This window comes from Cibotium barometz, chromosome 7 (assembly GCF_041138505.1).
Source record: "Cibotium barometz isolate CiBa-2024 chromosome 7, ASM4113850v1, whole genome shotgun sequence".
In the NCBI taxonomy this organism is placed as follows: domain Eukaryota; kingdom Viridiplantae; phylum Streptophyta; class Polypodiopsida; order Cyatheales; family Cibotiaceae; genus Cibotium; species Cibotium barometz.
The window spans coordinates 16,046,723-16,190,901 of NC_141052.1; the positions used below are offsets into that span (position 1 = coordinate 16,046,723).

General features: G+C 42.4%; 1 protein-coding gene across 6 annotated transcripts; it reads left to right on the forward strand.

Moving 5' to 3' along the window:
• Positions 1–8,591: 8,591 nt before the first annotated feature.
• Positions 8,592–84,845, forward strand: LOC147636742 (protein ESMERALDA 1-like). Of its 6 annotated transcripts, XR_015266199.1 has the most exons (11): positions 8,593–9,559; positions 43,115–43,190; positions 55,211–55,278; positions 55,373–55,461; positions 55,553–55,750; positions 75,440–75,647; positions 75,759–75,935; positions 76,037–76,204; positions 78,007–78,171; positions 78,262–78,356; positions 84,225–84,361. XR_015266199.1 is itself a non-coding variant. In XM_086800249.1 (10 exons), exons 1-10 carry the CDS (start codon positions 9,179–9,181, stop codon positions 84,653–84,655), a joined length of 1,689 nt encoding a protein of 562 aa, XP_086656375.1. In that variant the 5' UTR covers positions 8,592–9,178; the 3' UTR covers positions 84,656–84,845. The 6 variants fall into 6 exon arrangements, 4 of the variants coding, with proteins under 4 accessions (XP_086656375.1, XP_086656372.1, XP_086656376.1 ...); XM_086800249.1 differs by lacking the exons at positions 78,007–78,171; positions 78,262–78,356 and adding an exon at positions 84,514–84,845 and having other exon boundaries at positions 8,592–9,559; positions 75,759–75,926; positions 84,225–84,415; XR_015266200.1 differs by lacking the exon at positions 84,225–84,361 and adding an exon at positions 82,306–82,803 and having other exon boundaries at positions 78,007–78,356.
• The last annotated feature ends 59,334 nt before the right edge of the window (positions 84,846–144,179 follow it).

Consider the following 144,179-nt stretch of genomic DNA (forward strand, 5'->3'; position numbering starts at 1 on the left):
TGATGTTTACACCTTACTATAGAGAAGTGATTGTTCTTCTTATAGAAAGATGACTGTCTTATGTGGAATTGTTTGTTTTGATGGGTGACAAACATGGTCTTAAAGAATGAATGATGAACTAGGGGGCTTCCTTTAGGGCAACCATTCCGACGAGATAGGTTTGGGGTAACCATTTTGATGTGATCTCTTTAGTAATCAGTTTGGGGTAGCTAGGTAATCCCCATGCGAGGTAACTAACTCTAAAAATACTGATATGATCTATTTAGTGATCGGTTTGGGGCAACTAGGTAATCCCCACCCATGGAAACTAACTCTAGAAATACATAGAGATCAGGGCAACCGCCTTTGTTGGGTAACCCACCACGGGGCGGGGTGAGGGTTCTTTCTAGTAGTTATTACAAGCCTAAGCTAGAAAGGTCTTCCATAGCAAGAAGAGGGTGAAGGAAACACTTCTCATTCTACTATGAGTGACTACCTATAGGTTTGTTCTTGCAGTAGAAACAAGCTAGTGATACATATCCATTCATTGTTAATAAGCCTAGAGAGGGAAGTTTCTGTGTGAGCTTGCCTAATATGTGAAAAATTACAAAGTTCCAATAAATACTCTTATGAATCAAAGTTTAAGCCAAGACAATAAGCTTACCAATCCATGATGTTATATTCGGTGTGCCATTCATAGTTCTGTTTCCACACAAGGCATAAGTGCACTCAAATAAGCTACTTGGGAAGATGAATCTAAGTCGTATTGAGATTTTCCCTATCGATTGTCGAGATGAGGATATCCCGATTTCTTTAAGGGAGGAAGGATGAAAAAACCAAGATTTTCTCATACGTGAGAACCTTCCCTTACACACACACACACACACACACACACACACACACATACATACATATTTAAAAATAATAATACTAAAAAACAGAGGAGGCAGCCAGCACCACCCCCCATCTTCTTCATGCTGGCACTGGACCCCCTGACATCGACATTGGCTAGACCCTCCTCCCTTGCACAATGGTGTCGGCCACTAACTGCTCTCGTCAACTTCTCCTTCCCACTAGCCATCCCCATGATGTAACGTAGACCCTTGCCTCCTCGTTTTCTTCATGCTGGCACTGGACCCCCTAACATCGACATTGGCTAGACCCTCCTCCCTTGCACAATGGTGTCGGCCACTAACTGCTCGTCATCTTCTCCTTCCCACTAGCCATCCCCATGATGTAACGTAGACCCTTGCCTCCTCGTTTTCTTCCTCCTTGTGTAGAGTGATGACGGTGCTGACTACTTATCTTTTCTCTCACCCCCCCCTTTTGCTCCTATAAAACCACCTCCCTTGCCATCTTGATAGCAACACCCCCCTATGGGTTCCCTCACTCCCTCTCCATCGCTCCCTCATAATTCTTTGCTAGCTTGTCCTTATGCTTCCTACTCACCCTCCCTCACTCCCTTGCTACCTCACCATCTATAGACTACACTCATTCTCCCTTGCTACCTCACCATCTATAGACTACACTCATTTTCCCTTGCTATCTTCCCCTCTCTCGACTCACTCCCTCTTTCTCTCATCTCCTTGTAGCCACCCCTTAGCTCACCCCCTCTCTCTTCGGCCTCTTTCATCCCTTCTCCTAGTCACCCCCTCTCTCTTGCTCCCTAGTGATCTCACGAAGAGGACTCTAAACAAGTCCCTTGTCGATTCAAGAACTATAAAGTGAAAAACTATAGAAAGTTGTGTGTCCCACCACCAAAAAGAGAAAAACCAAGGAACCAAGAGTGTCCTGTGATGGACTAGAAGATGCAAAACAAGTGGATTCAGCACTGCCTCTAGGGAGGAACCTGAATTGGTTTGGATAGCCACCAATTCAACCCAAGAGGAGGAGATAGAACTTATAGTAGCTCTCAAGGAATACCAAGATGTGTTCACTTAGAGCTATGTAGATTTGAAAGGAATACCAAGATGTGTTCACTTAGAGCTATGTAGATTTGAAAGGAATTCCTCCAAAGGTTTTCCAGCACATAATTCCTTAAGTGGATGGCGCTAGGCCAATGAAACAAAGATCATACCCAAGCAAATGTAATCAAAGATGAAGTTGAGTGACTTATCAATGCTAGCTTCATTTATGAGATTGAGCACACAGATTGGGTGTTACCAGTTGTGATTATACCCAAGAAGAACAGTAAGATCCATGCATGTGTAAACTTGAAGAAAATGAATGCAACCACTATAAGAGATCACCCATTGTCAAAAATTGAACATGTGCTAGAAAGAGTGGCCAATAAAAGAAGCCTATAGCTTCTGAGATGGATTTTCTAGGTACAAGAAAGTACCCGTAGACCCAAAGGACAAGCATAAGATAACATTTGCTATAGAATAGGGAACATTTGCATATAAAGTAATGACGTGACACTAGTTATGTTTTAGAGACTTATGTACATAACATATAGGATTTCATACATAAGTTCTTAGAGATCTTCATGGACAATCTTTGTGTGTGTGTTGAGACGAGAGTACATACCCCATATTTGTGGCTAGTGTTGGAAAGATATTGATGTTACAAACTATGTCTAAACCCATAAAAATATAAATTCATGGTTTGACAAAGCGCTTGGGGCTTTCTAAGAAACTAAGGTAGTAGGATTGGAAGTATTGGTTATTGACCTTTGGACTCTCCTATGGTGCCTCCTTGGTTTTTGACAACACTTATCCTCATTTGGTTAGGCTTTTGGCTCCTTGGCTCTTGGTTTTAAGAGATTTGGTGAGGGTTGATTGGACAAGGCCTTGAGTTTACGAATGATTGCACTTCTGGATCTCGATAGATATCTGTCCCAGCTCTAATTCAGATAGAAGAATATTCATTGTCCATTGTGCTAGCTTCATTATGGACATCCCCTCATGGTCCAACCTATGCTATAGTCATGTTTGACAATCCATCCCCTTCAAAGGATGAACTCTTTCGACATCGTACGTGTAGTCCATAACATAAAAACTATCTTTCACACGGGGTAAGAATTGATGTGGAACTTAACCTTTAACATCCCTTTACATTCATTTGTAAAGGCCCGAGATTGTTTGTACCAAAGCTTTGGTCGTATATCAAGGGAGGCTTACCTAACGAGACCCAAGTCTCATATGACATTAAGTTTCTTCCCTCTCCTATATCTAATAAAGAAAGTTTGGCTATGGTTTATTTATTCATCACAAGGAAGTCTAGGCAAAATCTTGCGGGCTTGACCAATTCCTCCTCATGATTGTTATGCATTTCAGACATGTGGACATGTATAATACCTCTCCTTTGCTTTTCCTTACGCTTTAGCTTCCCCTTGGGCTTGTCTCTTCATCTTGGCCTCCTATTTTATCTTTTCTTCAACGTTATGAGGAATGGCTTGAAGTTGGTTATAGGACAATGGCCCATAACATTTTTAAGTTTGCTCCCATTGAGAAATCCTTCCATTTGGACTCCACCAAAGGTTTCTAGGCATGCTACCCGTCCAATCGTGAGTTCATAGATCTCTTGAAAGAACCCATCCCTCTCAACTTCACTTTCCTTTTATTTTTCTTGAGGTTATAAAGTAGGACTAGGTTCCCTTCCTTGAACCTATTGGTTTTAATATTAGCATTGAACCATCTTTTCCTTCTCATTTTCTCAGCATACAACTAAGTGTAGCCTTGTTTTGTCTAGTTTCTTGAGCTCTACGAGTCGTTCAACAACACATTTCTCGTTCATTCCATTTCTCAGCATAAATGCCTGCGACTAAGTGTAGCCTTGTTTTGTCTAGTTTCTTGAGCTCTACGAGTTGTTCAACAGCACATTTCTCATCCATTCCATTTGCTTTGCTACTCTTAAGGTTGGGATCATGAATTCAACTGGAAGTATATCAAGTTCGAAGACTAGGTTAGATGACGTAGTTCCCGTTGAGCTTTTGTAAGGCGGTTGTATAGGCCCATAAAGTGGATGAGAGCTTTTGCTCTTAGTTCGTCCTTGATGCTTTGATTGTCTTAGTAAGCACAATGTATAGACGAGGATGCACTACAATCAGTCCTTCTAAGAGAAACTCTAGCCGAGCTCCAAGAACCTTTGCCCGAGTGATGAGCTAGGCCATTAACTCACCCTTATGGGCACTTATGGACACAGGATGGTGTGAAAGCCTGCAAATATTAATAAGTGAGTGTTTAATCTTTTATTGGATCCCCATACTCTTTATACACGACTTAAAGCTCATAAATTACTTCCCTTGAAGGGGGTCACGAACCATGCGAGCCTTAGACCTTTGTTCTACCTCACAACTAGGAAAGGTGGGTTGCGGTGGTATGGGATGCCGTAGCTTTGGTATTGAACATGGTCTAGGTGTTGGCCTAGGCTCATGGCTGGCTCACGTCACTTAAGAAATTGGTCCCTTGGTCTCTTATTAGCTCTAGAGGACATCCAAATCTAGTGATGATGGACTCATAAATAATCTTGGTGGTCATTCCTACATTCGCTTTTATTGTGGCCTTAGCCTCATCCCACTTACATAATCATTTGCTATGATGATGTATCACACGTGCTTTTAGGCGTCTGGGCTAATGTATCCTACGAAGCCAATTTCCCATTTGGCAAAAGGTCTCATGGACATAATTGGTTATAATGGCATCCTGTCCTTTTGTTATGTATGGTGAAGTGTTGACACTTATAGCAATGTTTGTGACGTATTCCATTACATCATTGAAGAGTGTTGGTGGTATATAGGACCTTTTTTACTATGATGTCTCCTCTGAAGTGCCCTCCACGACTCTTGTATGAGCTTGTTCAAGAATATCAATGTACGTATCTTTGCATATGCAGTCTAAAGACATCTCTTTTCCTCTCTTGTAGAGTTGTCATGAAATGAGCTTGTATGGGGCTATTGCCTTCACCAAACTGGTAGTTTCTTCTTAGGGACATGATCAATGTCATAACTCCACCTCGGCACTAAGTTTATTTGAAGCAAGGACACATCCGGAAGAACATCCTAACCCCCATTGGCCCCTCTCAGTTATTAGAAATTCTTGATAAGTGATCAGCCTTAACATTATATTTTTTTTTGCAAACTATACCATGACATCAAATTCAAGAAGAAGTAATAATAACCACGTAATTTACCTCGCGGCATAATGTAAAGCAAACCGTGATAGTCTACAAAAAATATAAACTTATTCACCAAAAGATAACGAAGAAACTTGTTTATCACATGAACCATCACTAAAGACCTACATCTTTGTGGTTGTATGATTCATCTCTCGATTATTGAGCTGTCTGCTGGCGTAACTAATAGGAAAGTCCATGTTCTTTTCGCCAGGTTGAGCCGATATGCATCTTATAGTGTAACTTGATGGATCTATGTGTATGTGGAAGATGACATTCCACCTTGGCGCTTTGAGAATTAGAGCTGTACTGAGACCTCCTTAAGTTTATGGAATAACTCTTCACACTCCTCAATCCACATAAAACACACCAATAGGGCATGTAGCGATCTAGCAATTTTCACATACATGAATATGAAATGTTTATAGTATCCCTTGTGACCCATGAATCTTTGGGCTATTTTTAGTGTTTTGGGTCTTTTGAGTTCTATGATCACTCAAATCTTTCCTTCATCCATGCATGATTCTTTCTCTATGATTTTCTTACACTAATGTGTCTATAAGGTGTAGGATTTGAGCAAGTTGGTGTGTGTTTAGGCAAGACTTAAGCTTTATGTATGGCTATGAAGAACACCAAACTCAGACCAATTAAAAACATGCTAGCCACTACTGCGCCATGGTAATAAGTGGCCTTGTCTCAATGATTGTAAAGTAATTTGAACCTCTAGTGACACATGGAGAATGGGTATAACTTATAGGTTTACACCCAATTATACTTCTAAGAAATAAAAGCAACAAATATAATTAAATTTTTATCTTTTTTCCCCTTATTTATACCTGGATGCTTTTCCTTTACATCAATAAGTGAAGATCATGATATCATACTTTCCTTAGAAAGAGAGATAAGAAGAAAACTCACATCTCAATTTAAAAATTTGTCATCTTGTGGAGGGCATTTCCTTCATTGTATCTAGGATTTAGTAAAGTACACTCTTCAATCAAGTCCTTTTGAAGATATACATTACAAATTATGTATGGAAAATTCTATCTTCTTCTAACTTTTGTTTGTTGTGGCATAGCATGCCTTAAGCTTTGAATTCCCCGTTACACTTTGGCATTGCGTCTTCTGTTTACCAATTTCATGGCCAAAAATTGGCCATGGTCATGTTTACTCATTTGAAAAATTCACTTCATCTTGGGACAAATTAGGCTCAAATTATTGCATAAAGCTTTTAGTCTTTAGACACATGAATCCATATAAATTGATTAGATTAAACTTGTTTGAAAACTCTAACAAGATGCATGAGTGTGAACTCACTCATGGGTGTTGTGTGGTGGGAATACGAAAATAATATGTGGATATTATCTCCAGTTTGGGATATTAGTTTATTGGAAATTTTAAGCTTATTTGGTTATAAAAGGAAGTGCAAATGTATATCACGAAATGATATGATAGTCAATTCCATGCCATGGTAACAAGTGGCCTTCTTTTAATGATTGTAGAGTAGTTTGGGGAGAATCTAATGACATATAGAGAGTGGTTACAATGTCAAGGTTTGAACCCAAATATAATAAAAGCAACAAACATAAAAATAAAGCTTTGAACCCAATATAATAAACGCAACAAAAAGAAAAATAATGCATCTCTTCGTGCATGGTTTAATAAAGGTTCAAGTTAACCTCTCAAGCAAAAATATAGTTTCAATTTATTAAAAACATAAATTAATGGTGTATCCTTTTTCCACTTCATAAAACTAGAAATGGTAGGTAGGTATGTACACGTGGCTATTATATAGCACAAACTAGATAATGCCATAAAAATTAAGTAATTTGCAAAAGACCATGTCCTTACATTCTAAAAAAGACAGTAGATCTATATGATGTTGAACGTTCCTTTAGCATGCCTACAACTATGAAATCAACCAATTGGTCTCACAAGTTTAGGCCATGTTTGGTAAGGCATTTTTTCACCCTTATTATACGTAGATGCTTTTCCATTAGATTAATAACTTATGTAAGATCATAAAATCACACTTTTCTTAAAAAGAGAGATGAATGGACTAGTCACATATTCACAATGCATTTGTGGAGGGCACTTCCTTAGTTTTATCTATGATGTAGTAAAGAGAGATGAATGGAAAAATCATACTTTTCTCAAAAGGAGAGATGAACGGACAAAGTCACATATTCACAACGCGTTTGTGGAGGGCACTCCCATCATCAAGGCACTTCCTTAGTTTTGTCTACGATGTAGTAAAGTTTTTATATAAAGGTAGAGAGCGTCGCATCTAGCATAGATGTTGACTTAGAGGCATCTCAATCATAATCCTAGACATGGTTGGTATGTGCCACTAGCTTTTCAACAAAGTGCAATGACCAATTATGTATATTGGTTGTTTCTCGTGTGTACTAAGTTGAATTACTATTATAACCTTAGTGTAATGTATGTTTGTAATATGACTTACCAAGTTTCAATGAAGTCCTATTAAAAACATACGTTACATGAATTCTCCTTTTAGCTTTGTTTGTTGTGGCACGTGGCATAGCGTGCCTTAAGCTTTGAATGGTGACAAGCCTAGTGTGCAGTGGTGGCCCATGCAAGAAATCTTCCCATTCCCTCGTACGGTATTACCCTTTAACATTGAGGCTTCTACTTACCATGGCATGTCATATGTTTTGAAATCTTCCTTAATCATCCTTTGACATCGAGGCATCTAATTTCACGATAGTTTATTTTTTGGCTAATATCTAACCAAACTTAGACATGGTTTGGTATACAAATTCGAGGAATTCATGTTCTCTCGGGACAACTTGGCCTCAAACTATTGCTTGAAACTTTTAGTGTTTAGACACATGAATTTATCCTCTCATTAGATTGATAACAAAAAGATGGTGGGTTGTGAACTCACTTGTAGGTGAGAATAAGAAAGTAGCCATGGTCTTCACCTTGAGAGATTGGTGGTTTAAATTTATTTTAATTACTATAGAAAATTGTGAATGCACATCACAAAATGATGTTGTTGGCCACTTTTTAGTGCTTACCTGGCAACAAGTAGCCTTATGGGCGTTGTAGTGGGTTGCCGTGGGCACCCGGCCATCCAAGTGTGAAAGGTGCTCGATGGAGTGGCTCGGTCTGTCTCGCACCACACCCACAGGAGGTGCAAACCTAAAATGACATTTCTTTGAGTACCCTCTTGTGTGCAAATGCACCACTTGGTGGCTGTGATTAGAACCTAAAGGTTCACACCCAATTCAAAGCAACAAACACAATAATATGTTTCTCTCACATCAACCTCTCACTTCTTGGATAAAAAGCTATTTGTTATCACCTTCTTATTTTAATGTAAATTTCCGCTTTCACCAAAAAAACAAAATATAGATTTAATTAGTGAAAAAACATAAATTATTTCCACGGGACGAGACAATTATATTATATAGCGCAAATTAGATCACGCCGCAAAAAATTAAGTAATTTACTGGATAAAGGAAATCACCAAATAAACCCAATTGGAATGTTCTTTGACGTCCGGTCTCACTGCCATTTGCCAGAACCTCCTTCCGATCCTCAATAGCCAGAATCCTAACTGCTAGGGTTTTGCGTTCTGCTGTTCTGTCGGATCGCCATACCCAGACCTCTAAAGCTTTTCTCTGCTAGGTTTCTCCTGCAGCATGGCCTGCAGGCTGCTCTGTGGATCGTCATTGCCAGGCCTTGTAAGTTTCTGCACGAAAGCTCCAGCGTTTTTCTTCTCGCAGCACAAGTAGGTGGTTTCTGTATCTGCAGAGTGGAATCGCCCCTCGGAAGGCAGGTTTTGCTCTCTCTCTGCACAGGAAGGCGTTTCCCGTGTCTGCACAGTTGAATCGCAATAGCCAGACCTCGGAAGAGATATTTTTTCAGTTGCAGAAGAAAGCGTTTCTTGTCACTGCACTCTTAGTATCGATCTCGGAAGCTGGTTTTCTGTGAGCTTCTTGCCAAGTGCTTCTCTGGCGGTTTGCACCATCGATATTTTTCACCTGTCTGGGCATGCTCACCTTGCCCTAGTTTCCCCTGATGCTGCAGCACCTTCGCCTTCATCGGGGCGAGCCCTATGCATGCATACACACGGTTGCCATCGGGACAGCACAGCCTTCCATCTCCTTCTTCTCCCGCTTCCCCCGGTCTTTCTTCTCCCAGGCTACGCTATGGGCGGACAAAGAGCGGCCGCATGCAGAGTATTGTCCAGCCCCTCCCACCCCGGACCTTCCTGCAGCGCTTCGCATGCCTCCTTCTGTCCATACTGTTGAGGCGCCATGGATTCTTCCTTTTGGCCCCCCTCATTTACATCTCGGGCATGCTCGTGTACATGGGCACCATCTCGCCGGACACTCCCATAGTGGTGAATGCCACCCCGCCAGGATCAGTTTATCGCAGCCCGGAGGTTTACCAACGTCTGTGGCCGGCAATGCAGAAAGCCAACAGCACTTACGGGGTAAATGCTCTCTTCCCTCAAAGCATTTATGCGTGGCAATTAGTTCATGTGTTTGTGCTATAATAAATGAAGTTGCCTCATTTATATTCAGCTAATAATATCATCATGCCTTAGGCAATATATGCATCTACTGAGTTTCTGAAAGCTTTCGACAAATCTTACTCTCATTGATAAAACATTACTGAAGAGGTCTATCATGCATGATTGTGAAATTGAGTTTTTAAGTATTATTATCTCCATGGATGTCTCACAGGCTTATGTACCCAAGTCAGTGGAAAAGAGTTCCACCCTGTTTAGTGTATCTGATACTGAAGCCAGTATATACAACAATTTTATAGTTATAATCTGAACGCTAGAGTTTGATCTTTAAATGGGGACCCTAGCTTAGCATATAGTTTGGGATGTACACTTCACCAAAGTGAAGTGTAAGGTCCTCCATGACCAAGCTCTGGAACTTTTCGACATGGAACCACGTAGGAGAAAGGCTTAAGGATCACCTCCTAGTTATAGGTGCCGTCGCGCGGTGAAGCATCCTCGATGGGCCATGCTCAACGATGTTACACCAGACGATCGTAATAACTTATGAGCCTAGGTTTCACTTATATAGGCCACTGGGCTTTATAATCAGCCCCAGTGCTTTTATAAGCTTTTAACCATAGTTGTCATGGTACGAAAATACGATACCGTACGGGAATTTTTGGTACGATATGAAATTTTGGGATACTGTACGATAAAATAAGGTTTAAAAAATAAAATAAAATAAAGAACACCTACAAACATAGACATTTTCAATTTGGAAGGGTAGACTCTAGAGAAGTTGTTTCAAACCAAAATTTTATTAAAAAGAAGTTTGAAGTGACAAACAAAAGTACATAAGCATAGAAGTGCGATGCATGCTAGGCGCAAGTACAAAAAAAGTGAGTAAAAAAAGAGGGCCAAGGCCCAAGGAGAGACTAGACAAAGCCATCATTATCAGAGCTCTCGTTGAAACAATCCTCATGAAAAGAGGACACATCGATGGCCTTGTCGAAATCGCCATCGCTAAGGAGGTTGCCCTCATCATCGAACTCAGGCTCTCTAAGCTCATGTTGGAAGCCAAAGGGAGCATCCTCATCTGCAAGAGTGACTGCGGAGCTACCAGAACGACGCCACACATAGGTATGCACCAGTTGCTCCATATATCTCTCTCTCTTGCACTCATGGCTCAGCACACTCTAGTGCTTGTTTGCTTCCGCTCTGTGCACTCATTCATGGTATCATTGCTCCCGGTTCAGTGAAGATTGTGCATTCTTTTGAGATTGAGCCCAAGCTCTTGTGATGGCTGCCCCGACTACACTTCATATGTTCTCTGAGTTTGCAAAGTTGGATGGTTCCAACTACACTTTGTGGAAGGTGAAATCAGCCCTGCGTGGCGTGGATCTCTGGGATTGGCTTGTTACACTTGCCAATGCCACCCCTCCCACTCTTGCTTCCGGTGGTGTGACTCAGGCATAGATTGATATTTGGCAGGCAAATGATCGTTGTGTTTTCTCTTTTCTGATGTTAAATTGTCAGGATTCTGCTCTCTCTCATGTGCGTACCACAGACGCTGCACATGAAGTTTGGAAGGCATTTGCAGATCTTTATGAGATTAAGTCTCCGGGACGGATTTTGGCTTTGGAAAAGCAGCTTATGAACTTGTCAATTTCTGCCTTTCCATCTTTATTTGCTTTCATCTCTAAGATGAAAGATCTCTGGGACGAGCTTACTGTTTATGGCAAGGATATCTCTACAGAGGATATGGCTATTCGGCTTCTCTCCAAGCTTCTAGAGAGGTTTGATGCTTATTTTCAGTCTCTTGTTTCTTCTCCTCATTCTGTTCCACTTACTTGGGAGAAAGTTCTCCCCTCCATTATGCAGATTGAGTCTTGCTTTGAGGAGCGGACTGGCACCTCTGGTATTTCTGATGGAGCTTTGGGTGCACGAGATAAAGGGAAGAATCAACAAAAGAAAGGGAAAGGGGGTTCTGACAAGAACTCCAAGGATAACGACAAGGATAAAGACAGACAAAAGCAGATCTTCTAAAAACAAGGACATTGAGTGTCATTATTGTGGCAAGAAGGGTCATAAATCGTCCCAATGTCAAAAGTCCATGATCCTGGAAAGTGGTTCGAACCCAACTCGGAAGAGGCAGTGGAACCTCCTCCTTTGATTACAAAACTCTCCCAAGGCATCCATGTGCCGCTGTAACCCTTGTTGTGTATCCGAGACAAGTACTAGATTGTCTATGTAAAGCATCAAAGCTACATATAGATCTGCCAAAGATGAACCACTGTCCCTCCCTCCGTCCACAAAATCTGCTAGCTCATCAATGTATAATCCAAACAAGATCGGAGATAATGGACATCCTTGCTTAACACCAATAGTGCTAGCAAGCTCCTCTGATAATCCGCTTGGGCATGGCACACAACCCACAACTCTCTCATACAAAGCAATAATCCCCCATATCATCTTTGATGGTACCCCAAGTGTCTACAATCTTTGCATAAGTCTGTCGCGAGGCACAATATCAAATGCCTTGCAGAAATTCACAAAGCAACAATATAATCTACGTCTCTGTGCCTTCGCCTCCTCTATGAGGCTCTTGAGTGTGAAGATATGATCAAGAGTGGAGTGGTTTTGGTGGAAACTAGCGTGCTCGGTAGCTATGAATCCCGAGATCTCTGCCAATTTACTGAGCTCATGCCCAATGACCGACCCATAAAGTTTGGCCAATGTGTGGCCTACCATCACAGTCCTGTAGCTGCCAAGATCCATAGGGTCGCCAGCCTTGTGGATGGGGGCAATAGTGTGTGAAGTCCATGCGGGCGGGAACCCCTCTACGGTAGCCCTGTTAAAGAGAGATGCTATAAATGGCGCCACCGTCTCAGCTTCATATGAAAAATGCTCACCTCTAGGGCCTGTGTGGTCCTCTGCGCGTCTGTGCTGGAGTCGGCATATAGCACTCTCCACCATACCTGTTGTAAAGAAAGTAGAGTGGGTGGGCCGAGGCTCTGAAGGATAGGGTATAGGCAGCTGATCTGGCACATCATATAGTGACTGAGCATACGTATGCCAGATCTCGGGGTCAGAGATAGGGGTGCATGAGCGGTGTTCCCGTAGCCTCTGTGAAGCCTCAACTGAATCGTTGCTCAAAAATGAGACGAGAGAGAGAGAGAGAGAGAGAGAGAGAGAGAGAGAGAGAGAGAGAGAGAGAGAGAGAGAGAGACATGTGGAAGCTTTAGGGGAGATCGGTAACTTCAATGCTTAGAAATCAGTACGCTTGTCGCGACGAATTAACGCACAAAACTGAATGTAGATGTGCAGAAAAATAAAGAGAGAGAGAAGGAGAAGAGGACACAGTATTGGGTCCCGAATACCCTCTGTAGGGTCCCCACCACGAATGGTGTATTTGCTTTTATTAGAATGATGCAAAACTGAAAAAAAGACTGAACCTGAACCTTCTTGGCTGAGGAGAATCCTCTGCCCTTGACCTTCAATCCTTCACCCCTTTGCGTTAGTGTAACATGCGGAAGCTTCGGGGGAGATTGGTAACTTCAATGCTCAAAAATCAGCACACTTTTCGCGACAGAATTAATGCACAAAACTAAATGAAGATGTGCAAAAAATAGGGAGAGAGAGAGGGAGAAAGGGCCCCCACCACGGATGGTGTATTTGCTTTATTAGAATGATGTAAATCTGAAAAGAAAATACAGAAACTTGACCCTTCTTGGCTGAGAAATGTCACATGCACTCTGCACTCAGTGCATGGTGACAAGATGGCTCATCGTCAGAAGTGCAATAGTTGTACAGTTTTAGAACCCAATAGGATGATATTTGTCGTACGCCGTGACCCCATTGTACATCCTCAGTCAAGGATAAGTCAGGCATGAGCTACGTAGGTCATTCCTCAGCCTTAGCGAGTCAGTCAGTCAGTCAAGTCCCTTAACCCACTTGGAGAGAATCATTCATGCATGTAGAGTCAGTAGAAGCCTTAGGGTTTGCATCAGAAAGCACTCTGCATCCTGCATAATATGCATTCATATGCCTGTGCATCATTTAGAACATCCCCAAAGCCTTAGGGAATTTACTGGGATTTATCTGGTATTTTTCCCATATTTATTAGTATTTATTTGGCATTATTTGCATTATTGGGCATTTATAAATATAAACTTTATTAAATGACCAACCTCCAGTTAGTATAAATAGGCTTGCATAGAGCTTGTTTTCTCATTCAGTCTTCATTGTGCTAAGAGCTCTTCTCCTCAGCCCTAGGAGCACCCTTGCTTTCAGCCCTAGACTAATCCAGCCCTAGAGCCCATAAGCTTGCTTCTCCAGCCCCTTGAGAAACCATAGCTTCAGTTAGCCCTAGGCGCCTGCCTTCAGCATCCATTCAGCCCAGATTCAGCATCCAAATCAGCCCAGTTCAACACCAGCAAACAGTACAACTTCTCTGCGTTTTTGACCAGCCGTACAGCAGCTTCTCTGCGTTTTCTGTCCAGCCGTACAGCAGCAGTCTGCAGCCTCTGTTTCTCATCCGTTTCAGTCCAACAGCATCTCTACAGGATTGCGTTTCTGTCCACAGCAGTTTCCAGCCCTGAAGATTCAGTCTACAGCAGTTTCCAGCCCCGAATCTGCTGTTTGCATCAGTGTCCAGCCTTCTATGCATCATCCACACATGCAGCAGTCATCTGGTGAAGGTAACACAGCATTCATAAGTGTTTTCAGCATTCTAACATAGTGTAGAACAGTCCACCTTCTTCTTCTCTCAGCCTCAGGTGTGCAGCCCTTCCTCATGCCCTTGGGAAGAGTGCATAGGCTCGAGATCAAGTCATCGAGGTGTTTCTACAGTAGTGTACAGATCAGCCACTCTTCGATCCTCCGAGATCTTGCGTTTGGCTTATCTACAGTCCACAGTCATTCTCTCCAAAGAAATAAAGCAAATACTATCTCGTTATCGGGATAGGGGGCCCTTCAGTGGGTAATTCGGGACCCAATCTGGTGTACAGTTCTCATATCTCTCTCTCTCTACTCTTTAAAGTTTGAAGTATTGAAATGGATTGCTAAACTCACGAAACTCAGGATACAGAAGACGGTGTGAGCATTTGTGTGACAGGATCTTCCAATACAAAGACTTCCGCTGCATATCACAAGAAATCTTTGCCCTTGACCTGCAGTCCTTCACCCCTTTGCATTAGCAAGCCCTTGGCTGTCCTGGCCCTTTGGTTGCTTGAGCACTTGGTGAATTATGGGATAACTCAATGGATTATGCGCTCACCTATTTATACTATCTACTAACAGCAGGCGGCCAGCTTTAATCCAGGCGGCCACCAATAATCCTGTCCCACGATCGAATATTAGCATTAAATGCTAGAAAATTCAATAAAAGCTGCGCTTTTCTTCCCTTGTTGGCTGGGCTTTATGTGCATGATTCCTTAGGGGCTAGGCATAGTCTTTAGGCTGTTTGGGGACTGGGCAGCCTGTTGGGCTGCCCCTGCCCTTACAGCCATAACTAGGCTGTACAGCCTGTATGCTTCCCCTAGTCTGCCCCTAGGGCTGTCCCACAGCCCCTTCATGGCTGGTGGGTTCAACCAGGGCCTTCCTGGCCCTCATGGGGGTGGTTTTACACTATCCCCATGCCCACACAAAGACTCGGGGTAGTCCTATGGGCTGGCCCCTTTTCCTAAAAGCAAACCCTAACTACCTACACAATGATATGGCATCCAGTACCATACCAGATACACAGAATCACTGACATCATTCCAGAGGGAGACTCACAGCGCGGACTGGCACTGTTTCATGTGCAGGACAGTGCACACCTGACCTTGGACTCCTGTGCAGGACAATGCACACCTAACCTCGGACGACTGGGATGGATTCTTGGCTGACTCGTCCCGGACTGGGCTCACATGGGACTAGTTTACCATCCCAGGTCGCGCACCTTTTGTATAGATATGTCTACGTGGCATCCAAGTGCGGGATGCACGTGACAGTTAGCTTCTCCTTGGCTGTCTTGGTCCTTTGATTGGCTTCAGCACTTGGTGAAATATGAGATGATTGGACTGAATTATGCCTTGGGTATTTATACCCTCTACTGTATGCTGGTCGGGTATAAATCCAGGCGGCTGTTTTAAAAGCCTCACGATTGCATTAAATAATATTTAATGCTGAAACAACACTGCGCATCACACCTATGGCTCCTATGCGCATGGCCTCTGGCAGTGGTTCGGCATCCAGTGTTGTACTAGATACACAGAACCACTGACATTCCAGAGGGAGACTCACAGCGCGGATTGGCACTGTTTCATGTGGAGGACAATGCACACCTGACCTTGGACGCATGTGCAGGACAATGCACACCTGACCTGGGACGATTGGAGTGGAACCGTGGCTGACTCGTCCCGGACTGGGCTCACATGGGACCAATTTTCCACCCCAGGTCCTGCACCTTCTGCACAGATATGTCTACGTATTATCCAAGTGCGGGATGCACGTGACATCCCCTTGTGCTTAACTAGACGGAAGCTGCATAGCCTCCAAATAATCCGTCAATAACGCCGGATAGTCGTCGAAAAACTCTTTGTCAAGCCATACCGCTTCGTGGGTCCCTCGGTCCCGAAACTTTGTGAGGAATTGTCTTTGCCTTCGGCCTGAGCCGTGCTTGAAGCGGTGCAAAAGGATCTGTTCTGGAACCATAACTTCAGCTTCATCAATGATATCTGGTTGCGCCTCGTCTTTAACTTTTGAAGGGATCAGACTTGCATATGGTTTTAACCAACTGACGTGGAACACATCGTGCATAGTCCAACTTGGAGGTAGCTTCAACTTCATTGAAACCTCGTTAATCTTTCTCTGGATGTGAAAAGGTTCGAAGCTCCTGAATGACAACTTTGGGCATCGCTTACCCACTTGTTTCAACCTTTTCTTCATAATCCGAAGATACACCCAATCACCTTCCGAAAATTTCATATCCCTTCGGTCTTTATTGGCCTGTCGAGTGTAGGCCTCTTGCGCTTTAGCCAACCTGTCTTTTACTGACTCTAAAATCTCCTGGTAAGACTCCGTGAATCTGCTCGCTTCAGGTACTGAGGACGAGGTCCTGGTCAATAGCGACTAGAATGGTCTCCCTAACATTGCCTCATATGGAGTCCTGCCAATAGCTGAAGAAAAAGAATCATTCAAAACAGCTTGAACCAACGGCCAATAGCTGAAGAAAAAGAATCATTCAAAACAGCTTGAACTAACGGCAAATATGATTTCCACTTACCTTGCTGATCGTGGACGTAACACTTCAGCACATCAAAGGCTAACTAGTTGTAGATTTCTGTTTAGCCGTCCGTCTGTGGGTGAAATGCACTGGAAAAATTCAATTTAGTACCAAAGTTATTAAACAATGTTCTCCAAAAATGACTGGTAAACTTGGCATCTCGGTTTGACACTATGGTCCTAGGGATCCCGCCTATCAGGTACCAATGCCGAATGAACAAATGGGCAACATCTTCGGCGGTCACATTGGCCCTGCATGGAATAAGCATAACAAATTTGCTAAATCTATCAACTATAGTTAAGCACTGAGTATTATGCTTACCCGGATTGGGAGGCAGATTCGTGACAAAATCCATCGAAATATCTTGGAAAGGTCCCTCGGGAATTGGCAAGGGCTGTAACAACCCTATCTTCTTTCCATGAGGAGCTTTCACCTCTTGACAAATATCACAGTGTTAGTGTTATACATATGAAAACACATCTCGCCTCATTTTTGGCCAATAATATTGCCGTTCCAACTTCTCCAAAGTTGAATTCATGCCCCTGTGACCACCAGTAATGGCGTCATGGGGGTCATGGAGAAGAGCTGCCCTGAACGACTTCATGACACATAGTTGGCCTTTGTAGAAAAGCGAACCATCGCGTATCAAAAAGTGGCATGGTCCTGTGGCATCCAATGCCTGTTCCCATTGTGTACCGAATTCCTCGGAATCCGCGTACGTGTGCTTTATGTCGTCTAGTCCCGTATCAACAAGGTCGAGTCTAGTGGTCTGAATAAAAGTTACTTGTTCCATCCTGCTCAGAGCATTAGCCACTAGATTGGTCTTTCTTGGAAGGTACTCAATCATGTGCTGGAATATCTGGCTTCAGCGGTGCTGTCGGTCACTCCACTGTGCCCTTGGCATTGTCTGAATCCACCGTAATGCTTGATGGTCAGGGCGAACCTCAAAGTCACGGCCATAAAGAAAATGTTTCCAATGTTTCAAGGCCTGTATAACTACGAGGAGTTCACGATCGTAGATTGAGTAATTCTTTTCTGCGGGCAGTAACTTACAAGACATGTAAGCTATTGGATTACCATTTTGTTGTAATGCATCTCCAATGGCGATGTTACTCGCATCCGTGATCACCTGAAATGGCTCGTCCCATCATCCATGAGACAAGTGCTAAACAAGGCGCTTCTGATAAAGCCACCTTGAGGTTCTTGAATGCCTCCAACACTCGTGGAGTCATTCGAATCCATTGCCTTCTTGTCTTGACACCCTTTAGTAGATCGGTGCGATTCGTCAAGAGGTCAAAATGTGGGTGGAGTATGCCTGGCATATATCCACAAAGGATTTGATGTCATAAGCAGTTTGAGATACTTCCCAATTGACAATCTCGGCCACCTTAGCCGGATCAAGTCGAATGCCTTCTGCACTAATTATATATCCAAGGTAATGAACCTCGAACTAATAAAATTTCAACTTTTTCTCATTGATGTAGAGCTTGTTGCTTTCCAACAACTTCAGGACTTTCTCCACATCAATGTCATGCTGCTCAACCGTAGCTGAAAATACTAGTATGTCGTCCAGAAATATGAACACACACTTTCCAATTAATTCTCGGAACACACGCATCATCATGCGGTTGAATGTGGTTGGGGCGTTCGTCAAGCCAAAAGGCATGACCACAAACAAATTCATAGTGGGCCCGTTCCGTACGGAAGGCTGTCTTGGGGATGTCCCCCTCCACAATCCTCACCTGGTGGTACCCACTCTTTAAATCGAGTTTCGAGAACACCTTAGTCTCATTCAGTCTCTCAAGAATATAATCTATTTGAGGCATCGAGAATCTACTCTTGATAGTCAGCTTATTGCGTGCACGATAATCGACACACAAATGAGAAGACTCATCTTTCTTCTTGACAAACAGGATCGGTGCTGCAAATGGCGACACGTTGGGGCGGATGAAGCCAGATTGCAACAATTCTCGGAGTTGGCGGCCCAACTCCGATTCCATTGCCTTGGAAAGGCGATATGGAAACTTGCTCGGGGGCTCTGAGCTTGGGAGGAGATCGATATTGTGGTTCTCCGGTCTGGACGGGGGGAGCTGGGGAGGGAGATTGTTCCGAAGAAAAATCTTTTGGAACTTTTCATGGAGAGCCAAATACTTCTCGGAAGCACTGGCCACCGTCTGGGCAGTCTGGATGTATATCATCGCACACTGTGCGCCTTTCCTGATTGCTCGTTTAGCCTGCAAGTGTCTTATGAGCGGAAAGTTCGGAATTCTTGGCTCACACTTAATGGTCACTGGGGCGTTTGACACATTTCGACTAATCTGGAAAGTGTGCTTGTCCCACTTGACATCCGGAAGGAACTTGTGAAACCACTGAATGTCCAATATCATGTCTGCCCCTCCTACAAGAGGGGCAACCATAAAATCATGCACAAATTCTATGCCCTGAATAACTAATTTAGCACCTAGAGCTTCATACTTGATGCTCGTTGTCATGCCTGTGCTAAAACCCTCAACTTGCTTGTCCATCAAAGTCAGGATGAAACGGGCACGTCGAGCGGCCTGTTCCGTTGTAAACGCTCCCTACAAGAGGCCTACAAATCGGAAGACAAAATACACATTTTTAGATCACTTAACTAATACCAACAATGGACATTATTAGCAACATCAAAACTGAAAGAAAATGACCAAGAACACTTGACACCATTATTGGGGCCGGAAAGGGCCTTCCCCCTCTCAATATAGTTTGTATTTCTTGGAGTATTTATATGTACAAGTGTTCACGGGCCTCATGGCCAAATTCCTCCATAACATGGAGTGAGAACAACGGAAATACAATAAGATTTTGTTGATGAAGAATCAACTGTCGTAGTAGACCAAATCACAAGTAGTCTCCCACCTTCACTGGGTGAACACCTGCCCTCACTGGTCTTCCGGGACCGTGCACCAACAGGCACGCCCGTACTAACGCCTGGCAAGGTGAAGCACTGCGGAGGGAGAAATACTTGGTGCTCCTAGGTTAGCCTTGCTCCCTGTTTTTCCTCATACCCACATGACCTTCACTGGCTCCTCTAAAGGTGAGGACGCGGTCAGGGAAGTCGTGGGAAAAATCACTATCCCGGCGGCCTTCCATGGTGAAGGCAGCTGGGGGTGATGCTTGCCTACGCGAAGCTTGTAAAAACAACATTTAACTTTAATTTTTATCCGAATTTGAAATAAAATATAGAAACAAATACCTTGGCAAAGATTTTAATTCAAATCTCAGCAGAGAAGATCATTCCCTTTTTGTTGTACTCCTAGTAGGTGCAAACAGTAGGTACAAATAGGGCAGGTACAAACAACCGGTACAAAGGGGACAATCAATAGGTACAGTCGTGGTAATTGCATATTAGTAATAATCATGTGTTGTAGGGCTGTAAACAGGTAATCAGTAGGCGGGTACAGGTGTTGCAGCCAGATACAGTGTTGACAGGTGGGTACAACTGTTGCAGCCAGGTACAAGTGTTGGCAACCACGTACAGTGCTGGCAGGCGGGTACAATTGCTGCAGCCAGGTACATGTATTGATAGCCGGGTACAATTGTTGCAGCCAGGTAGAGGTGTTGGTAGCCAGGTATAGGTATTGAGAGTCAGGAACGGTTGCTACAAGCGGGTACTGATGCTATAGCAAGGTACAAAAATTGCAGGCGAGTAGGGGGACAGCTGGCAGGTGCAAAAACAACAGCCAAAAATCAACTCGTCAGCAGAAAGCACACCCACGGTACACTGGGGGCGTCCCCGTCTAGTGTACTGGCACGTCATAGCAAGCAAACACACGAAAACAAATCATGCGAAAACAGGTTTATGCATACAAACATAAATGCATGTGCACATGTAATGGACGAAATCTCCTTTTCATGAAACTTGTGCAAGGATTTCTTGTCGGGCACAAAATTGGCGCGATAGAAAGGTGAAGTCCTGTTTTTCCCATGGAGTGACAGTCCCATAGGCAAAACAAACATCCTGGCACGGCCCTTCGTATGGAGTGACAATCCCATAGACAAGGTTGGCACAAATATCAGTCCTCCAATGGAGTGACAATCCCATGGATAAGACGCAATCCTGGTCATACACGGGTGGCAGCAAACAGGCTCCCGTCCATATGGCACAATACTGGTCACACAAGGGTGACACAAAAGTGGTTCCTATCCATGTGACACAAGATCACTGACCCTTTCACATGGGGCACTAGTCTGGCCACATGTGAACATGGTACAAATCTGGCCGTTCTATGGAGTGACAATCCCATAGAAGTGGCTCCAGACGGAGATGGACCAAATGGTGACATCCCCCCCGGGCTTCTAAACAGTTGACCTCAATTGAAAAGCCTTAAGATATGCTTGCAAAAGCTGTGGGTAGTCAACGAAATAATCCTCATCTATGCACTTTGCATCAAGGGGTAAATAGTTTTTGTAATCCTTATCTATGCACTTTGCATCAAGGGGTAAATAGTTTTTGAATTTCACAAGGTATCTCCTGGAAAGCTTCCCATGTGGTCGCTTTCTCTCTTTGTGAAATACAATCTGCTTTGGCTGGAGGATCTCCTCAAGCTCATCAATCTCGGGCGGATCTTCTGTGACAGGCTCTTCTGGATTTGGCCCCACATACTTCTGCAAAAGACTCACGTGAAAAGCATTGTGAATCTTCCAATGACTAGGTAAAGCAAGCATGTAGGACACTTCATTGATCTTGTCAACCACTTTGAAGGGTGCATAATATCGAGTAGAAAGCTTTGGATATGTCTCTCTCATCCTGGCCTCTTCCGAAGCCTAGCTTTCTCAAATTTCAGCAATACCAATCACCTTCCTTGACTTGCATGTCCCTTCTATGCTTGTCGGCAGCCCTCTTATGCTTGTCTTGTGACCTTGCAATGGCTGTCCGCACCTGAGTAAAGGCTACATCCAAGTCACGCACATACTCATTGGCTACAAAAATCTCATCCTTTGTATGAAGGTGGGTGGCAAGACCACTATGCCATAAATAATCTCAAACGGGGCCTTTCCCGTGGAACAAAACTTTGCAAGCATGTGGGGGAGCCTCACCCCCACATGCTTGCAAAGTTTGGTGATTTTCAACAGACAATATGGTGATGGTGATTTTCAACAAACAATATGATAGCGAAAGTGTTAAAAAATCAAAAAACCATGAACATCAACTAAAATGCAATGATCCTGTGAGATCCCTCTGTCCCCTCCGCGCACCGGACTCCCGGTAGCTGTCAGCGGAAGCAGCCCCTCATGTGCAGGGCAGGGTTGCAAACTCTACAAGTGGAAGATACTTCTCCCAAGCACCTTTTTGATCTGCCACAACACTTCAACAAATCCAATACAGCAGAATTTGCAGCCTCACTTTGACCATCTGTTTGGGAGTGATAAGCAGATGAGAACTCAAGCTTAGTGCCCATGTTATCAAAGAAAGTCCTCCAAAAGAGGCTCGTAGTCCTGGGATCTCTATCCCCAATAATGGACTTAGGCATACCATGATGCTTGAAGATGTGAGCAAGGAAAAGCTTCACCATATGATCAACTTTAATGGTTTTCTTGATGGGCAAGAAGTGAGCTTGCTTGCTAAACCTGTCAACTATGGTCCAAATAGCATCATTCCCATACTGGGATCTAGGCAAATCCATAATGAAGTCCATAGTAATACTTTCCCATGGCTGCAAGGGAATAGGCAATGGCTGAAGCAAACCTGGAGGCTTTTGCCTATCAAATTTCACTTTTTGGCAAGTAATACATGCGCGTACATATGCCTCAATGTCTTTACGCATGCTTGGCCAAAAGAAATATCTTTCTATCATGCGTGTGGTAGGTAAAATACCTCTATGACCAACATAAGGTGGAGTATGACATTCCTCCATAACCTATGGACGCAAATCCTTCACCACACGTAAGCAGTTATCCTTCATAAGATAACCCTCTTTGATCACATAAGAGGCATGCGAGTGACCAGCCATCAAATCAGTCCATATATGGGAAAAATCAGCATCCAAATGATACAAATCATGCATGGAAGATAAGTCCCCATGAGAGGCCACTGAAAGTGCAGTTATATAAGGCTTCTTGGACAAAGCATTTGCCACTAAGTTCTTCTTTCCCGTAGTGTGCACAATCTGAAAATGAAACATGAAAAGAAAGTTTGCCATTCTCATTTGCTTCTCCGAAAGCTTTGTTTGAGATAGAAAATATCAAGCTTTGGTGATCTGTCTTGACTACAAATTCAGTCCCAAGAAGATAATGCTTCCATATTTTTAAGGCATGAATTACAACCGAGAGCTCTTTTTCATAAATGTCCATATGGATCTCGGCATCATGCAATCGACTGCTTTCATAAGCAAGTGCATGACCCACTTGATTTAGGACTGTCCCTATACAAATCCCACATGCATCACATTCCACCGTGAATGGCTTTTGCAAGTCGGGAACAATCAACACGGGCCCACAAATGATAGCATTTTTGAGTTGCAAGAAGGCATCTTTCTCATTCGAAGTCCATTTGAAGGTCGCTTTCTTCTTTGTAAGATCATGCAATGGCGAGGCAATCTTGGCAAAATGCTTGATGGATCGCCTATAGTATGAACATAACCCAAGAAAGCTACGCACTTGATGTACATTTTGCAACTCTTGCTAATTTCGAATGGTTTCAATTTTAGCATGATCCATTCTTACATCCTCTTTGGATACGATCTGCCCCAAATAGTGTATCTCTGAGAGATTTTCTTATCATTTATGAAGAGTTTATGCTTTCGCAACTCTTCAAAGACTGTAGCCAAATGAGTCTTACGCTCCTTCTCATTCTTGGAGAAAACCAAGATCTCATCAAAGAATACACCTGTGAACTTACGATGGGGTCGAAATATCCTGTCCATCATACGGTTGAATGTTGCTGGGGCATTGGTAAGGCCAAAAGGCATTACCAAGAATTCATACAATCCAAAAGCTGTCCTGAATGCGGTCTTATGGACATCCTGAGGTACCACATGAATCTGGTGGTAACCACTCTTCAAATCTATACGGTTGAAATAAGCCGAACCATCAAGCTTATCCAAGATGTCATCTATGCGTGGGATTGGAAACTTGTTCTTGATGGTGAGCTTGTTTAGAGCTCGATAATCCACGCACATGCGGAAAGATCCATCCTTCTTTTGCACAAGAAGTACGGGAGAACAAAAGGGCGAGGAGCTTGGTTGAACCTAATCCTTTTCTAAGAGGAGCTTGGTTGAACCTAATCCTTTTCTAAGAGGTCAGTAACCTGCTTCATAATCTCCTCTTGTTGTGTGGCACTCAAATGATATGCGGGTTTGTTACTACCTGGCACAAGATCTATGTGATGATCCTCGGGCCTCTCAGGTGGTAGTTCTCTTGGCAATGCATCGGCAAAACAATCTTTATATGCATTAAGAAAACTCAGTCTATCTTGAGTCAATACATCCACATTCACATTACTTTGTTCAATTTTGTCACGAACAAAAACCAAGTACACAGAAAGACTCTTTTTCATTGCCTTATTAATTTGGATGTAAGAAACAACTAGGATGGAATCCTCTTCCTTGTTAGCATCAATGACATGCATGTAGCCTCTATGCATAAAGGTGATCCTGTTGGTTTTATATTCTTTGCGGGGCTCAAGCCGATGATGCCAAGGCTTGCCAAGTTATACATCACATCCATTGAGTGGGGCAATCAAGAAATGCTCATGATCCAAACAACCCTATATATGAATGCGCAAATTTCCAATAAGAGGCGTGACCTGCACCTCTTTGCCAACAAAAGCTGCCTCTGCTTTAATTTGGGGTCCCATGTCCCCAATCTCTATGCCCAAGGCGGCTGCCATCTGTGTAGAGATAAAATTATATGTTGCATAATCATCAAACATGAATAAGGCGGGCTGATCCTTGATTTGTCCCCAAGCTTTGCATACCACTCTCTCTTTGCCATCATGGTCAGTGGTACCCTGCACATCGGGTATGGCATGCACATTTGCCTTTGGTGGCTTGTCTTCATGCTTTTGCTTGAGGGTGGGGCATTGCCTAAACATTTGCTCTTTACTACCACAAGAAAAGCATTTCCCCTCTTTGGCATATTGCTCCCTTTGCTCAGGGGTCAAGCCAAACTTGTTCTTCTTTGGTGCAATGTCTTTGGATGGGGTTCTTTCAGCGTTACCACCCCTTTGGGCTTCCCGAAAGCTCTTTTTAGGTGGCTGTCCACCTTTTTGCAGGTTTGGGATAGTTCTCTCTTTGCCCTTAGAACCTCCGCGATCCTGCTTAATTTTAAGCATCAATTGCTCCGTAGCAAGAGCAGATGCTATGAGTTGCTGAAGAGTGTGTTTCGGGTGCAATTCAATGCCCGAACGATAAAACTTCCTCTTCCTTTCATCTTCGGAGAGTTGCATAAAGGGAGTTACCTCAAGCAACACTTTCCAAAACTTATTTACGTACTGCCGCACACTTTCATTGTCGTTTTGCTCAAGTCTATCCCACTTTTGGGTGAGAGTTTGCTCCGCATTAGGAGGCAAAAATTTGGGCATAAAATCTGTCCTTGAACTCTTTTCAAGTGCAAATGGGATCTTTGGTGGTCTTTTCAGTTTTCCACCAATGGACAACTGTCCCCTTCAAGAACATGCTTGCATGACGAATTTTGGACTTCTGAGTGAAGTCCTCATCACTAAAAGCAATGTCAAACTGTGCCACAAAAGCTAGCACCTTAGAGGCATCATACTCTCCATGAAAGGCATCAAATTTCACGGACTTGTCCCCTGCCTTGAATTCCTTGAGCTTTTTTGAATGTGATACATGTTCTTCTCTCTTTCTTTTCCCCTTATTCAACGGGGCAGCCCGCTTTGCATGGGCTTCATGGGCAACCAAAGATGTTTCAAGAGTCACGGTGGCATGTGCATTATGAATATGTGGCCCAGATGCGTGTGACCTCCCCAAATGATGCAATGTCTCACCACGAGACACTCAATGGGCAAAGTCTTTTGGCTTGCATGCCGACCACTCTCTCCATGATATACATTCTTTGAATCCACAAGGCCATCATGTCGCCCACTAGCTCCAACATGCACATACTTGTTGCCTCCTGTCCCATGAGGAGAAGATGCATGGCGAGAAGTGACTGATACCTCTTCCTTGTGTATAAAAGACCTCAACCGTTGAGATGCTGGGTCTCCCTGCTTCAAACGAGGTGGATTCTTAAATACTAACTCTCCATCCTCTCCTTCCTTTAGATCACCCTTGCGGATGAGGTAGGAGAGTGCCAAATCGCTTGGCTTCTTGCCCACTTCACAAGCCATGGACTCGAAGGTCGTATCTACCATAGCATCAGCTTTCCTTGCTTCAATGACACTTTGTGCATGGGGATCTTCATGCAAAAATTTCAGTTCTTGCTCCTTTGCCTGCAAAAGCTTCTTCATGTGCTCCAATTTAGCCCTCAATGCATTGGGCTCATCCTCATGCATAGGCTCTTTTCCACGGGATGGTTGTCCCATGAATGCACTGTCATAACTTCTCTCAAGAGGCCTTGTGCCTTCCAAGCAATGCATCGGAATCGCGAGAAGCACCATCATTGGGGCCGGAAAGGGCCGGCCCCCCTCTCAATACAGTTTGTATTTCTTGGAGTATTTATATGTACAAGTGTTCACAGGCCTCATGGCCAGATTTCTCCATCACATGGAGTGAGAACAACTGAAATACAATAAGATTTTGTTGATGAAGAATCAACTGTCGTAGTAGACCAAATCACAGGCAGCCTCCCACCTTCACTGGGTGAACACCTGCCCTCACTGGTCTTCCGGGACCGTACACCAACAGGCACGCCCGTACTAACGCATGGCAAGGTGAAGCACCGCAGAGGGAGAAATACCCGGTGCTTCCAGGTTGTTTTTCCTCATATCCACATGACCTTCACTAGCTCCTCTAAAGGTGAGGGCGCGGTCAGGGAAATCATGGAAAAAATCACTATCCTAGTGGCCTTCCATGGTGAAGGCAACTGGGGGTGATGCACGCCTACACAAAGCTTGTAAAAGCAACATTTAACTTTAATTTTTATCTGAATTTGAAATAAAATATAGAAACAAATACCTGGCAAAGATTTTAATTCAAATCTCAGCAGAGAAGATTATTCCCTTTTTATTGTACTCCTAGTGGGTGCAAACAACAGGTACAAACAGAGCAGTCAACCGGTACAAAGGGGACAATCAACATGTACAGTCGTGGTAATTGCAAATTAGTAATAATCATGTGTTGTAGGGCTGTAAACAGGTAATCGGCAGGCGGGTAGAGGTGTTGCAGCTAGGTACAATTGTTGCAGCCGGGTACAGTGCTGGTAGGCGGGTACAACTGCTGCAGCTGGGTACAGTGCTGGCAGGCAGGTACAATTGCTGCAGGCAGGTACAGGTATTGATAGTCGGGACAGTTTTGCTGCAGCGAGGTACAGGTGCTGGTAGCCAGGTGCAGGTATTGATAGCCGGGTACAGTTGCTGCAGTCGGGTACTGATGCTGTAGCAAGGTACAAAAACTGCAGGCGAGTAGAAGGACAGTTGGCGGGTGCAAAAACAGTAGTCAAAAATCAACTACTTTCCCCTAATTTTGTAGTTGCCTCCCTTTCATCAACCACCCCCCTCAATACCTTCCATGTGTGGGGAAAGAAACGTTGCCCATGCAATAGATGTTTTAAATATTATTAAATCTTACTCAAAGGTTAGCTCATGGGCACCCACACTAGAAAGTGTCCGAACAATATTTTAAATGTGTGAACATCCAACCCTATAAACATTAAAGTTTACATTACTTCATGGATTTTACGTTTGAAAAGGCCAAAAGGGGCAATACTTATCAACTGTTCACACGCCACAACAACTTGTCAGCAGACAGCACACCCACGGTACATTGGGGGCGTCCTCGTCCAGTGTATTGGCACGTCATAGCAGGCAAACACACGAAAACAAATCATGCGAAAACAAGTTTATGCATACAAACATAAATGCATGTGCACATGTAATGGACGAAATCTCCCTTTCATGAAACTTGTGCAAGGATTTCTTGTCGGGCACAAAACTGGCGCAACAGAAATGTGAAGTCCTGGTTTTCCTATGGAGTGATAGTCCCATAGGCAAAAAACACATCCTGGCACGACCCTTCCTATGGAGTGACAATCCCATAGACAAGGTCGGCACAAATATCAGTTCTACCATGGAGTGACAATCCCATGGATAAGACGCAATCTTGGTGATACAAGGGTGGCAGCAAAGAGGCTCCTGTCCATATGGCACAATACTAGTCACACATGGGTGGCACAAAACTGGTTCACGTCCATGTGACACAAGATACTGACCCTTTCACATGGGGCACTGGTCTGGCCACATGCGAACATGGTACAAATCTGGCCGTTCTATGGAGTGACAATCCCATAGAAGTGGCTCCAGAAATGGAGATGGACCAAATGGTGACATCCGTGATGCCGCTGTCAAACAAGATAATGACTTTCTGGCCACCTATGTAGCCAAAGGTCTCGAGCAATTCGTTGCGCTTATACTCCTGGTCATGGGCGTCCTGCTTATCTTCGAGCTCCTGGCTAATGATTGCTCCAATTGCAACATTGGGATTTGAAGAACTAGGGAGAGCCACTGGGGTCTGTGTGGGAGGTGGGCTCACCACGAAAGCTGTGGAGGCTGAGGCAGCGGTCTTTGGAGCGTAGTCTTCTAGGACACTCCTGAGAAGTGTGTCCTTTTGTATGACAAAAGAAACACCTACCCTCCTTGTATTGAGCAATCTCCTCAGCACTCAATTTGCCACCAGTCTTACCTGCCTCCGCTTTCTGGTCTGGAGCAGTGTTGCCAGACGTTTCAGAAACGTTTCATAAAAGGTAAGAAACGGGTACAAAAAGGTTTCATACAAAATAGAAAAAACATGTATATTTTTAACTTGAAATATACAAAAGAAAAAAGTGTTGACATAACTTATAAGAGACCACATTGAATTCATTTCAATAAAAACAAAATACATGTAAGATATGATGATATCACAAATCACGTGGGTGATCACTGATGACTAAACAGAAATCAAAAGGATCACCACGTGGGTGATGAGTCATGACTCAAAATCCAAGATCAAAATAAATAACATGTCCAAAGTTTAAACTAAATAACATGTCCAAATAAAATGATACTGGCAGCTGCTAGCTACTATCTGCATCCTCATGCTCATCCTCATCTGCATCTTCTACCTATGCAGCCTCACTCTCAAGGTCACTGCCGGTAGCCGAGTCCTCAAATGCCTCATCCTCTAGAGGTGCAGGTGCACCACTAGTACTAGCCTCTCGAGAAGATCGTGTAGTGCGAGCCGGAGCTATGATCTCCTCATAGAGCATAGAATAGATGTCTCTCCCCTCTTGAGGAATGTCGGGAATCTCCTTGCACTTCATGATATCAATCTTATCTGGATTCACTTGGCGAGGCTCAATGGGATGACCCTTTTGTTCTAGCAATCGGAGATTGCAATGACAAAAGACAAGCCTCTCCAATTGTGTTGAGGAGAGTCTATTTCTCCAATTGTGCTGAGGAGAGTCTATTGTTGGCCCTGCAAGTGCGACACAGAACATAAACTAATCTCATTATATGATTCATGATTTTAACTGTCATCTTGGCCAACAATAGAGCAAGGGAAAGAGAAGGTAGATAGCCTTAGAAGTCAGGCCTCAATAGAGCAAGGGTGGACCGTGGAAGATATGCCATAAATATTGATGGAAGAGAAAAAAGTGTGCTGCTTTGTGAGTTGTGCAGAGAAAACCAACATAAAGCAAAACATGACATTACCCCTTTGGAAGACCTTTACAAGGCCCAAGGACACCAAGGAGCAGGCGGGCTGACACGAGCGATGGAAGGCTGGCACACAAATCGGCGAAGTCACAGGCGGCCGCCACTGGAAAACGTGAACGAAGTGCGCCGTACGCTTCACGAAACGATTCGTTTTTTAAGGTTTTTAAAATATGCATGATGAAAAAAACGCGTTTCGTACAGTACAAAACGTTTCGAAACGTTTCGTACGTTTCGAACCTGTACAAAACGCGTTTCTATGCAACTGTGGTCTGGAGTAAGCTTGGGCGCATTGGTTGAGTTTTTGGAGCGAGAGGCTCCCGTGCTCTGTCCTGGGGAAGACCCCGTTTGGTTTTGGCCTTTTCCCCCGAGGTGGTAACCTTGAGAGTAGCCGGCTGGGAAGTCTTGTGCTTGCCACCATTGTGCTTCATTTCAGCACTCTGCGTGTTAGATCTCCTTAGCACCGCTACGGGTGCTACTACAGGAGGGGACGGCCTCTGGCTCACCACCCAGCCGCAGAGGAAGGATGAGGATTGCCCCTCATTCCCCAGGCTATATAGTGTGTGGCCTGCCATCCACACTAGCGTGGCCGCCCATGACTCCGCATGGGCGTCCTCTCCCACTGAACCTCGGATGGCCACGTCCTCGGCCATCCGGTCTGTCGTCGGTCACAGGCGTTACAGCCTACGTGACATTACTCCCCCCTTAAGAAGAGTTTTCGTCCTCGAAAACAAACTGGGGAAACCTCTTGGAAATTGCACTACGGCGTTCCCAAGTAGCTGCCTCCTCATCCCTGTCTGTCCATTTAAGAAGTACCTCCTGGTACACTTTATGTCGGGTTTGTCTGTCACGATACCCTAGAATTTTTTCAGGTTCATGTGGTATCTTTGGTGGCTCTATCAAGTCCACCAAAATCTCTGGAGAAACTGTGTTCTCTAACCCGTGAACTGATTTCTTCAGTTTACTGACATGGAAGACAGGATGGACTTGAGAACTCTCCGGTAACTCAAGTTTATATGCTACGTCCCCAATCTTCTTAAAAGGATTTTAAAAGGACCACAATATCTCGGAGAAAGTTTATCACACTTTCCCGTTTTCATGGTTTCTGACTGTGCAGGAACCTTGAGGAATACAAAGTCACCTTCTGCAAAGGTCACCTTTCTATGTCCTTTACCCGCATAAGTTTTAGCGAGATCCTGAGTGCTACGAATGCTCTCACGTGCGGCTCTGAGCATATCATTCATATCTTCAAGGAAATCCTTGACAGATTGAATCTTCTTCTTTTCTAGGCCTTCAGCCATCGGAGATCTCGGCTGGAATCCATACATTAACATGAATGGTGTAAATCCAGTCGCTGAGTGTTTGGAGCTATTATAGGCAAACTCCAATAAGGGCAAGTACTCTTCCCAATTAGATTGCTTCTTACTAACATAAGAACTCAACGTATCCTCTAGAATTTGGTTAACTTTTAGTTTGACCATCAGACTCCGGATGATCTGTCGTACTCATACTCAGAGTAGTATCCAACTTTTTGAAGACTTCCCTCCAAAAATGACTGCTGAACTTTCTATCTCTATCTGACACTATATCTACGGGCAGGCCATATAGCTTGTAGAGATGTTCAATAAAGAGTTTTGCCAACTCTGGCGTTTTAACAGTTTTCTTCTTGGCGATAAACTTTGCCATTTTAGTTAACCTGTCCACTACCACCCACACCGAGTCATTCTCTCGACTCGTCTTGGGTAAACTGGTAATGAAATCCATGGAAATGCTTTTCCATTTTCCCTAAGGAATCTCCAGCGGATGGAGTAGTCCTCCAACCTTAAGACGTTCGTGTTTATTGACCTGGCACTTATTGCATTTCAGCACATAAGTCTGGACGTCCTTAAACAAACTAGGCTAATAAAACTGTCTTTTTACTAGTGCATAGGTCTTCTGAATCCCGGGATGACCCGCACTTGGACTATCATGACTTTCTTTAAGAATTTGGACCCGAAAGTCACCAATAGTTGGTACACATACTCTACCCTTGTAGAGTAAGTACCCGTCGTCAATGGAGTAATTAGCATATTTCGCCCCCCCCCCCGACGAAGTTTTTCACCCCCCTTTGAAGCCGTGGCAGTCAAAGGTGATGAAGGGCCTACGTCAGAGCTCTCCGGCTCCAAACTATACCCAGAAGACACGGCTAGTCTCTCCAGACTAACTCTCGCTTCCCTTCCCGTTGCACCTTCGACCAGTCTCTCCGGACTAGCAATCCGTGCCAACGAGGGAGGTGGTCGCGTCTGTGAAGAAGTGCGTACATGTACAGCGCGCCAGACCTCTGTAAAAGATGGATCGTGCTTACATAAACCACGTAGTGACTCCAAGAAATCATTCTTGAAGACTGTTAAACTAAGTTCATTAATCTGTGGCATGCGATTAAGTGCATCTGCCACCACGTTATACTTGCCTTTCTGGTAATGTATCTGAAGGTCAAACTCCTGTAGAATCTCGGCCCACCGAGCTTTTCTACCCTTCAGTTCACTTTGACTTGAAAGCCATTTCAGACTTTCATGGTCCGTCCGGACCTCAAAAGGAGCACCATATAAATAGTGTCTCCACTTTTTCAGTGCATGAACTATCGCTAGTAACTCTCGCTCGTAAGCCGAGTAGTTACGCTGCGCACGATCTAACTTTTTACTCTCAAATGCAATTGGGCGTCCCCTTTGCATAAGTACGGCCCCAATGGCCTCATCACTAGCGTCTGTCTCCAAGACATGGCTCATTTGGATCGACAATAGTCAAAACTGTTGGGGTCAAGGCATTATGCCCACCCTTATAGTGTGTACTAGCCCATAAGTTATAGTACATAGTACACTTAGAACTTTTAATGTACTAAGTGCACTATGTGTACTAGTGCAAATATACATGTGTGATAGGGGAGTCACACACTCACTTGGTGAGTTGACTTATCCCCACAACTCTCTCTCTCTCTTTCTTCTCTCTGTGTATGTTTCCCACATGAAACTCTAACCCTAATTAACTCTCCCATTCAACTGGTATCAGAGCCATGGTTGTGTCCGTGTGTGCGCGGGTGTGCGGAGTCATCTTCATCGCGAAGAAGAAGCTCGGCTATGGAGCCTTGAGCTTGGCACGAGCAGAGGAACTTTCTGGTGCTCAGCGAGGAGCACGTGCGCTGCAAGTTTCCTGTGCGAGTGAGCATTTGGAAATAGCGCTGGAATTTGGCCAGCGTGAGCAAGGCACAGGTGCTGCAAAGCGCTGCACAGCAAACATTGAGTCAGCGCACAGCAGGTAGCGAACCATCTACAGCATCGCAGCAGTCCTCGCAGGCAGGTGGGCGGAAAGAGAAGGTGGCAGCAACATTGAGTCGGCACTTTGTGTTCGTTTTTTTTCTCTTTGGAAGTAGGCGACAAGCGGTGCGAGCGAAGGAGGCTGTCCGTCAACACCTAGTCGACCTGCTGGTTATGGGCCGGTCGAAGGCGTGGTGGTGGTCCGCGTGAGTAGGCGAGGTGGAGCCCGTCGCACTATACTTTGCTGCGCAGCAGCTGGGCGTAGGCAGCCAGCAGACGTGGGCTGCTCAGCTGCTGCCCAGCAGCAGCCACGCTGCCCAACCAGGCAGCGCAGAGGGCTGCCCAGCCATCCGTACCTGCACAGCAGGCGCATCAGCATCAACACACGTGAAGCACCCTTTTCAGCAGACAGCAGCAGCATCCGATTCAGCAACATCAGCAAGAAGCGCCCCCCCCCCCCCCCCCCTTTCTGCAACAGCATCAACACAAAGAAATTCAGCCTGCAAATTGTAGAAATTCAAAAATTAAGAGGTATTTGCCTTTAATTTTGGGATTTTCCTTGTCAATTATCATCAATTGAGCAGGTACAGGTGCCAAATTGCTCAAATTTTGAGCAAAATTGGCAAAATTGGGTGACATTGGTCACAATCAGGATCAATTTGCAGGAAATTGGATGTCAAAATTTGGGGCTTTTGATGTAATTGTGCAATTAAGCATTCATACATGCTGTATGATGTGAGAAATCGCACATTCGGGCAAAAATGCAGCAAATTGCAGTGCAGATCAAAGGGCTTTTGTGCCGATTGGATTGATTTGCATGCAAGCAATCGTATTTGATGCTTTGGGCAATGTGTTGATGCCTGACAAGCACTTAATGTGCCTGTAAATCAAGGGGCTTTTATGTATTGGATGTATATGTGGCCAGGGGGAAGCATTGTGAAGACTCTGGATGCCTTCATGTGCGTCAATGTACCATGTATGATCAGAAATTGATCTTAAATCAAGGGGCTTTTCAAGATTTTATGCTTGTTGAGCTTGGCAAAGCAGCAGGCAAGACTTTTATGCCTTGAATCCTCAGAAATCAGCTTGCAGTCAAGGGGCTTTTGCCCAATTTCCGTTCGGGACTGTTGTATGCAGTGGTCGGGACTATAAAAGTCTGATTTTCACTCATTTGGACAGCCAAGAGAGCATTTATTGCTGCTGTACTTGCTGGTACAGATTTGGTACAACTTTGTGCAAGTTTTGGCATGGCTGTACACTGATTTGAGTGAGGAAAAGGTTCATTTTCAGCTGCCATACTTGCCGGTACAGGTTTGGTACATCATTGGTGAGCACTTAGTACTGTTGTACAGTACTTTGGAAGGGGAACAGAGCACATTTAAGGTGCTGTCCTAAATCTGCAGCAACCAGATTTTGGTGATTTCATCACATTCAGTGGGAGTAGAGTTGCATTTGTGCTTCCGCAGTGGGAGATAATCTTTGGGAGAACAACTGTGAGCACTTTGTGTGCTTTTGGTGCAGTGTTTGCACACTTGCAGGGAGTCAGGCATTGACAGGTTGCATATTGCTATGGCAACCACAGGTGAGAGCTCTTCATTGCTTCACATCAAGAAGCTTGAAGGCTCACATAACTATGATATTTGGCAAACCCAGTGCTATAATGTGTTGCTCCAAAAGAAGCAGCACAAGCCTATCAAAGAAAGGGGTGTAATGCCCGCTTCTCTTACTGCTGAAGAGTGGGAAGATATGGATGAGCTGGCAAGATCTACTATCATGTTGTGTGTGTCAGACTCTTTACATTTCAGCATTTGTGAAGAGAAGACAGCTTGGGGAATGTGGCAAAGATTGCAGGACTTGTATGCCCAGCAAAGTGCCTCAAGCAAAGTGTATTGGTTGAAGAAACTCATAGGTCTTCAAATGAAGGAAGGGGCGTCTATGGCAGCCCATCTAAATGAGTTTAATGGTATTGTCAGCCAAGTTATAAATCAAAAGTTGGCAATGGACGATGAGTTCAAAGCCGCTTTTCTCTTATGCACTTTGCCAGAGAGTTAGAGTTGGGACACATTCAGGACAGCCACTAGCAATTCGAATGCTATGCTGTCATATGGAGATGTTGAGGGTGCTCTTCTTCAAGAGGAGATGAACAGGAAGAACAACTCTGTTGGAAAGTCCAATGCAATGAATGCACGTGGGAGATCCCAGCAAAGGGGTAAAAGCCAAGAACGGGGAAGGAGCAAGTCCCGCTCCAAAAAGGACTTGGAATGCCATTATTGTGGCAAGGGACACATCAAAAAGCAATGCTACAAATGGAAGAATGATCAAAAGGAAAAGGGCAAAGGAAAAGACAAAGACAAAGATGAAGCCAAAGATGCAAAGCCAAAGGGCAAAAGTGGAGTCAAGATTGAAGAAGTCAATGTGTCACATGGATGTGACAGTGAGGATGAGGTCCTATTCACGTCTTCACTTGATGCCCATTCACTACTTGCAGGAGATGGTCATGGTATGTACTCATGGATCATTGATTCAGGTGCCTCCTTTCATGTCACAGGTTGCAGAGACTTGTTTGTCAGGTATACTGCTGGCAATGAAGGAGTAGTTTATTTGGGTGATAACCATGCATGCAAGATTCTTGGCAGAGGTGATGTGAGGCTTGTGTTTTCAGATGGCTCACAGCTTATGCTCCATGATGTCAGGCATGTGCCTGAGATCAAGAAGAACCTGCTTTCTACTGGACAGCTTGATGATGCTGATTATGTTACCACATTTGGTCGTGGAAAGTGGAAGATTAGTAAGGGCTCACTGGTTGTTGCCAGAGGCTCTAAGGTGGACACTCTTTACTTCATGCATGCATGTGTTTGTCACCATGCTAATGTAAATGCAACCGAGCTGTCGGAAATCTCTATGTGGCATAGCCGGTTGGGACACATGAGTGTCAAAGGAATGGAGCAATTGTCTCGTTTTGGTTACTTGCCTTCTCTAAAGTTTTCAAGTTTTCAGTTTTGTGAGCATTGTTTATATGGCAGGCAACTCCAGTGTCCCCACAAGAAGGCTCTTGGACAGAAAGATGCTCAGTTAGAGCTTGTGCATACAGATGTATGTGAGATGCCTCAGCTTTCTTTGGGAGGGGCAAAATATTTTGTGTCTTTTATTGATGATGCCACACGCAAGGTGTGGGTTTATCCTCTTCGTTTGAAGAATGATAACATTCTCAGTGTTTGAGAAGTTTGTTGCTCTTGTTGAGAATCAAACTGGCAAAACACTGAAGGCTTTGCGTTCCGACAATGGTGGAGAGTATATATCCAAACAGTTTCAGGACTTTTGTGATGCTAAATGCATCAAGAGGGAGCTCTCTACTCCTTATGATCCTCCACAAAACGGGACAGCAGAGAGGATGAACAGGACCATTCAGGAGAAGGTTCGTTCTATGTTGTCACATGCTGCGTTACCTCATGGTTTTTGGGCTGAAGCTGTTATGACAGCCGTTCATCTTATAAACAGGTCACCTAACACGAGGCTTGGTGGGAAAGTGCCAGAAGAAGTATGGACAGGGAAGCCTCCGTCATACAAGCACTTGAGAGTGTTTGGTTGCGTTGCGTACGTGCACATACGCAGGGAAATGCGCACCAAACTTGATCCTAAGTCTCACAAATGCATATTCCTAGGATATGGTGACAGAGGTGAAATGGGGTATAGACTTTGGGATCCAGTGAATAGAAAGATTATACGCAGCAATGATGTCATTTTTGATGAAACATGCATGTATAAGGAGCCTGCAACGCAACAGGAGCCTCGCAGAGTCATCTTTGATGATGATGGACATCATGGACAACAACCAAGGGCTGTAAATCAGCCATTACAGTAGCAAAACCAGCCCGTAAATGGTGCTGAAAATGGTCCAAATGGACAGCCAGAGATGGCAGAAGATATCCCTTTGGATATACCACAATTAGAGGAAATACCGGGCATGATTTTTCAACCTTATGGCATGGAACAGGAGCCACCAATAGGTGATATGCAGGCTGGACAGCAACGTGCAAATGATGGTCATTGGGTACGGAGGTCCACTAGACCCTCCAGAGCCCCTGACAGGTTTGTTCCAGGGGTTGACTACGTGATGCTCACTGATTGTGGGGAGCCCTCATGTTATAAGGAGGCTTTACAGAGGGCAGACAAGGCTCTTTGGGAGCGTGCTATGAAGTCAGAGATGGATTCTCTGCATAAAAATGGAACATGGAAGTTGGTGCATTTGCCTACAGGCAAGAAGGTTTTGCCATGCAAGTGGGTTTACAGGCTCAAAGTTGCACCAGATGCAAAGCCAAGATGCAAAGCCAAGATACAAAGCCAGGTTAGTGGCTAAGGGCTTCAAGCAGGAATATGGTGTGGACTTTGATGAGATCTTCTCTCCAGTGGTCAAAATGACCACACTTAGAGCTGTATTAGCTTTGGTTGCTCATGATGATCTGGATTTGATTTAGATGGATGTGAAGACTGCTTTTCTTCACGGTGATTTCCATGAGGAGATATATATGCAACAGCCAGAGGGTTATGCAGTGAATGGGAAGGAGAAGCTTGTATGCAAGCTGAAAAAGAGTCTTTATGGGCTCAAACAGGCACCAAGGGAATGGTATCATAAATTTGATACATTCATGAAATCCCAGGATTTCAGGAGAAGTGACATAGATCACTGCTTATACACCAAGAAAGCTTTGGATGGCAGTCTATTGATACTCATCTTGTATGTTGATGATATGTTGATTGCCGGGAAATCTCGTAAAGAGATGGATGCCTTGAAGAAGAGGCTGCATCAGACCTTTGATATGAAAGATTTGGGTGATGCAAATCACATTTTGGGTATGCGGATACTTCGGGACAGAAATCAGCATGTGTTGTATTTGTCTCAGAAGGAATACATTGGCAAAGTTTTGCAGAGGTTCAATATGGACGGGGGGAAGAAGACTAGTACTCCTTTGCCTCCATATGTGAAACTCAGTGCTATGGACAGCCCACAGTCAGATAGTGACAGGGCTGATATGGCCAAGATTCCGTATGCTTCAGCTTGTGGCAGTCTCATGTATGCCATGGTTGCTACTAGGCTGGACATTGCATTTGCAGTGGGAGTGGTTAGTAGATACATGGCCAACCCTGGCAAGAAGCATTGGGAAGTAGTGAAAGGTGTCATGAGATACCTGAAGGGCACACAGGATATGTGCATTTGTTTTGGCAAACAGGATGCATTAGTGCATGGTTACACGGATTCGGATTATGCCGGTCATCCAGATAACCGGAAGTCTACTACCGGTTATGTGTTCACATTCACAGGAGGTGCTGTGTCATGGATATCCAGGATGCAGAAGTGCACTGCCTTATCTACTACAGAGGCCGAGTATATTGCAGCCACAGAGGCTTGCAAGGAGGCATTATGGCTATCTCGGTTAGTGGTTGATTTGGGTTATACAGGGGATATTCCATTGTTGCATTGTGACAGTCAGAGTGCCATCCAGTTGGCAAAGAACCCTGTCTTTCATGCAAAGACGAAGCATGTGGATGTGAAGTATCACTTCATCAGAGAGGTGATAGAGAACAAGCAAATTCAACTTGTTAAGATTCATACGGATGACAACCCGGCTGATCTGTTGACAAAGAGTTTGCCTCCAAAGCGGTTTGCTCATTGCAGACACTTGATGGGCATTGGATGAGGCCAGTTTCAGCCTTGATATGGCCTTGTATATTATCATGTACATGCTGATTTTTTTTTCCTTTACTTAAGGGCACTTTGCCTTTAAGTGGGAGGTTGTTGGGGTAAAGGCATTATGCCCACCCTTATAGTGTGTACTAGCCCATAAGTTATAGTACATAGTACACTTAGTACTTTTAATGTACTAAGTGCACTATGTGTACTAGTGCAAATATACATGTGTGATAGGGGAGTCACACACTCACTTGGTGAGTTGACTTATCCCCACAACTCTCTCTCTTTCTCTTTCTTCTCTCTGTGTATGTCTCCCACATGAAACTCTAACCCTAATTAACTCTCCCATTCAAAAACAGGTGCAGCTGCTACGGTCACCTTGAGCTTATCAAAGCTCTTCTGTTGGGCTTTCCCCCAACTAATGTTTTTAGTTTTTGACCGTAACTGGTCAGACAACGGGACTGCGATCTTCGCGTAGTCCTTCACATACTGTCGGTAGAATCCCGACATGCCAAGAAAAATTTGCAGTTCCTCGAGATTCTTCGGCGCTGGCCATTTAAGAATAGCCTCTACTTTTTCTGGCTCCATCCGCGTACCATCGGCGGATATAATATGGCCAAGGTAGTGAATTTCTGTTTCAAAAAATTCACATTTGCTCTTCTTTGCAAATAGTTTGTGCTCTCGCAACAACTCGAACACTAGATGCAAATGCTCTATGTGTTCTTTCTGTGTCTTACTGTACACAAGAATATCATATAGGAAAACTACTATGAATTTTCCCAGATATGGACGTAAAATGCTATCCATCAGCGTCATAAACGTCGCTGGAGCATTGGTTAGCCCAAATGGCATAACCAAAAACTCAAAATGCCCGAAACGGGTCCTAAATGCTATCTTCGCAACATCTTCTACTTTAATTCTAACCTGATAATACCCTGATCTCAGGTCTACTTTTGTAAAGTATCTCGATCCATAGAGTTGATCAAACAACTCATCCATGCGTGGCATCGGATACTTGTTCTTAATCGTTATCTGATTAAGAGCCCTATAGTCTATGCACATCTGCATAGATCCGTCTTTCTTCTTTACCAGAAGAATAGGCGATGCCCACGGACTTGAACTAGGCCGAATAAAGCCTTTGTTCAAATATTCCGTCAATTGTTTTTCCACCTCCTGTGCCTCGGAGTGGCTTAATCTATAAGCAGGTTTGCTTATAGGTTTTGAACCTGGCATAACTTCGATGCCATGGCTACTTCTCTAACTGGTGGTAAGCCATCTGGCAAATCATCAGGAAAAACATCTTGAAATTCCTCTAATAAATTTATTAAAGTATCTATGTACTTTTTCTTTAATGTCTCTTTCACCTTGGATTTTTTCTTGTTTGAATCGCATGCATGCCAAACAGGGTTTTCAAACAGTGGGTCTCGTCCAAGGCTATTTTGTTTTCCTTGTTTGTCTACGCAAACATCATCTACAGTTTCATCTACGGAAACAGAATTTAAAAGAGGGTAACAAGCATATATCTTTGCTATCTGGCCTCTACGGACCGTTGTGCATCTCTTAACACTCATGCCTGATGTCCTAGCTAGGCTGCCTGGTGCACTTTGGTCCCAAGGTTCTTGGTCTCTCTCTCGTCGTCGAAGCTCGCCATAGCAGGAAAATGCACCTCCTTTCCAGAGCGCAATCTGACCATCCACTGTGTGCGGGAGACTTTTGGAGGCTTCTGGAGGCTGAAAACCAACTGTCCTTCGAGGGACAGGAGTCACTTTGAAAGAGGTGGTCCATCGGAGTTTGAAAACCAACCACACGAGCGAGAATTTTTCTGGTTTCGTGCTGAATCTTTACACTTGAAGTAGGCATTGATACCACTGTAACATGCAGAAGCTTCAGGGGAGATCGGTAACTTCAATGCTCAGAAATCAGCACACTTGTCGCGAACGAAATTAACGCACAAAACTGAATGTAGATGTGCAAAAAAATAGAGAGAGAGAGAGAGGGGGAGAAGAGGACACGGTATTGGGTCCCGAATACCCTTTGTAGGGCCCCCACCATGAATGGTGTATTTGCTTTTATTTTAGAATGATGCAAAACTGAAATAAAAGGCTGAACTTGAAACTTCTTGGCTAAGGAGAATCGTGTGCCCTTGACCTTCAATCCTTCACCCCTTTGCGTTAGCTTCTCCTTGGCTGTCGTGGCCCTTTGATTGGCTTCAGCACTTGGTGAAATATGAGATGATTGGACTGAATTATGCCTAGGGTATTTATACCCTTTATTGTATGCTGGTTGGCTGGTATAAAACCAGGCGGCTGTTTTAAAAGCCTCACGACTGCATTAAATAATATTTAATGCTGAAAAAACCCTGCGCATCACACCTATGGAGGGCTGGCCCCTATGCGCATGGCCTTTGGTTGCATGGCAGCCTGTGTGGGCTGCCCCACACCTGGCCGACAGCCTCTAAGGGCTGGATGCCCTTTCGGCTGCCTGTCCAGAGGCCCTAGGGCTGGCCTACAGCCCTTACAGCCCATCCCATGGCTGGTGGGCACAGCCAAGGCCCTCCTGGCCCATTTGGGGGTGGTTCTAAACCTCCCCCATGCCCACATATGTGTTCTTAGGGAAGCCCTATGGGCATTGGGCTGGCCCCATTCCTATATGCAAACCCTACATGTCTACATAGTGGTTTGGCATCCGGTGTCATACCAGATACACAGAACCACTGACATCATTTCAGAGGGAGACGCACAGCGCGGACTGGCACTGTTTCATGTGGAGGACAATGCACACCTAACCTTGGATGCATGTGCAGGACAATGCACAGGTGACCTCGGACGACTGGAGTGGAACCTTGGCTGACTCGTCCCGGACTGGGTTCACATGGGACCGGTTTTCCACCCTAGGTCTTGCACCTTCTATACAGAGATGTCTACGTGGCATCCAAGTGCGGGATGCACGTGCGAGAGAGAGAGAGAGAGAGAGAGAGAGAGAGAGAGAGAGAGGCTATAGCTTCAAGAATCAAAGCTCAAGGCTCAAGCTATGTAGCATGGAGAGTCAACGTTGAATGTATTATGTCAGGGAAGCTTGGGAGGTGGGCATTTTATAGGAGGCGCCCTTTGTGTGAATATATGCTCTTATGTGTGTGTGTGTCTCTCTGTGGAGTGCGTGTGTGAGAGCATATCTTGATACAGGAGTTCTACACCCATTATTGGGCACTGATGACGTTAGTGGGGATGTCGTAGTATCTAGTCCATACTATGCATAATGGAGTTGATAGTTATATAGTCTTCTTGGTTGACTACCATGAGTATATAACATGCACGTTCCTAAAAGGTGATTTTGGGCATGTTCCTGGATTCATCTAGGTATATATATTTATATATAGCCAAAGACTTGACCCTAGACAAGGCCAAGAAAATGGTCATAGAACGGTAACAAAATGGGCAGCAAAACGGTGCAAGAAACGGACAGAAAACGGCGAAAAAATGGTAACTGCACAGGCGGCTAACGGTATTATCACACCGTACGATATCGTATGGTGCCATATTGTATGAACCGGTACAAGAAACAACTATGCTTTTAACCATATAATTATTTATAACTATGCCTCCACTTATAAGCCTCTTTCCACATGGCCCCAAGTCCAGCCTCCAGCCTGACCCTGCGCTAGTGTGCACCTGTCCTAGGCGTAACATGATGGTACTACAAATCCACAGTATATAGAGGCAGAACAATGCAAGTTGAAGCAATGGCATAAGGTTCATTTAAGTGAAGAGAGTGGGAAATTGGCAAGAGAATAACCAGCAGCAGCTAATGTGATGGAAAATGTTGAAACTGGCTGAAAGGTGCCAGAATTTAGCCTCGTTCATTGTTGGGTGAGGGTTTTGAAGATTTCCCACCTAATGTTTATAATAGCTTTGGAATTCTTCCTCGCTTACGTAGCTGGAAACTTCATTGTATGGCATTTGGGTGACTTCCACTAGTTCTCCGGCTCATGCATAAATTGGGTATGGCGTGGCGGGTGGCTCCATTTGCAGATTGGTTACTAGGCTGTAGGATCCCACAACAAAGTACCCTTCAGACTTGTAGAAGATGTATGGAATTGTAGAGAGGGGTCATTCAGACTTACTTTAGTTGGGTAGGCAGCCTTTTGATGCTTGTTCTAGGGGCTATGTCTCACAGTTATAGCCTTTGTTTCCCTTTCTAAATTAGTGCTCAAATATGGGCTAATTTGTCTGCTAAGCCCTAACCCTAACTAGTACTTTAGCATTAGTTGTAGCCCATGCATGTGACATCCCCTCCTAAAGACTGGGGAGGGCAATCACCTTGTAAGCCTAGCGGGGCGTGTAGTGTGATAGACTCAACCACATATCACAATAAGGTATTTTGCCTGGGTGTAATAGATTTCACTTTTGTGCTTATGCATGGAATTGTATCTAAAGAGGTTGTTTTGCAGGTTATGGCAGCATGGCAGCATCAAAAGGAAGGAGAATTGTGGAAACCTTGTATTGGCCACTGGAGGTCTTTAAGAGGTATCAGATCAGCTTGGTAAAGCAGTGCATTTGTGTTCACGTAAGCATGCATATAAACAATTGGGTTTTTGGATCATACAAATCCTGAAACATAGCATGAGAGCTTGTAAGAGCTTGAATCATTCTATTCCTAGATATTCTACATCTTCTATAAGAGATCTTTGATCATTACAAATTTATCCTACACAAAGGCAACATCTCTTGGACATGATAAAGCGATGTCATGATAAAGTGATGCTGTGATGCCATGATGTTCATAACTTGTGCTCCAACCATCGAGTAAACTGACTCTTACTTTTTGAATAACCCAATGATAAGCAATATAGTTTATCCAATAAAAATATTCTATCAAAATTGGGCATCAGATGCATGTGCCATATGACTATTCAGGCACCGCACATGGTAGATTAGGTGAGTTACAGGCCGTTGTGAGCCCTAATTGTAGAAAGGGACAGGGTAATTGAGTCTACAGTTTGGCAACGATGCACTAGGGTTGCACTTGTGATGTGAGACTTTAGATAATGACAGCTTGGGTACAGCAGGATCAGCAGAAGACTGATGGAGCTGGTTTGGTCACTAGTTTGCGGTAAATTTTGGCATGGATAGCCATGTGGAGGTTTGTGTCGGTTAAGGCCCTGCCGGGGGCTGGGCATGGCCCAAACAAGGGCCCACAGCCCCCTTATTGGAGTCCCCTAGTAGGTGGACATGCCAACCAGCTGTAAGGGGGTGGGGGTCCCTGTAAAAAGCATCCCCTACCGATCTTATTTGTCATTCATTTCCACTCCAGCCTCAGCCTATGTGAAGAGCAGAATCAACAGCTACAAGGTGCTTAGAACCACTACCGATCTTATTTGTCATTCATTTCCACTCCAGCCTCAGCCTATGTGAAGGATCCCCTACCGATCTTATTTGTCATTCATTTCCACTCCAGCCTCAGCCTATGTAAAGAGCAGAATCAACAGCTACGAGGTGCTTAGAACCACTACTAGTCCAAATCAGCAGCAGAAGTGTTAAGATTTTCAGGGCCTGCAATTCAGCAAGAATGCATGCAGAGTTGGAGGAGAAGATAGTTTGCGTCCCCATTCTTCAACGAACAGGGTGAGGTATGTGTTCCAGTTATTGGCCAAGCTTTGTACTTCATTTTCATATGAAGCAAATACTTTGTACAGGGTTGGAAGGGGGTAGAGCATGAAATAATCACTGAAGGATAATTACTTTTGTGGAGAGTATTCGAGGTTTGGTTTCAGAGCAGATCTTAGACAATAGTGTTTGTCTTTTTTTTTTCCATGAAGGAAGAAATTTCGGGTGTTGTGTGTTGCACTCTGTTTTGCACTACTGTGTGACCAAGCAATGGCAATGACCAACAGACTCCTCGCATTGCGAAGGAGCATACTCTGGTTCCTGGATGCAGTTGGAAGACCCTGTGGGGATGGGCCTCAAATAAGAGCGGAAGCTTGGATAGGTCCCAAGATGGTGGAGCATAAAAGCAATGAATAACAAGAAATGCAAGAGAATGTAATTATGTTTCAATAAGAAATAAATGCATAAGAGTCTCTGTCACAATTGTTGCAACCTGCAACCCACCGTCACTCTCCCTTCTCTTTCACCTTGCGTGGGACTACATGCCTTTTAGTGAGTGTTAGAAGAGGGAGTGAGGTGCTTTTGTGATGTAGATGTGTATATATTAGTACTGAGATAAGCAGTGATGCAAGTGCGCATGCGTACATCAGCGTTTGTGACACACCTGCGTATCATCAAAAGTAAGGCGCCAGCTTGTGGGTTGTGTACATGCAATTGGCTAGGCATCTTGGCAAGACGGGCAGCAACCTGAGGTTGGGCAGGCCTTAGTGCAGTTGGGTGTGAATCGTGCAGTGTTTTCATGTGCGAACACATCTTTATCAAGTGGCGAGCAGTCTGACAGCACTTCAGCAGGCCGACTAGCTCTTCCCTTCCAAATCCCCCTATATGCGCATGTGGGATATTCAGCAAAGCATCTCAATTTCTGGAACTGTAGAGTATTGGGCTGAGGGTGAGTTGCTTTTGTTCATGTCCCAGATAAAAAATGGACTACACTTGCTCCTAAGTCCAAGAGGATGATTTTCATAGGCTATAGCTCGAGATCCAAAGGATACCGGTATTTGGTGGAGAATATTATCATATCTTGAGATGCTCGGTTCGATGAGACATTATTTGGACGTCATTCTTCTTCCATGTCTTCTTCTGAGTAGACTTTGGACCCATTTCCAACCGATATTGGGGAGTTTTCTCATCTACCACAGTGAGCTTCTTTCCCACAGTGATTCCGGTGTCTTTAGCACCAATTCAGCCCGCTGTACTCTCTGTTTCAACCCCTGTATCTTTTATATCCAGCTCCTTACAAAGAGCTGGATTGCGTGCTGCATCTTCTCTATCAGTATCTGCAGCCTCTCCATTAGCTTCTCCACATTTGGCTGCTGCTTCTTCATCTACTGCTGTCCTGAATGCCTCCATTTCAGCAGCAGTACCTTCTTCTTTCAGATTTGAGAGGAGGTCTGATCCACCCTCGTGGGTCTAGAAATAATTACTAGACTCTGGCCTTCCTGATTGCCAGTTGGATGCTCAGGCATTTGCTTCGTCTTCTAGACCTCGGAGATCTTCTCAGCTTGCTTCTTCCGGTCATACCATGAATTATGCTCTTATGAGTACCTTATAGGATATTGATGAGCCTGAGACTCCCGAGGAGGCCCTTGCTTTGCCGTAGTGGCGATAGGCTATGGAAGTAGAGATGTCATCTATTGAGCGGAACAAAACTTGGGAGTTAGTTCCACGTCCATGTCATCGGTGTCAAATGGATTTTCAAATTCAAGTTTCATTCTAATGATACTTTGGATAAGTACAAAGCTTGCCTAATTGCTCGTGGTTATGCTCAGAAAGTTGGTGAGGACTTTGATGAGACGTTTGCACCTATAGCCATGTATACTACCATTTGGATTGTTTTAGCCTTGGTCGCTCGTTTTGGATGGCCTTTCTTTTAGATGGATGTTAAATCTGCCTTTTTGAACAGAGATTTAGAGGAGGAGGTATAAGTTGAGCAACCTTCAAGATTTGAGATTCAAGACACAGATCATGTTTATTTGTTGTGGAAGGCTATATATGGTCTCAAATAGGCACCCCGTGCTTGGTATTAGAAGATTGGTGCCTTCTTGTTTTCTCTTGGCTTTGAGAGTGCTTATCCAGATTCAAACCTTTATGTCTTTCTCTGTGATGGTGATATTTGTATCATTGTGCTATATGTGGATGATCTCATCCTTACAGGATCTGCTTCGTAGTTGGTCACTCATGTTCAGTCTCAACTTTCACAGCGGTTTGAGATGACCGATCTTGGATTACTTCATTACGGATTACTTCATTACTTTCTTGGTCTGCAGTTTGAGATGATTGATCTTGGACTACTTCATTACTTTCTTGGTCTTGAAGTATGGCAACGTGATGATTGCATTTTTTATTTCTCAGGAGAAGTATGTGTGTAAATTGCTTTCTCTTTATGGTTTGACAGATTGTACTCTGCTCTCTTGTCCCATGGATCCTAGTTCCAAGCTTTCAAAGGAAGATGATTCTCCTTTGGGTGATTCTATTGACTACCGGTAGTTGGTTGGTTCATTGCTTCTCTACCTTAACAACACTCGTCCGGATATCTCTTATGCCTTGAGTATTCTTAGTTAGTTCTCCTTTGCAGCTCGACGTTCTCATTGGCAAGCTGCTTTGCGGGTTCTTCGGTATCTTCGTAGCACATGAAGTTATGGTATCACTCATTCCAATGGTTCTGATTTGGTGGGATTCACGGATGTTGATTGGGCTGGTTGTGTTGATACTCGGCGACCTACTTCTGGATATTGTTCTCTGCTTGGATTTGGAATGGTTTCTTGGAAGTCTCAGAAACAGAGGACTGTTGTTACATCATCTATTGAGGCTAAGTATAAGTTCTACCTTCTCTGCGTGATTGACGCTCTGTGGATTCATCAGATTTTGGAACATTTATAAGGACAACCTTGTAGACCTCTTCACGAAACCGCTCCCTCGAGCTTCGTTGGAGGTCTTACTGAAGCGTGACGGTGATGGTCCGCCCATCTGGCACTAAAGAGGTGTTGGAAATATTGTTCATTCCCAGATGGACTCGTTGCATGCTTGTATCTGGCCCATTTATAAGGCCTTGCATTGCTTATTTTCTGCTATTTTTTGCACCATTTTTGGGAGCTTTTTTAGTATTTTTATGGACTTATGGACTTGACCGACCAGCTCTAGAGGCTCTATATATTAGGTGCCTCAATCCTCTTCATCATTGCTTCTCTTTTCAGCCCTGATTTGTACATACCAGCACTCACAGGCCTCCATCGTGTTGTATCTTCAATCTAATTGAGGTTCTTGATCATTTGCAGTCTATTGTCTTCACATATTTGCTGTTTTATTCTTTGTTTTGAGATTTACAGCAATATTTGATTGAATGTGCTTTCGGCAAGTAATGTGTACAAATTGTTGCTTCCTTCACCTTGGATTTAGCCTCATGTTGATGCTTTATGGGGCTTACATAAGAATACTAAATGGTGGAAACAAAGACTTCGAATAATTTGGGGTTGTAAGCTGCCTCTCGAATGACGTCTATTCTTCTCCGGGAAAAAGATTAGTTAATATAAAAGATAGCCATGAAGGGTTAAATACAACCACGAAGGGCTAGATACAAACTCGCCTCCATGTGCGGGATGGGGATCAAATAATCAGGAGATGGAGAGAGATGCACTTCTCCTCCGGTTGGCCATTCTATGAGGAGAAGGCTATCTCATTGGGGGGGGGGGGGGGGGGGGGGGGGGGGGGAATAACCACAAAGGTGGTCTGCAATGCCAAGTGGAATCACCACCTCTATCGGTGAGAAAAGGGCCAGGCCGCTATAGCCTCAAGAAAGCTTCCCACCGCTTCCGCATGCGGTCACAGCCACCTCGTAACTTCCCCCAGTGATTGTGGAGGGTATGGATGATGTTGAGCCAAATGCTATTGATGGACTCCACAGGCGGAGTATGGGTATCCTCGATGGCTTCATTGCATCTAGCTCTCCATATGTGCGAGGCTGCAATGCTATTGCAAATCTCCCATCGTTGACATGAGCCGGGTCTCCAGTGGTCAATAGATGAGGTTGGGATTGGAACTGCCAAAATGTGCATATGGAAGTAATTAGTTCTAGTAATGTAATACCACATTGTTTCTCCCTCCTCTTGCTTGAAGTTATAGATATATGCAATGGGCTTCCATTTGGAGTCGTCATTGAATGATCACTCTCGAGGCCACCTTGGCCCGGGTAGGCCTCCCATCACTGCCGGCCCACAAGAAGTTCTGATCAACTGCTATTCTTGACAAATACATGCTCGGAAGAAGGCCCAACAAGAAGTAATGCACCACATGGTGGCAAGGACCTGGTTCGCCACCACCACTTGACTAGCTAAGGAGAGCCTCACAGAGCTCCAACACAAAAGCTTTTTTCGAATGCTCAGAAGAAGAGGGGCGAGCTGTTGCTTCAGAGAGATATCAATGCCCAGCTGGCATCCTAGATAGCGAATTGGAGTGCCCCTCGGCATCCAAATGAAGGCCTCAACTGGCCGCCAAGTCGGGGCGGGTGTAGAGCCTACCCAGAAACCTGTTAGCAGTCATCTCCTGTCTGTACATTACACACTAGGGCCTCTGTTGTGGGTGTGCCTTCCCAGTTACGTGTGCCTCCATTTTTCCCCACTTTCCATGGTGTTTTCCCAGTTTTACTGGATGTGGGAGGGCTTTTTGTTGTTGTCGGCTGTTGTCTTCTGTTGGCCAACTGGACGTGTTGCTACCCGACTTTTTTCAATGCTGGCCGATTGTGTTTTTTTTTGGCCGACTGCTGTTTTTTCTGGTTGTGAGCAGTTGGGGCTGCTGTCGGCTTGTTTGGGGCTGGCCGACCAGCAGCCTAGGGCCATATATATTGGCCCTGCCCCCCCCACACTCAGTTGTATCATTGTATCGGATCTACTGTATATAGCAGAGTTTATACAACTTCTCTCTCCCTCTCTCAGCTGCGTTTTGCTCTCTACAGCAGTTGTCTCTCATTTCCGTTGTGCATTCTGACATGGTATCAGAGCCCAAGGTGGCGTGAAGCTTGGAGATAGTGGGAGCTTGAGGGTTTACTGATTTGTGGTGCTGATTGGAGATTGCTTGGGCTGTTTGGGACTTGGAGATTGGGTAGAAGGCGGCCATCACTATTGGACAGCCACCTTGCATACTATTTGCAGCCTCTTCTTCATTTTTTTCCCACCCATCCTCCCTTCACAAGACCTTGTGAACCCTCGAGATGGCAGACTTGCTTGAGATGGTTGAGAAGCACGTGAAGATCCCTACTCTCTCCCCATTCCCGGTGAACCGACAGTTGGACGAGAACAACTACGACATATGGAAGGTAATGATAGAGTCTGCCTTGGAGTCTTGTCTTGGCTGATTTCATTTTGGTTGGTGTTCCACGACCGGAGTTGGAGGACGGGGAGCTTTTACCCTCTGCTAGGAAAGAATGGGAGGCTCAGGCATAGTTGTGGGATTGTGTCAATGCCCGTGTGTGTTCTTTCATCTTCCTTAATTGCACACGACAGGTGATTAATCATACAAAACATATTACGCTGCCCAGAGGGATTTGGCAGCATTTGGCTTTTCTGTATAACAGGATATCACCCATGAAGTGGGTCTCCTTGGAAGTGCAGATGCAGGTGATGAATCCTGCAAAGTCTTCGATGGTGCGGGAGCACATCAACAAGTTGCAGGCTCTTCAACAGGAGGTTCTTCAGGTTGGGAAGGAGATATCTTTAGAGGACATGGCCATCACTTTGTTGTCTCATTTGCTCTCTCAGTACACTCAGCATTCTACTCCTCTTTGATCACCAGAGGCAGGCTCAGCACCATCACATGGGAGGAGCTTGTGCCTATGGTCTTTGAGGAGCTTGTGCCTATAGTCTTTGACTAGGAAGAGCGTTTTACGAACCCTCCATAGGGCGAAGGTTCTGAGGCCTTGACTGGCCAGTGGTCGAAAGGCCGTAACAACAACAACAATAAAAGGGCAAAGAGAAGTCTTCATCAGAGAAGTCTTCTGAGAAGAAGCCCGACTTAGACCGTGATAAATTGAAGGCCGAGCGGACCTGTAACGATTGTGGCGAGAAAGGCCACTATTGGAGAAAATGTCCTAGGCGGAGTACTGCGAAGACTGCTGATTCTTCAGCTTCAGCTGCAAAGACTCCAGCCTTTGTGCACTTGGAGATTTTGGACATAGATGCTTCATCTTCTTTGAGCAGGGAGACAGTTGGTTTCACTGCCAGGGATACTCGGGAGTGGATTCTCGATAGTGGTGCTTCCAGGCACATGACTCCTTCCAGAGAGTTTTTACAGGATCTTAAATGACGGACAGGTCACATTTTCATTGGCGACAATTCCACTATACCGATTCACAGTGAGGGCAAGATAGAGATCATTCCCGATGGCAAAGGGGAGAAGCATTCCTCTTGTGTTCTTTACGTCTCCTTACTTGGTTTTCATCTATTGTTAGTGCATGAGGTTTGCAAGAGTGGTTTCTGGGTGGAGTTTGAGGAGCATTCTGTTGCTCTACGGGACAAAGAAACTGGCCAAGTTGTATGGGAAGACGGAGTGGAGAACGGTATCTATAAACTCTCAGCACTCTCTTCTCTGACAAGCACTCAAATCGGTGACTTGCGGTTTTTTCGTTTTGGCCACTTGAATGTGGATGCGTTGCGGTGGGCTTTTTGGGACCAGTTGGTGGTTGGCTTGCCAGATGTTGGCAGCAGGCAGGGACGTTGTAGTTCTTGCATCCGTGGTAAGCAGCATAGGGAATCTTTTTCGAAGCAGGCTACTAGGCGGGATTCGAAACCTTTGGAGTTGGTACACATTGACTTGTGTGGACCTATGTAGACTCCATCCTTGGGAGGTTCTTTGTACTTCATGCTGCTGCCTGATGATTGTAGTAGATTTACGTGGGTTTATTTTCTTTCCTAGAAGGACCAAGCTTTTGCTCAGTTCAAGGAGTGGCATGTTATGGTGGAGAAGGAGTCTGGATTGTAGATAAAGACTCTTCAGGTTGACAAAAAAGGAGAGTTCTCTTCTAATGCATTTGTGCGGTTTTGTGCGAAACATGGCATCAAGCGGGAGTTGGCTAATACAGGTTCACCTTCGAAGAATGGAGTGGTTGAGCGAAAGAACCGGACTGTGGTGGAGATGGCGAGGATGATGCTGGAGCATCGTGATCTTCCTCGTCCACGTTGGGGAGAGGCTATGGCTACGACGGTCCATATCCTCAACCGATCTCCGATGATTTTAGTACCAAAGATGACTCCATTTGAGGCTTATTTTGGCAGGAAACCAAATGTCTCCCACTTACGCGTGTTTGGGAGTAATGCCTATGTTCACATTCCAAAGAAGCAGAGGGGGAAGCTTGACTCGATGTCCCAGAAGCTTGTATTTGTGGGATATAATTCTCTTTCCAAAGGCTACAGGTTGTATGACCCGGAGCGGAATGAGGTTGTTGTCAGCAAAGATGTTATTTTTGATGAGCATGTTCCAGCTTCAACTGTTGATGAGCCACCACTTCTTGGAGACCCATATGAGTCTGAGGATGATTTTCAGTCTATTGTTCGAGTTAGACAGCCTTAGTTGTAGAGATTGAGCCCGCGGCTGGAGATGTGCCCCTGTAGCAGCAGGACGCTCCGTGTTCTGTTCAAGTACCAAGGTGGTTGTTAGACACCCAACCGGAGTCAAGTGTTATGGAGCTTCCCTTTGAGTGGACCACAGAGGATGGACCTCGAAGATCGCACCAAGTTTGTGAACAAAGTCATTCAGTAGAGCTATTACAGGTAAACTATGCTTTGATGTCTCGTATCATTGGGGACAAAGAGCCCACTTCCGTGAAGAAAGCTCTTTTTTAGGAGACTTGGAGGAGAGCCATGCAAGTGGAACTAGATGCCATAGAGAAGAATAAAACTTGGGAGTTGGTTTAGAGGCCATCAAAACGGTCAGTCATTGGTGTCAAGTGGGTCTTTAAGACCAAGTATACATCTGATGGGTCGGTGGACAAGCACAAAGCCAGACTTGTGGCTAAGTTTTATAACTTATGCTCAGCGGCCTGGCATCGACTATGAGGATACCTTTGCACCAATAGCGAGGATGACCACGATTCCAACCATTCTTGTCCTTGCCTCTTGCATGTATATTAGATGGATGTAAAATCCGTGTTCCTTAATGGTGACTTGCAGGAGGAGGTGTATGTTGAGCAGCCAGGCTTTGAGATTCCGAGATCAAAGGGGATGGTTTACAGGTTGCGGAAGGCCTTGTATGGTCCTAAGCAGGCTTCCAGGGCTTGGAATCAGAAGATTGATTCCTTCTTTCTACGGATAGGGTTTCAGAGATCAGTTGCAGATCCTAACTTGTATCTCTTTCGGGAACGCGGTTTGGCCACATTGATTATCCTTTATGTGGATGATCGCATTCTCACTGGCGGTCATGTGGAACACATAGCAGTGACGAAGGTTGCCTTTGCGGCGGACCTCTTCACGAAGTCTTTACTTGAGGCTATGCTTTGGCAGCACTCCAGCTTACTGGGGCTGGTTCCACATCCAGGAGCTGAGAGGGGGTGTTAGCAGTCATCTCCTGTCTGTACATTACACACTAGGGCCTCTGTTGTGGGTGTGCTCGCCCAGTTAGGTGTGTCTCCATTTTTCCCCACTTTCCATGGTGTTTTCCCAGTTTCGCTGGATGTGGAAGGGCTGTTTTTTGCTGTCGGCTGTTGTCTTCTGCTGGCGGACTGGACGTGTTGCTACCCTACTTTTTTCAGTGCTGGCCGACTATGTTTTTTCTGGTCGTGAGCAATTGGGGCTGCTTTCGGCCTGTTTTGTGCTCGCCGACCAGCAGCCTAGGGCCATATATATTGGCCCTGCCCCCCCCCCCCCCACACTCAGTTGTATCATTGTATCGGATCTACTGTATATAGCAGAGTTTATACAGCTTCTCTCTCCTTCTCTCATCTGCGTTTTGCTCTCTACAGCAGTTCTCTCTCATTTCCGCTGTGCATTCTGACAAAACCTTATGACTTGTGCATTTTGATTTGTGCTCCTGATGCGCGACAAAAGATCTCAATCGCCTTAGCGAATCTCTGGAGATTCCCCACATCTCCGGCTAGGTATGCTGCTGTGTCATCTGCAAACTTTGAGTCCAACAGCTCCTCCTGAGTACGGAGAGGGAGACAATCCCTAGAGTCCTGTCTCCTGAGCGGAGAGGAAACTGCTCATGGCCTTGGCAACGAATAAGAAAAGGTAAGGTGCCAATGGACAGCCCTGCTCGGACCGAGTGAGGAAGGGGGAATTTGTCGCCTCGAGCTCCCTGAATGAGAACCTGACTGTGAGAGGCTGGGTAAAGGCTTGAAACACCACGGATCCGGAATCCCATCTGATGCAGCTTTCTCAAAGTCAAGGAGGAGTACTATGAGGTTCTGCTAATAGTTTGAAGTCTTTTTCTACTTTTTTGAGCTTCTTTCCTTGGATGATTTCTCTTTGAAGTACATCCTTCCTGTATATTGTTTCTTGGTAATAGAAAATTGGTTTTTACAAAAAAAAAAGTGTGTATGCATCTCTCTCTCTTTCTCACATACACACACGTGCCCCCTGGCACCATGTACTTCGAATACGTTGGTCTGTGCCAAGGTTGCATCCGTATGTGCATACCTTATGATAAGGTACGTTTTAGTGTACGGTATGGTATTGTACTATACGGTGCGGATTTGTATCTGGCAGTCCCCCCCCCCCCCCCAAAAAAAAAAAGGCCTTTGGCCCAAGATCTTCCCATAGTTACCAATTTTTCTCCGCACGTAGGCGCTTATTTATCCACCTGTAAGCGATGCCACCGAGGAAGCACCAAGGGGGATTTTGAACCCAAGACCTCTTGGTCCTAGGCAAACACCTTCACCACTTGAGCTATCACCTCATTGGCCATACGTGGCAGTTTTTAAAAACATTTTGGGACAAAAAAACCCTAGGCCGGCCGCCTTGGTCTGTGCTTGGACCAAAAGTAGTCATACTCCTATCATGGACATGGGGGATCACAGAGAGTCTTGCCTCTCCTTCTCACACACACACATGTGCTCCTTGGCACCATGTACTTCTAATAGGTTGGTTTGTGCTTGGACCAAAAGTAGTCATACCCCTGTCATGGACATGGCGGATCACAGATAGTCTTGCCGAAGGCATGTATGGATCCGCTCTTTGGTGGTTTGGGACACGAGGGCTGATTTGGTATGGATGAGCCTTAGCCCCTAGCGTAGGGGTAGGGGAGGTTAGCAGATGCAGGCCGTGGTCGGGTGGCGAGCTTGCCCACACCCTTCTATTTGCTTTGTACTAACCTTAACACCCAAGGCTAGGTAAAGGTTCATGCATGAAGATATGCCCACTGTAGTGGTCAATTGTAATAGTCCTCCCTAAGGATTACCTAAAACACAAGCTAAACACAAGGCAAGACACCTTGGACTCCTAGCCATCACACGAGGTATATGCTATATTCTCTACCCATACTTGTAAAAAGGCATTTGGCACATGAACTATTAAGTGCCATATATTTGTACATTATCATCATCTAACGTGGACCTGTCTTTTTGCATGATGTTTGACCACTAAGGTGGGCATATCTATTTGCATGACCCTCACCTACTTTTGGGTGCTGATGATGCGAGGAGGGATCCATAGCATATAGTCTATGCTACGGATGCTGGAAATGATGATTACTGCAGTTTGGTTTTGGTTAAGTGCGGGGTATAACCTGAACTTTCCATTGGTATTCTTTGACTATGAAGTGTACAAATTTAGCTATAGAATCATTCTTACATGGGAATCAATATAAATGATTTTAAGACTTGTGTTAACGTAGAAGTGTAGATTGGTATTTCAGTGAAAGTAATTCTAGCTTGATTGGAAGCATGCCTTGCTTTTTAGGTTTACAGGAATCAAATGGATTCATTGTTGTTGAAGCAAATGGTGGATTGAACCAGCAAAGATCGTCAGTATGTCTCTTGTCTTGTCCAAGTTTGTTATCTTACACTAGGTGCATTGGATTTTTAAAAGAATCTATTGCTTTATTTATGGTTTATCTTGCAGATTTGCAATGCTGTTGCTGTTGCTGGGCTTCTTAATGCAACTCTTGTCATTCCAAGATTTCACTTGAACAGTGTTTGGCAAGATCCTAGGTGAGACCTTGTTTTCTCATTGCAATATGCACGAACAATTGCCCTATCTATAAAGCTTACACTTAAGTTTTGATGCTGCTTGGTATTTCAGCTTGTTTGGAGATATCTATGATGAGGAGCACTTTATCAGCTCCCTTGCAGAGCATGTGCGAGTAGTGAGGCAGCTACCAAACTACATAATGGAGGATGTTGGGAACAATTATAGTCTCATTTTTAATTTCAGGGTCAAGGCTTGGGCACCTGCAAGCTATTATCTTTCAACTGTGCTTCCCAAGCTACTTGAAATTGGGTAATATTTTTCTCGCTCCCTTGTTTATACCATAAACTTATTATTAGAATATCATGTTTCTTTACTGCCTCGACTTGAACCCGATAAGGAACTTTCCTTCTGCAGTAATGTGCAACTTTTTCTCAAATTGGCCTCCCCTTTTATTTTTGAGAAACAGCTCCATTGTGCAGGATTTTTTTTGAATTTTGAGCTAAATACACCACTAAAATTCACTAAATTAATAAGGCAAATGCTGCCTTAGCTTTTTGCATGCTTTGCATAACTAGTTGAGGCTCAAGAGAGTAAAGTACAAAGAAAGAAAGAAAGTTAGAGAGAAAATGAAATGAAATGATATATTAACGTCTCTAAGAGGCCATAATGGCCTATGAGACCAAAACTGAGAGTACATTTGAAGTTGGTGTCTCATCAAAGAGAACAACTAAATGAGACTAAAAAGTACAATAAACTGATTGTCTTACAGTTATAAGAACATAATTGTAAGACTCCGAGATGATACTGAGTAGAAAATACTGGAAAATATTGGAAAATGTATATCAGGTAGATCCATGTATGCTGATCAATTGAAGTGTTGCCCTCTCCTTAGATCAAATATCTCTGCCATGGGGCTATCTAGAATGGAGAGGTCGTAGAAGCGAGGTAGGCGCCTCCAATGCCGAGCAATAATGGCTCTGATTTGGCGATGGTGAGGATGCCGTGGTCGGGATCCTGGTGGGCGTGGCCGACGAGCACGGCATAAGATGACTGCTCTATCAGTGGCGACTCCCTGGGAGCGTGGTCGGTGCCCTAATGGCCCAATGGAGAGAGAGAGAGAAAGAAAGAAAGAAAGATATATTAACGTCTACGAGAGGCCAAAGTCGGCCTATGAGACAAAAAATAATACAACTGTGTTCTTCCGGTCATCGGAAGAAAAGAAACAAAAGAAAAAGTGTGCATGTGTCTGGATACAACTGTGAATCATCATGGATCGGTGGAGCCCAATAGAGAGAGAGAGAGAGAGAGAGAGAGAGAGAGAGATCCCTCTAGGATTCAACCTAACACACAGGCACAAACAAGTTTGGAGAAACCAAATAAAAAGGGTGCGGGAAAGTTCACCACCCAATGGTAGGTTCACGTCCGCAAACCTCCCTCGAGCTAGGGTCTAAGGTTCCACTCCCACGAGTCCATGCTAGTAAGCCCTGGTATCTCATATCACCAGTGCTTGTCCATAGGGGCACTTGGCAAGACTACCCATGATCTGCCATGTCCATGGCAGGAGTAAGCCTCTTGGTCCAAGTCCATACCACCATTTAAATTCAAGACCACATATATAGTGCATATTGTTGCTATAGCAGACCAAGTTGAGTCCACGATTAATCTAGACCACGGTTAATCAATAATAACCCAAGGCTCACTTATGTGGTGCTTATTGCTGCTATAAATAACAATCCAATCATAAATAGCCAATATCCTTGGATTTATTAATATTGAACCTTAAGCCACGCATCCAAGCTTGCCTTCCCTAATCCTAGGGCTCCCCTAAGGCTGTTGGATTAGTCCCTACTCTCTAGGATTAGTGCTAGGTACATAATGGAGAGAGAGAGAAAGAAAGAAAGAAAGAAAGAAAGTTGTATTAACGTCTACAAAAGGCCAAAATGATCTATGAGACCAAAAGGTTACATCATGCCCATGAAATACATCACCATGGGTACTAAAAATAAAAATCAGAGAAAGTAATAAGAGTTGGAATGTTAGATCTGATCCCAAAACAAAAAGTGTCCAGCTCTCATATCATCCTAAAATATCCCGCATAGAACGATGCAACATGGCACCCAATGTAGTAAAGTTGGGCCGATGGGAGAAAGTCCTGTGGTGGTGGGAGATGATGGCTCTGATCATTCTGTAGTGACGCGGGCGTGGACGGGGACCACGAGGTTGAGGGCGCCGGGCTTTGCATAGCTCAATGGCTTTGTCTTGTGTCACTCCTCTCGGCTGAACTCCTGCATCAGCCTGAAGGTTGGGTGTAGTGGGTGAATCTGCCCTCGTCATTCTAGTCTGGAAGAAGGTGGTGAGAGCTCTCTGTATTGGTCCTCTGATGGGTACCGTTGGTCTAGGCCGCAAAAGGGACTCCCTGTGTCTGTGAAGCTCGAGGAGGAAAAGTCCCACGCATCTCTGGTTTGGGAAATCCATGATCTTGGAAAGTGGTCCAAATCCATCTCGGAAGAGGTAGTGGAACCTCCCCTTAATCTCATAGTATACTGGGCATCTGCATACATAGTGGGCCTTAGTCTCAGCCTGTGTGTGACAAAGCTAACATATCCTATCCTCTGGTGCAGATGCCCTCACGTTGTCTCCACTCTCAACTAATGGGATGAGGTGCGGATTTGTCCAATCGCACATCGCACCCCAAATGACAAATGTGTGTCCATGTAGTGTGGGCGTGTGATGAAGCCGTCCTTTGTCAGGTGAAGAAAACGGTCCTTGTAAAAAAGGCCATCTTCGTCCCAAGGGGCTGGACAGGTGGGTGCCTGATGTCCTTCCTGATGACCCTATTCAACTCTTGGCGGCTGAGAGAAAAGGAGGGCGCCTCTTTCTCTCTATGCTATAGAGAGAAAGAAAGAAAGTTATTAAACGTCTTTAAAAGACCCAATGGGTCCATGAGACCAAAAGTGATACAATAGTGTCCATGTAATCTCATCATGGTACAAAAGAAAACAAAGACTAGAGCTATGAGTTGGGAATGTCAAATTCGAGCCATATGATACGAAGTGGGACCATCAGCATCATACAACCTATGGAGCTGAATCCCTGGTAGGGGGAGGAGCCATCGAAGATATCGAGCATGGGGTTGGCCTAAAGAAGGCTCTGCAAATCCGTCGGGGTGGGAAGGTGGCTTTGTGCCTCTCCAAGATCTCCTCAAGCTGGGGTTGATGTCTGTGTTGATGGCGATGTCTAGGGAGTCTAGGATGTTGGGCTTGTGGCCCGGTCTAGAGTCACACTAGAGTGGGGTTTGGCACTCCAGAATGTGTGGCTCGATGAGGTTGTGGGAATGTCATCCATGGCTGGTGGGGTGTCCTCTTGTGGTAGGAAGAACTGAGTGATGGTTGCGGATGTCTCCCTTGGGGTCTTGACTCCCTAATCAATGAGTCTCCATGGCGATGAAGCTCTAGTAGAAAGAGGCCCCAGCATTGTTGATCTGGACAATACAAGATCTTGGATAAGGGTCCAAACCCCTCTTTGAAGAGAGAGAGAGAGAGAGAGAAAGAAAGAAAGAAGAAAGATATATTAATGTCTACGAGAGGCCAAAGTCGGCCTATGAGACAAAAAATAATACAACTGTGTTCTTCCGGTCATCGGAAGAAAAGAAAGAAAAGAAAAAGTGTGCATGTGTCTGGATACAACCATGAATCATCATGGATCGGTGGAGCCCATATACAAACAATATAAAGGGGGGTGGGGATGTGGATGGAGTGCTAAGGCAAGATGCATCTCTATATGCTGAAGGGGTAGTACAAGCATGCTATGCAGATCTATGTCTAACTCCATCCAGTGCCATAAGAGGGATATAAGATATCATACATCGTCGATGCTGAGGCTGTGAATGGCGTGAACATGTACCCTGAGTCTGAATGAAAGCGAGCTAGCCTCTCCTGTGTCTCCATTTGGTGTCTCATTCGGATAGCTGATATCTCTCGGTGACAAAGTCGGGGTGCTCTATGTCCAGTCTGTCTAGGTCTCCTCCTGGCTCTCAATTCCTCTACTCTCTGTGCGGTCACCCCACGTGGTACATCAGCTGGCACTGGCATAGCTCTCTGGAAGAAATCTGTGAGCTGGGACCGTCTCCCACCCCTAGTGGGAGCGGGTGTCTGGGGAGAGAGAGAGAGAGAGAAGAGAGAGAGAGAGAGAGAGAGAGAGAGAGAGAGAGAGAGAGAGAGAGAGAGAGAGAGAGAGAGGGAGGGAGGGAGAGGGAGAGGGGGAGGGGGAGGGGGAGGGGGAGGGGGAGGGAGGGAGGGAGGGAGGGAGGGAGGGAGCACTGTTGATCTGGATAATCCATGATCTTGGATAAGGGTCCAAACCCCTCTTTGAAGAGAGAGAGAGAGAGAGAGAGAGAGAGAGAGAGATATTAACGTCTACGAGAGGCCAAAGTCGGCCTATGAGACAAAAAATAATACAACTGTGTTCTTCCGGTCATCGGAAGAAAAGAAACAAAAGAAAAAGTGTGCATGTGTCTGGATACAACTGTGAATCATCATGGATCGGTGGAGCCCATATACAAACAATATAAGGGGGGTGGGGATGTGGATGGAGTGCTAAGGCAAGATGCATCTCTATATGCTGAAGGGGTAGTACAAGCATGCTATGCAGATCTATGTCTAACTCCATCCAGTGCCATAAGAGGGATATAAGATATCATACATCGCTGATGCTGGGGCTGTGAATGGCATGAACATGTACCCTAAGTGTGAATGAAAGCGAGCTAGCCTCTCCTGTGTCTCCATCTGGTGTCTCATTCGGATAGCTGCTATCTCTCGGTGACGGAGTCGGGGTGATCTATGTCCAGTCTGTCTAGGTCTCCTCCTGGCTCTCAATTCTTCTGCTCTCTGTGCGGTCACCCCACGTGGTATGGCACTGGCATAGCTCTCTGGAAGAAATCTGTGAGCTGGGACTGTCTCCCACCCCTAGTGGGAGCGGGTGTCTGGAGGAGTCTCTCTCGAGAACTATGAAGCTCTAGTAGTAGTCTGCCAAGCTGTCGCTGGTCCGAGGCCTCCATCAACTGATGTAGTGAAGAGTGCTCCTCAAACAATCCTGCATATCTATCTCTGACCCCTTGGTGGGCTCTACATCTACATACAAAGTGATCCTCAGTCTCCACCTCCTCGCGGCACAATCTGCATATCCGCTCAGCTCTAGGAACCCGTGCCGCTCTCCCAGCCTCTATCTCTAGCTGATGTGATGAGACTCGTAGCTGTCCAATAGCAACACGAGAGCTGTGTGGCATGTATACATCCATGTACCGCGGTCGATGTATAAACCCATCCCCTGAGATGCTCATAAAGTGGTCTCTGTAATAGAGAGAGAGAGAGAGAGAGAGAGAGAGAGAGAGAGAGATTTTATGAACATCTAAAGACCCGAAGCGTCTATGCGATTGAAAAAGATGTTACATATGATACATGTGTAGACTGGATGTCAAGTCACAAATAAGAAAAAAGACGGGGCCTGCATACTATGTAGATGCCTGTGGGATGAACTTTGAAGGCTAGCATGCAGTATACCTTTGATTCTATTAACGAGCATCTTTGTCATAAGCTTGCACACCACAGGCATTAGAGAGATGGCAATCCGCTAAACCTTCGCAAAGCTGTTTTTTGGGCAGGAATTAAAGTAAGCCTTCTTTCCACACATGGCAATTGTCCAATAGACCAACAATAATTGACCATCAGGAGGATGGGCTGTTTTAGAACATCCCAAATTCCCATCCCATTCTGGGGACTTTCATTTACCTAGATTTTTGAGAGCATCATCCAATTCTTCCTCAGTAAAAGATGCATCCAAACTAGTAGAGCCTCATGCGGTGTGACTATAGGTTGAACATAGTGCAAGAGTTCATGGTGTGCATGGAATACTTCCTCAAAATGGGGCTGAGGGGCAGCAAACATGTTTGCAAAATAGTAATGACAAACATTAGCAAGTTGTGCTATGTTACATGTCCAAGTTACCTTAGAAAGTTTCTTTCTTGCAATAGAGTGCTTTTGTCTGGATGTGTGCAAATTTTTAAAAAAGGATTTGGAAGAACAACCTTTGTCAAGAAGTGGCTTTTGTCGAGCTCGAGTTTGCCACTTGTTCAACCTTGCGAGCATCATTTTGGTCAAGACAATGTTTGGTCTGTGCCAAACATTGTCTACTCCTCATTAAACTGTCAAAGGTCACAATTGGCTAATTTCAGTGTATTCTTGCAGGCGTGATTTTGCACAATCCACTTGCATCCTAGTTTTCCCCATATACCATCTACCATAATCCTGAATGACAGCCTGCATGATCATCACAAAACCAAACCAAGCAACATCCAAATCCTCTTTCATGTGAAGCATAAGAGGATCGGGAGCGGCATGTACCATCTGTATAAAGTGAGCATGCGATAGATAACAATTATTTACCTTTAGCAACCTTCTATCATGCAAAGCACGATCATGAATCAACATACCAAAATATAACCCAAGCCATACTAAGGCTAGCTGGTGAGGCATGAGATGTGTCCACGAATTGCATGCATCCAAAAGAGTCAGGGTTTGATTCCACACTTGTTTGTCAATGTGCATCATACGAGAACGATGAGATGAATTGGCAGCATAAGCAGGTGAATTGTTAAAATCCCCTGCAATAAAAGCATGTGATAGCCATAGATATGTTTGAAAAGATTGCCACATTGCAACCTTGCTCGCTAAAGTTTGTGAGGCATAGACACTTGCAAATTCATATAGTGAACTAGCAATCATACATTGCACAACAATCCATTTGCCATTGGGATCATTGTATGCCAATTGAGGTTGAAGTTCATGTCTAACCATGATAAGAGTACCAGAAAAAGCTTGCTTTCCCGCATAGAAGATGTGATAACCAGAGAAAACCCTATGTTTACCAGCAAAAGCATGTTGGTTAAACCCTTGCAAACAAACTATATGTGGCTGCATGGTATTTACTTAAGACCAAAGGAGCCTCAATTTATTTGCATCATAGAGGCCTTGCACATTATATGTAAAGCATTTGATTGGTATACACATATTTACAACATGTGTAAGCAAAACAGGCTACCCGTCAACTTATATGGTTACGTGGCTCCCCCTGTATCACAATGAAATGTATATCATCATGAACATTATTTGCACGTAAAAGAGCGTGCCAACAGCAAATACATCAAGACTAGTCGCAGTGTGTGCAAACAAGGGGTCACCCCTCACAATTGCAACCCACATTTTACCCACACCTGTAACATTATTGGGGATATTAGGCACCCAAGAAGTTTGCCCCGTTGTAGAGGTTCCTTCTCTCCAATTACGACACGTCAAGTCTCTATCTAAGAGGGACAGTTTTCTAAGCATGAAATTCACACAACTGTACCTGATTTTATCTGATGAGAGCATTACCATAGTCTGCAAGAGAAAGAGAGAGAGAGAGAGGCTGTGGGGAGCAAGCTCAACCCTCAATACATGAGTTGCAGGGCAAGGGAGTGCACCGCAATAGCTCTTAACCTGCAACAATCCACCATAATGGCTGCAAATGAGCCTCATTCAGCCCAAAATCCCACGCTTCCCCCTTCCCAGTGTGGAAAATGCACATAAATTTGACACTTGGCACATTTTTAAGCCTTTTCCACATGCAATCTTCCAAGCTAAAAATCTCCTGACTGGTTCACACTCTCACAACAGTACTTTGCCAGCTTTTGGTCCCCTTGACATTCTGCACAAACTGACGCGAAGACTTTTCAATTCCGACACTGCCAAAAATAGCAGTTCCCTAGATTTTAGGGATGATGTCATCTGCATTCCTTCTGGTGTCCTGACCATCTTTGACCACTATGGTCACTTCAGAATTTGCTTAGAATTCAAGATACATTCACATTTCGGTGGCGGCCACTTACTAGTGTAAACCGGCCTATGCCCTCATTCAGTGGCCATGTCCTGGACACTGTCATTCATCTTTCAGTGCAGTTCTCAGGCTTAGCCAACCACTGGTCCAAAGTCCCACTGGCTGACCCATTCTGACATTGCAATGGCCCAAGCCCTTCCAAGAGATCCTGGGGGAAAATAACAGCAACTAAAGAGAAAGAAAAGAAAAATATATATATTTATAAAGAAATGTAAATAAAGAAAACAACTGCAAAAAGTTTCACCTCCTGGTGACATACCCCCCTCTTGAAAGAAGCAAGCGACCTCGATTGCAAGTCCACATGCAAACGGATGACACAGGACGATCACAAGATTCCCCAGGTGATTAGTGTCATCGCATGTATCTCCTGCGAACAGATGACACGGGGCGATGATAGGAATTCTCCACTACCATTTGTGTCATCGCAGGTTCAAGCCTTTCAAATACATGTTTCCGGATGCAACACAGGGCGATAGCACGTGTCCCCGCACTATTAGTGTCACAACACGTATAATCATTCATTGAAGTGTAACAAATACAACTTCAAAGCACTGAAAGTTCATTCATTGATTGAGTCATTGACAACAAATGTCAAAACTGTACATTGCCAAACATATAATACAAATGAACAGGTCATTCAAAATTCAGAAATAACTGGGATAGACTCTCCTTTCAGCTTCACATCCAGAACATGAGTCTTGTCCCTATGTACAATTGTGATTTTCCTGTTGAAAGCATCCAACACTGCATGTTTCCTATGACACCATGGAATTCCCAATAGGACATCACATCCTTCCAAAGGCATGATAAGAAACTCCTTTGTGTCGACATAACTCTGTATATGCATGTGAAGTTTGTCGAGTATAGGAGTGACAGGAATTGAATGCCCAGGGTGTCACGACCCTGTGTTTTTCTCTGGACAAGATGCAGATGTGCACGGGGACATGGTGGACAGTGTGAATGGCATCAGGTTGGAGTCAAAAAGGGAGCCCATGTGTGGATAACCCCATGTGTGAAAGGGGACAAAGAGATTTTAACTTAAAAGGTTTTAAAAACCTTTAAAGTCATTATAAAGCCCTTCATTAAAGAAAACGTGGCCCATAAGCTATTTTGGGGCCACGTGTGAGCTTTTTGGTAAAAAAGAGGGGCTGTTGGGCAGAAAAAGGAGGAGGCGCCTAACTCTTGTGGAGGGCTGTGCTTTTTCGCTGAGAAGGGCTGGTCGCCTGTAGACCCATGGGCTGGCTTTTTCATTGGAAAGCGGGCTGCTTGGCTGGGCGCACAGTTTTCAGGGCACCTTTTGATAGGAGAAAAAGCGCATGGCTGCAGGTGCTTTTCTATCTTTTTCTTGGTGCAAAAGCGGAGGGCTGGACTGCAGGTACTGGTCGGCTGCGTGGAGGAGAAGACAGTCGGGCAGGGGCTGAACAGAGCGTAGATCTCTTCCCCTTCCTGGTGAAAAGCTGGCGCAAAGAGACTGTCTGCATAGACTCCACATGGATGGACTGCAGAGGTGCTGGGCTGTACAGGGCATGAGAGTTTCTCTTGGAAAGAGGGGGATTGCAGGAGAAACAGGGGCGTACATGTGGGGACAGCCAATATTGTTTTCTCTCTCTTTCTCTCTCTCTCTCTCCCTCTGCTGAAGAGTAGACAAGGGTTGGTTTCTCTTGACACAAAGGTGGACAGAGGTTGGTTTTCCATGAACATAGACATCATGTCGATGGCGTTCAACTGATGGAACTTTCAGCTTCTCTTTGCTTTGGATTCAGGACTGTTTTGGGACAGTTTATGGGCTGTTTTTGTTTGGTTGCAAATTCAGCTATGTGCTTGGGTCTTTGGCTGCAAGTACAAGGTCATTTGGTTATGTTTCTTGGCATGGGAGTGATGCAAGCTCGCATGGCTGCGTGCTCATAGAGCAGATTGTTTTCTTCCTGCTAGAAAGGAACAATGGGACCTACAGTTATGGGCATCTCTATGTTGCCAGATGTTTCATGTGGGAATAGGTAACTAGATGTATGGGAAACAGGACATAAGTTTCAAACGGAAACAGGCCTAAGGGTTTCATGTGGAAACAGGTCGTAGGTTTCTCGACGAGGAAACATGTTTTTGGGTTTCTCCAGGAGATACGTCACATGCAGGCAGAAGGTACAGGAATGGACACATGTATGGTACAGCCTTGCTACTGATTGGACAGGGGACAGGGAATCCATGACAGAGATGGATAGTACCCTTGGAAGGTAGAGAGGGTTTGTACAGGTGTGTCGACTGTATGGTATGCTGTGCTGTGATACGAGTTCTCTCTTGAGAGACAGTTTGGGAGTCTGTGTTGTGATGCAGGAGCACTGGATGTGTCAGGGTGTGATGCTGTTCATAGTGTGAGAGGCTATGGATGGTTGTGGCAGCCTTGATCATGGGAGAAAGCTTCTGTATGCAGACTCAATGTGAGAGAGCCTTTTGATATGAACAATGGTTGGACTTGTTTGGGGATACCGTGTGGACAAGAAGCCAGATGCAGGTTCTTTGCAGGCTTCAGGGGTTCCATTTTTACGGCTGAGTTCCCAGCCTTATATTGTAATCAAAGCTCTTATTTTCAATTAAAGAAATACCGCAAGGGGGGCCACTGCGATTTGGGGCCAATCGGTGTCCGTGTACTATTTGCAGGAGCACTCTAGCTCCCCCTGTTTGTTTTCCTTTTCTAGGTCCTCAATGGCGTTGAAGTGTTTTATGTGCGAGTGTTTGTTTCACCGCCCGTCAGGCCGGTTTCACAGGGCATGTCAAATCAGCCTGTCCAACTGGTCCCATCTCTTCAGCACGAATTCCCAACTTGGCTGCCAATGCCGGTGAAACAAAGTAGGCTCGAGCACGAGGGTCAAAGAAAATCAGCACTGTAGCATCTGTGATTTTACCCCATGCTCTGCACAATTCTGTCGCATCATCACATGGCTGGTCACCAACCATGTCAGGTATCAATCCTACACTCGGCATTGTCTTCTTCTTGGGTGGCCCTTGTTTATCCTCCGCATCTTTTGCTGGCTGTTGTGGACATTTTGCAGCCATATGCCCTTTCTGTTCACAGATGAAACATTTCCCAGCTTGCATCAATGCCTTTCTCTCTTCAAATGACTTGCCATACAGTGGCCTCTTCTGTCCTTTGCCTTGAGGTTCCTTCTTCATTGTGCTCTTGAAACCACGTGAACCTCCCTGAAGCAGTGCATTAGCCATGTTTGCATTCTCAATTAGTTGAGTCATGTTGGAAACATTGGTCTTAATACGGTAATCCCTGATCTCTTTGGGCAAACCACAGCAGTACTTCTCTATTTGCTCTGACAATGGCATTGTCATGTAAGAAGTTGCTGGCAAGAGTGCATCCCAAAACTTCTTATTGTACTCTTCCAGATTTGCACAATTAGATGCATCCAGTTTGTGCCATGCTATCATCACATCCACTTCAAAAGTGTTTGTCAGCCATGCAAAAGAGAACTGCTGCTTGAATTGGACCCATGTAGCAGGTGCTTGTCCTTGCATCAACAGTGAGGTCCACCACTGCAATGCGTTAGCTTTCAAGAAAGTAGCAGCCTTCCGCACCTTAGAAGACTCTGTGAAGTTGCCTCCAATGAATGCTGCATCAAACTGCTGAATGAAAGTCAGCGCTTTCAATTTGTCCTGCATCCCACTGAAAGTCTCAAACTTGACTGCTTGACCACCTTCTTTGTAATCCTTTTGCTTACTGCTCTTGGGGGTCAAGTAATCATAGACTGGCGGCTGTAAGAATGGTAAATCCTTCTGCACTTTCTCTGCACCAGTCCTTGCTGCCCTTTGTCCACTAGGCTGAGAAAATTCAGCCACATTAACAGGTGCTGCTGCAGGCATCAAAACTGGACTGAAATGTGTCTGAAGTCCAGGCTGCACACCTACGTTGGCATAAAGAGGATTCACAAATTCTATAGGCATCAGTCCTGGTGACCCTCTTGGCATCAAACCTGGCAAAGCTGTGGGCGGTCTAGCCATGGCCTGGAAAATAGACCCACCACCATAATAACCAGGTTGGGCAGCAACCAAAGGAGGAATGGTCGGCAGAACCATTTGTGCATTACTGCCCTGACCATTAACTGCCTGATCCTGTGCCTGTGTAACATGCTGCACTGGATCAGCTGCCACCACTGCTGGTGTCTGCTCTACATGCTGTGGCATCCTTGGCACTTGTTCCTGTGCCCTCTCAATTGCATGCTGAGATGATTCAGTCTGGGAATCCCCTGTCCTTGACTGCAAATATCTCTTCATCCTGGGATTCTTCACCAGCTGTTCAAAGGTACCAACCATGCTCAGGAGCTGTGTATGAAATAAATCCTCTTGTTCCTGTTCTTCTATTGACATGGCTGGCTGTGACAATTGCTGTGTCCGCTCAGATGCTGACACTCTGGCACCTGTCATCTCTCTACGGTGTCGGCGGGTAGAAGAGGAACTCTCTTCTGCCGGGAGGTTTCCTTTTCCCTTATCTGCCATGGTGTCTACTGAGCCCTCAAAGGAATCCTGTATCCAAAGAAAGATCTCGTAATCTTTCTCACCTGTAATCAGCTGTACCTCTCTGTGTGTCTCTTGTTCACCCAATGCAATCCGTGTCCGGGCTCTTTTGCAGAAAAGAGGACCCTGTCCCGGCAACGGAACCATAAAACCGGTCTATGGACACATAAAGCGGTAATTCATTCACAAATAACCTGGACTTACTCAGACACACAATCACAGAATCCTCGCTCCCTCGCTCAACAACACATTGGCCCCGAAGTCCGGCGCCCCTTGCGGTATTTCTTTATTGTTGAAAAGTTGGAAAATACAAAGCACGAGTGCAACAAAGCACTCTACTTGCACCAGCTGAGTTTTACAAATTCTGGGAGAAATTTGCCAGCATAACTGCACTAAAACTGTTCCATAACATCTCAAAATGAGTCCCAACGACAGGCTCACTTCCATAGGCATCAGACTACCCAATGGAGTCCAAAACATCACAATTGAGCTTGCTGTAATTTTCTGCACAGACCTGTTTTCAGCTCTGTTTTCAGCCCAAATTAACCCTTGTACTGTCCTGGAAGACTTTAGCAAAGTCCTACTACATTCTGGCATCAACCGGGCAACATAACAGCCCAAAAATAGCACCTAAACAGTGCTGAAACAGCGTTGTATTGAAGAGGTTATTACCCTCTTCCGTCCCTGCTTTGGTGTAGGAACTAACTACACCGGTTCCTGTTCAAGGAGGCAACTAGCCTTTGCATATAAGCATGAAATTCACACAACTGTACCTGATTTTATCTGATGAGAGCATTACCATAGTCTGCAAGAGAAAGAGAGAGAGAGAGAGAGGCTGTGGGGAGCAAGCTCAACCCTCAATACATGAGTTGCAAGGCAAGGGAGTGCACCACAATAGCTCTGAACCTGCAACAATCCACCATAATGGCTGCAAATGAGCCTCATTCAGCCCAAAATCCCATGCTTCCCCCTTCCCAGTGTGGAAAATGCACATAAATTTGACACTTGGCACATTTTTAAGCCTTTTCCACATGCAATCTTCCAAGCTAAAAATCTCCTGACTGGTTCACACTCTCACAACAGTCCTTTGCCAGCTTTTGGTCCCCTTGACATTCTGCACAAACTGACGCGAAGACTTTTCAATTCCGACACTGCCAAAAATAGCAGTTCCCTAGATTTTAGGGATGATGTCATCTGCATTCCTTCTGGTGTCCTGACCATCTTTGACCACTATGGTCACTTCAAAATTTGCTTAGAATTCAAGATACATTCACATTTCGATGGCGGCCACTTACTAGTGTAAACCGGCCTATGCCCTCATTCAGTGGCCATGTCCTGGACACTGTCATTCATCTTTCAGTGCAGTTCTCAGGCTTAGCCAACCACACTGGTCCAAAGTCCCACTGGCTGATCCATTCTGACATTGCAATGGCCCAAGCCCTTCCAAGAGATCCCGGGGGAAAACAACAGCAACCAAAGAGAAAGAAAAGAAAAATATATATATTTATAAAGAAATGTAAATAAAGAAAACAACTGCAAAAAGTTTCACCTCCTGGTGACACTCACCATCAGATCCATGATATCAAAAGCATGGGCTCCTAAATCTCTCAGTAATCAGAGTACCCCATCACTATCTTCACCCCCCACGTAAGTCATGGATTGCTTCACATCACCATAACCCCTTTTAGTTACTAAAGGTCTTTTAAAGAGACGCGTGCTGCACATCAGCCATTAATCCCAAGGCACGATGAAAGATCAAATCTCATCACTTCTCTGAAAACATCACTCACATACATGATGAACATAGCTCATCAACATAAGAAAGCATCATTCACGTGTATGTCGGACATCATCCATGAACCAAGTAAAACAGCATTGAAAGATCCTCTACATCATATAGCTCACCCTAAGTGAAACATCATTGAAAAATCCTCTACCTCATACAGCTCACAGCACTTAAAAATCACTGAAACGTTATTGAGAGCTCTTCCTTGTTGTTTTCACCAAAGAGTATCATATGGTTTACCTCGAAGACGAGAAGCGACACTGCCATAAATGTACATTCATAGCTGTTCCAGAGTGGGGCAGCTGCTACTGAGTTTAGAAAGAGTGGGAAAACACCTCTAGTTAGTGGAAGGAAAGGTCTCTGGTTTCATGAGAATCTCCGAGGGATTGTATAAGGGCTCTCCGGAAGCAAGCAAAGAGTTGAATAGGATCTTGACAGAAGAGCAACTGATTCGGAGCATGGTAGATGGTCCACAATGCCCAGAATCTAGTCTAGTCAAGGAAGTTTGTATAATCTGGTAGCGGAGGAGAAAGGCAACCAAAAAGCCAAAACATTTGCCCAAAATGCTTCCCAAGAAAATGAGTTCGGAGGTGTCCGCACAACTCATCAAGAAAATTTCAAGAGTGAAAGCAATACCAAAGAAGGTGAGGCACTAGATCTCTAGGTTGGGAGCACTGCCTACAAGATGCAGTGGCAACATGCCTCCATTGCAAAAGATATCTGAGTGGGAATACCCCAACCAGACATCTCTATAGAAACAGTTGTTGCTTGAGAGGAAATCCGCACTTCCAAATTCTTTTCAATGCAGTAAGCCTTGGCCGCAGACATGCCGCAGACAATTGGCACAGGAGTATATCCTGGAAGTTGCCTATCAAAATGCCAATCTCGAAGTCTCTTTGCCTTCTCAAGCATTGGGACTCGCTAAAATGGCTGTATCATTTTTGAAATGACCCTCTAGATTGGCTTGTGATGCATCCCCAAATCACATTGCGTGATGGCACATGGAAAGGTGAAAACATAACCATTCTCATCCACGATGTCACATACGTGATGAATCCCCAATGTAGATAGATTGTAGGCCTTTCTTGGATGAGACAAAGCAAGTGGTCGATCAAGTACCCTGCACCAATGAATACTTTGTAGTGACATTGAGTTACCCCTAGGAGTAAGTTTGGAAGAAAAGAATGAAGTAGCTATTTATGGGAGCATAGCCACATATGGCTTAAAGGGGAAAAGTAGTGCAAAAATAGCTGGCCAAAACTCAAAAAAAGGGCTGCTTCTCTCTCTCTCTCTCTCTCTCTCTCTCTCTCTCTCTCTCTGGGCATGCGCTTACACCTTCAGCAAGCGACACACTCTCTCTCATAGTTGTTGTTTTAGCTTCAGTTAGTTGTTTAGTTGTTTTAGCTTTTCTTACACAGACAGTGTATCAGATCCACCAATTGTTGTAACCTTTTCGGTCTCATAGGTCATTTTGGCCTTTTGAAGATGTTAATATATCATTTCATTTCATTTCATTTTCATTTCTCTCTCCCGTGCGCTGAGCTGTCTGTACACAGCAGTACCGTACAACAGTAGGAGGTGGCTATTCGTTCTCTCTCCTCTTTCAGTGCAGGCCATACAGAACTGGGCAGGCCTGCAGCTTCTTCTTCTCTCTCTCTTTCATGCCCTTGTGCTGGCCATACAGGGTACAGAAACTGGGCCATTCGTTTGTCCCCTTGTATAGGCAGTACAGAGGTGCTGCAAAATATCCTCTCTCTTCTACAGGCCGAGCAGAGATACAGCCGTGTTGCAGCTGGCGTCAGAATTTGCCTGTACAGTCGTGCAAAGATTGTACCGTCTCACATGTGTGAAGCCCAATCCGGCCAGTTTTGAGGGCAGCTTTGAGGGCTGTTTTTGGACTGCCTTTGGACAGTTTTTGGGAGATCTTTGCGGATTGTGGACTTGAGTTGCATTTCCCAAGGATTGTGGGAAAGATCCGGTGTTTTTTCACCCGCACCTTGGTGTTCTTTGTAATAGAAGAAAGCTTCTATCTTAATAAAGAAGTTCCTACAGAGGGCTGGCCGTTCCGGCTCAATGCGGTGTTATTTTATTGTACATGGGTTTTCTTCTGTGTCTTTATGCTCTGTGTTTGGTATCTGAAGTGTTGGTCTATTATTATCGTTCGGGGTTGGCCCACCTGCCTGTGACATCACGTGGTGCCAGTGAGCCCAAATCACCATAAGTATGAAGGCTGTTCCTCATAACTCCGCCCTCGCTCCGAAGGGGGGTTTCTTGGGTATTTTAGAGTCTCTTGTGTCTTGTATGTCCACTGCGTGTACTTGTTAGTATGTGTGTAACCATCTATATGTGTTTGTATAGGTGTGAACACCTGTTTAGGTGTGAAACACCTCATATAAGTGTAAGTGTGCCTATATGTGTGTGAACACCCTCTTATTTGGATAAGATAAGTGTGTGCCATGTGTCACGTCCCCATATTTGTGTGTGATTTGTGTGAGTCAAAAGATAAGATTTGCAAGCTATAAAAGCATGTACTTGATGTACTTCATATTACACCTAATCAATTCACATTGAGTCGTTGAATCCTCTCTCTCTAGAGCATTAATACCTTCTCTCTCTATAGGTCGCTTCTCTCTCTCTCTCTCTCTCTCTCTCTCTCTCTCTCTCTGTCTCTCTTCGTAAAGGTAAGAACGTAATACTATGCAAAGATAATATACACAGGCCTCATGGCCAACAGCTGGGCTAGAACACAAACAAACTCAGAAAAAGAGGGGAGGGGGGACATAAATAGTAGATGGTAGATAGTCCAGACAACTGATACATTTTCTTGAGCAGTGACGATACCGTTGGGAAAGAACCCTCTATCAACTATGCACGCAATGGAATTGTGTTGACGATCCGAATCCAAGAAGTAGCCAACTCTCGGCCTATCACATGCGTGGAAGCCATGACCGAAAGCTGCCACAACAACAAGCCCTGAATTCGTCCAATATGGCCTTGTATACACGATTGGCCATCGAAGATGAATGCATTTTGGGTGAGCCATATGTGCCACAAGTCAATCCACCTAAAGAAGTGAAACAAATCCACAAGAGCAGCCTCCACTATTGCACCCGGAAGATTGCCGAACACCCAATCCTGGACCGAAACATGTGTGTGTGCAATGGACCACCAAGCTTGGGAAACAAAATCCCAAACACATTTAGCAACCAGGCAATGCATGAATAAATGGCGACTATTCTTTGGGCAAGTGGTGCAGAAAACACAAAGTCTTGTTGCAAGCTTCCTCCTGCACAATTGATCCCCTATAGGCAAACCTCCCACCAACACCCGCCAAACAAAGACTTTCCCTTGAAAAGGGATCTTGGAACGCCAAACACCCATCAATGTATGCTTCCACCATGAGCATCTTCGAGCTACCCACCAGACTTTGTTGGCTTTTTCAGTAACCCACCTCTTATCCTCAACCATAAAATGGTAGACTTGGTTAGCAAACACTAGCATAAGATCCCTAGGTTTTTTAAGCATCCAATCAGCCCATGGTGTAGCAGCCTTGAGGGCTGGAATATTCCCAAACGAATCTAATTTCTCCTTAATCACACTCCACAGTGAACTATAAGACTTGAGAACCTTGAAATGCTGACGAATCCGATGGAAAGAGAAAACCCGGCCCTGCCTCGGTATCAATGCATCAGCCACCCACACCAAGCACAACCTAGCCATACGGTTCAGCTGCTTGCGTGAATCATCCCTCCCTGGCCAAGTCACAACTTGTGTGGTAACAAAAGGCTCTGTCTGCAAGGAGTTTGCATGGAGCCTATTCTGTGGTGGATTCCAATGAGTATGTGATAAGACTTCTTGCCAAGAGATCAACAAATGTGAAAATAACTCAGAAGTAGGCACCCTGACCGTATGTGCCCCATTCAAAATCTCCCACCATGATGCATCAATTTTTGTCTTACCCTGATGAATGAATACCCACTTCTGCAATTAGTTTGCGGGCCATATATACCCAAGGCTGCGTCTGAAGACACAAGTCTTGAAACAAGGACCAACGGCGAGCTAGAAGATGAATGTGCACATCTAACAGAGATCTTCCCCTAATCTCTTAGGTGCGGTAATATGCATCCAAGAGACCCAAGTTTGTCCAGCCCTATCACCCTGCTTTTTCCACAACATAAATCGCACAGGCTGCTTTAACTCACCCAACGACTTCTTACTCCATGGTATCAAAGGAGGAAAAAAGAGACCATTGGTATCATAAAAGACTGGGCCACTTTAAGGCCAACATGTAGAGGCCACCCTTGGGACTTCCAGTACAAAAACTTGTCATGAATACGGGTGACCATCCAATTCAGCAATTCCTTGATCAATACATCAAAACCCACAGGGTAGCCCAAATGCCGCGTAATACAACCTCTAGGGACCAGTCTTCCTTGCCATCCCAAGGCAGCCAAATCCGATTTTGTGCAACTAAGCAAGGCGGACTTCTCAATGTTAATGCACAAACCCAAAGTGTGAGCAAACAAATCCCAAGTCTCGATAGCGCAAGCAACATTCCTTTTGTCAGCCCTCAAGAACATGAAAGAGTCATCCGCAAGGGCCTGACCCACCAACTGTTGACCACTCGGCAAATGCAGACCCACAATTTGACCATCTCTAGCCATCTTATCTAGCAAGGAAAGTATGGGGTGTGTGACAATAGCAAAAAACAGTGGACTAAGAGGGCATCCTTGCCGCAAAGACCGAGTCAAGCCAACACACACACTCTCTCTCTCTCTCTCTCTCTCTCTCTCCATTCAAGATGGAGCTTTTCCACCTGCCATAGCTGGCTGCCTGTGCAAAACCCTAACTGCCCGAACCAGCATGTAGGCCTGTGTATTGAAAACATCCCTATAATGGCATTCCATCTCCACTTTTGGTCTTTGCATGGAAAGGTTTGGGGTGGGGTGGGGGGGGTGGGGCTTGTCCTCCCTCTTACGGGTATTGGACTTTTATCTTGCTGCTGAAGGTCTGGACACTGGCTAACTCTATGTAGCATTCTTCACCAGCCACTGGCTCAAGTGACAGTGAAAGGGCCAATGCTTCTCTGCTTCAAACCTTCCACATAATGCTGGATGTCACGCACAAGCCCAATAATAAATGTGTCCAACTGATTCTTGTCTGAGTCTTTGACTCTTGTAATTTTACATTGACTTGTTGAACTTTTTGGGAAAACATCTCTAGGTACAACAAGGAGGAGAAAACAGAGAGCTGATGGGATGAATTTCAATTGTGTCCAATGAATTAGCCAGTTGGCTGCAAATTTTATTCCACACTAAACTTAAAAGCATTCTGGGCACTAAGAAAGTGGAGTGCATAGAGATGTTTATATACCTAGATGAGTCCAGGAACATGCCCCAATTCACCTTTTAGGAACGTGCATGTTATATACTCATGGTAGTCAACCCACAAGACTATATAACTATCAACTCCATTATGCATAGTATGGACTAGATGCTACGACATCCCCACTAACGTCATCAGTGCATTCCTCACTAATGTGGTGTTTCTTGTTTCTGCCATCTCAAAATGATTGTTTTTGCTTCCCCACTTCCAATAGTAGTCAGCCTGTTCGTAGAGTTAAAAGTTTGATCTAACAGCTAGTCAGCTTTGATTTTAATTAGACAAGTGACTGCTATGGTTAATACAGTCGTACAATGAGTCAGTCCTTAGTTTCAATCAACAGCAAAAGTCTGATTCAATAAGCTGTTTTTTCTTTCTGTGGTCAGGGTCATCCGCATTTCACCCTTTGCAAATCGGCTATCTTTTGACAAGATTCCTTCTAGGATCCAGCAACTCAGATGTTTGGCAAATTTTCAGGCCCTAAGATTTGCACAACCAATTGGAGTTGTTGGTCAGAAGCTAGTTGATCTCATGGTACATCGTAGTGGCAGTACTGGTGGGAAGTACATTGCTGTACATCTACGATTTGAAGAGGTCTCTACATCTGTGTTCACTTTACAAAACTGGTTGTCTTATGGCTGGGCTTTTGCAATGCTTTTTTGGCTCTAATAGACAGTTATTGTTATTGTTAACTTGTGGCAACAGGATATGGTAGCATTTTCATGCTGTACTTACGATGGAGGGGAAGATGAAAAGCGAGAACTCGATGCTGCGAGGGAGAGAGGATGGAGGGGAAAATTCAATAAGACTGGTCGTGTCATTAGGCCGGATGCTATCAGGATGGATGGCAAATGTCCTTTGACACCTTTAGAAGTCAGTGGCGTAGGTTTTTTTCTTTCTTTCTTTTTGCAACAGTGTGATAGCATCATGCCTAAGAAGGCTTCATTGGAATTGTGATGATGCTTTATCCTCAACCTGAACAGGTGGGGATGATGTTGAGAGGAATGGGGTTTCAAAACAACACTCCCATCTTTTTGGCGGCAGGAAAGATCTATAAAGCAGAAAAGAACATGATTCCTCTTCTCCAAATGTTCCCATTTCTTCAGACGAAAGAGATGTTGTTGTCACCAGAACAACTTGAACCCTTTAAGGTTGGCTTCTTTGCTGCAAGCATTCTGATTAGATTCAGTGACCGGTGGCGTGCAATGTAGTTTCATCTAACTCATGCTTGATTTGAAAATTTATAGTAGAGGGGCATGGTAGGATATAGATGAGGGAGTATGAGGTGCTTCACGCGCACGCAGATATATACAGCAGATTCACTCATATTTGTGTATGTGTATGTATGTATGTATGCATAAATATGTGTATATATATACATACACATACCCGTGTGTATGTGTGTGCGCGCGCGTGTGGTGTGTGTGTGAGAGAAAATGTATGATTCAAGGAGAACTCCATGAATTTGCCAGTGTTTATGCTTCGTAAACTTCAGCATATAGAGCTGAGATGTGGCGCTTCTTACGTGCATACCCATGGATTTTGAATGCTTTCATCACAAGGGATTTTAATAATTCCCGTGATTTCGATGATAACACCTCTCACCACTGTCATATGATGTCCTCTGAAAGGCAGGATTGGATGCAGACAATGACTTCTTTGGATGCATGTGATTTGTGGACATAGCTCATGCCGTAGTCAAAGGGTTATACTTTTCATCATAATGCTGTTTTGCATTACTAGCACGTTTGGATAGATGGTACCTTCTTAATGCCGCATGATGCACACACATGTAAGATGTGGATTGATCATACATTGCGCCTTTCTGATCATTCGTTGGTGTGGCTTGCTCTGTACTTTGGCATGGCTGACAATGATTGTCCTTTACCTCATAAGAGATTACTCACGATTAATAACAATTATTTGTCGCATGTTCTTTTTGCTGATTTGGTACACACAGTTGTGCATCCTCTTGTCATGCACATGCAAGAAGACAGAGATTTTGCTTGGTTCATCTTTGTGTGGTGAATGCAAGTTGTGATACAAGATTATGGAAGTTGCTATATGGGAGAGAACAAAAGACAAGTTGAACAGGCAAAATTGGCAATACAAAAGTACATTGAAATCAGTCATTCTAGAAAGCTGAATAATGATGAGCAGCAGCTATTAACACAAGCTTAAATTCGTCTTCGTCATGATGATGAACATAAGCTTAATAAATGGCAAACTAGGGCGAGATAGAAGGCATTGCTTGATAAAGGCTGCTCGTCAATTTTTTTTTTTCAAAGGTCTTCATGCTTCTAGGCAAAAACAATGGATTACAAGAGTTAAAAGAACAGATGATACCTGGACATGCATAAAAACACAACTTGCTGAGGCTTGCCGTGATTACTTTTCTCGCATTTTCGCCGTCCCTCTTGTGCTTTCAAGAGAAGCTCTTGATGCACAAGAGCTTTTCTTACATCAAGTTATGCCTATCATTACACGCCAAGAGGTTGACATCATGGATGAGCCCTTCATGGATGTAGAATTGGATGATCTTTGAAAGGTCTAGGTAAATGGAAGTCTCCACGTTGGGATGGTTTGACAATGGAGTTCTTCCAGATGTTCTGGGATATTTTGAGATCGCCAATTTTGCTTATGGTGAATCACTCTTGGAATGTTGGATGCTTGCCATCTTCATGGAAAGAAGGTTTGCTGAAATTACTGCCCAAAAAACAGCTTTGTGAACATTGAAGTCATATCAGATTTGTTTCCTATCTCTTTAATGCCAGTCATATATAAATTGGTTACTAAGATGCTTGTTAATAGAATAAAAGGTGTCTTACATGCAGGTTTGCATTCTGTGCGGTATGGATTTGTTTCTCGAAGACAAATCACTGACAATATAGCAAATGTGTATATTGGCATTGAATATGCCAAGTAAACGGATTAGGATGTTCTTATCATGCAGGTGCCAAGTGGACATAGCGAAGGCTTTTGATAGAGTACAATGGGAGTTCAGAGCTCAAGTAATGGACAGAATGGAATTTGGGCCTAAAATGAAAAATGTCATCTTTTGGCTTTATCAAGAGGGATCAACTAAATGCAATTTGGACAGAGAACTTTCGGCCTTATGGTATCTTGGGAAATCTGTTCGCTAGGATTGTCCGCTTAGTGCACTTTTGTATGCCATTGCGACTCACCCAATACTCCTTTACATGGACAGATTGACAAGAGATGGACAACTCATGGCCGATAGTACACAATTTGTGGCACAGCCATACGCTGATGACTCTTTTCTTTTTTCCCAAGATTACAGAGGTTGGTGTAAGAACTCTTATGAAAGCATTGTCCCTATTTGGTTTGGCTGTAGGATTACATGTAAATTTTCCAAAATCAATGTTTCTCCCTTTTGAAAGATTATGATTGGCATCAGCTTTTGTGGTCGGGTTAGATCATCCCACCTAAAGAGATAGTTAGACATCTTGGTTGTCTCATTGGTTGGGAATTGTCTTTGAAAGATGAAACTCAGTGGGTGATGACAAAATTGCACTCTAAAATAGAATACTGGAAATTATTTACATGGCCTCTACATGTGTGGTTGCATATAGTATACTCAATAATCATGGCATATGTTCAGTTCTATCTTCCGTTCTTATCTTGGTCAAGCAAACAGATTAATAATTTCAAGTTTAAAGCAATGGAATGCTTGTGGAAAAGCAAGGCAGATAGAAAAGGGTTACGTTTGTTAAGGCATGACCTTATCTGTTCGCTCAAAATGGATGGTGGGCTCAATGTCCTGAACATTCATTATCATATATTGGCAAGGAAAGCTACTCTTCTACCTGCATTTATAGAGCAAGTCAAGCCATGGGCATGCATGCTGGGAGCTCTGTGCTCTAACGTGCAAACAGATGCATATGGTCATTGGATTATCAATTATAATGATATAATCTTTGGGCATTTTCATGGTCGTATTCTAGGCTCTCCATATTTGACTGCTCTCATTGAAGATTGGCAAGCTATATTGTGTCACTTGCAATGGTCAGGTATGCCTCCAAATCAAGGAAACTCACTTCTTTTACAGAGTATTCATTGGAGCAGGGTGTTTGATCCACTGCTTGCTTTGTCTCAACTAAGAAAGGCCTACAATCTTTCTACATTGGGAATTCATCGTGTATGCGATGTTGTGTATGAAAATTGGTTATGTTCTTACCTTCCCATGTGCAATCAGGCAATGCAATTTAGGGATGCACCACAGGCCAATCTGGAGACTCATTTCGGAAATAATGCAGCCCTTTCAGCCAGTACCAATGCTTGAGGAATGACTCAGAATCCAAGATTTGTGTTCTGATAGGCTACTTCCAGCATAAACTCCTGTATCATTTGCCAATTTATTTGCAGCTAAGGCTTATAAGTTGCTCTTACCACCTCCATGGATTAAGGATCATGCAAATTGCGTCTGGCATATGTCAAATCTCTTGCTTGGTGGAAAGTTGCATTGAAAAGAATTTGGAAGATTCGATTGTCCCTCAACCAACGATTGTTTCAGTGGAGATGTTTGGTTGGAGTATTTCTAGTTGGATCCCTTTTGGTACGAAGGTGCATTGCCACTACTTCTTGTAGGCGGTGCTCTCATTATCAAAGACAATGCCTCACCTTTTGTGGTATTGTTTGCAGTCTTGCAAATTTTTTGATGATTTGTCTGCACATCTTTGGGCTCGTATTTTGGGGAGGCGTTTCGGTCGAATTTTCAGGCTTTTTGATTGTCTTTCTCCTACCCTATCAAGACTGTAGAGACTTCCTTGACTCTACTAGATTCTAGGCTTTGTGGACTATCTATCATGCTCGGAATCAGTTGCTCTTCTCTGGAGATTCTATCTGCTTGTTTGTTTATTTTCGGAGAGCCCTTTTCCAGTCCCTCCGAGATTCTCATCAAATCGGGGACGAACCTTCCAAGAATTAGAAGTGTTTTCCCACTGTTTCTGATCTGAGTAGTAGCTGTCCTCATCTGGGACAGCTATGAATGTATATCCTCTTCTTTCTTAATGAGATATTGGTTTCACTAAAAAAAATGTGTATCAGAACGAATTGTTGCAGAACTGTGTATTAGGGTTCATGACCTTCTGTAGAACCCCTTTTTAGGGTTCACGTTTTGCTGCAAAGCTTGTTCTAACTTCTAGGGTTCACAACGTACTGAGAAGAACCCTACTCGTCGCTTGTTGCTCGTCCTCTCAGACTTCTCTGCTCGTTACTTGTCCTCAGCAGGGAGGACTATGTATATTCAGTTGTCTCCCACAGTAGTCGATTGCCTTCAACAGGTCGAACGACAGTGATACGACAGGATCTCTGGTTCTCATTTGCAAAGCCCTGTTCGTCAGGCACGTTCAGTTTTACTTGTGCAAAAGAGTAGAACACCTTATCAGGTGGTTGTGTGCCCTGCTCGGCATTTCTTTTGCTCGTTATCTACTGAAGTATTCGTGAGCTTGCCCTTTGGTATATAGTGTGTGTGTGAGCATTTGTGTTGCTGCTGCTTCTGTCCTCTATTCGAGATGGCCTCCAAACTTTTGTGTTCTTAAGTTGCTTCTATAGAACCCATTGCATATCACAGAAGAGCAGACTATATCTCCAAACGCCCCAAGTTCTCAGCTCATCAAGCAAATCCTTCTATATGTGAAAATCCAATGCTTCAAACTTTCATAGATATTGTGCATGAAGGATTTTCAGCTATTAAAAATGCTTGGGGAGATCATTGCACCACCTTTGGAATTCCATGTGGCAGTTCCAGACTCCAACACAGGCTTTGTATGCACTTGTGATGGACCTTGCGCATAAAGCACTAATTCTTTTTTCCTTGGTCGCATGCCTGCTGCGCCGGATGTTGGACAATGGCTGAAAGCATTGTTGGGAGGCTGTTTTGTGCATGGCTGTTACATGGTTTTTATGAAGTCATTTTCAGAGATCCCAAATACAAGCAGATGTTGCTGGAAAAATCTCCGTTGTTTTATGGTCAATAACTTGTTCATGTTTATACATGGTCACCAACTAATGACTACCAAAGCCTCATAAGACATAAATGCCGTGTATGGGTTGAAGTCAAAGATCTTCCTCTATATTGTCAATCAGCATTACCTTGGCTCAGTCACTTGGTAAAGTGGTATGTCCAACCTACTCATATGGCAATGTCCATAAACTCTGAATTTTATGGGACATAGACAGACTTATTCCAGAATGTGTGGCTTTGCATATTCATGTGGAAGAGATGCCAACCCAAGAGGGGTATTTCATCTTAAATGGGGCAAGTTTGCTGGTTCATGCTTTGCATGTGGTAAATTTGGACGTATGCACCAAATCCCTAAGGTAGCTATGCCTTCGCAATCGCCTCAACCAGCTTTGAATGCACAACAGAACAAGGGAAATCTACACTGCAGCAACATAATGCTATAGTTGATAAGGGAATAGCTAAAGTAACAGTTGCTCCCTTGCCTCAAAAGACAAAGAAAAGCAAGATTTGAAATCTTGTTAAACACTTAAAAAAACGGTTAAACCAAGAACTTTGGTGGTTCGAAATTGGACAAAGGGGTCTAATGTTGCTGGTTCATCTTCATCTTGTCCTCGTTTCATGCATGATGTCTCGAGAGTGGGTAAAATGTGGAATGTGGTTATGAATGGTCACTCTCTTCAAGAGGAGACAGATGCAATATTTGAGCCTGTCGTGGCAAATATAGATGATCATTTTGACAATGATATTTCTTAGTTTTCAGACAGTGGAGGGCTGTGTAGGAAATCGGGCACAATCTTTGACATCCAGATGGACACTTGATGCCATTGCATCACAACCCTCTTATTGTAAATATGTACATACCTCTGAAATGCTTTACCTATAATATCCAAGGCCTCTGTAGGTTAGACAAATGGAGGCTTCTATGGGATTACATGAATTAAAATCAGCCTCATATAGTTTGTTTACAAGAACACAACTAGCATGCTTTTGCTGGCAGGGAAGGCTCTTTTGGAGGGTATCACATCTTTTATGCTGTCTCTCGTTATTTTTTAGGAGTGGTCATGTTGTTTCGCCATGAATTTCATCCATGTGTCACATACACTCGTCATAAATTTGTGGACATTTCGCTTCTTATTGTCCTACTCTTAAGTTGAGGCTTCCAACTGATTCTATTTCTTTGACTTTAATTGTGGAAACATCAATAGAGCAATGAAAGCCTACTTACTCTAGCTAATACAGTGAATACAATGCATGTTGCTGACACAGGGGTGCAAATAAGAACAAGAGCAAGGCAGCCAACTCATATACCGGCTAGTATTGAATAGATTGTGAAAAATGGTGCAAACAAGGATAAGAATGTGATAGATTCGGAGGGTTGGCTGACCCCAAATGCCAGAAAGGTTATTTCTATGATCTATCATACCCCCACCGTTACAGTCCAGAATGTGGACTGAATCATCTACCTCTTAGAGTAAAGCTTGCTTGTTGGGAGAAGTTGATACAAGAAGCTTTGGGCTGCAGTAGTTCAAGGGAATGCAAACTTTACAGAATATGCAGCAAAATATACAAGTAGATGTTGATATGGCTTGCACCTCTCAATAAAATGATCATGAAGACACCTCTTAAATACAGGTCATATATTGCACAAGTTTTAAGCAACTTGAATAAATGGAGTTTAGTTTGGGACTATGTACATAGAATGAAGCCACAGACATAGTATATTGTATGTCTTTAGGAACAAAATCAACATTCTTTAGCTGTCCAGACTGGTTTCTTTGATGGATACTGTATATATTATACTGGTTGTTCTACTTTCTGTGGTGTGTTTTCTTGTTTGACAAGATTTGCCTCCGATAGTTTCTTACAATGATATGGAAGGCAGGTTACTCATCGTATAGTGTATGCTTAATGGTAAGAGTTATGAGTTTGCATCTATTTATGCTTCCACAGTTTCTGCTCAAAGAGTATGCTTAATGGTAAGAGTTATGAGTTTGCATCTATTTATGCTTCCACAGTTTCTGCTCAAAGAGCTAGAATGTGGTTGCAATTGCAACATTACCCTTGGTTAACGAATGCTTGCATATGTGGGGATTACAATACTTGTGGCAAGAGATTACAATACTTCACACATGATTGCAGCTGAAAGAGTTGTTTGGCACAATGCAATAAATCACATGGATGCACTTAATAGTTGGCTTGCCACCTTGCCCTGATAAGAAGGGGTATACCTTTCATCAATCATAATGCATATACAACTTACAAGGCAAGGCTTGATAGATGGTACAGGGAGCACCAAATCACGGGAAGAATTGATGATGCTCCTTGGGAGACTGGGGAAGCAGGGAAGCTCGATACACCAGCAAAAGGGTCCAAGTTCAAAGAGAAGCTGTCTCCACTAGGTGATGTATACCTGGGAGCCATGCATTGCTAGTTGGCCAGCGCCAGGGCCTTTATGGTGAAGGAGGGAATCGCCGCAGAATGCACCCTTGGTTGCCAACAAGGGGGGCTTGGAAGAGGTCTCAAATCTGTCCTTGGGCTGGTATGTTGCCAATGAACTTTCATATCAAGGCGGCAGCCTAGAGATAGGCCATTGAAGATGCAGGAGCTGGAGATCCGCGTTGGATAGGTGACCTTAGGATGGGATAGACGGACCATGCAGTCCTCTTGAAATGAAGAACTGCCTGCTGCTGAATGAGCAGTAATGAAGGTGAAATAGCATGAGGGTGAGGATGAAGAGACTAGATCAGGCCTGAGAGACGGGCAGACAGAAGAAAAAAGGGGGGGGGGGTGTGCAGCAGGTGGGAAGGGCTGCAGGCGGGTGGAATCAAAGGAAGGGGGCAAAAGAGGGGGGTGATGGTGGGCGGGAGAAGAGGGGCGGCTGGAAGCTGGGGGGGCTAGCTCACTGAAGGAGGTGGTGGGGGCAGCCTGGGCAGCGGGCAAGGCAGGTGGGCAGGAGAGCTCAGACAGAAGAGAGGAGACAGGAATGAGAAGGTGGCGGTTAGCAGGGCGGTTTGGGTTTGGGTTTGGGTTTGAGAGAGTTTTTGTGGTACTCTACATCTTCAAACCTTGTTTTGGAGAGTGATTTTTAAAGTGGACATCCACATGAGCACCATGTTTTTAACCACATACAGATCTTGCTAGCAATTGTCTCTATTTCTGATAATCTGACATCTCTTTGAATGCAGAATTTTTCCTCACGGCTGGCAGCACTAGATTATACTGTGTGCCTCCACAGTGAAGTTTTTGTCACTACCCAAGGCGGTAATTTTCCTCAGTTTCTGATTGGCCATAGACGGTACCTCAACAAGGGCCACTCAAAAACCATCAAACCTGACAAGCGGAAATTGGCTGTATTATTGGACACCCCTAACATAAGGTGGGAAGCAAGCACCTGTGAATGATTTGACCTTCAAAATATTTCATCTGGTTTCACCCAAAAGGCAGCTTACGAACCTGTTTTGAGTCTTCCTGCAGGTGGGAAACCTTCACAAAGCAAATGCAGGCCATGCGGCGTCATAGTGATTTCAAAGGACACGAGCTCCGAAAAGCCAGTGGTTCAATCTACACATATCCTGCACCAGACTGTATGTGTCCCAATAGACGTGAAGAAACTTGAGATCTCCAGGTCTCTATCACCAACAGCACTAGTGAAATTTTGCCAGTAGTGTAGCTTTTTGTGGTTGGAAATGGTAGCTAAAGAAGGTGGCGTTTGCAGCATCCTGTCTGTAATCTATCTCTTCATTGAATTAAAGCAATTTTTCTATTTTTATACAATTTTAATCAATTGGTTGTGCTTCATTCTTTAACTGGGAAGGCTGCATTTGATTTTAGCCCTCTTTTTAAGCCTAATCTCACCATTAAGATTTCATGTTGGCTCGGGAAATGGTTAGTATGGTTTACTTAAAAGTTTGAAAATGTGTACTTACAGTTACAAAGATTGCTCATAGTGAATAGTCCCATCTCTGGTTTTAGCCCTATGTTTGAGGTAATGCTAGGGAATGTGCGTGTGCGTAGACACATATGCACATCCCCCTACCAGGCCTTCAACCATGCAGGCATGCACACACAGGAACACCCCCCTTCCCATCCTCTCTTCTTTCTGCATGCCCCCATATCTCCTTCTTGGGCATAGCCCAAAACCCAGATATTGGGGGGAGAGGGTGGGGGGTGGTTTAAGATACTTCCTTCTTAGTGCATTCACGTGCCAGACCGGTAGCACAAGCCAATCTCTTTGCAGCTCATGCTTTGTCGTCAAGTAGATTTACCAAGAACCAACAGATTTTCATGCAGGTTTTGACTAGCCTCGCTAAGGGCTTGTTTTCACACTGCATGGTTAATGTATTTAATGTAATCTCTCTCTCTCTCTCTCTCTCTCTCTCTCTCTCTCGTGTTTAGGATTTCAGGCTGTGTATTAGGGCTTTTGTTGCATTTTAGGATTTCAACATCATGGCTCCGTAGTGTTTTAGGGTTTCTCCTGGCGATTTAGGGTTCTGTCTGCACTTTAGGGTTTTGCTCTGCACTTAAGGGTTCCTAAACCAACAATATGTAATGTCACTATAAAGTGGCCTGTATGCGGGAGAGTCATACGAGGAAAATCTCCATGTATTTGGCGGAAAGTAGCATACAACAACAATGTATAAAGCATGGAGATTCTCCTCCTATGACTCTTCTGTGTACACGCCACTTTATCGTGGCACTACATTTTTTTCCGCACACGGAGATATCCTATTGGTGGGATACTTCAATGAACAGGCACAATGAACAGGCACAGAGCTTCCAATCTCAGCTATTTGATTTTGATCAGGACCGAACCATTATGTATGAGCTTGATCCCACTGAAATGGGCACCAATAGAAAGGACATGGGAGTCAGTAGTGGGTAGAGCCTCACTAGACATGGGTTCCGCACATAACTTGATCATTTAAAATGACATATGTCTAGATGGCCCGATTCTAGGGGATTCACATGTTTCTTGCACGAAGGATGGAGTAGTACAGTGGACTACTTGATTGGATCCCCCGTCCTTCACATCCCACATTAAGGACTTTATTATACCCCCTCCCCATTGGGGTGTTCCACGCATACCTTCTTGGTTGCACAATTTCAGGATTACCCTATTCAGTATCCTGCCCCACTACAACCTTTCCCTACAAAAGGTCCACTTTCACCATGACTTAGATTGTATAAGTGGTGATCACATATGGTGCCATCTCTCAAGTATTAACCTACTCTCTATCCCTGTACCTGCTATCATCACTCAACTTATCAATTTCATGAGATGGCCCAAGCGATAACCACCAACAAAATCGAGCCGAGATTGGATCCATACCTCAAAAGAGTTGGTATGACGAGAATGTAAAGCCTACTCTCGCAACTTCACGAAGATCTAGCAAGGGGAATCATCATGGCACCAATAGAATCTCAAAGACATGGGAGTCACAGTAGTGGGTAGAGCCTCACTAGACATGGGTACCACACATAACTTGATCATTTAAAATGACATATGTCTAGATGGCCGGATTCTAGGGGATTCACATGTTTCTTGCACGAAGGATGGAGTAGTACAGTGGACTACTTGATTGGATCCTCGTCCTTCACATCCCACAATAAGGACTTTATTATACCCCCTCTCCCCATTGGGGTGTTCCATTGCCACATGTCAAGGTCTTACCTCATCTTGGACCACCAACACTTTACTTCCATCCACAAAGCTGTGATGCCTTCAACACCAATAAATATCATGATTGAGCATAACGTAGCCAAAGTCTGGTTCCAGAAATCAACAACCATGTAGAGAGACATGAGCAATGAGCCAAGGGGCAGACAAGATTCAGGAGATCTTTCTTGACATTAGACCACACCTTTACTCTCAGAGCTATCATTGAGAAGGCTAAGCATAGGTGCAAGCGTGTGTATTGTTGTTTTGTGGAGTTTCACAAAGCGTTTGATGGTGTCCCATGGGTTGGTCTATTCAAACGACTCTACAAGCTTGTTGTCCCAACATATATGATATTTGGGGCGGGGGGGGGGGGGTCCTCACATTATATGGGTTTGTGATAAGGAGAGTATGACAAGCAGATTAGGAGCACAATTGGGGTGAAGCAAGCTTTCCCGCCACTATCACCCACCCTCTTTGGTCTTTACATTGATGAGATTAAGAGCTTCATTGAATAGGTGGGGTTGGATCTGCACTTCTTGATACAATAATACCTATCCTCCCTTATGTCGATAAATTTGTCCTAATTTCAATTCAATAGAAAGGGTTACAAAGGCATTTGGATGCTTTGCAAGCCTTTTTGTGATGAGTGAGACCTCATGGTAAACCTAGGGGAAACCAAAGTCATTATATTTAACACCTCCAGGGCAATAGTAGAAAGACATACATTTACATATGATGGAGGGGAGGAGGAGATAGTCTCATCATACTTATACTTAGGTATTATCTTTTCGGGACCGATCTTTACCATAGGGCTAGTAGCACAGACACGTATGACATGAGGGCATGCAGCCTTGGCTAGCTTGGAGAGAGAATGTTTCCAGGCACATTTCTAAGAACCTAGCACAAAACTATGGCTTTTGGATACTTTTATCACTCTTGCAATGTCTTATGGGATAGCCTTTTGGGGACCAAACTTAGGGCATAAAGATTGGAAAATCTTGGAGAGGATTTGGATTTTGATGCTCTCCGAGTTGAATCCGAAGCAAGGCATCCATACCACATGAGATGGTTAAGGCAAAGTTTGGGGTTGCTCCTTTGGTAGTAGATGCTCTCTTCGAAATAGTGAAATACCTTCATTAGATATATACACCAAGCAGTAATTACCTTCTAGATTAGCCTTGGAGTCATTGCAAAGGTTTGAAGTAGACGATGCAACATGGTCATGGTATCCCTGGGGGCTAGGAGCTGGTTTTTCTCATTCCTTCAACATTGATGATTCTCCTACCCCTCTCTCTCTCTCTCTCTCTCTCTCTCTCTCTCTCTCTCGCTCTCTCTCCCACAAATTGATCAATCACCTCATGTGCACATACTTGATTACATTAGACACCACCACTGCATGGTTGAATCCACAAGAGCTACCCCCAAAATCTTGCTTCTACAAAGAGAGCTTTCTTAAGCTCACACCAGATGGATTCATATAGGAGCCAAGCTATCTATAGAGACACACGTCACATGCTTTAGGATAGGCATTGGTCAAATTCGGTTATCATCCCATAGCTTGAGGATAGAGACATGAAGAGATACGAGGGCACAGAGGAGGACCAAATGATTTGCAAAAGATGTATCATGGGGGAGGTAGAGATAGAGGAGAATTACATTTGCAGATGCCAAGTGCACTATGAGATACAAGGAAGATACCACTACCTATTCAAAGGGGTTTTTCGCGCCCACTCTCCAAGATCATGGACTATGAGGACCATCAATGTCTAGGCCTATTTCTTTTGGAGATGCATTGCCATCACAAGAGGCTATAGCACAAAGACCAAGAGGAGACACATCATAGAGAAAATGAAGAAAACACAACAATCTTGAGGAAGCCTCTGCTCCCGAAAGAAAACGCAGCACCTTCTACGTTGAAATCTGTAAAAAACGCACCAAACTGTCGAAGCCTACTCCAAAACAGAAAATGCAGCTCTCTTCAGCTCACGGGTCAGTGTTTTGCTCTAATACCATGAAAGAAAGTGAAGCAAATAGAAAACACAGATGTAGGCTTAGTACAAGACCTGTAAATGCTGAAAACTGATGTTTATTGCATAAAATTGAGCACGAGGGAAGCCCGTAGGTGCTGTACAATGGTAAGAAGCAAAAGCAGCTACTAATGACCTCAACAAGATGCAAAAGAATGAGATGAAATGGAGGAAAGGGGAGTTAGCCCTTATATACTCCCAACCCTGACCACATAGGAGAGGCCCTTCTATGCAATAGCTCTAGATCCGAAATCTACTTCAACAACATCGTCTCGCCCAGAGCAATGGATGTATTCTACCTTATGGATGTGGATGTGGATGTGGATGTGGATGTGGATAGCAATGACACATAAACGTCGACATAAACCCAAGGCCCTTGGGCCTTGGACTTGAAGTAGACAAGTTTTCTTTTATCCATTTCCTTTCATCTGTTTTTACTAGACTTTGTAACACAACTTTGTAACTTTTCACATCATAGACCTTAATGGTCTTTTGAAGTCGTTTAGTACAACTTTATCTCTTTCTTTCTTTCTTTGAAGAAAATCATTATTTGACATGGGCAATGTATTTTCCCTCAATAACATTCCTTGATTCCCATAGGCCTAAACAATACCTCCATTTTTATAAAATAAAAAAAGACATTAAGTGTGCTACTAGTATTATGCTAGTAACCATGGTATTATCTCGTCTCATAGTGAACTTATATTTTTTTGTTTAAACTCCATCTCCAAAATTTTCTTGAGAGAGGGGACTTATTAGCTACTCAAAGCATTTCCTCAAGCCCAAAGATGAAGACATAAGAATTCAGATTTAATGCACATTTAAATTATAATGCTTTAATTTTTTCTCCCACCATGTAGTTGAGTGGTTAGAGGGTGGAAGTCTATGTGGAGGTCGTGGGTTGGTGGACCCCCACTCATTGTAGCTTTGTTGTGACATGATGAATAATAAAGGGCTAATATCCCTCCCTAGGGCTAACATTTTCTCTAGAAAAAGAGTATGTTGTTTTTATAGTCAGATGTGTAGGACCAATGTTTTAGCCCAAGTCTATATTCATTGTTGATTAATCAGGGTGTGCACACATGCTATAGTGGGTGGTAGACAACCATGGCATAGAGAGAGAGAGAGAGAGAGAGAGAGAGAGAGAGAGAGAGAGAGAGAGAGAGAGAGAGAGAGAGAGAGAGATGTGACAAGGTATTGCACGACTCAATGAATGATTTGATTAGTTGATTTGATACTTCACTGAATACAATGCCTTTTTGTAGACTTAGAGTCTTGTCTTTGACTAAGTCACACACGCAAGGGGAAATGTCACATGGCATGGGGTATGACATCATTTCTTACATCATACACAGAATCTAGCCTTAAGAGGTTGTTCACACACATAGGCACACTTACACACATTAGAGGTGGTTCACACACATACACATATAAAGGATTGTTTTACACACATAGGCACACTTACACATATTAGAGGTGGTTCACACACATGAAGCTATGAGTCCCATCTTCTATGACATTCTTGTTTACAATCAAGGGATCCACACCTACATGTGTTGTAGTGATTTTATATGGTTATTTTAACTCTATAACTAATTTTATCAGCACTATAGTTTATTGTCTTCCTTTTTTAACACTCTTTTTAATGGTGAATAAAAAGAAGATAATGAGATAATGCAAGTATATTCATGATAGCTAAAAGAAAATGTGTACATGTGCATTTCAACCTCCTTGTTGGTGTAACACAAAGAAGATAATGAGCTAATGCACAAGTGATTACATGATAGCTAAAAGAAAATGTGTACATGTGCATTTTAGCCTCCCTTATAACTCATCCTAGGTAGCACAAAGTCATCTAATTGTGCAATTTCAAATTTCTTCCCATCAGCAACAAGTACCATTTTTACTGAATAAGCAATCCTAAAATGCGTGCTTATACATTCACAATACGTATAAGTCAAATTAACATGCAAAATTTACACTTTTTCTTTCTTAACTTGGTTCTCCTTTTCTCCTTAGCATGTAATTGATGATGTAAACACACAGTAGGAAAATATATGGCCACTCAAGGAGGGGAATTGGATAGCTCACCACTTAGCCATTGCTTCACATAGGAGCACCCCTTGCCAAACCAATACATGACTAACAATGATCACCCATTGCTTCAAATAGGAGCACCCTTTTCCAAACTAATACATGACTAGGAATGATCATGAGTTTCCAATGGTTTCCTTGGTAGTTGGAAGTACCAGTATGATCTCTTTATCCACTTATAAAATTTAATAAATGATATTCCCTTCACCTCTTACATAGGATCATTTACTTGGAGCCTCAACTTATAATTAGTTAATAATCACAAAGGTACAAGATTAAGATAATGGATTACAAGACAATTGATTTGTTTTAGTTTTAAAATATGAATTAGTTCTCCTTATCACCCACAAAGGTACAAGGTTCCACTTTTCACAATGGATAAGGGAAAGAAACACGCTTTTAGTAGTTGTGGTCTCTTTACCAAGGAAACTTTAGCCTTATACCTTTACCATGAAGTAGTCAAACAATAATAAGAGAACTAAGAATCCAAGGAAAAGCTTCACATGGACTTGAAGCTCATCTTGTTGTAGTGGAAGCGTGCAAAAAGGAGGTGGATGTGGATAGAGAGCACAAACATGGCGGCAAAGGAAACTCTAAATGAGGCAAAAGAGGTGGATGGAAGTCTCCAAGAAAATGTGGAAACCTTAAAAAGAAGGCAATTGCAACCCAAGTAAGTTTTATTTCAAATGCAACTACCATTAGCATGGTTAGATTATTTTACGAGGACACACAACTACCATTAGCATGGTTAGATTATTTTATGAGGACACACAATTACCAATTTCGACACTAGAGATAAAAGATTTGTAATCCTCAAATAATCAAAAAATTGGAAGAGTAATACCCTTTAGATTTTAGAGGAGCTCACACCCTACATTTTTGACACAGCCTAAATATAAAGGAGGAGAATTGAAAAATTTTAGGGTAGCACAAAAGGCAAGGAAATATGAAGTACTTCTAGAAGAACATGCCCTTATTTACGAATCCCATCCTAAGGTGGCATGTATTTAAATTCCTTGAGCTTGTAGACTCTTAGGACTTTGTTTTCATTTTCATCCTTATGCATTTGTGGTTGGTCCCATACGTCATGATTTTCCTTTGCAATTATTAAGCTTCTCTCTCTCTCTCTCTCTCTCTCTCACACACACACACACACACACACACACACACACACACACACACACACACAGTCTAAATATAAAGGAGGAGAATTGAAAAATTTTAGGGTAGCACAAAAGGCAAGGAAATATGAAGTACTTCTAGAAGAACATGCCCTTATTTACGAATCCCATCCTAAGGTGGCATGTATTTAAATTCCTTGAGCTTGTAGACTCTTAGGACTTTGTTTTCATTTTCATCCTTATGCATTTGTGGTTGGTCCCATACGTCATGATTTTCCTTTGCAATTATTAAGCTTCTCTCTCTCTCTCTCTCTCTCTCTCTCTCTCTCTCTCTCTCTCTCTCTCTCTCTCTCTCTCTCTCTCTCTCACACACACACACACACACACACACACACATACATTTTTGGTTTTTTTATAGACTTCTTTTGATTGTGATGCTAGTGAATTATTTCAAGACAAGTTAGCAAAGGCAGTCAAATTAATAAAGAATGCATTAAAGTTTTAAAAATAACACATAAGAATATAGCCCTATATTTATATCCTAAATAAAGTGATGAGACTTTTAGACTATCTTTTGTGGTGCAAAGATTTTAGCTGCTATAACGAAGGTTAAATGCTAGAAAGAGGAAGTGATGCAAAGATTTTAGCTGCTATAACGAAGGTTAAATGCTAGAAAGAGGAAGTGATGCAAATGTGTAAGAAGAAGTGGGCCAAAATAAACGAGATAAGGAACTTCATTGATTATAACGAAGGTTAAATGCTATAACGAAGGTTAAATGCTAGAAAGAGGAAGTGATGCAAATGTGTAAGAAGAAGTGGGCCAAAATAAACGAGATAAGGAACTTCATTGATTATAAGATTTCATATCAATGAAACATTTTAGAAATCAATGCTCCACTCCCTGGTCATCTTGCTTTATGTGGGTATTGGCTAGCTCTACATTGTAAGCATTCTTCATGAGAAGAAGCCATTTTGTGTGTGTGTAGATGACTCTGCCCCGTGGTCACCATTTGATCTCAACTCACCTATAGATATATACATGGATAAAGAAGAAGAAGTTGATGGAGGAGGGAGGAGGGAGTTGGGGGTTCTCTTTGGGAAGTATACTTACCAAAGCAAGGACTTGTCCCTCACTACCTAGACCTGCAAGCCCTCTGTTTTGCTCAACTACCTTCTTCCTCCGTAGAGGAGGAATAAGGAGATGGAGGAGGAAGTTGGGAGTTCTCTATGGAAAGTGTATAAGGATTAGTCGCTCACACTACCTAGACCTCCAAGCAACCCTTTGCTTGTCCACCTTGCCCGACTACCTAGATGAGGGACAGTGGTGATGGTGGAGAGGAGGGGACAATGGTGACGGTGGAGATGAGAGATAGTGGTGATAATAGAGAACGAGGGATAGAGTGTCGAGGACCCGACTAGCCGTCTATAGGTCACCCACTACATTTGCATTCACCATCTCGAGGAATGCTCCATACAAGACTGAAAGTATACTCTTGTGGGGGGCAAGCTTATCCCTTGAACAAAGCTTCCAACAAGATAACTCCTAGGTACACAGGTGGATGGTGGTGTGACAGGCTAGCTCGTTGAAGGTGAGCATGCCCAGCTGGCTATTGCTCTGCGGCTAATAATTCTCTCTCTCTCTCTCTCTCTCTCTCTCTCTCTCTCTCTCTCTCTCTCTCTCACACACACACACACACACACACACACACACACACATTTTTGGTTTTTTTATAGACTTCTTGTGATTGTGATGCTAGTGAATTATTTCAAGACAAGTTAGCAAAGGCAGTCAAAGTAGTGAAAAAGAAGGCAAAACTGATATTCCTATTCTAAGAATATAAGAATGCATTAAATTTTTAAAAATAACACGTAAGAATATAGCCCTATATCTATATTCGAAATAAAGCGATGAGATTTTTAGATTATCTTTTGTGGTGCAAAGATTTTAGTTGCTATAAACGAAGGTTAAACGCTAGAAAGAGGAAGTGATGCAAATGCGTAAAAAGAAGTGAACCAAAATAAATGAGATAAGGAACTTCATTGATTATAAGATTTCATATCAATGTAAACATTTTAGAAATCAATGCTCCACTCCTTGGTCATCTTGCTTTATGTGCCGGTATTGGCTAACTCTACATTGTAAGCATTATTCTTTATGAGAAAAAGCCATTTTGTGTGTGTGGATGACTCTACTGTGGTCACCATTTGATCTCAACTCACCTATAGATATATGCATGTAGAAAGAAGAAGATGTTGATGGAGGGGTTCTCTTTGGGAAGTATACTTTTACCAAGGACTTATCCCTCACTATCTAGACCTGCAAGCCCTCTGTTTGACACCATCTACTATTGCTCAACTACCTTCTTCCTCCACAGAGAAGCAAGAAGGAGACGGAGGAGGAAGTTTGGAGTTCTCTATGGAAAGTGTATAAGGACTAGTTGGTCACTACCTAGACCTACAAGCAACCCTTTGCTTGTCCACCTTGCCCAACTACCTAGACAAGGGACAGTGGTGATGGTGGAGACGAGGGGACGATGGTGATGGTGGAGATGAGATATAGTGGTGATAATAGAGAACAAGGGATAGAGTGCCAAGGACCTGACTAGCCGTTTATAGGTCACCCACTACATTTGCATTCACCATCTCGAGGAATGCTCCATACAAGAATGAAAGTAAACTCTTGTGGTGGCAAGCTTATCCCCTGAGCAAAGCTTCCGACAAGACAACTCCCATGTACATAGGTGGATGTGGTGGTGACATGTGGGAGGGTGGGGGGTTTGGTTGGTGGAGGTGGGTTTTTGGTTCAGCTTTGGTGTGGGGGGATGGGATGGGGGGGCTCAACACTATATGGCACGAGGTCTTTAAGACCCCTGTTAAATGGGATCAATGGCTGGCCAAATTTCCTACGGACGATCGTCGTAATTTTTTGTGTCGGATCGGAAAAAATTAAACTAGGAAAAAAAAAGTAAACTAGGGACGATTGCCGGCTGTCTCTAGTTTACTTCTTTTCCCTAGTTTACCTAGAAATTAGGCCCAAAAATTTCGTAAGTCCAAAGTCTCAAAAACCAAAAAGGTGTACTTTTAGTAGACAAAGCTAAGGAAAGACCTCTACCTTCAAGAGCTAAGCTCAAATCAATACACTATTATCACCACATTGTTAGCTCACTTTTTTTGTTTTAACACATCCCATGTCCATGTACATAGTATACTTTCCTAGTTTACTCTCTCCTCCCTAGTTTACTTCCCATAGTTTTTCTTCTTCTCCCTAGTTTCCTTCCTAGGTTTATTTTCTCCCTATTTTGCTTTCCTTAGTTTACTTGCACGTAGGGCCTAGTTTACTCGAGAAATTTTAGTTTGCGAGATACAATCTTAGTTTATTAAAAACCTTGTGTGATTTAGTTTATTAAGTGGGTTGGGTGCACCAAGGTGACAAAATTGGGTGGCACAAGGTGAGCAAATAGCGAACCCAGGCGGTGGGACAACAAGGCGGCATGAGCGGCATGGTTAGGAGGCGGTGGCGATGGAGGGAGGCAGCATCGATGGCAAGGCACTGATGGTGAGTCACGAAGGCAAGGTGAGAGAGATGGAGGGCTTGGCACGATGGTGGGTGGGGAAGAGGGAGAGAGAGAGAGAGAGAGACATAGTTGCATGGGTGGGGAGAGAGAGAGAGAGAGAGAGGGGGGGGAGGGAGAGTGTTTTTTTTAACACAATAAAGGAGTTTATATATATATATATACACACACACACACACACACAAAGAAGGAAAGTAATAAGGGGGAGATAGTTTTTTCTTTTCAAATAAATAAAAAGAGTATAAAATAGAAAAAAGGAGTGTTCTTGTAATAATAATAATAAATACATAAAGTAAAGTAGGGGAAGAGGTATGTTATTTTTTAGAATAAAAAAAGTAAAAAAGAAGGGAATTTTTTGGAGTTTTTTTGGTTTGGCCAAAAAAATCCCCAAGGGGGGATTTTTTTGGAAAAAATAAATAAAGAAAAAAAGGGGGCAAGGGGAGGTGGGGGAAGAAAAGAGAGGAAAAAGGGGGATGGCAAAATAAAGTGGGAGGGAGGGGAACACGAGAAAAGGGGAAATGAGGGAGAGAGATGGCCCTAAGTACGAGCTATTCCACAACATGAGTTATTTCGCCTCTTGATGGAACAATGATGCATACAAGACTAAACATTGCTCCCCCCCCCCCCCCCCCTTTTCCCCGTCTCTTAAGCATTTGTAATGTCCTCACTATGAAACATTTGTAATGCCCTCCCTAATTTTTGATGGAACACACTAAGAAAAAAAGGGGTGATGGGGGGTTGAATATGGGGCTTTTTTTGGGAAAATAAATAAAGTAAAAAAAGGGGGTGGTTGTGGGTGGGGAAGAAAAGAGGGAAAAAATGGGGATGGGAACACGATAAAAGGGAAAACGAGGGAGAGAAATAAGGGGCGAGAAAGAGGGGGAAATGCAACGAAGGTAAGGGGGTGAGGGACATTTTTTAGATTGAAGGGCCTAGCTTGTAGGAAAAAGCAGCACATGAAGCACTAAAACCCTACAACTTTTGCACACAATAAAACTACGATAACAATCAAAGATACAAAAAGAAGTTGGAGAGGGAAATTTGGGAAAAAGAAAAAGCAAAGTAACACAGGAAAAGATAGTAGAAAACCCCATGAGGGAAACTGGAAAGGTAAGCGAGGAAGTAAAATAGATAGATTGGAAGGAGAAGTTAAAAAATAGAAAGCTAGGCCGAGAATTCCAAGGGATGTTTGAGGACAAGGGATGGCTCTAAGTATGAGCTATTCTACAACATGAGTTACTCTGCCTCTTGAGGGAATAGTGCCACATACACAAGACTAAACTTTGCAAACCCTACCCACTCCCCACCCCCTTAAGCATTTGTAATGTCCTAACTCTGAAACATCTGTAATGTCCTCACTATGATATATTGCCAACAACTACACCGCCCCAACCCCCTAAGCATTTGTAATTTCCTCACTATGAAACATTTGTAAAAAAGAGGAAAAGGAGCAAGAGATCATTGAACTCAGGGCATAGCACACGGACAAGAAAAAGAAACACAAAGAAAATTAAAAGAAGATAAGAATGTCAGTAAAAGAGCTCAAAAGCAATGAAAGAATAGATGGATATTAATGGTAAGCAAAGGAAAAAGCACAAACATATCTAAAGGAGTTTTGCTAACCTCTACCCCAACTACATATTTAGAAGTATTGCCAAAGAGTCCAGAGGCATTCACATTCGAGAAGATGTGTTGGAAGAAATGGTCAAGAGGATGCAATAAATGGTCAAGAGCATGCAAGAAGACCACATTGACTGAGGCCTAGCAAAACCCTAATCAAAATTGTGCTCAAAGGTTTGGAGCCAAAAATTCCTTGTAACACCTAAACTTAGCACAATTGAACAAGAAGATAGAGAGATTATTTTGCTCAAAGAAGAACACGAGAATGCCAAGGGTGAGGATGAGGACGAAGAAGATGAAAGTGGAAGAGCACTCTGCATATGAAACGGCTGCTTGTGGAGGACACAATGAACTTCATTTTGAGCTTTGATTTTAATTAAGGTTTAAACTTATAAACCTTATCGTTATATGTGTGGCAAGCCTTGTATGGTGGTTGTGGTAGGGGCTGTTTTTTTAAAAAAAAAATAATTCGGTTTGATCCATGGTAAGCTCTGTAAAAATTTTGATTTTGGCCAAAATAAAAAATAAAAAAATAAAAAATCAAGGTCTCTTGCTAACTAAGCTTAACAACGACGTGCAAGCCAGCCTAATCCTTGAAACCCTCCCGATTAGATTATAAGCTCACTACCGATGCTTATTAACACCTATCTCGATGCTTATTAGCACTGATCCTCGCACACGCAAGCGAAGCAAGCTTATTAGTAGGCGAGACAGAAGGATGTAAACCTAAAAGCCAAAGCTAACAAGCTACATAACTAGTTGGCGCAGAGGCCACACAAGAAGAGATCCATCGTTCTCAGAAGGACATGGATCCTCAACCTGCTGAGGACATCCAACTAGATGAGTCAAAAGAGAAGTGGCCAAGAAAGCCCAAACGAGGGGCTCGACCTGAAGCGAATGCCTCTGAGACAAAGCTAGGAAAAAAAAGACAAAAACTTAGAGCTAAAGGCTAGAAAGCAATGGATACTCACCATAACGTGCACACACAAGAGGAGAGAGAGAGAGAGAGAGAGAGAGAGAGAGAGAGTTCAAAAGCTTGCTCCCCAGTATGGGATTCATAATGCATCATATTGTAGGGAGAAGTTACGGAACCTAGAATTGTTATTGGTTGATTTGAACCAGGTGGTTCAAGAGGACGGTTCTTGCCCTGACATTGGGTTAGTTGTCCCATCAGGTTGCGGCATTGCATGAGAATCAATATGTGAGATATAAGCTTATGGCTTGAATGGATGCCCTAATGGATTCTAATTGTCCAATCACATACGTTCTTTGCTCATTTGCAGCAGCAAACGCATGCACGTGAGAATATTGTCAGGACGCAAGAAGATAGGCAATGAGTATTGATTACTGATCCTACTTGTGTTCTAGATGTGTGTATGGACTTTTATATCGCCATTTGTTGGGTCCACATGAGGTCATATCTCCTAATGACATTGCAACTAGAGAGTCTTTATTTTACTTGGTTTGTCACACATAGTATCACAAGGTTCTACAAATGAACTGGAAAGAGATATTTCTGAGGATGAGGTGGAAGTTGTGTTGAAGCATTTGCCTAAAGGAAAAAGTCAAGGATGGGATGGGCTCCCCAATGAGCTTTTCATGAAGTATGTTGATGAGTTGAAGACTCCTCTCGCTTCTATTTTTCTAGAGGTGTGGAATACAGGTATCATGCCTGCGAGTTAGAAGATTGGGCTTGTATGTTTACTGCCTAAAACTCCATCTCCAATTAATCTATGTCAATGGAGACCAAGCACATTGATAGGGGCCACGTATAAGATATTTGCAAAAGGTCTTTGCCAACATGTTATAGTGTTTTCTTCTTACTTTGATTCATCCAAGGCAATATGGATTTATTAAAGATCAGAATATTTTGCATAATATATATTGAATGTACAAATTGGAATTGATTATGCAAGGGCTTCGAGGAGGCAAGAGTTGGTTATGATTCAACTGGATATTGAAAAGGCTTATGATCATGTTAGTTGGTCTTTTCTTTCACAGCTTATGTAGGCTATGAGATGTGGCCCTCACATGTCTTCTTTGATTTATAATATTAGCCAACAGGCAGCAGTGTGTAGCTAGGCTTATGATTAATGGTGGGGTGACTAAGCCCATTCATTTGACGAGATCAGTCAGACAGGGATGCCCACTTAGCCCTCTCTTGTTTGCAATTGTTACACATCCAATCTTATCTTATCTCGACTAGATAAGTTAGTGGAGGATGGTGAAGTTGTAGGGCTTACACTTCCAAGCGGAGAGCAGATGGTCGGCTAGGCATTGGCATATGATTCTTTCATGTTCCTTAAGCCTCAAAGAGATAATATTCAGAAGGCTATGGCAGTTTGGGATACTTTTGGTCTTGCTTCAAAGTTATGCATTAATATACAGAAATCTACTCTAATAAGTTGTACCAAGAGCAATTTGCTTGTTGGGATGGAATGGGCAGGTCATACAGAGGGGATGCATCACACACCACTTGGGTTATCCGAGTGGAAAGTTGATGTTGATTCATAGGCTTTGTTGGCATGGATTTCTACACAGATAAATGATAAGTTTGTGTATTGGAAATCTTAGGGTTGGCCTATGTATGTTCGGCTCAAAGTGGCACAACCCAATATGATTAGCATGATATCTTTTTTCTTGCCTTTATTGCCATGGAGGACGAGAAAAGCTTTGCATCAGATACAACAGCCAATTCGATTTATACTATGGAAAAGAGCAAGAAATAAGCTAGGGCAGATGTAGATTTCTTGGGAACATGTTACTACTCTGAAGAGGAGTGGAGAGGCAGCCCTATTAGATGCCGGATTACATATGGTCGCTAGGAGATGGACTTTATTGCAAGATATGTGTGTATATCAAGAGCCATGGGTGGTAATGGCTAAGGCCCTCATAGAGGAGGTCGCACTTGTGCATGATAATACTAGGATTGATGGGACATGGTGGGATGTAGTGAATGGTTCCCAACAAGTTTTTGAGTGGTGGCTTCACCTCTCCTTTATCATTTGATGATCTCATAGAAGGAAGTGTTGTTACACACTAAATGGAAGCCTTCAGATCAGCAGTTGCAATTAAATTCTATGGCAGGTGAGGTGTTGGCTACTTCATGATTTCTGGAGTGGCCTGACAAACTTGTTGAGCGGCCAAAATTCAATAGAATGTCTTGATTGGGACTAGTGAGAATTCTGGATGCTTTGCTGCTATCTAGAGGCCGCTTATTATCTTTTGAAAAAATCCATCAATATTTTTGGGTTCCATGTGGATATGTACAGTTATGGGAGAAGGTGAGGGAAGCACTTACACTGTTTGGTGATATTCCTCAGTTGGAGGATCAACAACCTTGGTTAGATTGGGCATTTAGAAAGCCTTGGGACATTGTCCAATGTACAACAAATCAATTGTACCATATGATGGTAGAAGATAAGCGCTGGATCACTGAGAAGGCTAATAGGGTATGGAACATCATGAAGAGTAGGACCAAGTGGAAGGAAGTAATCTTACATTGCTTGTGGTCTAAGATTCCATATCAAGGGAAGGTTTTCCTATGGCGCATGCTAGTTGGAGGCCTACCATTGGGACCAGTTGTTGCAAAAGCGGTGGATTGCTTCAAGTAATTGTGTGTTTTGTACTACATGCTTGGAAACATGCCCACATCTTTTCATTTCATGTCCAGTGGCAAAGAAGCTGTGGGATTTCTTTTCTCACGTATGGACTCCGTTGACAGATAGGCCCGTAAAGGTTAAAGACTGAATTTTTGATAAGATTTCGAATGGGCCAGATAACCGAAAGCATTCAGTTTTCTTTCATTTTTTCATGTGGATAGATTTGTGGCATATCTGGTTAACTAGGAATGCCTTTGTATTTGATACAAAAGTTGGTATTACAGCTCACATAGGTTGTATAAAAGGACTACTATTGTGGCAAGTCTCTTCCTTGCAACAGTCAGCTCATTTGGTAGAGAATGACACGGCTATATACTGGATGAGGGTACTCCGAGCTACACTTGTGGTTTGGAGTAATTAGTGAGTGAAAGCTAGTACATCACATGGTGGTCATGTGACCATTTTTAAAGTAATTTTGGTAATATATCTTCTATTATGAAAAATAGGAGAGAGAGAGAGAGAGAGAGAGAGAGAGAGAGAGAGAGAGAGAGAGAGAGAGAGAGAGAGAGAGAGAGAGAGAGAGAGAGAGAGAGACGCCTTCTTGCAATGTTGGACAAAGCAAAAATGACATGCCCCGCATGTGGCAACGTCTTCCTCAAGCCAAATGGGCAGCCTACACTAGTGACATAACAAAAACCACCCAAAATACTAGGGATGACGAGACAACCCTCGGTTTTGAAGGGCAAACCCGAGCACATTTGAACCCTTTGAAGTTAGTAACTTTTTTAAATTGAAGCCTCCTTCTTTTGAAGGATAGAATTTTTGGATGCCCTTATCTAAAGGGTAAAAAAGGCATAATAAGCAGTGTCTTCAAACTAACTAGAGAAATGCTCAAATCCACCCCCCAAAAAAAGGAAAAAAAGCAAATCTACATATCATGTGACACCTCTCCCCCCTCTCTCCAGCTACTAAGGTAGAGACTCTTCTCTCTCTACAAAATAAGAATGAAGCATACATCTCTCTCTACTAAACAACCAAACACTACACAGTAGAAACAGATCATGTGACACCTCTCTCTCTCTCTCTCTCTCTCCAGGCTCCTCCTCCTCTCTCTTTGATTAAGATCTTAACTGGAGAAATGCTAATCAAGCATGATGATATTCTCTCTCTGTCTCTCTGTCTCTCTCCCTTCCTCCAGGCTCCTCTTCTCGCTTTGATTAAGAGCTAAATTGGAGAAATGCTCATCAGGCATACACATCTCTCTTCTAAACAACCATTATCCTTCCCCTTTAGTCCCATATTTCCCTTCCACGCATTCTTGCTTTTAATATGGGGGTTGTGCACATCTATGTTTTTGTTTTGTAGTTGGCTTCAGAGAGAAGTGATTTTGGAAAAAATATTGCAGAGAGCTCAAGATTTGCTAAGAGATTTTTAAGATGTTCGTGGTGGTGTTGTGGTCCCCAAATATTGTTTAATGTACAACTACTATCAAGAGGTGAAAGTTGAGAAGAGAAAACACTTATTTCCTTTAGAGACTCATGGAGACTCATGGCCCAGAGATTAGTCTACAGGTATCAATTGATGCGATTTGTGTGCATGTAAATACATACATATACATTGTTTACTGGAAAGAAAAGAGTCATTTGCGCACAAATACGAGTAAGAGCAAAGTAGTGGTTATTGATTGCAAATGAGGCCATTAGTATGTATCCTCCACCCATGCATGGATGCTTGAAGTGGGAGATAAACAATTGTCCATGGTGGATAGACCTAGAGAAGGATCACTCTTTGAGGCTCTACATATGCGGCCTTTGCATTCAGTAGCTTACAACCATTTGTCAGAGGTATCATGGAGTAGAGAACTTAGCGAGGAGGAGATTCAGAGAGGAGGTTTACATCTATAGCTAGCTCTCTTGAGTTATTTTAATGTCGTGATGGTATTTGCTTCGAGTTAGGATGTGGTACAGCCCCTATTCTCAAGGCACGTTTGAAGACAACCCGTGTGTGTGCCTCGTTGGACAAGGATGAGAGACTTGTTTCATCATACGTGCAACCCTTGCTTCTTGCTAAGAAGCGGGGAAGATATGGGGAGGCTAGGAGCTCATGGGTTGCTATGATGAGATTGATGCACGTGCGGGAGATAATTCGTATGACTAGTGAAGCATCTGCACATTCTGCATAGTTTCAGTGGGCTGATTATTTGTTTCTTGTCTTCTATGGATTTCTATTGGTGTGGATTTCACGATGATTTGCATTATGGATTCTTATGATTTTGGTTATGGATTCTAATGATTATTGACTCACTAAATGGTTAACATAGTTGCGTTGCTATAGCCTTATTAATGATGCCAGGTTGCTAGGCAATTTTGTGCATGTCGTGATAGTGTATTGGCCGTATCTCTAATGAGGTGTTGGTTGATACAACTTGATGGCATGACTTGATGGCATGGTTGTTGTGAGATGGGGGTTGGCATGTGCAAACTAGTTTGTGATGCCTGAAACTTGTTTTTATTTTGATTTCAATGCGAAGTCGGCTGCCCCAATATGCAATGGCAATGGCAAGAACCATGGCTAAAGACCCAAGATTTGAGATGGAGCAGAAGGAGTGATGCCACATCTGCCATTTGTTTATTGATTATGAGTGTGGCTCTATGTGACTATCTATGGTTGAGCTTCTAGGCATTGTCTTTCTCATAGTTTTTTTTGGCTACTTTAGAGGTTTTATGTGTTTGTTCATGGGCTTCCAAGGCCATTTTTTATGTACCTCAATATTATTGCAAACTCACTTAGAATTGCACTCTGTTTGTTCATACCCTCTTCATATAGTATGTGGCTTTAAATGGGTGATTACATTGAAATTGATTTTGAATGTAAACAATTAAATTGAAATTGAAATTAAATGAAGCTTCAAGGGGACAACAAAGACCCATTTCTAAATTGGTTTTCTTTTTGGGATCCCGTTTACCGTGCCCCGGTCGTTTTTTCAGTTCACTCGAAATACGGTAGAACCCCCAAAGAAAGGAACAAATTAAATTTTGCATTGGCGTTATAAATTTATGGACTCACTATTAAAGCCAATCACTTACAAAGTGCTCATAAAATATTGCAATGGAATTTTACAAAGGCATAAATGCCATCAAAAGGTTGATAAAATAATTAATTTTACCAATTTAGAACACTTTTTTGATACTTTTTTTTGGTACCAAAAATACGAGTTATCATTGCATGACCATCTCTATAGGTTTAGGCACTATATCATTGATGAGTGCTGCCACCAACAAGTAGTGGACCTGGTAGACAATCTATAAGATAAGGATGTAGAAGTCATCCACCCAAACCAAGAGATAGGGAAACATCATCCAAAGCCTCATTGTCAAGCCAAGGGTGCCCAGCCCTAGCACCAGGTAGAGTCTTAGTTAAGGACATGAGCATGGATGAGCTGGAAGAGAATATACTAAACTGGTTAGGCCAGCAGTGTTGGTAGACAATCTATAAGATAAGGATGTAGAAGTCATCCACCCAAACCAAGAGATAGGGAAACATCATCCAAAGCCTCATTGTCAAGCCAAGGGTGCCCAGCCCTAGCACCAGGTAGAGTCTTAGTTAAGGACATGAGCATGGATGAGAGCTGGAAGAGAATCTACTAAACTGGTTAGGCCAGCAGTGTTGGGTAGGGCCCCAGCTCTAAGGGCAACCCCAACACCTTAAGTAGGAAACCCACATCTGTTCCTAAACGGGGAGATATGGTTTGATGTGAAATCTATCACCAAAATAATATAAGCACGACTGATGCTCAGGCCTAGAAACAACAGTATTGTGCTCATTCCTAGCACCATGTGAACCATGATACAAGACATTATTGGTACTAGGGAAACCTAGCACCATAACCTATGCTCTTGGACCAAAGAAACTAATAACCCTATTGTCCATACCACAAATACTTCTCAACTGGTGCATAATCTAGCATTCATTCATCAAAACCCTATATGGAGAGGGATGTATAGACCATCGCTAATGCTATACCCACCTCCGATGTTACCACCCCAACTAGTTTCTCCTGGAACTGCACTAGTATAACATCACTTGGTGACATTTTTAGCAAACTTTGAGAGTCCAGAACAGGAGAGCTATGACTCTTATGAGCAACATGACTCATATGGATATCCAGAGCAACCTCCATCCATAGACTATACCTCTCTGTTCAAGGCCATGGTGCAAAAAGAGCTAGGGACATCAACAATATTGTATGTAGGCCACCTCTTTAGTGTTTCCATTACAAGGGTCCACAACATGTTATTGAGTGTCCTCATAGAACCATCGCACCTAGTTCCCTAACTCCATCTACACGAATCTAGTACCAAACCCCAATAATGCCATTCCATACAAGGGCACATGTTACAAGTGTGGATTCATACATGCCTTCAAGGATTATGCCAATAGAGTGGCTAGGGTATCAGCCACACTTTGACACACAGCTTCACTTGTTAAGTGAATAAGGAGGGCATATTCATACAGTCCCCCTTAATGCCATCACACGAGGCTCGAAACTAAGTTGAGGGTAGTTGCTAGGAAACATCCAAGGAAATAAAGAAGCTCAAAATTCAACCTCAAGGCTAGCAACCCTAGAGTCAAAGAGGTGCAAGCCTTAAAAAGGTAGCATATCATCCCTTAAAAAGGCTAATAAACTAGAACCACATATCCAAAAGAAGAAGACCTCCAAGAGCATGCAAAACTGCAACACACGATCAGTTATCAAGGGCCACAACGTCATAATCATTAAAAGTGGTTAGGATAGCTCTGAAGCAATGACAATGAGCGATATCCCATTCAAACCAACTCTTCCCAAATATAAGAAACCCATTGACTACAAAAACCATCCAAAGAAACTCAAGGATTACCCCAACCCCATGTTGGAGAGAGATTGCAAACAAGATGTTGCATGGTGAAGTTAAGGACCAAGAATATGAGTCCCTCCTAAATCCTGTTGTGTTGACTCTAAGGAATAGATTCACGTTCTTGCAACCATGGACACTCTCCCATAGAAGCTTAGGACACGGTTTTCACAATTGGACAATGTCAAAATCACATCCTTGTTCGTGCTTGATATATTCAAGATAGAGCTAATAGTGGAATTGGCTCACCTTACAATTCCCCAAAAGACCACCTAGCCCTAGTTTCATGGCTCACCTTGGTTGACACTGTGGTAGCCCTAGTTTCATGGATAGCCATAATGTTTTATCTTGGGAAACGTGGACCTCATTAGGCCACCCATTCCTCGCACCATCCATAAAACAAGCATTACCACATGGTAAAGAATTTCCAATCTATGAATGTGCAACAATTATTTTAAAGAAGAGTTTATAATTGGATCTAAACCTATGTCGTGTAAGTTTTGTGTGACTCTTGTAGGTGTACAATGAAAGAGAGAATCATCCTCAGAAAAGGGGACGGGCCACAAATTGCATTGTCAGCTATAGCAAAGGACCGTGAATGACGCTCAATCTCTCCTTTAGAATTGTTACCATACCTGATGGATCAGGACACCGCGAACCTATTAACATCTTAAGCCTCATTCTCCACTAAACCCACCACCTCATGTAACCTCTAACACTAAACAAGGCTCTTGCCTCACTACATTGGCCACCTCAAACCTATTAACATCTTAAACCTCATCCTCCACTAAACCCACCACCTCATGTAACCTCTAACACTAAACAACACTCTTGCCTCACTGCATTGGCCACCCCCTCAACCCATTATGGAGATCATAAACCTTGTTGACCACTCCCTAAATCTCAACCTCAGTAACAACCCTTCAGGGAGGTCACCAAGAAAGAAGGGGTACCCAAGAGTACCTTGGTTAGCTAGGGAAAGTACAACACCTATGCAAGGACCTAGCAAAGCCACCATTTGGCCCAATGCCCAACTGTGAGTGGAGATCTTCTAAGTGGGTTCGCTCTTGTTCATACTTTGTTGCGTGCATTTACAGTAGTGTGTGTAGTTGTTTAGGACAACATAATGGCAGGAAGCAATGATTTGTTTGGCATGCTTGCATTCTGGCAAAGGAGAAGTTGGATGGCACCAACTATCCTATGTGGTCATACATGATACGATATGTATTAGGTTTGGGACTCTATATTGGGTTTAGAAATACGTCCTCTTTTAAGAGCACTATTTGAGACTAGTGATGCTTTAAGTACATTGTCCACTTGAGTTCCTCTTGCACCTCCCTCATATATAGGAGAAATCCGAGTGGGATGGAAAAGATGCATAGGCACATGCATTGATTGCCCTATCATACAAGAGGCACATCATCCTGCACATAAGGTCGTGTCCTTTGGCCAAAAAGGCATGGGATGTACTTGCTTTGTTGTATTAGGTGTGCAATGAGGTGCGTGTAGCTTATCTCATTTGAGAAAACATTTAGAGATGAAGCACATATGGCAAAGGGTGATTCAGTTGATGCTTACAATCACGAGGATCAAAGACCTCAAGGAGTAGCTAGGAAACATAGATGAGATAATTCCCGATAGATTGCTTGTATCCACCTTCTTGGTAGGTTATCGGATTCCTTACAAAACTTTACTACTACCCTCCGCCGTTTGGTTGCCAAGGGAAATACTAACTTGTACTCCTTTGATGAGTTAGTGTTCTTGCTACTACAAGAGGAATAATCCTGGTTAAAACCAGTCAAGAATAATTTTTGGAGATCAAGATTTTGCTACCTCACATAAAGGTAAGGGCAAGGTAGGAAAGCCATCAACCCCGCTAAGCCTAAGGGCAAGGCTACTTTGTCCACTAACTCTTAGCCTCAGAGACAAGAAGAAGAGCTATAACTATTATTACAAGAATGCCAAAAATGCATTGAAAGCAAAAAGAAAAAGAAGCAAAGCAACATGTTAGTCACACAAATAGCATGTTAGGAGCTATGAAGGAAGCGCAATCTCATTGGACATTTGTGGTCACATGTTCTTATGATCCTTCAAAGCACATGGAATGCATATCAGTGTGGTAGAATCCAAACATGCTTTTGGTACTTTGATAGTGGTGTTTCTAAGAACATTACCTCATGGAGAGGGTTGTTTGTCTCTTTATGGAATGCACCTACGTGGGGCACTATCATATTTGCCAACGATGCTTCATATTCCATCAAAGGCATTGTTACACTTGTTATTGTAGTGAATAGATATGTCATTACTCTCAACAATGTTTTTATGTACCTAGCATTAAGAAAAACATCATTTTGAAGATTGCATAAGCAAGCTTTGTTGTTCAGTTTGTGGATGATAAATGTAGAGTGCATGATCATCTCGCAAAGGGAATATCATTGTCATTATTGGTACATTATGCCATGCCTTATATAAACTAGATATCTATGAGAAGATTGCATCACAAGATGCTTTGGCAATTTTGACACTATAGTTATGACCAACATAGTTGTGGCATGCTCGGTTTGGCCATCTGAACTTCAACAATGTACTTCACCTCAAAAGGCATGACATGGTGCATGATTTGTGCTATCACTTAAAGTGACTATCAAACATGTACTTCACCTCAAAAGGCATGACATGGTGCATGATTTGTGCTATCACTTAAAGTGACTATCAAACATGTGCATAAAGGATGTGCACTTGGTAGAATGCAATGTTTCTCATTTCCCGAGGATGGATTGGTGGGAGCTATCCACACAACTTTCAGCTTGTCCACAATGATATATACGATCCTATGGTTATTCCATCTATTAGGGGCTATCTATATTTTGTTACCTTCATTGTTGATGATGTTACACTTGTGTGTATCCACTGAAGAACAAATTACAGGTTTTTGCATGCTTTAAAGTTTTCTTGGTCATGGTTAAAAATCCAGTGGTCACATAAGCTTTTGATGCTTTGCATAGATCGAGGAGGGAGTACATGTCACATGAGTTCAATGCATTCTTGAAAGAGAGGGGTATTATACACCAATCTATTGTGCCATAAACAACTAAGCAAAATGGTGTGGTAGAACATAAGAATAGGTCTCTTACGGAGATGGCACATTGTATGGTTAAAGTCAAGAGTCTACCTCATAAATTTTGGATGGAGGCAATCATGTGTGCAACTTATGTTTTGAAGAGATTCCTTACCAAAGCTTTGAACACCGACACCGTTATGAGGCATGGAATGGAAGGAAGCCATTGTGAATCATATGCATGTGTTTGGTTGTTTAGAATATGCTCTTGCACCATTGGGTTTGCAACACTGACACAAACTTCAGGATAAGGCCATGAAATGCATATTTATGGGGTATAGTTCCAAAAGCAAAGAGTATCATTTTGTAATAGCTTGTGACAAGCAAGATAATAATCAAACATGATATGGTATTTACTGAATACTCAGCACAACCCTTGTTGAAATGTAAATTGTAGCCCATTGTGGGTCCATAGGATGTGTTTAATTTTTTGTTTCCCTTGTTCCCAAAGTGGTTTAGCGGATGTGAATTAGCCTATGGAGGCTCGAACACCCCAAAATTATTAGCTTGAGTTTCAGCCCATTGATCAAAGGTAGATGTTGATGATGCGGTGCCAGAGAATAAGCTACGATTAGGGAGGCTAGAGCAACCCCAAAATGGTTGTTAGACACTTTGGGGAATAAAAAATTGTTCGCTCCTCTACTTGGTAGAACAAGATCAGATACTTGCTATGCATAGGGCTATTTTGTTAATTAGGCACTCATAATTATATCATGAAAAGAGGATCCTATTTCTTTAAAAGATGCTTCAGAAAGTGAGCATTAGATGGCTGCCATGCAATTGAAAAAATTAATTCGACTTATAAAAATGGCACTTAGGATTTATGTGACTTGCTCGTGAGCAAGCGTGCCATAGACACTAGGTAGGTTTACAAGCTTAAACACAAATCAGATGGTAGCATTGAGCTGCCACAAAGCAAGGTTAGTCACCATAAAGAGGTATTCACAAAAGCAGGGGATTGACTATGCTAAAATGGCTTTTCTGAATGGGGATTTATAGGAAGAAATCTACGTCACTCAACCTCCGGGTTTCATTTTGAAGGGTTCAGAGGGAAAGGTATGTTGTTTGAGTAAGTTGTTGTATGGTTTCACCAAGGGCAAGGTACTAGAAAATTTATGCTCACTTGATTTCTCTTGGGTTCAATAATAGTCCAATAGAAAGCACACTTTATGTTTGCAAAGTTGGTGAGGATTACTCATGCAATACTCGGCCAGATTTATGCATAGGCCTCAAAATTTATCTTTCATTATCTTAAGGCACTCAGACAATAGGTTTCTTCTACGGCAGAGGCTTGTCATATTCCTTTCATGCTTTTATAGATAGCAATTATGACACAAGAGTGTTTACTAGTGGCATCCTTGGTGGATCATGCATATCATGGTTTAGAAAGAACAACTTACTGTGGCCACTTCTAGCTATGAGGTTGAGTATAGGGCACATAATTTATAGCTATAGGTGAATGTGTATGGCTTAAACACCTATTGGCTAATCTACATGTGAGACAATAGTCCTTCACTTCTATCTACACTGATAACAGCCAGAGTGTAATGTAGTTGCGAGGAATCTAATTTTTAATGCTCACACAAAGCACATTGAGGTGCATTATCTGTTAGGGGAAAGGCTCCATGCTAGAGAGATTGACATGGTGTATGTCTCTACATAGGACAATGTGGTTAGACAGTTTATGAAAACTCTTCTGAGAGAAAAGTTTGAAGTCTTTCGTAAGGTTGTGTATTCCTCGTGGTGGTCATTCTTGGTGTGAACATGCTCTTACATAAGGGGACTTTTTACCTTCTTGCTAGGAAGGTTTTTTTCCCATGGCCACCCTCTTAGGTGGTGTTACTTGAGTAACCTAGAGCATATTGTAGCTTCATTTCGCACATCTCTTATTTTCAGAAGAACTGTTCCAACTCTCTTTCTCTCTTGTGTCTTAAGCTTTGTGTGTGTGTGTGCATGTGAGCTTGGTCCCCCTTGACCCAACAAGATTTGAGACATAAGGTTTTTTGTCACTCATGCATGATGTTTTATGCCTTCTAATTGACTCATCTCTTGTTTAGGATCATGATATTCTCATTTTCCTTTGGACACCTTGGGTTGAGAAACTTTAGCATCGGTTGTAACCAGCTTAATCAACTGTATAATTGAGTTTTTTAAAGAAGGAATAGTTAAAGAGGTAGTAGTAGCATCTTCATCAAAGCTACTTTAGACAAGGACTCCATCCTACCTTCTTCATACTTTGTCTTCTTATGGGTTTTAACGCATTCTCATTAGTTATAATAGTAGCTTCTGCATGCTTTTTACTTGCACTCTCATGAGCGTGAGTAAAGGTATTATAGTAACTCTTCCTTTCCACACACTCAGAATTTTAACCATAGTAGCAAGATTAATAAATCTCACTTTAGGTGTCCACATTAGATAATCCCTTTAGCAAGAATTCAATCACACACTTATCACAAGCTAGAGCCATTGGGTTAGCTCCTTGTGCATTCAAGGCTCCTTTCTTAGAACATTCTATGACTATGTGTAGTCCTTGACAATCATAGCCCTAAAGAGGCACTGATTTAAATTGAGCATATTGTTCAGATAATGTCTCTGTTTTGGGATGACGCCCTACTTGGAACACCAAAAGTGGAATTCCTTGATGATCCCAAATAGCTTGGTAAAAAATATTGGGATTCCTCCATATATGGTGGATTTGGTTCTAGCTCATATCCTAAGTTCTCCATTGGTTCCTGAATCAAAACTTGATTGATTTGAGTGGCATTTTGCATTGGCTAATGTGTTGTTTGATTTTGGTGGGTTATGACTTGTCCTACCAGAGCTAGTAAAGAAAGTGGCAGACATGAGAGTAGTGTATCATGATTGCCCCATCACAAACAATGTGCATATAGGCCTTTTGTCTCAAATGAAGATATTTTGAACTTGTGTGATTCTGGTGGTAAATTGCACACCACACAATGCACACCACCCTAGATCTCTGCATGCGAGGATACAAATGTGCATATCCCCATTATCTCTTATATCACCACCTTTAAGATTTGGTCTTAATTTCTCCAACAATGCTCCACTTAGCTTGTCCATAGAGGTTTGAGTAATGGGTTGGTTGCTTGAGTAGATTTAGATACAATTGAAAAGGTCTTTGCTTTCGAATGCTTCCTTGATTTATCTTTCATACTATCATCTAGTTGGATGAATAGATAACATGATGCTTCCGATGTATACAAAATACTAGCAATCACATGATCAATGAAGACCTAGATTGTGTAATCCAATAGTAAATCTTTACAGCTTCACATCTTTGATTAAGATGCTTCATCTAAGCTACAAAAACTCTCGCATTGTTTTATTTTCATTCTGAGTATATTTGTTGCATTTTACTCTACATCGAGAAAATCCAATCATAAAAGCCTCTTTTATGATTTCAAAGGTAACCTTCTCCTCAGCTCCTCAGAGATGTGTACAGCTCACTTGCTCTCTTCCATCAAAAGTAAGACCAAATGCTTTAACCATAGTTAAATCATCTAGATCAAAGTAGGTTTTATACACTTGCAAAAAGACTTCCAAATGTTGTCTTGGATCTGTATCACTATGAAATTTATTCACATTAGTTTAGCCACTTGAGCTCACTTGATTTGTTTGTTCAAATTCCCTTGACACCCCTTCCTATTTCTTCAGCTAATCTCAATATATCCGCAATTGGGGTTGTAGTTGGAGGGGTCAATAAAGTTAGTACATAACCAACTGTAACTGAGGGGTTGGTAAAGTTAATACATAACCACCACTTGGTATTTCATAAAATGATGCTCTAGGTGCAAAAAATATGGTATTATAGGAACAACTCTAGCTCCTCGTTTCCAAATATAGGTCTTTCTATCATACGTCATCATAGTTGATGCTGCGAGAGTCATTAAACTATGTCATTGGAACATGGGGATGTAATACCAAGGTACATACTCCCACATCGTTCTCATTTCTATCACTCTTAGAGTCTCCTTTATCCTTATTATGACATTTATAATTATTGTCATTGGAACATGGGGATATAATTCCAAGGTACGTACTCCCAAATCGTTCTCGTTTCTATCACTCTTAGAGTCTCCTTTATCCTTATTATGATCATTTATCCTTATTGTCATTGGAACATGGGGATATAATTCCAAGGTACGTACTCCCAAATCGTTCTCATTTCTATCACTCTTAGAGTGTCCTTTATCCTTATTGTGATTGTTTATCTTAGGTTTGAAGCTTCTATAGCTATTGCCACACTAGATTTTTCAAAGATTCCTTAAGTGATAGGGATGATGTTTCAACTCATAACATTCTTACACATGTATCAGCATAACTAAAGTTTTAGTTCTAAGTTGGGCTTCCACTTATTTTCCCTTATCTTAGGTCTCAATACCCCATTTCAAAATTTTTATTGTTATTCATGATGCAACTCTAATAGCTGTCTTAACCAAGCTAGTAGTGCCTCTTAATAAGGATTCATCTCAAGAGTCATTTTCTCTAAAATGGGTGCTTTTGTTACACTCCTTAGCATAGCAATGTAAGAATATACAACAGTGGAAGTAGGATCAACACAATACAAAGCACTAAATTGCAAAAATAGTGGAAAGTAAACAATATTATTACTTGTAAGCCTTGATTACAAATTAATGGTTGTCTACCCACCCACATGCTTCGGTGGTAAGGAGCTTTGATGGCATTCTATAAAGACTCTAGAAGGAGGATTTTGTGCTTACAAGAGTGCTTGGATACAATGAACTCGATGATAAACTAAGGCTACCAAACTAATCCTTATATAGTACCTAGGGTTGGCATGGGCATAGATCAACCATGTTAGCCAACTCACGATGGTCCAAAATGACCAACCAACCATTTCATGTAATTGGGACCATATTAGACTACAACCAAGTCTTGTAGTGATAAAACACAACTCCCACATCCATATGAGACCATCTAAACAGGCCCATAACCTAAGAATAGTAACATGAGAATAGTGTGCCCTTGGTTTTTCTAGCACTCACTAATACAGTCACATAGCCTACATAAGCATACATTTTACTTGGTAGATGACAAGTCTACATAAGACGTCTCCTAATTATCTGGCCACAATAACACCTAAACTAGGAATTACCGAGTGCCCATGTGCTCCACATAAGGCTATTCCTCATAAAGGGGGGCTTGCAAAATAGAGCTCATTAGTCACCCAGCTCATCAGTCACCCATAATAACAACACGAGGGTGCTTTTCCCTCAAGAAAATGTTGCACTTGCCTTAGATGCAATCTTACCCTCGTGTTGCTTCTGGTGTATATACATCATCATTAACTATTGTTGGTGTTACAAAAGCTCCTATTTTTAAAAATCTTTTAGCATTAATAAAACTTCTTCTTCTTTAGTTTCCTAAGTTGCTAACTCATCAAATCACACCTCAGTTTCATTTTGCATAGTTTCAAAGTTAAAAGGTAACTATTCTGCTAGAGGTCCCTGGCTCTTGGTTATAAATTAAGAGAAATTCAAAGTTAAAAGGTAATTGTTCTTCTAGACATCCCTACTCTTAACTGTAAACCAATTTTGAGGTCCCTTGAAATTGCATCTTCCCTGAACTCTTTATATTCTTGCAATTGCAATTTCAAGGTCCCTTGAAATTTCATCTTTCCTTCTCTTTAGCTTTTTATTTTCCCTCATGGATAAGATATTTTAGAGTTAGTTTGGAGTTCAGTCAAGTGTCCTTAGTGGTGTGAACACCCTTTCACTTAGGGTCAACAGATAAGGCCTTGGTGCCTATAAAAGCGATGGAAGTATTCATATAATTCATTCATCATTGTGTTGTGTAATCTTGCTTCTCATACTTGAGCTCTACTGCTTCTCTCTTTCCCTCTCTCTCTCTCCCTCTCTAGCCCTGATCACCATCACCTTTACCATGGCTTGAGTTTCCATCTCCTTTACCACTCTCACCTCCGTGATGTTTTTTTCATTTTCTTCCGCCATAGACTTGTGTTAAGCTTGTGATCTATCACCTTCCGATCTTCAAGTTTATGGATGCTAATACTACTCTAGAAGGTGTGCTCAGCAAGCCTCCCACATGCTACTACCTCTGCTTTGTTAAGGCCTTCAACCCTAGTGCTCTACGATGACCTACTCTTACTTGCCACCCTCTGCCATGCTGCATTTTTTGGCCTACCTGTTGTCGCTTTACCCTCCATGGTGGTGCCTCTATTGTGTTTTTTTTCACCTTCGTCCTCTTGGTATCAAATACATTGTGCCTCAGCAGCTCTCCCCTCCAAATATGTGATGAAGCTTTACAAATATGTGATGAAGCTTTGTCTCTATATGATGAGGGATAACTTATTGTTATGGGTCAACGACACCGTACTGAGAAGAAACCTAGCAACATCAAGGGGGCTGAGAAAATTTGAATTTGGCAAGAACGTAATGACAAGGCCATCACTTTCATCGGGCTTGCATTGTCTGACCATCTTGTTCATCTTCATAAAGACTTTAATAAGAATGCTAATGAGAAATTATTTGGTTTAAAGATGAGTGAAGAAGAGACCTTGGGTGAGCATTTGAGCAAACTTGGCTCAATACTATAGCAATTCTCTAGCCTAGGAGTAAATGTTGAAGAAGATGATAAAAAGGCTTTCTTCTATCCAGTATAGAGGGAATATCCAAGTTTTCAGAGATCTTGACATTTCTAAGAGTGGCGAGATAGACACCCTTTGATGACATGCTTTCAATGTTAATAGAAAAAGACCGTCATCTTAAGGAGCAAGGTACAAAGATATTTGATTTAAACGCTATGGCAATCAAATAGAAAGGCAAGAAAGGGGGGCTGCCCGCGTAGTGCAATTACTACCACAAGCTTGGTCACACAGAAGAAAAGTGCTTCAAGAAAATGACAAAACAAAAGAAAAAGGAGCATACAAACCTAGTGAGACTGAAGAAAAAGAAGAAGATCATAAACCTGAAGAAAGGCGTTCTTATCTCTACACCAACAATGAAGAATCTTTCTCTTAAAGAGGAAGATTATGATTGGGCCTTCTAGTTCCCATTATGTTTGAGTCAAGGGTTCTCTGCCCTAGGTAGCCCCCCAAAATTTGAGTTATATATTTTGGATCCTTTTGGATTTTGTAATGCCTTATTTTTATAAAAGGCTCCTCTCCTTTATTCCCTTTTTTTACCCCTACTTTAGGCAGAGGTCATTTTGGTATGCCATTGTAGGATGTCTTTGTCCCTTGAGCAAGAACTGACCTCTGAGTCTTTCGCAAAGACAATGCTTCTTGAGCCTCTGATCCATGCTTGTTAAGCCATGCTTATTACTAGCCTCTAAGCAGGGAGGACCGTATCTTGTGTCTTTGCTTATGTTGGTGTATGGGACTATTGAAGGTAATGCATGCAACCCCACCATCACTCCAAAGGGGGGTTTGTTAGATATTTTGGAGTCTAGGCAAGTTTCCTTCGTGGTGTGAACACACTAGGTGTCCGTAGTCTAGTCAAGGGTCCCTAGTGGTGTGAACACACTAGGTGTCCTTAGTCTAGTCAAGTGTCCCTAGTGGTGTGAACACACTATGTGTGAACACCCTCTAGTTAGGGTCAAAAGATAAGGCCTTGGTGCCTATAAAAGCAATGTAAATGATGGAAGTATTCATACAATTCATTCATCATTGTGTTGTGTAACCTTGCTCTCTCATAGTTGAGCTCTACTATTTCTCTCTTTCTCTCTCTCTCTCCCTCTCTAGCCCTGGCCACCATGGATTGAGTTTCCATCTCCTTTACCACTCTCACCTCCTATCCTGGCACCATGTTTCCAACAAAGATCTTCTATGATATGGTTTATCTCAAGGTAATTTAGGACTCTCCCCTAATATCTCCATAAAATGCTTCCTAAAATGCTATTTGAAGTTCTAGTTGGTGATGGTGGTATTATTAGATGAGCACTTCCTTCCATTATACTAGCATATCCATAATGCAAATCAGCACTTTCATCCCTCTAATCCATTGATTCTCAGTAAAAATAGTGTCAAAGGATTCTTGGCATCTAAGACCAACAACACTCTCTTACATCATGGAGTGAATGTAAACCTAAGCTTGGTTAATATGAGCATCTTGAATCATTAGATGCACTATCACTAGGGATGGATGTTATCTCCAATAATTCTTCCTAATATCAAGTGCATTGAATGGATTTGTTCAAGATTAAACCTCTTCCTCTTAGAAATATCAAGCTTAGAGCACTTGAAAGACTCTAAATCTCAAAAAATAAAAAAAGTTACTCTTTGAAATTTTTTGTTTTTTGTTATGTAATCATACGCATACTAATTAAATTTGTCCAATGTACACTATTAATCTAATTTTAGGATTAACAAGAGCTACCACCATTATCTTACATCAAGGAGTCATGGTAGATACACCAAAGGGTCATACATTCAAGATATGAAGCAATAGTGTCCAAAGCTATAACTCGGACGGGCGCCCGTAATGGTGTGACGGAGTATTTATGGCGATTTCCGCTTCAAGAGCATGTGGTAGCAAGATAGAATGAAGTCCTAAGTGATGTACTTCATGGATATATTATGAGAGTAGCCATTGTAATAGCATTAGGCCTCTTATGAGCCTAAAGTGCCCGACCGACTATAGTTTAAGTGAGTGTGAACACTTATGACTATGTATATAAGTGAATTTCTCTCATAATACAACATACTCTCCCATTGTGCAATTGAGTCTTGCTCTTGCTAATATATCTCCCTAATGCATGCTAGTGAGTGTGTGTGAAGTGAAGTGAGAGGGACAACGACCCGTAGTGCAACGCGGCGGTGTGATAACGCTCGCAAGGAGACACGATGGAATTGCTTCTCAAGGAGTTGTAGAGCTTGGAGATTTCAAGGGTACGAGCTCGGCCATTGGAAAGATCCTCACGACAGTTGCGGTTCACCAGGTAAGCTCTTTTTGGATGTGTTTCAAGAAGGGTTAGAGTGAGCCATAACATTTTTGGCACCACTACTGGGGAGCCATCCCTTGGCTTTTTCCATCGTTTTGTCTCTAATCTACTCATAACCCATTGCCCATTATCTTGATTAGTGGTTTTCCATGAAAAAGATGTGGATTTGATGGTGATTTGTGTGAGATTTGGTGTAAAATAGCTCTCTTTTTTACTTTTGAAAAGAATGTTTTTTGCTTAATTTTTAGATTAATTTGTTGTTTTTGTGGTTGTTCATGTTCTTAGGGCTTGTACATAGTTTGTATTAGGCTTAGTTTGCATCCATTGCATCAAACAATATGCAATAGAATGCAATTTTTAGTGAATGTTAGCTCTCTTCTTTAGTTTAAACATAGATCTAAGATCATTAATTCTAGTTTAATTGTGTATTTTTTGTTGAAATTGTTTGGATTAGAGTGTTAGCAACATTAGGAATAGCTTAATCTTTTAAAAAATTTCTTAAAACCATCAAAAAATCCTTGAATTTGACTAATTTCTCTTAATGGATTGGTTTTTGTCATTAAGGGTGATTAATCTTATTCATCAAAAGGTCAAAAATTTAGAAAATATGTTAATTGGGGTTTAAATTGATCATATGAGTAGTTGAAATTGGGATTTTTAAGTGTTTTGAGAGCATCTAGATGCATCAAAACACCTAATCACATCAATTTTTTGATCAATTGGAGAAATTTGACCCTCTTTGCTTAATTTTATCTTAAAGAGTAGACTATAATTAAGAGTCTAATTAATCTCCTAATTTAGATTAATTTACACAATTGTTGATGCACAAAGATTAGTTTTTTCTTGCTCTATCTAATCTCAATTGTGTGAATTAATCAGGGATTAGTGGTTAATTAGAATCCTTGATTAGTGTAAAAGAGAAAGATTAATGAAAGGATTAGTCTTGGATTAATTCTTAAATACTTTTTACATAACTCATTAAGGTTAATGAGCATTCAATGAGAAGATGCTCATGAGTTCTCAATTGTCTATTTTGGGGGTCATTTATGAAGGGTGTAAGGTGTATCATTTAACAGGTTGACTTTTTTTATTCTACTTACCTTTTTTGGAAAAATGCCCATATCCCTTTCATTTTAAATTCAAAAAATATTCCCCCCAAAAAGAGAAATTCGTATTTCCTACTAGTAGACTCTGGAAAAAGAAAACGACGCGAACGAAAAAATGACGTGAACGAAAATCCGATCTGAACGAAAAAATTACACGAACGAAAAAATTACACGAACGAAAATCTGACGTGAATAGAAAAATGACGTGAACGGACATCCGACGGTGAATAGAAAAATGACGTGAACGAAAAAATGACACGAATGGAAAAATGACGTAAACAAAGATCCGACACGTAATGGAAAAATGATGTGAACGAAAATCCGACATGAACAAAAAAATGACATGAACGGAAATCTAACGTGAATGAAAATCTGACATAAATGAAAATCTAGCATGGAAAAAAAATTAAAATTTAATTTTCACGTGAAGTCCGATTCACGCGTGAAAACCATTTCACGACGTGACACCAGTTCAAGTGGCAAAAATAAAAATTAAAAAAAAAATAAAATAAAATTTCCACGTGAAGTCGGTTCACGCGTGAAACACCAGCTCATGCGGCAACAAAAAAAAAATGAAATTTAATTTTTCGTAAAGTCTGGCGTGAAACCCCAGAGTTTTACATTGGGGGGGGGGACTCTAGAAAACACCCTTGTTTGGAGGCCCGTATCTCCTAAACCAAATATCCGATGAAGGCGCTCTAGGGCTCATCGGAAAGCTGACATCGAGCTTTTCGACTTTGGATGTGGTCGTCCCAAGTCAAAATCGATCATTTTGGCCTTCGACCAGTAGCCTCAAAATTTGACCCAGAAATCGAGGCAAAAACAGTCAAACCACAAAAAATCGCAAAAAACAGCGTGAAAACGACGACGAGCCATATTCGAGCTACTTTTTGAGGGTCTAAACGATAAAATCACGGACGACTCAGGAAAACAAAGTTGTAGTACTCCAAAAATACTACAACTCCCTCATACATAGTTTTTCAAAATTCCTTTTGAGCGTGTCATTGGGTTTTACACCCCCTGTCACTTTCGATCCTACCAGGCTTTGGTCCCTTGTGCCTAACATTCCCGCAAATCCTATAAGTACCAACCCTTTCCTGGATGCCCACACCTTAGACATACTGACCAGTCTAGGAAGGGCGTGGCCCAAGGACTCATTGAGTCTCTTCCAACAACAAGAGCACCCACATACGGCCTCAATGATTCATATAGAAATACGCTCGTACAAACTTCCAAAATTATGGGCAAATATGACGGAACAACCGACCCTGTTCAATTCATTCAAATGTTTGAACAGAGATGTGAAGCCTTTGGAAATCCCAACTGCCCCACTAAGGTACATGTGTCGAACTTATGCTTAGAGGGAAAAGCTAGTCGATGGTTCATCGCATCATTGATGCCGACGATCAAGACCAACTTCAAAACCTTGAAATCGGCTTTTATACATGGCTTTTCCAGACAAGGTGATCGATGGAGTGCAGTAACAAAACTCTATTCAATTGAGCATCAAACAAATGAATCCATTAGAGACTTCGGATAAAACTCTTGGACTCACGTTTGTGAGTCACGGGAAAAATTAAACGATGTTCAATTGAGGAGATGTTTCATGTGATGGGCTTGAAGAATAATAGTTTACACAACTTGATCATTGTATCCAATCCGAAAACATTCGGTCAATGTTACAAAGAAGCAATACGTTTAGATGACAACAGGCTAGAAGATGATCATGCTACGAGATGTTACTCATCTAAACCAAGTGAAGCAATGGCAGCAGAAAGATCGATATCTCAGAATTGACATTTCCAAAATTTTATGCAGCCTTGCTTAAAACCTTACAACAAACATCTCTAAGAGAGAATGGAAACCTTCAAGCCCATACATCCTTAATGCCTCTAAAAGTGAGGAGTGAAATGTCTTGTGTTGAATGCAATCACTACGACCATACCAATCCTCATTATGCATACAAGGCACCTGTTCTTTTATATTGCATATATTGTAAAACCTTTAACCATGATACTAAAAAATGTCTCGCTTCGTCCACATAATGGACTCAAAACCTCCATCTCCCATGTACCAAACAAAAACAGTCCAAAGGGTAGAAACTGCTCAAGAAGCACTTAATTGGGCACTTCAGTGTTTCTATTGTCGTGGACCTCACAAGGTGGCAAACTGCACAGTTTGGAATACTTCCATGCCCATAGTCACTGACACCTTGCGCCCAATGTGTGAACGACGTGGCATTGATCACATGTTCTAAGATTGCCCAGACGAGTTGCTTCAATGCAACTTGTCTCACAAAATACAACTCTTAACATCTTAAGTGTACAAAACGGGCAATTGTCCATGATACCCTTGAATGTGCTTACACGCTTACAAGCCAAGGCACAAGAAACAGTCAAAAGGAAAGAAAAAGACAATACCTCAACATGGGTAGAAGAACATGCTTTAAAATAGAACCTAAAAGAGAAAACAAAACCTTCTAAACCAAAGAAAGACAAGGGACAAAAAACTATCGAAACCAAGGTCAAGTTAAAAGACAAGGAAAAGGAGTCTGTAGTCAACATAAACCCAAAAGGAGACATAAACACAAAAGAGCGCCAAAAGCTATAAAAGATGCAGAAGCATCCACCTCAAAAGCCACAACACCCACTTTCAAATGTCTTGAGATGTTATACGTGTTCCAATTGTTGATATATGTACAAAATACAAGATGAAAAATGTGTGCTTATTTGAGTTCAATTTTTGGACGTATGATTAAATCATATGTATACAAGTTGAACTTGTGCGACATACCATTTCAAATGGCTAGGGTCATAGCCTAACTTATTTGATGTACCATTTGAAATATCCAAGTTCTCAACTAGATCTATCTAACGTATGATGATATCTGTTTAACGTGCAATTGAAACGTGCGTGTGTCACTTAAGTTATCCAATGAAAATTTGAAATTCTCTGATGTACTTAAATCATATGTATGATGTATTCTTCTATTTGTATGATGTATGAATTAGATGTATATATAAGTCATAGGTAAGGGTGCTATGTGTCAGGTATGGCCAACAATTCATCCAAGGATTTTTTTGGCATTCTTATAAAAGAAGATAAGTCATATGGGTCAAATTACTCCCTCTAAAGTTTCATGTTCAGAAATGTCCTTATTGCCAAGGGTTTATGGGGTCTTCTCAGTGGTGGTGATGATGAGCCCCACGCTGGCACAATTTCTCCTATCACTCCTCAATGGGATTAGGAACAATGGATCCAGACATATGCATAAGCTATTGATCAAAGAAGATGTGATTCTAATTATGCATAAGCTTTGGCATTAATTGCTTTGTCTATTAAAAGATCTATTATTCCATATATACATTCTTGTAGAACTTCTAAACTTGCTTGGGATAATTTTGAGACTGTGTATCAGTACACTAAAAATGATGCATGACATTTCTTTCTCAAAAGGCAACTTGATAACAAGAAAATGTAGGAGAAGTGGTCCATTAACCAAGTTGTGGAACTTAAGAGAACCACTTCTTCTCGATATTGATGAGATCAGTTTTTATAAGGAAATGGTTAACATCACCCTTAACTCTTTACATGATTCTTATCTGGGTTTCAATACTTCTCTCTGGCTTTCTTTGAGAGACAATTTAGTCCCTATTACACCTACCAGTATCTTGTTATTATTACAAGAGGAGCGGTCCATAATAAATGCATCTATCACTTCTGGTAGTGATCAGGCTCTTATCACTAAGGACAAAGGCAAGAAGTTCTAACAGAAGAACAATTCAAACAATCCTTCTCGGGCTAAGGATGATTCCAATAAACCAAAAAAATTACTTTTAACTTTAGAATAAAGAAAATAAGAACAATGAATCTAACAAAGGTTTTACCAGTTTTTCCCTAGATAATAACCAGAGTGCCAAGGAAGAGGACTCTATGAATAAAATCCTTGAAGACTTATCACTTATGGATGTTTATAGCTTTAATCCTGACCAGGATTCATGTCTTAGTGTGACTGCTTCAAACAATTGGTATCTTGACAGTGGTGCTTCTAAGAACATTAACTCTCAAAGAAGTGTGGTCAAGAATATGGAATCTATATAAGATAGTCACATTGTTATACATGCAAGAATGCCTCCTATCTAGTTAAAGGTATTGGTGAGATTTGCCTTATTACTGCTAGTTAGTGAGGATCTTTGTTTTCATAATGTACCTTGTGTTCCAAGTATAAAGATAGTTTAAATACAATGAAAGATGCCCAGGTGTGGCATGCTAGGTTTGGCCATACATCTATTGGTTTAATACTTTTACAGAACCATGGGATATTAAAGGATCTGCCCCAATTTGATCCCCCACCTAGATATGTTTGCAAAGGATGTATTCTTGGTAATCTCTCTCACTAACCTTTCCCAAAGAATGTAACTAATAGAGCTAACCACAAATTGCAACTCATACACAGTCATGTCTGTGGTCCAATGTGGACTCCGTCTTTAGGAGGAAAGATTTACTTCATGATATTCATTTAATGATTACAACAAATTCAGCTAGTCTTACCCCATGAAAGGAAAATCACATAGGTATTTTCTCATTTTCAACATTATGGTTGAGAATGAAACTAGCTTAAAAGTCTAAGCCCTCTATACAAATAGAGGGGGGGAATCTATATCTAATGCTTTCAAAGACTTTTTGACACAAAAAGGCATTAAGCATCAATGGACAGCTCCTTATACACCATAGAAAAATGGTGTTTCTTAGAGAAGAAATAAGACTCTCATGGATATGGTTAGGTGCATGGTTAAGGGTCATCAGCTTCCACACAAGTTTTGGATGGAAGCAGTACTTTGTGCTACCTATGTGCTGAATAGGTGCCCCACTAAAGATTTAAAGACAATCATCCTTATGAAGCTTGTTTTAACAAAAAAACTAAGGTTGAACACGTGTGTTTTTGGTTTTTTCGCATATACACATGTGCCATCTCAAATGTGAATTAAGCTTGATAACAGGGCAGTGAAATGAATTTTTATTGGCTATAGTGTAGAAATCATCTCTTTTTGCTGAGGATTTGGTCTATCCTATGATTAAATTCAATAAACATACCTATACCAATTCCCTGAACATGTTTTGTCTCTAATTCTAGTATCTATTGATACTTATTAAATTTTGCCTAGTGATCCTCGTTTGTTGCAAGGGGAGAATGTTCAAGAAAGTAATGCACCAACTTTTAATCAACTAGAAGATGCAATAAATGTTGCTGAAATATGAGCAATCAATGCATTTAGGTTTGTGCCTAGATGGGTTAGAATCACTTTGTAGGGATAGCAAATTGTGTTTTCCTTTATAGAGTAGAACCATTCGTGCTAAAACCATCTCTTCACAGCAAACATTGCTCAATTTTCATTTCCTAGTTTTCTACATAATGTAGATGAAATTGAGTCTTTTGAAGAGGCTCAAGAAGATCCAAATTGGGTTAAAGCCATGCAAGACAAAATTCAAGCCAGTACAAAAAATGGTAATTGGGATTTAGTGGATCTACCTCTTGGTAAGAAAACAATTGGTACTAAATGGTTTTACAAAGTCAAGAGAAAGACTGATGGATTTGTGGACAAGTTCAAGGATAGACTTGTTTTGCAAAAGATTATGCCCAGTAGGAAGAGATTGATTATGATCAAACTTTTACCCTGCTTCTCGTATGACCACCATCAGATTTATTGTTGCTTTACTTTTCATAGATGGAAAGCACACCAATTAGACAGTAAAACAACATTCTTAAATGGTGACTTGAAGAAGTTTATGTGAGTCAACTAACTAGTTTTTCCCAACCCAATCAAGAACACAAAATATGCATAGTTAAGAAAGCTTTATATGGTTTGAAACAAGCCCCCAAGGCTTGGTACTAGAAGATTCATACCTATTTGACTGGACAAGGATTTTAAAATATTCCTACAAAAAATATATAAAAAATGATAATCAAGATTTTCTTATTAATCATTCTCTATGTAGATGGCACGCTATGTTAAGGTTGGCACTAATGAGGATTTGATTATAGCTTTTAAGGCCGACCTTGCCTCAAATTTTGAGATGTCTAATCTTGGTCTTTTACACTATTACTTGAGTATGTAATCTATATAGTAAGATGATGGTATAGTCAATCCAAGTACATCAAGCCACTGCTCAAAGGTTAAATTTTAATGAAGGGACCTAGGGGTTACACTCATTAGCATGGAGTACACACATGTTCCACCCAAGTACATCAAGCTACTGCTCTAAAGGTTAAATTGCAATGAAGGGACCTAGGGGTTGCACTAGATAGCATGGAGTGCACACATGTTCCACTCATCGTAGGGAGTAGCTCCTATTACACTCATAATGGAATACACACATAGCTTCTTAAGAGGGAGAGCTCACCATGGAATCTTGCTCTAGGCAAGAAGATAACCAAATGGTAATATGTCAAAAAGGTGTCAAAAGGTACAATATCCTAGGGCTAGTGCCTTTTATAGTCCCAAGGCCCCCATATGCCTTACGCAACATATGTGCAAATGCCCCTAAGCCCAAGGTGCCTCGGCCCATCCCCCATATGTATGTGCTCACTAAAATCCCTTCATTACAAACCATCCCCTCCTATAATGATTTCGTCTCCTCAAAATATCAAAGGGAAAGTGTAAGAGACCATTGTCGATGATGTAGATAGCCGAATATCCCCTAGGGTCAAATGTAAAGTGCAAGAAGTCAATGTCAATTTGACGAGGCTAGGTATGAGTCCTCCTACTTCAAATGGATGAATATAGTATACATCATGGACCTGCAAATCCAATGTGAAAATAGCTCTTGGGTTAAAAGGAAAGCTTAAGTCCGAGGGATAGCTCATGAGCCCATCCTTGTGACCATAATGTGGAACTAACATCTAAGGTATTTGCCAAATGGAAGCAAAACTCATAACTAGAATGTCGAATGGTCTATGATGTGGATCAAAACCAAGAGATGTCCCAAGTGCATCTAAATGGTATGCCATATAGTCATCTACCATACATCCCAAGTGGCATATAATGCACCAAAGATGAATATCCTAGCTCCAAAGAAACTAGGGTCATACAAACAATCATGGAAGCTAAAGAAACCCATCTCAAAGTTGGCATCATGTACGGACTCATGTGAATTAATGCTATCATCCACTATAGCATAGCTTGAATCATCTAGGGCATGATCCACTGCATCAATGTGTATATAGGCACGATCCAAAATATGCAGCATGCCCTCATGTGTGAAACCCTCCGTTTATGTGTGGTCCTCCAAATAAAGAGCATAACCAATAGGATCACCATAAGCATCATCATCACTAAATACTAATAGTGTATCCACACATGAGATGAAAGTGGCATCATCCATCAAACCATTGATCATGTCATCCTCATAATCTCTAAAGTTATCATCATGATCATGGTCTGTGCCCATCAATGGAATCCATGTATAACCTATATCCCAAGGTAGGTCAACCTCTCTAATCACTGGATCTAGGAAAATGCCCAAATTAAATACAAAGCTCTCTAGATCCATATGCACAATCCTACCTCTCCTACAAGGTCTAACCTGAGAAAAATTATCACTACTCTTATGAACTATCCTTAACTACTCAAAAACATGAACTCTATCCACACAAAAACTTCCAAGAATGCTATGAATACTAGGAGTAGTGGTCATATCAAACAATAATATCTCTACAAATAGAAATCCTGGAAGAATAGCTTGATGCATGTGTACCACACTAGGAACTTAGGTCTATACCATAGGTGTCTCTGTCACTCGTATATGCAGAGTATCACTATCCTCAAATGTGCTAATGGATTCATCACTAATCAAATGCACACTATCCTCTCCAGAATGGACCCACTATCAGCTAGTGAATCCGCATGATCCATTGGAGAAGGATAGGTGTAGAGGAATCAATGCACGATAAGATATGCAAATAGGAATCAATGCTTGATGAAGAGGAATCGATGCTCGATGAAGAGGAATCGATGCTCAATGACCTCGTTCGCTGCCATCTCTTCCCTCGAGATCATGCCCACATGATTTAACTCACACACATCACTCACATACATCATCATCATGTGCATATGTGTTAGTGGCATCATGTGCACGTATATCACTATGATCATATGCATGTGTGCGCAATACATCAATATCATCATGTGTGTGTGTACAATACATCATCCATTAGGAATTTTTTGGACCCAAAAAGGGCCTCCTAAGGATTCCTAATTTTAAGGGATTAGAGCTTAAAAAGCTGGGCTTAAGGGAGACAAAGGCTATGATGACCCCTATTTTTTGCCTTGCCACATCAGCCATACCCCCCTAGTTTCACTTTTTAAAGGGAATATTCTCATACTCTCTCTCTTACTTTTTGACTTTTCTCATACTTTCTCTCATACTTTTTGAATTTTTTATCTTCACTCTCTATAAATTGAATCTTTCTTGTCAGTTTGAAATCTCCTTTCTTATTAACTCCCACCATATCTCCCTTCCACATCAGCAAAACATTCTCGTATTTAGGTGTGCCCCAAAAAGTGAAAATTTTTTATTTTTTATTTTTTACATTTTGAGGTGGAAAAAACACCACCCAACCAATATGTATGATGAAAATAATTTTTTCCCTCCCCAAAAAGCTTGTAATTCAAGGGTCATATCAGAAGCCTGTCAGGACATCCATAACTAACTGTCTGGTTCCCATAACCCCATAAACATAACTAACTGTTAGATCCCAAAATTGTGGGGATCCCAAAAATTATTATTTTTTAATTTTTCTCATAAATGTAATTTATTGATGAAAAACTCCATGTTAGTATATTAGTATATCAAAAATATCATTTTCTACTTAGAAAAATGGATTTGTGTTAAACCTGCAACAACAGCAAAGTTTTAACAGACTCTCTCACTCACTCCCTCTCCCTCTCTCTCTCTCTCTCTCTCTCTCTCTCTCTCTCTCTCTCTCTCTCTCTCTCTCTCTCTCTCCCTATGAGGATCTCTCTGCTTTAGCTTCTTCCTCTGCTTAGCTATGGAGCCTTTGCAACAAGCTGTGTGTGTAGTCCCTTGTGAAGCTAGAAAACGGAAGGTTGATTTACACATTTGTATTCCTGAAGAGTATGTCAGCTCTAAAAAACCCATCCTACTGATGCATAATCTGTCCAAGCTCGTAGGATAGCTAAGGAGAAAAATGTAGATCTTTGGGTTGATGGGCATCTCTATCCAGTTGACCCTCCATTAAGAGCAAACCCTCCTTTCCGCAATTTATCATCTTTTATGCAATTTGTTGGTGAAGGAGAGCTTGGCTTGTTAGGATATTGCAGAAGATTGACTACAAGTGGAGCTTGGCAAACCCATATTCTCCAATCTCAATTACAAGCATCACAATTCAGCCTTTTACAATGTCAAGAAGGACTTAAAACATCATCAGATAAAATGAAAGAGATCCTCGCAGAGAATGTGGAGAAGGATGCAAAGATTCAAAGGCTAGAGGAACTTATCAAACGACTCAAAGCAACGCCAAATGGTGCTCGTGAATGCAAAAAGACATTGGTTGGTATAGAATCTCTTGCATTTAAAGAAGGAGCACGGAAGAAAAGAATTCGTACAACAAAGTAAGTAACATAAACTTTCATTATGCACTCAGTGATTTAAACAAAATAGTCATGATTTGTGTTCTGCCAGGGATTTTCTGCAAGAGGTGTGTGGTTCTAATGAAGAGGGATGGAAGGATTTGGTTAAAGCCATTCTGAATACCAAGGATATTCTCTCAATTATTACTGACCCTCATCATCCTAAAATATGCCAAGCTGTTGTCAGCAATGTAGTGAGTGAGATTACCACCTCCATCGATTCTTCATTAATTCAACATGCTTGTGATGCGGCTGGAATCAGCATGAAAGGGTACCAAGCAATCCGTCAGGTTGTAAAAGATGCATTTCTAAGACAAGGAATCACTGGCACTTTATTTCCTACACTCAAGGTGATTCACAATGTCAAGCGTATCAATAATGATGATGTGCAGTGAGCTATAGGACAGTTTTATCACGTTGAGGGCACACTAACATTAGACACAGGGTCGAGCAGAAAGAAAATCAAGACATCTTTGTTCATATTGAGAGACTACAACAAGCTATGGTGAAGTTCTATGGGTCTTTCACCAGAAGGTGAGAACTTGCAATTGCTACTATTTTCAGTAGAAAATGAAGACGATTATTTTGTTTTGAATGAATATTGTAAATTATCGTTGATTTGCAGTTTTGGGGAGCGCACTTTCATTTGTGCTCAAGCTAGATGAGTGCCAAATTGTGAAAGGTCGAAAGCTAGAATGTATGAGCATTATGCTCATGAATGAGGCCATGATCTGTGCATGGGAAAAGACTACCAAACCAAGTTTTAGTGTGCAATTTGAGAAAGAGGTCTGGTGGCTTGGTGCATTCGAGGTATCGAAGGAGACACATAAGGTATTGACATGGATGTTTGAAAGGACTCCCTGGATAACAGATGTAATCAAAAAGCAAATTGATGGTCAACTTTTAGATGTAGAAAACATAGGAAAGTTCAAGGTGGATTGGCATCTTGGGGGAGATTTGAAGACAATTAAATGCATGAGGGTTGTGCTCAAGGCGCAACATTAAGATGGCCTTATCCATACTGCAATGCTCAAATTAATATTCCTGGGTAGAAAAAGACAAATGGAAAAGGTATACAGAAGGTTGGTTCTGTTGGGAAGGATGCCTCGAAAGGTCCCAAGAAAGGAAAGAAGCAACAAGAAGATGTAGTAGATCCAACCGAGTCAACTGATGATGAAGATGAGGAACAACCAAATGCAAGATGGGTGGAAGGTGTCATGCCTCGTGATATGCTAGGAGAACCAAACAGGAATTCAAATTGGAGTCCCATCATTAATTTTCCACTAAAGAATATTCACTTTTGCACACTTCATGCATTCATGAGAATCTTTGATCGATTGCTTAAGTACCATATCGATTATGCATTCACAATGCCTACACAAGAGAGGAAAGTTGCAGCCCTTGGTAAATTAGAGCATCTTTTGAATTCTCTGGGCTGCCATGGCGGAAACGTGAAAATTGAAGTGAATAAGCAAGCCTCTGGTATGTCATACGAGGTTGCTCAAAAGGTCTCCATGACTGGATCAAATGCAAGGAGATTTTTGGAGAAGCCAGCAAACATAGAGAATTCAAAGAAGACTTGGGGACTCTGGAGAGACCTGTGTGCAATCACCACAAATGTAGATTGTCCAATGCCAGCTCTTGTAAATATGCGCAAACAGCTTTGGATAAATTTCAATAACATGGTTCGCATTATGAATCAAAGTAGCACAACTGCCTAAGAACGAGCATCATTCCAACAACATATCATAGAATTCACCAAAGGTGCTTGGGGAGAGAGTAAAGTAACACACTATATGGTAAGTTGTACACAGTAAAAAAATAAACTGGGGTTTTAACCTTGACTTTTTCTAATTAAATTCTATTGTCATGTATACAGCACATAGTTTATGCGCATAGCACGTATTTCATGAACAAGTATGGATCGCTCGACATGTGGAGTACCCAAGGGATGGAGAAATCACATTATAAAGCAAGAGGGGTTTATTTCAAAAATACAAGACATGGAGGTGGAACTTCTGCAAGAGGAACACGTACAAACTATCTACAAGAGGAGTTCAATTGGTTTTATCGCACAACCTTTGGAAGGGTATTGGTTAGGGAGTGGGCCCAACAATCTAAGCTTGCGCAAGAGGCATGCAAGGCTGCAAAAAGTCATGCTCGGCTTGAATGGTTGCAGACCAATGCTCCCCATAGGCATGGTGCTTGGCATGCACAAATGAGGAGACAAGGGAGGCATTGGGTTGTGCACGCACCAGCATAAATCTAGATGTAATAAGGCTAAGAAAATAAGTTTAGTTAGGTTTTTTTTTCCCTTTTAAAAAAACTATTAATAGTTCCTTCTCTCACTTCATTTTCATTTCTCTTTTTTAGAGAGCTTGAGCTCAAGATCTACGTAGACACCCACGTAAGGACACTAGCACATCACCACGTTAGCATAGTCATACATGGATATGGCACGCACCAAGAACACCGCACGTGTTACCATGCCTTCACAAAACACAATGCAAGGCACCCAACGACCACATACTGGGGCGACACCATGGAAGAGAGTGACCCCTTGGATTCTAGGACACGCCCAATGGGATCACCAGAGTCCAACCCTCCTCCCACAGCAACACCAGCACACACACATGCAGGCCCTTCTAGTGGGAGCAAGCGTGTGAAGAAGACCCCACAATGCAACCACCCCAGAGATCAAGATAGAGAGGCCGATGATGAGCAGTTCGACTGGGTTGGTGAAAACATTCCTACATTGCGCAGCACCATAGGTGGCAAGACCCTACTACCAGGACAGGGTCCCCTACCTACCCGAGAGAAACTTGATACACAGGTACCATAGCAACAGGAGGAGGAGGAGGATTCAGACTATGAGAGAGACCAAGAGGAGGTTCCTGCAAGTGCGCGCAAGCGTAGAAAGGTCAAGCTCTTCAAGCCAAGGAAGTCCCAACCTCGCCAACACACTAACACAACACAGAGAGCTCCAAGGAGAAGGATGCACCAAGGGCATAGGGCTCTACAAGAAATCAAGTTTTATCAGAGGAACACTGAGTTGCTGATAGGAAGAGCCCCTTTCGCTCGCATAGTGAAGGAGATTCTCCAACGATATAGAACAGAGTTTCGTGTGCAGGGGATTACCCTTGAAGCATTGCAAGAAGCCTCCGAGGCTTACCTTGTTGGGCTTTTTGAAGACACCAACCTCCTTGCAATACATGCAAAGAGGATTACCATATCTGCCAAGGACATGCAACTAGCTCGGCGCATTCGAGGCGAGCGAGACACGATCTAGAGATCTTAGATGTTAACCTTTTTTTTGAAGCAACTCTTTTGTTTCAAACCCCCCTTTGTAACAAGCCTATCTAGCTTTCATTTGTAACCTTTTGATACTTAAAATTTTAAGTTTCTCTTACAATGTCTCGGTGTCATCATGTTTGTTTAACATGGAGTGTCTATCATGTGCCAGTTTAACACCCAAGGCATCAGAAATACTCCTGGAGGACTGAGGAAGCTATGCCAGAACAGTGCGAATTTGGCCTCTGCAAAACGGCGATGTAGGCTCAAAATTCGCACTGTTCTGGCACTTCTCTCCTAGCCACTCAGGATCATTTCTGATGCATTTATAATAAAGTTGAGCACACCAATTGTGAGAGAAACAGTAGTTTATAAGATAAAAACACCTTTAATCATGTGTAAAAATATAGTGTTTATCATCCAATGCATCAGAATTGCTCCTGGAGGACTGGGGAAGCTATGTCAGAATAGTACGAATTTAGGCTCTACAGCGGCGCACTCTACAGCGGCGGTGCAGGCTCAAAATTCGCACTGTTCTGGCACTGCTCCCCCAGCCACTCAGGATCATTTCTGATGCATTTATAATGAAGTTGAGCACACTAATTGTGAGAAATAGTAGTTTATAAGATAAAAACACCTTTAATCATGTGTAAAAATATAGTGTTTATCATCTAATGCATCATAATTGCTCCTGGAGGATTGGGGAAGCTATGCCAGAACAGTGCGAATTCAGGCTCTGCAACGGCGGTGCAGGCTCAAAATTTGCACTGTTCTGGCACTGCTCCCCCAGCCACGCTCCCCCAGCCACTCAGGATCATTTCTGATGCATTTATAATGAAGTTGAGTACACTAATTGTGAGAAACAATAGTTTATAAGATAAAAACAGCTTTAATCATGTGTAAAATTACATTGTTTGTCATCCACTGCATCAGAATTGCTCTTGGAGGACTGGGGAAGCTATGCCAGAACAGTGCGAATTTAGGCTCTGCCAGCGGCGGTGAAGGCTCAAAATTCGCACTGTTCTGGCACTGCTCTCCCAGCCACACTAAGGATCATTTCTGATGCATTTATAATGAAGTTGAGCACACTAATTGTGAGAAATAGTAGTTTATAAGATAAAAACACCTTTAATCATGTGTAAAAATATAGTGTTTATCATCCAATGCATCAGAATTGCTCTTGGAGGACTGGGGAAGCTATGCCAGAACAGTGCGAATTTAGGCTCTGCAGCGGCGGTGCAGGCTCAAAATTCGCACTGTTCTGGCACTGCTCCCCCAGCCACTCAAGATCATTTCTGATGCATTTATAATGAAGTTGAGTACACTAATTGTGAGAAACATTAGTTTATAAGATAAAAACAGCTTTAATCATGTGTAAAATTATATTGTTTGTCATCCAATGCATCAGAATTGCTCCTAGAGGATTGGGGAAGCTAACAGTGTGAATTTAGGCTCTGCAGCTCGACGGTGCAGGCTCAAAATTTGTACTATTCTGGCACTGCTCCCCCAGCCACTTAGGATCATTTATGATGCATTTATAATAAAGTCGAGTACACTAATTGTGAGAAACAATAGTTTATAAGATAAAAACAGCTTTAATCATGTGTGAAATTACATTGTTTGTCATCCAATGTATCAGAATTACTCCTGGAGGACTAAGGAAGCTATGCCAGAATAGTGCGAATTCACGCTATGCAGAGCGGCGGTGCAGGCTCAAAATTCGCACTGTTTTAGCACTGCCCCCAAGCCACTCACGATGCATTTCTGATGCATTTATAATGAAGTTGAGTATATTAATCATAAAAAAGATAATTTACAAAATAAAAATACCTTTACTCATGTATAAAAATACATTATTTGTCATCCAATGCATCAGAATTGCTCCTGGAGGGTTGGGGAAGCTATGCCAGAACAGTGCGAATTTGGGCTCTATAGCAACGGTGTAGGCTCAAAACTCGCATAGGTATAGCCAAAAGCATAGATAGGCATAGAGGATCCTCAAGAAATAGCCCAATCACTCCTTGAGCACACTCTACCCAATAACAAGAGAAGGAAGCTCAATCTTGTAAGAAATCTTTTGTAAAGATGATGTATCACTTCTTATTATGAATACAATACAATTTTTGCTGCAAACTTATTTTCATCAAGTATATCATTGTTTTTTCTAGTTTGTACCATCAATGTTTTTGTGAATGTTTTTGTGAATGTATCAAAAATGACCCTGGGAGCCTGGGGGAGTAGTGCCAGAACAGTGCGAATTTTGAGCCTGCACCGTTGCTGTAGAGCCCAAATTCGCACTGTTTTGGCACAGCTTCCCCAGCCCTTCAGGAGCAATTCTGATGCATTGGATGACAAATAATGTATTTTTACATATGATTAAAGGTATTTTTATCTTGTAACTTACTGTTTCTCATAATCAATGTACTCAACTTGATTATAAATGCATCAAAAATGATTCTGAGTGGCTGGGGGAGCAGTGGCCTGGTCTCTACTCTGCCGTCGCCTCTCCCAGCAAATGTGTCAATTTCAACCACCGTCTGCAATCAAAGGAAAAATCAAAATATTTTCCTATACATAATTACAAATGTTTCTAGGTTATTACCTCTTGCTCAATGTCTTCTTTTACCAAAGTGCTGGTGGGGGCGGAGAGGTCAATCGAGGACTTAGCCTCATCCTTTTTTGGTGCTTTGGTCTCCTCCATTACTCCAGCAGCAGCAAGGGTATCCTTTTCAGCCTCTAGCTTGTCTTGTAAGGTTGTGAATTCCTCCTCTGGAACTAGGGCTTGCTCCGCGGTCTCAAACAACCACAATTTCCTTGACCAAAGCAACTGTCTCTGTGCGATAGATTCTCCAAGGGGTAATATAGCACTATCTAGGTGAGGACCGAGGTTGGACGTATCAAGGTCCACCTCACATCGCTTGCATATAATGCCCAAGCATTCATCCATTCTCAAGCCAGCTATCTTTTCAAGGTCATGAAGAAATAAGTATTCTTCACCTTCCACCACAATGGTGCTCAAGAGATTGATCTCAAGCTCTGGCAGCACCTTGCTCTCCTCGTGTGGGGAAGATGGCCCCGCATCTTCTACTACAGTGGACTGTTCAGCTGCAGATTGTGCACCCTCTGGAAAGTGCTCTGATGCAAGCTTCTCTTCTACACCAACACTCGTTCCTACTGCCTTCACTTCCTTGTCATCCCTCAAATACCCTGCCAACTGCAATGCAGGCATCTCTACCTCCTCATCCGAATCCCCATCGCTCTCGCTGATGAGGAACGCAAAAGTGGCGAGCCATGAGAGGAACCTAGTTCCTAAATTGCCCTTTCCCAACCTCTTCACCTCCTGCTTATTAAAGGTACAGTAAGCTCCTGCGGGCAGGGATGCAGATGTCGATGAAGCGTTCAAGGCGCTGGATGTAGGGGCGGGCATATTGTTGAATGTACTCAATAGGCACCCATCGATCATTTGGGGCAATGGGGAAAGGAGATGGAGTGGGAAGCCAAGTATTGCTCCATGTATGCAATCTGCATCTCATAATGTTGGGATGCAAGGGCGAGCGACTTTTCAAAGTCGACTTCACGAGAGAACATGACAAAGAGCTCGCTCTTGCCCGCCGCCCACGGGGTGGTGGAGAGGAACTCACAGAAGTTATCAAAGTGGGTAGCCATGTGAATGCAAAGAGATAGTGTGAGCTCGTGCTTGGTTTCTATCGTGTGAAAATGAGAAAGAAGGCACCTTTGGCTATTTATAGTTAAAATTTAAAGTTTGGCCTTTTCACACTAGACCGCTAGACAAAAAAATTACAGTTTGCAAAAATATTAAGATTTCAATTAAATTAAGATTGGTTAAAAAAGAGCTTGCTACAAAATTACAAGCATGTCATCTAATCTAAAATTGTTATAATGTCTTCATTTTTTGCCCCTCTTGTGACATTTACTTCATGTTGATCTCCATCTCCTTGTTGACTTGAAAGCTTGTCATTGCCTTCACCTCGATCATGAAACTCTTGTCCCTCACGTGCATCAAAACAGAGGCTATTTTTCCATATACTTAGTTCATCTTCAAGCTCTTCCACATGCCTACTATTATGTGTTGCACCTTGCTCTGCTGAAAATTCAAGGTCCCCCATTTGCCATGATTCTAAGACCATGGTTGTCCCCTCCTTACGCTTCCCAATCTGTAAAAATATAGAAAGTGGCACAATAACCAGAAAGTGTAAGAGTTAACTCTAGACATGTAGGGGAATCAGATTCTAGGGTTTTTAATCTGCGCGATTCTAGGTGGGGGGGACCTCCAAGTTTGGGCCCAAGAGGTAGGGGACAAGAGTAGTAATTAGGCCCCATTAGTAAACCAAAGCCTAGGCCCCCTAGGGTCAAAGAAGTCAAAAATGTGCACCCAGCCCTCTTCCTATTGGTCCATTCCTAATCAAAAAAGTTAATCCAAGAGGCCCTCTTTGGGTCCAAAAAATTCCCAATGCATCATCCCTATTATAATACAATGAATGAGTCGGTCTAAGTAAATGAGAATCAATGAGATGATGGCTAGTCGATGTCGTGGGTGAGTCGTAGAAGCTATTAAGACCCATGCAAACACCACTATGATAGTGGCAAAAGAGTAAGCATGCCTGATACGTGTCCTCAAAGGATCTGATATTGTCATGACAAGACTCTATGAATGCTCCCCATGAATGACCATCATGATCATCATCACCCATATAATCATTCATAGTCACATCACGAACATCATCATCATCCTTGGTGGAATTATATGGATCAAACCCATACTTGCACTCGCACCACTCCGCCCAAAAGTGCTAGTATGTGCAAAGGGTCCCAAATCGACCAATGAAATCCAAGTAGGCACCATAGCTCCTTATCTGATCCCATACAAAGGGATATAAGGATGCATGCATGTACATAGCCCTACGCTCGTCAAAATAACATGATAATGCTACCTGCTCATCCGAACTAAACATTTGGTAATCATGATATGCACATAGCTCACCTGCATGACATACATATACAATGTTGCACCTTGGTGCCATATGAACATCCAAATGCCCAAAGTGTGAGGCGTGTGTGAACAAACTCACCAAATCCCCAAATGTGCCCACAATACACTAGGCGTGTAGCTAGCAGTGCACAAAACTCACACCGTGTGTGAACAAGCCCAAATAATTCCCAAATTGCAGTCATGCATGAATAAACTCACCATCATACCCAAGCATAAATAAACCCCTAAGAAAATCACAAGGCATATAAGGTGTGTGAAATCTACCCACTGCATGTAAAAATAGAATGGAAAACTTGGGTAAAGCATAAAGAAAATAAAGGGTAGCCAAGGGTAGGAAACGTGGCCAAAGTGTGGAAAATGTCAATGGGTAAGATGGTCAAGGTATGTATGGATTGTGGGCAAAGTCAAAGGTCTAAAACTTAGGGTAATGGAGAGGGTGTGAAAAGGTGGCTCCAAACCCTAACTCTAGGGTTTCCTTCTCTCTTTTGCTTAATGTTGTGCACCTCTTCTCTTAATATTGTGCACCTCTTCTCTTGATGGCTCCAAACTCTAAGTCTAGGGTTTCCTTCTCTCTTTCGCTTAATGTTGTGTGCCTCTTCTCCTGGTGGCCCCTTCTCCTTTATGGTGGTTCCTATGGCTCGGCTCTTGCCCCGGTCTTTGTCTGCACTATGCACTTGTTGATGCTAGGCTTCTTTGCTCGGCTGATCTTCTCCCGAAAACAACTTCTGTGGCTCGACTCTTGCCCCTCTATGGCCAGGTGTGGTTGTCGACCCCTCTATATGCTAGGTCATGGAGGCGACTCTTCTCCCAACGGCAGCTTCTGTGCCTATCGGCCCCTCTATGGCCAAGTCACGGTGCCCCTCTATGGCCGGGCTCTGTCAACGTCCCTATGGCCAGGTCATTGGGTGGTGGCGACCGTCAACTCCCTTTGATGGCTACACTTCTAACACACTACAGTCTATCAGTCGTTGGCTCCCTTCGGCTATACTTCTAACACATGATCTGTCGACGGCCCCGTTGGCTCTGGCTCCCTTCGATGGCTACACTTCCAACATGCAGTTTGTCAGCCTCTTAAAACCGAATTCTATGGGCATCTCTTGTGTGTTGGCCTCTTAAGAATGGCTACTATGGGGATCTCTTGCATGTTTGTCCCTTGAGACACTCACTTCTCTATGCCTATCAAACGTTATATTAGGCTTTAAGACACTTGCATGTTTGTCCCTTGAGACACTCGCTTCTTTATGCCTATCAAACGTTATATTAGGCTTTATGTAGCACTGCTCATGCTGCCCCCTTTGATTGTAGTCAAAGATGGGAAATTCTTTAGCCTAGAGTTTCCATACTCTCAATGATGGCATGATGGTTAGGGTATTCCTATGCTGCCATTTCCTTTTGAAGTTTGAAATTGAATTGTAATGATGAAAGGTGAATGCTTGTTTTCTAAAATTGCTTGCGTACAAGGTGAATTGCTTGCGTACAAGGTGCCTCTGTTTTTTACAAGCTTGCATGTGTGGCTGACTCTGTATGCTATACTATGAGTGTTGATTCTCCCACAGTTTACAGAGTTATTTGACGCTTGAATTGTGGTTCAACTAACTGTCACACTATGGTATTTGAGATATTCACTTTGCTACTGAAATCTTGATTCTAATGTCTTTCAAACTTTGGTGTTTTCTTTTCTTCTAAAATCTTTACTCTAATATTCTCCACATCATCTCAAATTATGAGATGCATGTGCACAATGTAGACACATATGTTGGTTGCTGAACTTGATCCTCAGTTGTTTTCCACTTGCTTGTCAATGCATATGCTCATTGAATGTCAACTGTTGATTCTTGTTGCTATATTGTATTAACATAATTTGTTGGGTTATACAGCTTGTCTTCCTCCCCCTACTTATGCCTTTGCATGTAGCTTGGCTTCCTTCCCTTGCTTCTGCCTTTGCATGCAGCTCAGCTTCCTTCCCTGGTTGTTTGTGCCTTTGCATGCACGCCATTTTGTTTGGTTGTATGGCTTGGCTTCCTTCCTTTGTTTGGTTGTATGGCTTGGCTTCCTTCCTTTGTTTGTGACTTTCCATGGACACTTCTTGCACCCTTAGCCTACTTTTCTTGTTTGTGCCTTGCATGCACATTACTTGCACCCTTAGCCTACTTTCTCTTATTTGTGTTTTTGCATGCACACTATTTGCACCCTTAGCCTGCTGCTATCACCCCTCTTTTGCATGCAGATTAATTAATGATCTACTTGCTTCTTCAAAGCCAACACCCCAAACCTTTTGGTATATGGAGCACACTGGTTTAAACTCCTAGCAAGGTTAGTTGGTTGGTTGTATAATCTGCGTTAAGATTCTACATTATTTGCAATCTGTCTCCAATATCTTTGATAAATAGCACCTTTCTTGATGAATATTTCACCAAAACTACGAAGCAACCAAGAAGCTCCCCAAGAATGTAAGAAACTCAAAGGATCTTGCAAATGATAGCACAAAACTAGGGTTTATGTGAAGATTTGATAAAAATAGACTCTACTTCATACAAAATTTCTCCAAAATTCAAGAAAATCAAGAAGATTTTCAAGAACATCAAGAAATGCAAGGAAATAAAGAAAATGTATTTTAAAAACTGTGGAAATCCCTAATCCGATAATGATTAACACTAATCATCATCAATAAAATACATTTTAAAAAATTAGGTTAATAGTAATCCGAAAATAATTATCACTAATCATGATCAAGAAAATGCATTCTGAAGACTGGATTAAGAATAATCTAAAAATGATTAATCTCCTAATCAAGGCATCAAGATCTAAGCTAAGAGCTTTGATATACAAATGCAATGAAGGGGAACTTGGGGTTGCACTTATTAGCATGGAGTACACACATGTCCCATTGATCATAGGGAGTAACACCTATTGCACTCATAATGGAATACACACATAGCTTCTCACAAAAGAGGGAGAGCTCACCATGGAAGCTTGCTCTAGGCAAGAAGATAACCAAATGGTAATATGTCAAAAAGGTGTCAAAAGGTACAATATCCTAGGGCTGGTGCCTTTTATAGTCCCAAGGACCCCAAATGCCCTACACAACATATGTGCAAATGCCCCTAAGCCCAAGGTGCCTAGGCCCATCCCCCATATGTATGTGCTCACTAAAATCCCTTCATTACATAAATATGGAAAGTTTTAAACCAATCTCTACACCAATGGAACCTGGTGTAAAGCTCAGTCTACATGATCTCATAGAACCGTAAAGCTTAGTATATAGGATCTCGGAGAACCATTCAATATAACCACTTATGATCAAGCTATTAGATGCCTTATATATTTGTGCAACTCATAGCTAGACATTGAGTTGGTGTATTGCAGCTTTCAAAGTTTATGCATTTCCTAGGTACTAAGCATTGGCAATGTATCTTTTGATACTTGTAAGGCACTCAAGGCCTTGGATTGTTCTATGCCAAGGGGGGTGCTTGAGAATTGAGGCCTTCTCTGTAACTGGGTAGGTGATTATGATACATGATAGTCTGGAAACTTCTTCTTTCTTGGAAATTAATGCTTCTCGTGGCTAAGCAAGAAGCAAACAACTATGGCAACCTAATCCTATGAAGCTGAATACAAAGCATCATTCACTAACAATTGAATATGTATGGTTGAGAATATTGATGGAGGATCATTATGTCCATTCAGACACTCCTACTCTGATTCTCACTGACATTCTAAGTGCAATGGTAGTAGCTAAGAGTCCTTTCATGCCAAGACCAAGCACATTGGAGTGCACTACCACTATGTCAGAGAGAGAATGCATGTAGGTGAGATCAATCTGATCTATTTTAGTCCACATGACAATGTGGAAGATCACTAAAACCTAATCATATGAAAGTTTGAGGCCTTTTGCAAAGCTTTGGGCTTCATCCCTTTCAGAGACTAACTTTCAATCTCTATAAACCTCACATTTGTTCTATAGGGGGGTTTGTTATATATTTATGTCATTACTACAGTAATGCCATGTTATGCCATGGGCACTTTTGTCCCACTGGGTTTTTCCCCATGCTTCTCATTGGTACTTTCTCCTTTGTCATTCTTTCTCTCACTCTACACCCTTGTGTTCTTATTATTGAGCATTTTGTGCGTGTGAGTTCAACCCTGTTTGTGAGCTAATAAAATTCACAGGACTCATGCATGCCCTTCAAAACCACAACACACATCTTCATAATTTCCATTCAAAGTTCTCAAGATTTTGTGTCCTTGGTTCCATTTATAAATTTCTCTTTTCTTTAGGTTTACTTTCTTCTCATAGAAATAGCTTGTCCTCTTTGGGTTTCTTTCGTAGCTCTTAAGTGATTTCTGCTACACTTCATTTCTCCTTCTACCACTTTGCCACTTTGGTATAGTAGGCAAGTTTACCTTGGACTCTTAAGGGATTTGTACTACACTTCATTTCTCCTTCTACCACTTTGGAACAATAGGTAGGTCTACCTTGAGCTCACACACACTAATGGGACGAATTATAGTGCATTTGGTAAGAACTTAATTAAGTGACAAAGCATTTATTCTCTAAAATAGTTTTTTTCCTTTTTGTAGAATTGGGCAATTTTCTCAATTGTGATTGACTTAATAACATGCTACACATGAATTATACTTTAATTATTTATTTAGTTATTAGTTTTTATGCATAAGCCATTCCTTTAACTATCTCATTAGTAATTATTGTTATTTGTGTACTTTTGATTATTGTTGTTTTGTTGATAGTTGTTTTTATGTAGTCTTCATCATTAAGCTATTTTAATTTCTACCCATCCTTCTCATATCCTTGCCATTTGAAATCGCATTAACAGTGTGGTGGTGTTGGTATACACTAATATTTTTTTGTGTTTTAACTTATTTTATCATAAACTTTGTAAGATTTGATTCAATATTTTACCTTTGGTATCGCCGAGCATATTACACTTTATAAATCATCTCTTGTTTCTAGTTGTTGTCTCTCTCTTAGTGCTTAACTCTACTAGCTCCTTAGTAATGCCTTTCACCTTCTAGTATATTTTCTTATTATTCTTGTTTATTTTCTTCTTGCATAATTTCTTCACTATTTTTTTCCCCAATTCAGTGGTTCTTCTTATGAATGTAAGCCTTCTTATTTCTTTACAGACTTCTTCTCCTCCTCTTCCTTCTTCTTCTTCTCCTTCTTTCTATGTTTCTTCTCTTTCATTATCTTTGGCTTTTCTTCTTCCCCCTTAAAGTTATATTCCTTCTTGGAGTCTTTCTCTTTCTCTAAATCTTCATATTTCTTGTTGGTCTTCTTTTTCCATCTCCAAATAAAAGCCCGCTTTGGAAATCCTTTAGAAAAATGATAGCCCTAATGCACTAAGGCCTTATTATTTTTATTCTTGAGGTGATAACCCACCTAGATGATCCCTCCAAATATATTTGTATCTTAAACTTCCTAGCATTTAGAATGTTACATAGTAAAATATTTTGTTTTGAACCATCTCCATACACCTACAACTCTGTACTAGTCTCATAGAAGAGACCATACTCCATTGTGGACCTCACGTAGTGTAGTGTGCACCTCACACCATCCAAATGTAGTTTCTGAAGAGCCTGCATAAACTAGCTCTCCAACCCAATTGTGTACTTCAAGTCTGGCCTAGTGATTGTCATGTAGTACCCAAGGACTTGCATTGTCACTTCTTCCATGGCATTGCAAATAATTCACACACTTTTACCCAATGACTCCTTAGTACATAATGAAACTTGACCAAAATTTTGTACCCAAGGACTTGCATTATCACTACTTCCATGGCATTGCAAAGAATTCAGACACTTTCACCCAAGGACTCCTTAATCTCCATAATGAAACTTAACCAAACTTTTGTACCCAAGGACTTGCCTTGACACTTCTTCCATCCATGGCATCGTCAAAAGAGTAATGTTTATAAAGATTTGTAATTTATAGAACTATGTTTCTAGTACCCTATGATCATTTTCTTGAATTTCCAATTTCTATTTCTAGGCAATATGTGTTTTAACATCAATTCAACTTGTTAGCCCTTGATTATCATTGATTGGGTTTACTAATAGAGTGGCTCAAACCATCTCTACCCAACACATTTGTTCCTCTAAGAAGGTTGGTAGTAGCTTAGTCTTTGTTTGTCTTATATTTGGTATACTTGTATTTGGTAAATGGGCATATGTACTCTATCTCCTACAAGTGCTCCCTTTATTCCTCTTTGGGCATATATTCTTCCTTATTTATATACTCTATCTCCTACAAGTGCTCCCTTTCTTCCTCTTTAGGCATATATTCTTCCTTATTTATATTCTTCCTTATTTATATTCTTCTTTCTTGGACTTCATTTCTTCTTTTATGTCTTGTTTCTCTTTCATCAAGTCTCATTCACTAATCTTTAATTCTTGTGTTTGACTGTATTTATTTATTTGGTCTTCTTGTAATTGATTGATTATGTTATAGGTGAGTGTGTAGGCTTGCTAAACTTATTTGGTCCATTATACATTTATTTTATTTGATTCTTGTGGTTCTTCTTACAATTCTTTGAATTCTAGATAGAACTATTGAGAACATACAAATCTAGCCAATCAAAGTTTTGAGTACTCTACATCTTGAGGTCAACTTGTGTTATTTTTCTTGTTATTGATTCTCTTATTAACTTTGTCAACTTGTAATGCTTTTCTTGTATTGATTCTCTTCTATTAATTTTGTGAACTTGTATTGCTTTTCTTATTATTAGTTCTCTTCTACTAGCATAGTCAAACTGATCTAGCATGTGATTTAAAATTTGGGTTATCAAATGTACTTCCCAAATCATGGAATCTCTACCTTGCTCCTTAGACCTCCTTAGGAAGCTTCAATGTATCTACCTTACTAATACTTGGAGTTAAGGAGAGTAAAAGGGTTGGATTAAGTTTGGGATCACTAGGTAGCTTGTTGGGTACCACCTAGGAAGGTTAGTTCTAGATTTCCAACTAGGAAAAGCCTCATAGTTACTTTCTTAAACTGACTCTAGATTTTTAGTAACTAGGAAAAGTCTCATAGTTAGTTTCTTAAGCTGACTCTACTTGGACTCACAATAGAATGAGCACTAAACTAGATAGAACTGCAAGTGGATCTCTTTATAGGACAAGCAAAGTAAGTAGTAATCAAATCATAAAAAACTACTCTCATAGTATATAGAAAAAACAGGTAAAAATGCATTAAGAGAGTAAAAATAATAATGATATCGATAAAATAATAAAGTGAAATAATGACTAGAGCTACCAAATGGGATAATATACATTATATTAACATAAAAAAGGTATAATTTATGCTTCTTTTAGAGTTTTATAGGTTCCACCAGCCATTTTGATAGATGGACTTAGACAATTGGTTTGTCATGGAAATTCATCTTCCTTTTATATTCTACAAAGCTCTTTTTCTTG

Bases quoted from the DNA above. Each gene is read 5' to 3' on its own strand.
- LOC147636742 (XM_086800246.1), top strand. From the start codon at position 9,179: ATGCATGCATACACACGGTTGCCATCGGGACAGCACAGCCTTCCATCT. The intron at 9,560-43,114 runs GTAAATGCTCTC...GTTGTTTTGCAG, and splicing joins AAGCCAACAGCACTTACGGG to GTTATGGCAGCATGGCAGCA. The intron at 55,751-75,439 runs GTAATATTTTTC...TTCTGTGGTCAG, and splicing joins CCCAAGCTACTTGAAATTGG to GGTCATCCGCATTTCACCCT.